Source organism: Populus nigra, chromosome 9, assembly GCF_951802175.1.
Source record: "Populus nigra chromosome 9, ddPopNigr1.1, whole genome shotgun sequence".
NCBI lineage: Eukaryota > Viridiplantae > Streptophyta > Magnoliopsida > Malpighiales > Salicaceae > Populus > Populus nigra.
The window spans coordinates 4,759,424-4,903,602 of NC_084860.1; the positions used below are offsets into that span (position 1 = coordinate 4,759,424).

At 32.4% G+C, this 144,179-nt stretch overlaps 10 protein-coding genes, 1 long non-coding RNA gene and 1 pseudogene across 14 annotated transcripts; 2 read left to right on the forward strand and 10 right to left on the reverse strand.

Annotated features, from left to right (window-relative positions):
• Positions 1-33,845: 33,845 nt before the first annotated feature.
• Positions 33,846-34,774, reverse strand: LOC133703293 (glutaredoxin-C9-like). The gene has a single exon (XM_062127756.1). The coding sequence runs from the start codon at positions 34,608-34,610 to the stop codon at positions 34,152-34,154; it is 459 nt and encodes a 152-aa protein (XP_061983740.1). The 5' UTR covers positions 34,611-34,774; the 3' UTR covers positions 33,846-34,151.
• Positions 34,775-38,832: 4,058 nt separating this feature from the next.
• On the reverse strand, positions 38,833-41,048 carry LOC133703939 (uncharacterized). The gene is made up of 2 exons (XR_009843957.1): positions 40,908-41,048; positions 38,833-39,381 (listed from the first exon to the last, which is right to left on the reverse strand). It is a non-coding gene; the product is annotated as an uncharacterized LOC133703939 (long non-coding RNA).
• A 9,320-nt stretch (positions 41,049-50,368) lies between these two features.
• On the reverse strand, positions 50,369-54,327 carry LOC133702506 (MLO-like protein 12). Its single transcript, XM_062126802.1, has 14 exons — positions 54,039-54,327; positions 53,852-53,909; positions 53,606-53,763; positions 53,400-53,516; positions 53,121-53,181; positions 52,504-52,592; positions 52,332-52,406; positions 52,125-52,213; positions 51,977-52,026; positions 51,827-51,867; positions 51,550-51,723; positions 51,314-51,349; positions 51,085-51,213; positions 50,369-50,897 (listed from the first exon to the last, which is right to left on the reverse strand). The coding sequence occupies exons 1-14, from the start codon at positions 54,159-54,161 to the stop codon at positions 50,547-50,549; spliced, it is 1,551 nt and encodes a 516-aa protein (XP_061982786.1). The 5' UTR covers positions 54,162-54,327; the 3' UTR covers positions 50,369-50,546.
• Positions 54,328-57,449: 3,122 nt separating this feature from the next.
• On the reverse strand, positions 57,450-61,223 carry LOC133703346 (auxin response factor 15-like; annotated as a pseudogene).
• Positions 61,224-62,306: 1,083 nt separating this feature from the next.
• Positions 62,307-63,308, reverse strand: LOC133703671 (uncharacterized). The gene has a single exon (XM_062128279.1). The coding sequence runs from the start codon at positions 63,306-63,308 to the stop codon at positions 62,307-62,309; it is 1,002 nt and encodes a 333-aa protein (XP_061984263.1).
• Positions 63,309-79,223: 15,915 nt separating this feature from the next.
• On the reverse strand, positions 79,224-83,161 carry LOC133703810 (MLO-like protein 12). The gene is made up of 14 exons (XM_062128497.1): positions 82,881-83,161; positions 82,666-82,723; positions 82,422-82,579; positions 82,217-82,333; positions 81,937-81,997; positions 81,317-81,405; positions 81,145-81,219; positions 80,942-81,030; positions 80,793-80,842; positions 80,645-80,685; positions 80,363-80,536; positions 80,127-80,162; positions 79,900-80,028; positions 79,224-79,747 (listed from the first exon to the last, which is right to left on the reverse strand). The coding sequence occupies exons 1-14, from the start codon at positions 83,001-83,003 to the stop codon at positions 79,397-79,399; spliced, it is 1,551 nt and encodes a 516-aa protein (XP_061984481.1). The 5' UTR covers positions 83,004-83,161; the 3' UTR covers positions 79,224-79,396.
• A 2,067-nt stretch (positions 83,162-85,228) lies between these two features.
• On the reverse strand, positions 85,229-92,777 carry LOC133703809 (auxin response factor 3-like). 4 transcript variants are annotated; one of them, XR_009843946.1, is made up of 12 exons: positions 91,830-92,777; positions 91,447-91,503; positions 90,871-91,053; positions 90,664-90,748; positions 90,428-90,518; positions 90,187-90,351; positions 89,266-89,385; positions 89,119-89,194; positions 88,321-88,486; positions 87,299-88,221; positions 86,541-86,662; positions 85,229-86,086 (listed from the first exon to the last, which is right to left on the reverse strand). XR_009843946.1 is itself a non-coding variant. In XM_062128495.1 (12 exons), the coding sequence occupies exons 2-12, from the start codon at positions 92,130-92,132 to the stop codon at positions 86,621-86,623; spliced, it is 2,211 nt and encodes a 736-aa protein (XP_061984479.1). In that variant the 5' UTR covers positions 92,133-92,162; positions 92,518-92,776; the 3' UTR covers positions 86,316-86,620. The 4 variants fall into 4 exon arrangements, 3 of the variants coding, with proteins under 3 accessions (XP_061984479.1, XP_061984478.1, XP_061984477.1); XM_062128495.1 differs by lacking the exon at positions 85,229-86,086 and having other exon boundaries at positions 86,316-86,662; positions 91,830-92,162; positions 92,518-92,776; XM_062128494.1 differs by lacking the exon at positions 85,229-86,086 and having other exon boundaries at positions 86,316-86,662; positions 91,830-92,222; positions 92,518-92,775.
• Positions 92,778-115,720: 22,943 nt separating this feature from the next.
• On the reverse strand, positions 115,721-117,098 carry LOC133703973 (uncharacterized). Its single transcript, XM_062128725.1, has 2 exons — positions 116,731-117,098; positions 115,721-116,654 (listed from the first exon to the last, which is right to left on the reverse strand). Exons 1-2 carry the CDS (start codon positions 116,905-116,907, stop codon positions 116,103-116,105), a joined length of 729 nt encoding a protein of 242 aa, XP_061984709.1. The 5' UTR covers positions 116,908-117,098; the 3' UTR covers positions 115,721-116,102.
• Positions 117,099-117,665: 567 nt separating this feature from the next.
• On the reverse strand, positions 117,666-119,477 carry LOC133703839 (trans-resveratrol di-O-methyltransferase-like). The gene is made up of 2 exons (XM_062128538.1): positions 118,392-119,477; positions 117,666-118,226 (listed from the first exon to the last, which is right to left on the reverse strand). Exons 1-2 carry the CDS (start codon positions 119,163-119,165, stop codon positions 117,924-117,926), a joined length of 1,077 nt encoding a protein of 358 aa, XP_061984522.1. The 5' UTR covers positions 119,166-119,477; the 3' UTR covers positions 117,666-117,923.
• A 1,616-nt stretch (positions 119,478-121,093) lies between these two features.
• LOC133703962 (trans-resveratrol di-O-methyltransferase-like) lies at positions 121,094-122,590 on the reverse strand. The gene is made up of 2 exons (XM_062128710.1): positions 121,695-122,590; positions 121,094-121,563 (listed from the first exon to the last, which is right to left on the reverse strand). Exons 1-2 carry the CDS (start codon positions 122,517-122,519, stop codon positions 121,261-121,263), a joined length of 1,128 nt encoding a protein of 375 aa, XP_061984694.1. The 5' UTR covers positions 122,520-122,590; the 3' UTR covers positions 121,094-121,260.
• A 5,522-nt stretch (positions 122,591-128,112) lies between these two features.
• Positions 128,113-131,098, forward strand: LOC133703035 (syntaxin-61-like). Its single transcript, XM_062127429.1, has 8 exons — positions 128,113-128,266; positions 128,733-128,812; positions 128,976-129,089; positions 129,406-129,519; positions 129,789-129,979; positions 130,347-130,437; positions 130,593-130,658; positions 130,764-131,098. Exons 2-8 carry the CDS (start codon positions 128,759-128,761, stop codon positions 130,872-130,874), a joined length of 741 nt encoding a protein of 246 aa, XP_061983413.1. The 5' UTR covers positions 128,113-128,266; positions 128,733-128,758; the 3' UTR covers positions 130,875-131,098.
• Positions 131,099-135,373: 4,275 nt separating this feature from the next.
• Positions 135,374-138,753, forward strand: LOC133702975 (OPA3-like protein). The gene is made up of 4 exons (XM_062127349.1): positions 135,374-135,733; positions 135,867-136,001; positions 136,830-136,916; positions 138,200-138,753. The coding sequence occupies exons 1-4, from the start codon at positions 135,605-135,607 to the stop codon at positions 138,353-138,355; spliced, it is 507 nt and encodes a 168-aa protein (XP_061983333.1). The 5' UTR covers positions 135,374-135,604; the 3' UTR covers positions 138,356-138,753.
• Positions 138,754-144,179: the final 5,426 nt, after the last annotated feature.

A 144,179-nucleotide genomic window follows, 5' to 3' on the forward strand; every position in this document is an offset into this window, starting at 1 on the left:
TTCCCCATTGATTTTAGCCTCACGTTCACCACTCTCATCCCTGTGATTGTCATCACTATCATCACCATCTTCACGTGTTCCTTCTCTGTCACCCCAAACCAAATCTGTCAGGATATGTTCTTCATAAGCAACATCCCAGTCCCACTATTTGTCCTCCTCAAAGATCACATCTTTGCTAACCACGATTTTTTTGTTTAAAGGATCAAACAACCTGTACCCCTTTGACTCCTCACTCATACCCAACAATACACACATAAAGCTTTTGTTATCAAGCTTACTCTGTTTCACATCTGAAACGTGAACATGGGCTAAGCACCCAAAGACCCTGAAATGGTCTACTGATGGTTTAGTTCCGCTCTATGCCTCATGAGGAGTGATGTCTGTCAAAGCATAAGTTGGGCACCGATTGAGCATATAGAAGGCCCAGCTCACTGCCTCTGGCCAGAAGGGTTTTGGAATCCCTTTACCAGAGAGGATTGATCGGACCATGTTCATCACGATTCGATTTTTTCTCTCTGCAACTCCATTTTGCTGTGGAGTGTACGCCGTGGTGAGCTGCCGTTTGATACCTTGTTGGCTGCAGAATTCGTTGAATTCACTTGAGGTAAATTCTCCTCCCCTGTCAGTCCTTAGACACTTCACATACAATAGGGTTTCTTTTTCCACCATAGCTTTGAATTTCTTAAAATAAATGAAAGCTTCAGATTTTGTAGCTAAAAGAAATGCCCATGAGTTTCGGCTGAAATCATCAGTGAAACATAATATGTACCTTTTGCCACTATTGGATTCAGGGAAAATAGGACCGCAAATGTCTGCATGAATTAATTCCAATTTCTGATTTGCTCTCCAATTGCTGTGTTTGGGCATGACCTCTCTGTGTTGCTTGCCATTAAGGTAATCTGTGTAGGTGATGGTAGGAGCCGAGAAGGTGGGCAGTCCATGTACCATATGTCTCCATTGTAAGGTTCTTAAGCCTTTGTAGCTTAAGTGACTGAACCGTCTGTGCCATAGCACTGAGGGATTTTGAGAACTGGTGAGAAGACAATTCTCTTGATTCTGAGTTTGTGCATGTACGGGAGCTTGAGTCTGTGCAAGTAGGATGAACATCCGATTTGCACTCATCTTGGTTTGAATGATCAAACCCTTCTCAGGATGGTAAATCTTACAAACTCCATTCTTAATTAAAATTGCTAAGCCCCTTTCTTGTAGTTGACCTATGCTCAAAAAATTATTTTTAAGCTCCGGTACATAATAGACATCATTAACAACATGCTTAATACCATTGATCAGTAATTTTACTCTGCCTTTGCCAACTACTGTCATTCTGCTATTGTTTCCAAGTTTGACTGCATGCTAAAAATTTTCATCCAAGTAGGAGAACATACCTCTATAACCACACATATGATTAGAACATCCTGAATCCAGGAACCATGCATCATTCCGTGTTGTCTTAGCTAATGTAACATAGGACATTAGCAGCATCTCATCTTCATCATCTAGCTCCACATAATTAGCTGCCTTGTTCATGGTTGGACACTCGTATTGGAAGTGTCCAAGTTTGTGACACCTAAAACATTCCACCATGTCTCTATTGAATGTTTGTGTTCTGCCCCCACGGCCTTGGCTTTTGTAATTGTTTCTGCCACGACCTCTGCCACAGAATCTGTCATCATAGATTCTCAGGGCATGATCATCTGTGTCATGCCTTTTGAATTTCTGTTCATGAACAAGTAATGAACTCTGCAGCTCATCAACTGAAAGATGATTAATATCTTTAGACTCCTCAATAGAGCACACTATGTAATTGTACTTCTCAGTAAGTATGCGTAAAATCTTCTCTACAATCTTCTCATCAGGTATGCTTTCTCCCAGATTTCGCATGTCATTTGCCACCAACATAACTCTTCCAAAATAACTTGTGACAATTTCTCCTTGTTTCATTTCCAGCACTTCAAAATTCCTGCGAAAGATTTGAAGTTGAGCACGCCGAACCCTTGTATTTCCTTGGTATTTGATCTTCATGGAATCCCACAACTGTTTTGCTGTGTCTTTTTTAGTAATAGTCTTCAGAATGGATTTGTCGATGGACTGAAAAAGGTAATTTTTAACCTTTAAATCTTTCAGCTTTGTCTCCTTCAATGTCTTTTTCCATGCATTATTCAGAATTTCCCCTGATGCAGGCTCGACATATCCTGTCTCAATAACGTTCCAATACTCTTTGGAACGCAAGAGATTCTCCATTAGCATGTTCCAATGCTCGTAGTCTCCATCAAATTTCGGGATGCAAGGTGATGCAAAATTGCTGGACTCTGCTGCCATTGTTGAAATTGAACCTCAAGAACTCTCTTTCTCACTCTGTGTTTAAAAAACACTCAAACTCACTCACTCTGTGTTTGAAAGCACTCAAGCACTCACTCACTCTAAGTTTGAAGTCACTCAAAAATATGTCTCCCTTTTGTATCTATTTCTTTGTCACAGGCCAGATGTAATAGCTCTGATACCAATTGTAAAGAATAAGAACAAAAGTGCATAGTATTTGAATTGAATGAATTGCTTTTACTGAATGGAAATGGCTAATAAATAGCCTTACAGGAATAATAATAAGACTGAAAAATAGCTCACGCTTATAGTAACGTGGCACATGAAATAACGAAAAATAAACAACTAAAATCCTTAATTTAATCTTGACCATGTATATTTTCCTGAAGACTAGGGACTCATGGACTTATTCAAATACTAAAAATAAACCCTTTCACAAGCGACCATGGTAATGGCAAGGAAAAGAATAGGAATTTGAAGAGAATATTTGGGATGAAATCTTGAGCGACATTTTTCAAATTAAAATAAAAAGTTAAATAGAATTCATGTGGTGTGCATTGGATTGGCTGAGCTATGCCGAAATGACTAGGTTTTTTCTTTTTTTTAATTATGAGTGTTCAAGTTAATTTATATGTCATTTAATTAATTCTTTGAAATTCTAAAATTAATAATTATATAAATTTTTAATAACTCTAAAGTTTATAATATTATAATCAGTGATTTCTGAAAGTAAATATAGCCTGGTGTTGAGTGGATGGTCCGCGGGTGTTATGGATTACACGTTAACTGAAGCTTTTTTGGATTTTGTTTTTGTATGGGAACTGTTATGGTCACCTTCTATAGCTGCTATATTTGTGTATGGACATTTTCAACACTGCAGGGTATTATATAGAATTCATGTAAGTATCATTCTGAACAGATTATGCGGGCATCTTGCCCAGAAACTTTGAGATGAGAACAAAAACCATGAGTTTGGACCACAAACAACCATCAACTAGAATTATGTTGAAAATCATGATTCCGGCAGCATAAGGGATCTGTACTGATATGCCTCAATTTTTCTGTTTGTTTTCTCTTCGTCCTTGTTACTTCTGTAAGCTCTAAATGGTAAATTACATAGACCTTCAATGAAGCTTGGTTTACATGGGAATTTCTGTGCAGATGGACTTGTCAAACTAGGCGCCATCATATCAACCCGGTACGTACAGTCTGAAGAGATCCGCCAGAGGACGTAATTCATTACAACCTCTAACTCGTAGTTGTGAGTGTAAAATGTTTAAATATTAGTTTTTGAAGAAAACAGTGGTACTAGAAGAGACAGAAAACGAATCACAATTCACATCACCAGAATCTGAGACAAATCATAGATTATGCTATATTTTTGGCAAGGTCTTCGGAAAATTGGAACCTCAGGCGGCACCGAATATTGCTGTTCACATTATGATCCGATTGAGAGGAACGATAAGTTCTTACTGAAGAGTACAAGATTGAGATTTGAGAAGATATAATCAAAGAATAAATGATCCTGTCTCACTTGTTATGTGGGATCTCTATGCATATCTTCCTGCATGTCGCTTTTCTTTCTTTTTATCTAACATGCTACCTTGTTATCAAACATGTCACCTTGTTATCTAGCAGAACATCGAGAGCATCAACTTATTAAAAGGTCAACGTTCAGAGTCTAGTTCAACCTGCAATGCAATTTACTGGAAAATTTGGAGTCTTACGCAAATAGTGAATCGCAATGCATGAGAGTTTATATTAACAAGGTTAATGCCATGGAAAAGCACTTTGAAGTGATAAACTACGGATATTTCGTTGAAAAAGTTGGCAAGTTTCTCATTATAGAAGATGTAATTGATGGATTTCTCTTAGTATTTTTTTATAATTGTAATGTATTGATACTAAAATCTCAAAATGAAAATTACAAGTGCTTGAAAATATTACAAAGATTGAAATGTATATTATTAACTCTTGTCACAGATCGATGTACTTTAAGCTTGTGACATATATTAGAAGTTCATTGCCTTTAAGAATTACACGATACCTTTCACCTCTTTTTTTTTTTTTGTATTTTCATAAAAGCAACTTAATAAATAAAATGTATTGGTGCTGTATGTTTGGTTAGTCATTTAATCCATAATTATTTTTGATATTGTAATAATTATTATTTTTTAAAATATTTTTTATTCAAAAATATACCAATACTCTTTTTGGATTCGTCATAAAAGTATGATGAGCAATATTTGTTAAAGTTGTCATGCCTCAGGTCTGACTGTGTCGCCTGAGTGAAGGAGATATGGAGTGCAATTAAACAACATTTAAAATTAAAGGTGCAACATCAAGTTGAACGTATTGTGTTCACTACTTAAAAGAAATGTATAATAGTTTTTATATCCATTTACATTACTTATGTAAATTACTTATTATAAACAGATCTACAAACTATTTTTTATTTAATTAATTATTGATTACCTTCACCCAATATGAGCATAAAAGTAAGCATTTCATTGATTACCTTGACCCAATATGAGCATGGATTTCTTTATTTATTCTTGCATTCATTTGTCGACTTGGAAATATATATTAGCTAAGTATAATATTTTCGTAACTTTTTTCTTCGTTAGGGACCATGCATTAGAAATCTCGGTTGCTTGCACAACCATTATTTCTGCTTGCTTTCTTCTTCTTCTTTTATATATATATATATATATATATATATATATATATATATATATATATATATATATATTCGTAATATCATTATCCATGCAACCTCTTGAAACATTAGAAGGATCCATGCAACCTCTTCAAACATTAGAAGGCATATCGCTGTCGTAATTTATTGACAAAAAATGGAAGAGACAAGTGATTACGTACAGTACCAGTTAAACACAAACACACGCGCGCGTAGTTTTACTGGAATCAGGGGCAATCTCTTCAGAATCTCAAGGCCTAGGTGGCTCCAATAAGAGATTTGATTTTGACGTGGAGGTAGACACATCTGGACCACTTGGATTTTTTTAGAGGGTGTTTAAAAGTGTGGTTACGGTTATTTTTCAAAATGTTTTTTATTCAGAAAAATGTGTCAATAATATTTTTTTTATTTTTTAAAAATTATTTTTGAAATCAGCACATTAAGATAATTTAAAAATATCAAAAACATATTACTTTAAAGCAAAAAAAAAAATTTAAATTTTTTCAAAAATACTTTTAAAAAACACTTCCAAACAGCCTCTTAATTACCCTGGCAAGGTTAGAAATATATCATGCTTTTTGAATTGTCCTTTAATTATTGAAACTACAAATACAATCTTCGAAACTTATTGAAACGTTTAGCGTTTGCTTCAATATATTCAGACATAAATATATTCAGTTAAAAATAAAGAGATAAATATATAAAAATAAATTTTTTATTTAAATAATTTTTAAGTTAATTTATACATTTATAAAACAGGAGGTATAGAGAAAATATATTTCAAGAGATATTATTTTTTTATTTTTCTATTTTTAAAATATTCTTATAAAAACTTAAATTCTAAAATTATTCAATTAAAGTATATAAGAATAAAAATAGTTATTATCATAATTTTAAAACTCAATTAAGGGTAAAATAAATTTTTTATATTTTATTTTATCTTATCCACTGTAATTAAATAAGATATAGAGATAGTCACTCTATTTTATACAATACTACCAAACACAATTCTGTTTGTGTCTTCTTTGTCTTCATTGTTTATCTTTTTTATCCTGAGACAGTAACCAAATGCTACCTAAAATGCATATTGTTGTCATAATTAAGACACAAAATAGAAGCCAATTATTGCATAAAAAATGTGAGTATTGTTAAATTTTTTCTAATATAATAAAATATTTGAAATAAAGATAAAAAGCCTGACTAGTGAATTAAGTTAAATTAATCGATCACCATATGCATTGATAAATGAAGAAAAAAAAATTGATGTGGCTTGTTCAACCTAGGGAACCAAAAGTGCACTAGTCATCATGTTCAGATGGTGACTTGGTTAAAACACAATATTCATGCCCCTATCGTTTTTACCTCTACTTAGCTGTAGATTAAATTAAAAACAACAAACTATTAAATGATTAAATTATAAAAAAAATAGTTAAATTAAAAGATGGTTACACATTGTATAGACACGGGTTAACCTATAAAATCTACAATCTAGATAATGAAAGTGACCACAATGAGTTAACCTAGTTAGATAATTTATGTCTTTTTTTTCTCTTTTTTTTTCTTCCTGGTTTGCCTTGATTAAGTTTTAGTTGACCTTATAGTGAATTAAATATGGAACTAAAGTGAAGAGTTATAAAAGAATTAGAGACAAAAATTAAGAAATAAGAAAAAGTTAAAGGATAAAACTGAAAAAAAAACAATTTCTAAAATGGATCTATAAAAAAAGATCAAAGTCAATTCTCACTAATCTTTATACCCGTAAACTTGTTCATGAGCTTAGGACTAAGTAATAGAAGACAAATAAAAAAAATCATGAAATAAAAATCTCAATTAAATAAATATTGAGGGATGAAATTTAAAAAAAAATACAAAAAAAAAGGATCCAAAAAAAAATAGTAATAAAAAGAATGGGGACCAAATTTAATATAAAAATAAATTTGAAATGTTAAGGGATGAAATTAAAAATAAAATATAATTTTATAATGATAAAAATAACAATCAAAATACTGATGATCAAATCTGATATAAAATTTAAATAAAACTAAATAATGAGGGATGAAATTGAAGAAAACAAATCAATAAAAAAATATATAATAATAAAAAAATAAGGACCAAATTGAATATAAAAAACAAATCAGAGGACACCTTTATATTTTTTCAAGGAGAAAAGAGAGAAAGAAAAGAGGAAAAGAAAAAACTATATCGTATCTTAACCATTGCACCATCGTGTACACTTCCAACACAATCGTGAAAGGCAATGTTTCGCCATTAAACAACAGCTTATGTGTTGTCAAAGATGGTGAAGATGCCCCACATGCCATCCATTTTGGTATTTTAATTATATTTTATGTGAATTAATATATAAAATTTCTCCTCAGTCATCTCGATTATAGCAAAACAAACAGAATGAAAAATACTAAACAACCTTTAGACACTAGTTTTAAAATTTCTATTTTAAAGGTAAAGTAGTCATTTCAATGTGCTAATGAAATGTTAGAAGATCAATTTACCTAAACTTTGTGAAAATAGTAAACTACCCCAATAACTAGTTAATAGATTTTTTTGCAATGGTAAAATGGTAATTATACTATTGTGGTGAATAGTAATCTATATCTAGATACCCAAGGAGTTTTCCTTATGTTTTAACTTATATATATATATATATATATATATATATATATATATAAAATCAAGTGGCATCAATCATTCACTTTAGCATATGAAATGTTATTTTGGATTGAAAAGTAGAATAATTATTTTATCTTTGACAAAAAAAAATAAAAAATTGAACTAGTCATTGGAGATAAAATGATTTTTTTTAGAATCCATTAGTTATTATCATATTGATTGGAGATAAATTGATATTCTCACTTTTCGTGCACAGTAAAATGACTATATTAATCTTAAAAGCAAATTTTTTTAATTAAATTGGCATCCAAAAGTATTTTGGTCTTCTTACCTTTTTCAATGTAGTAAAATAACTAAATTACTCTTAAAATCAAATATTACTAAATTGAATTTTCAGAGGCTTTTTGTATTTTCATTTAGGTTTTCTAGCTATAATCAAGTAATTCAATAAATATAAAATATTATTTTTTAAAAAATAATTAACGCTTGAAGAGCTCGTGTTAACATTTGGATTGCTTTCACCACCTTTAAACGATATGTGGGGAGGCTTGCAACGACTAAATTGTGACATCCAATGTAACATTTGAATCTTCTTTGCAAGTTCTTTATCCCTAAGCGACACTTGTGGCTAACAAACTTGGTTTGATGTTAATGACCTTTTATTTTATTTTATTTTTTTTCTTTTTAATTTTCATGCTTGACAATCCAAACTTTCATAACAACCCTTTAATTTATTTTTTCTTTATTAACATGAGATATTTGCATTGTGTTATTTTATTTGGTTTGCCTTTTGGGTTGTTACTCTAACAGCATGTACAACTTTTTTTGATGTCGTTGTGTAAACTCTTTTTAGTAGTGGAACGATATCCACATCGAAATAACGATGAGTTTCAAATGTGTTTTTTTTTTCTGGATTATGATATTAACAACTCATTTTATATTTATTTTTTGTCATTTTATTTGTTATCAATATATTTTAATTATATTATTAAATTAATCAAATTTGTTAAATGAATCCAAATATAAGATTTTTTAAATGCACTAGCATTGCTAGAATGTTTTTTTTATTATTATTAAAAAAACTTGACTCAGACTCGCGGTGTATTGCACGTCACTGATCCAGTAGTTTTAATGGAATCTGGGGCAATCTCTTCAAAATCTAAAAGCCTAGGTGGCTCCGATAAGATATTTGATTTTGACGTGGAGGTAGACACATCTGGGACCACTTGGGTTTTTTTTATTTAATTATATCATGCATTTTAAATTATCCTTAATTCTTGAAACTGCAAATACTATCTTCGAAGGTTTAGCCATGTGATGGATGGATTTATCCTATAATTTCTCGATTGATTAGTTCTCCGTGTAAAATTTTGGAACTTAACCTTGATAATTTCAATTAATTTGCAAAGCTTATTTATTAAAAATTAGTTATTATAATATTTGATATAATCCCATTATATTAACAAAAGGTATATTAAAAAAAAACGGTATATTAAGGTATTTCCAAGAAGAAACTGAGAAATATATATTGTAAGTGTAGGCTAGCAGTCATAGCTAGAAATTTGTTTTTTAGATCCTAAATTTGAAACTTCTACGAAATTTTATTATGTATTGAGCATCTTCGGTGTGACGACAAATGTAAGAATTTAAGTGATGTTGTGCCTATAAAAAAAAAATACAATTACTTTAAAATATTCACCGAATTATATAATTTAAAAACCTTCTCGAGTGTGAAAACTTTGGGATTAATAGACCAGGTCATATATCCCAACAAATGTGAAATTTATTATTAGTAAAAATGGTTTCCATCACTAAACAATCGAATTGTGTTTGGCACGTCCTCGTGGACTCACAAAATACTCGAATACCTAGGGAGAAATTAAAATTAAAAGGCATTGGTGATTTGTGAGAAAAAGCATGGTAGATTAGCATAGTGGTTTTTTTTATTATTATTCCTTTGGTTTTTTTTTATTTAATTCAATTTGATCATTTCATATTATTTCATTTAACTTGGTATGATTTGGTATGAGTTTCTCGACTTGGTATAACTTTCTTGTAATGCAAAAAAAAAATCTGCCATTAATTTGACAAACTTAAAAAAAAAATTGTCGGAAAAGATTGCATTTAATTCAATTTAATTGATTAAATATAAATAAAACTTTGTGAATAAAATTGATACTCAAACAAGATTCCAACCTCTTTTTTTTACTTATTTTGGACCTCTAAATTTTTAATTATTTTTTAGTCTCTATTTTTTACTTTTTATATTTTGATTTAAAACTCATGTTGTTTATGTTTTAGTCCCTAAATTAGAGAAAAGGGAAAAGGGGTCACCAAGAAATGATGGAAGAGAGAAACAAATTGTCAGCTGACAACATTTCAGGGATAGAAAATGTTATTTGTTATGTTGATGGGTTTCATTTTATGAGAAAAATTTTATTTAGATGTTTTACCTCTCATATTGCTAGAAAAGACAGATCAGACTTCAAGAATGTTTTCTAAATTAGAATAAATTTTAGGTTTTGTGACCTATTAAACATTGTTTTGAGATTAGATATGGGTTTATTGATGTTTATGTAGTGTTTTCAGATAAACAAATATTAAGAAATGGTTTTTTTTAGTCTGAAAAAGGAGCGTTGATTTTTCAGTTGATATTCCAGTCACTAGAGGTGGTTGTAGTTAAACCAGTAGGTGACTCAAACTTAAGTTTTATTTTTATTTTTAAAGGAAAAGAAAACCATGGAACTGGGCCTGAGCTGTTAGGCCTACGCGCTTGGCTTAATTTATTATGACCCAACCATATTGGGTCACCCAAGCTCATGCATCTACCTTTGTTAACCTTTTTTTAATTTAAATTTATATTCTTTAAAATTAAATAAATAAATAAATATATATATATTATTGTATTCATTTCTTAAATTAATTTAGGTTTTATTTTATAAAATATCATTAAATTTGTAGTTTGTTTTCGAACAATATTATAACTTTATTTTTATAATATTAGAAAGTATTTGTTTTGTACTATTCATTATGATTAGTTTTGTTTTTTAAAATAATTTGGTGGCTTTTAGATAAGGTCTTATTTTTTTATTATTATTTAATTATATAAATAATACTTTAAAAATTAAAGTTATTAATAAAAGCCATGTTCATAAGCCGGGATGCATATCTAGCAAGTCACCACAAAAATTTTACATATTATCAACAAATTATCTCATCGGTATTTAGACACTGATTCTGTTAGAAATACTTTAATTTACCAATGACATCACGAATGGTTATTATTTGTTAGAGAACTTATCGTTGGTGATTTCTATTTTGTCGATCATTCTGTCTATATTTTCATCGGTTAATATAATATATCACTGACAAAAAGAACCATTTGTAATTCTATTTGTGATTTATTTTCATGTTACTGGCAGAATTAACATATCAGTGAGTACATATTGTTAGTGGCATTTGATGTAATATTTTATGAACTCTCTAAACCTTCGATGGGTTTAGTTTGTCGATAATTTTATCAGTAATTTTGTGTAAATCTAATAAATAGTCTAGAGAAAGTTAAGAGAAATTTCTCCATGAATACAATTCATTAAAACGAGAGGGGATGGAGAAGGAGGCAGGTCTTCACCGAGACTATGGGGCGATAAAGTGGACAGCATGTACCACTCATGTTTGATTTCAGCTCCATGTATAATTGGCTAACTTCAGTTGTCTCAGCAGTAAGTTAGGTCGTCCAAGCTTTACTTTGTTGTTGTTTAATCGCTTAGAACTCTAGAGATTGAGAGCTTAAAACTGATTGTAAGCATCTAGTGGTCAAAACACTACGACCCATTTGCAAATCCTCGGCCATAGTGTTTGAGATACCATAAACCTGATTTCTATCGAGTTCATCAGATGATCTAGCATCTAACCATAAATTTGGATCGCGTTCCGGGTAGGTCGAAGGATTGTCCACGTATCTCTCCTGCAATTGAATAATGTATATTTCCTGAAAAATAAAAAATCAGTAAGCTAATTAAAAAAAAATAACTTAAGGAAAAAAATTATTGAAATCCAACGTACCATGAACTTCTGAACTTGGCTATCATAGAGATGATGCATTTATTTTCAATGGTCATCATTTCACATGTGAGTTTTTACAAAGAGCTCCATTGGTCTTGATTCGCATTCAAGAGCTGTAGCTTGCAAAAATAATTGTTGTTAGTTAAATATTTTCATATAAAATATCAATTAAAAAAATGGATATAATAAAAAAAAATGACCATTTGTTTTGCATACAAAACAAACAGAATGAATATGCTAAAATGTGTGGTAATTGAACCATGAATATCCATGTTCTGGTTCTCTACATCGAATTGTGACAATCACATGAAATGCTTGGACGTCACATGATGTATATAATCTACCCATACAGCCTCTAAGACGTGTGGAGATTTGAAATCACTATAAACCGCAATGTCTCCCAAGTCTGAAAGAATCTTTCTATAGCTTATTTTTTACGTCTCATTCCAAAAATCACGCAACCTATATAGTAAAAATAAATGATCGGTTAAGATAATGAAAATACAATTTTAACATTTAAATACAAAATATAAATTTTGAATTGAATCTAACCTAGTTACGTGTGATTCTCTAAAACCTTCTTGGCAACAACGTAATCAGCCTTATCCCAGTAAATAATTTTCTTACATGTAAAAATTATAAAAGAATTAGTTCATTAAAATTTTTAAACTAATCTTGTTTTTAACGTGGTTCGGCAAGTCTACATTCATACCTCAAGTATCAAATCGTACTTGAGTATTGTATTCCTTCATTAATCCAAGTTCAAGAGTATAATAACCACCTGATGAATCCATACCAAACCTTTTACACCACTTTAAGAAATCTCATCTTCAAGATTTTTTTCCACTTGAAAATATATCATCTTCAAGATTTTACCTTTGGTGAAATTACTTCACCAATACTAAAACTTTTTACCTAACTCTCAAAAGCTTATAATAGTATTTTGTTTTCACAACAAACTCTCTTGATAGAGTGGATAATACAAATAAAGTTTTAATATCTCTATAACTCACTAGATAACATTTATACGATTTGAAGGTGTTTTAAGTATAGTGAGGATAAAATTGAATACTCTTTGTGCTAGAGCATGGAGGTTTAATAGAAAAAATGAGAGTATAATCAAGGATTGATGATTTTGTATTTGTTTTGCTTTTAAAATAGTTTGTATATGATATATGTTCGAATTCTATATCTAATTCTATAATTAATAATTAGACAAGTATATATATATATATATATATATATATATATATATATATATATATATATATATATAATGTGTGTGTCTTTGTGAAAAACTAGTTGTTTATAATCATTACAGTTCCTCGGACAATTTAAATGTTGACCATTTCATATCGGTCAAGCCAATTGGTTGACTGGTTCCTGCAAAATTTTCAGGTGTTCATCACTGATGAATAAGCGGTCGATAAGTTCATATGGTAACACTAAACGGTCAACTGGTTCATACAAAGTTCCAATTTTAACTCGAGTCCTCTTATTTCTTGTTTTGGATCTCTATTTATAGGCAATGATAAAGGTTATGATAACCTTTTTTATGGCATAATCATTGCCATTGACTCCTTTAGATTAATCTCAACCCTTTCACCATAATTGATTATTTGGTTGAGCATGCTTGAGTTGCATTTTTCACACCAATTTTTACAATGTTTTAGAGGGTCTCAACTTTGTTTCTTGGGTTGAGCATGTAATACACATATGATAGAGAGAAACAAGCAGGAAAAGATTCAACCATAACAATAAAGAAAAAAAACCAAGTAAAAATAAAATAGTAGATCAAAGAAGGACATTATTTTAATCATACACCAAAACATTATCTTTTTGTTCCATGGCTTTTTTTTCTTGTACGCAATGAAATGACACCATTTTGCCTAAAATGCACCATCTCATTTAGTTTTTTTTTCTATAATTGTTTTTCAAAACAACATTGTTTTGGGTAAATGATAGATTTTTTTGGTTTTTAAAAGGGTCCTCTAGATTTATCGTTTTTTTTCATTTTAGTCTTTGATTTTTCAATTCTTTTATTTTCAGCCAATTTGAACTTTTTTTTCTCAATATTGTTTTTCAAACTCACCCCTGAGTAATTTAAAAAAGGGCATGTTATCATCTGTTACAATTTTGTAATTGGCTTTCTAATTTTTAATTATTTTGACATTTCCAACTATTTTCTCAATATTTTTCTTTCAATTTCAGTCATGATTATATTAAAATAGCCCCTCAATTTCATTGCATCTTCCAATTTGGTCAATGGCTTTCCAATTTTCAATTACTTTGATAATTTCAATCATTTTCTCAATTTTTCTTCAAAATTTCACTCATGAGTGCAATTGTTTTTTATTTTTTCAATTTGTTTGGAAATATATTTTTTTCATCCTTTTTTTAGATTAATTGAGGGGATAAAATTGAAAAACCTAGTGACCTATAACCTATCCCAAACCGAGTTTGAAGTTAAATCAAATAAAAAGTTGACTTATTCAGATTTGATATATCTAGTCAAAACTTGATTTACCTGGTTAATTTAACTTAACTAGTTAAAATATAGCAGGGTTAACTCCATAAAAAAAAAAGAAAAAAAGAAATCATTGTTTGTTTATATAAAAGAAAAAATAAAACTATGTTGTTTTTATCTTTAATCAAAATAATTGAAACAAATAGGTTTATCCGATAATCTAATAATTTGAACCCTATCAAATCTCATATCAGGATTAAAGACTATAAAGTAGGGGATGATTTCTTAAAATTGTTTTGAGACGAGATTTAATCAAATATTCACACAATGTGATATAAGAAAATCCTTTAGAACTAATTCTTTTTATTTTCTTCTATCTGATACAATGAAATAAATTTGAAATGTTAGAATATAAATAATATAATACTAATACAATTATACTGACGGCTTAGACACTAAATTTTATGTGTTCCCGTTGCTTAAGATCTTGATCCATGCATCCTTTTGCCCAGTCCTGGGAGCGGTGCGGTCCCGCTAAATCAAGGATGGGAGTCGCCCAATGTCAGCCCATACTTATATACAAAACAATTCATTCTTTGAAATCCAGCCCATTGGCAAGTAACCTTTCTTCTCCATCACAGCCCAGTTAAAGGCATAAGGTAACGAGAATATATATATATATATATATATATATTAGTTGGTGTTTAAGCATGGAATGGTACAATATTTTTTTATTTTAAATAGAAAATCACTTTTAATAGTAAATTATCTTATCATTAGATATAAAAAATAAACAGATATTTACTATCTTTTGACTTTATATTTTGTTACTTTATGCTCCGTACTTGGAAATTTTTTTTTTTAATTCAATTGTCCTTGTCATCTTTTTTACCTGGAGCATAAAAAATAGAAATAAAAATACAAAGGGAAATGGAAAAATGCTAAGGCAGAGCCATCAAAATTAATTCATCTTCCATCAAAACAAGTTAACCGGTAATCCAAACTTAAAATATATTTTCGCTTTGTTTAAGGATGTTGGTTAAGAATTTAATAAGTGTTTTTCTCTATTTCTACCATATTTTCTTTTTTTCTTCAAATCTACTAGTTTTACTAGAAAAAAACAATTTTGAATTCTTGTTATAGGTGAATGTTTTTTCTAATTAATTGGATATATTTTATAAGCTTGTTTGGATTATGTTGGGATCTTTTTTATGTTTTTTAACAACCAATATAAGTTCGAGCCAATATTTTATTATGTTTTATAAGAATGCTACGCATTTGATAGCCCAAATAGTTTTGAAAAACCTTTATCTCCCTAAGATTTGTATTGATTTTATTTTATATTATTAAGTCTCCCATAAGTGATAGTCTGTAGTAGCATTTCTCATGTTTACCTTACTATTTAAGATAGGTATATTTGATTAAAATATTGATTCCTAGATGGGTATATTTGAATAGGGGAAAATATGCATTATTTAAGACTACTAGCAAAACTTGGGCTCAATTATGCATTGATGGAAAATATGCATTATTTAAGACTACTAGTAAAACTTGGGCTCAATTATGCATTAAGCTCAAGTTCACATGGATCTGGCTACTCACTAGACCAAATATTCTTGGATTTAGGTATGCATGAAGCCCAAGTACATGTAAGTCTACCATCCAATTAGCTCAAGTACATGTTGGTCTGGCAAACTGCCAATCCCAACATCCTTGAACTTGACATCGGGTCAAGCCCAAATGGATATAAACCTGATAATCTTCTAAGATCTATATGAGGCCACAAGACTTCATTTGTTTATTCTTATGACCCTTAACAAAAAATATTAAGGTTAAAGATACTCATTCCTCTGTACTCTTATATGTTTTAAAAGTTTTCTAAGGACCTACCACATTTCCATCAATATTAATGTTGATGTAAGGGATAAAGGTTTTCTAACGACCTATCATATTTCCATCGACATTAATGTTGAGGTAAAGGATAATGCATAAAGGTATTCTAAGAGTTTACTATATTTCCATCAACATTAATGTTGATGTAAGCGATAATGTATAAAGGTCTTCTAAGGGCCTACCACATTTCCATCAATATTGATGCTTTGTAAGAGATATTCTCATCAACATTAATATTATGTAAGAAATATTTCCTTTCTCATTAATACTCATAGGAGGAAATGATATTTTAACCCTTTTAACAAAAAAATAAGGTTGAGGGGGTTATAAATACACTCTGAATCACTCAGGTAAAAGGTTTAGAATCTCTGTTCTCTATTACATATATATTTTCAAAGTATATTACACTCCCTCTCTAACAAGATACTTATTTAAGCATCAGAGAATCTTTAAATCTATCAAAAATGACATTTTATAGGTATTAACCTACAACCACCCTAGCTTACCAGGCACTAACAACAACCACAAATCACATTGGCTAGGGATAATGGATCAAATTGCTGGAACCAAGAGATTAACCAATTATCCATCACATAAACCTTTGTTTTAAGCCACTTGGATATTTCTAGGATATCATCATTCATGCCATCTATGGAAAATGATAAAAAAAAAATCATTAAGAGTTCTTCTAGAACTGGTTTTTGACATCCTTAATCATTATCAATGATAGTCAATCACAATATGTCTGAAATGGAATGTATCATGGGTCTCCTTACAACTATTGACATAATTACTCTATTAGAGCATAAAAAACTCAGGTTTGACTCCTTATTGAGCACCAGTATACCAGCCAAGAGAAGCTCTATAAAGCTATAACATCACTCAATCAGATGGATGGTGTGCATTTTTATGATCTTGTTGAAGGTGCCAATGAAGTTCCTTCAGCATGAAAGACTACTTTAATGATAAAAAACGTTTGAAATCAACTTGAAAGGCATGATATATTGTGGATACTAGATATGCATTATTTGTAAGAGAATCATAAGGTTATATAGTATTTTTGTTACTCTATGTCAGAACATGATTCCTTATATTTACCCTAGAACTTGGTGAGACAAACAAATCTAGGCTACACTTTTTATTAACTTCATAAATACCGTTGAAACCTCAAGAGCTTAAAAGCTTTCAACAAGTATAAATGGAATGTTAATTCAAATCGTAAAACATGTGAAATCGATTTGGAAACTATCCAAGGAAAAATGAGTTAACTACCTAGATGACATATACTGGAGAAACTCTATTTTCTCCTCACTTATAGAACTAAAACCATGATTTGAGCATAAATTAGATACCCAAGTCATCGAGTTGATTATACCTCAAAGGCTAATAAAAATGTATCATAGTTAATGATTAAAAATATAAGTTTATATTTATGATTTAACTTATTTAAAGTAATGATGTTTTCATTTTAGGTGATGCCTAAGGATCTCTCATCAATCCTCTAAAGATAATATTGACTTATTCTCCCTAATGTGATTGCATAATTTACCTTAGAAGAAATTGACTCAGTCTTTTTAATGTGATTGCATAATTTACATTGGAAGGGATTGACATAGTCTTCTTAATTCAACTGCACAACTCTCTAATGATGAGATTGACATGAAATCACTTTAGGTAAATGGCCTCATAACCTTTCAAGGATAAGATCGACTCGATCTTTCTAATATGATTGTATAATTTACTTTGGAAGAGATTGACACAGTCTTTCTAATGTGATTGCACAACTCTCTAAGGATGTGATTAACAAGGCATCACTCCATGGCAATAGTTTCATAACCTTCTAGGGATATGATTGACTTAGTCTCCCTAGTGCGATTTCTCACCTCATCTTGGAAGGGATTGACATAGTCTCCTTAAAGCAATAACCCTAAACTCTTTAAAGGATTTGATTTTACCTTTTTAGTGCAATAACACAAATCTTCATGTAATGTCTAGGATCATCTCACCAACTCGCTAAAGATCCATTCAGACAGATAAAGATATATTTGCAATTTAGATTTCCTCTTGGTTCTAGACATAAGTGAATCCTATATTGAATCCTACTAAGGTTAGACAAAGTTCAAAGTTCAATTCTTGCTAAAATTTAAAACTTCAAATATTTTTTTTAAATATAAGCATTAGACCCCTGTAGATTGTCTAGAGGATTCCCTCTTAAATATTTTTCTAAGTATGGGTGTTGGACTTATACAGACTATACAAGTCAAAATAAAAATAAAATATAAAAATCAAGTTTATAAAATGAAAAGCGTTACATAAGGATAAACCCCACAAGACCGGGTTGTTTACATTACTAAAGGAAGATAAGGGTTAAGACTTAGACACCTATGCTAGGCTCCTCAACTAGGTATTCCACACATTAGGCAACTATAGACTTCACAAGGAACTCATTTGTAAAATTAGGCACTAGAATCGGATGTAAAGCAACTAAAATCCACCAACATTCCTCTTGATTGATTGAAGAAATATAGGTTGGATATGGTAAGAAAGATCTTATCCCTAACCATCTTAGTCAAACTTGTAGACCCTCTAAAAACTTCTTGGAACTTCTTAAAAGAGTTTCTCAAAGTCTTTAACCACACTCGAAAGCTCTAGGCTTCTTTTCTAGGAGTGAAGAGCTTGGCACTTAAAGCATCTTGAGTGGTCTTCTCCTCAAAGATCCACTGTTTTAGAGCATCCATTTCATTTTGAGTAACTTGAAGCCGCCTTTCAGTATAACCCAGCTAAAGGACAACACCTTGCATGTTATCCTTCAAAAAGGTATAGGCTATCTTAAGGCTTCTTAGTCTGGCCTTCATGACATATTTCTCATCTTTTATCTATTAGAGGGTAGTCTAGTCTACTTTATATTTTACAATGGCCTCCCTTGGTTTCTCTTGCCCATCTAGCGCTTGTTGGAATGGACACACATCATGAAAGTCTATCAAATATAAGATTATTGGGAACAATGATCATAAAACTAAATTAAAAAGTTAAATGAGAAAGTTCCTTACATTAAAAGTTATTTGTCTTATAAAGGCCGAAAGACGGTTGTAACTCTCATAAGACATCATTAAGATGTATGAAGCAATGGTGAGAATCCTCTTTAGTTGTCTTACCACTTTGAGGCCAGCTTCTCTAAAGCAAAACCTCCAACCAAAATAGTCTTCATGGCCTGCCTTTCCTCCTTAGTTAAGGTGGGTAAAAAGAAAGGAACTCAGCTGAGGATGAGGCTTGAATAAACTTCCTCAAACCTTTGTTCAGCTTTCTCAGGAACCTTTTAGGTAGAGGTCTTAGCAATTCTAGCCTCTGCAACCAAAGTTAGGGGGTGAAAGCAAAAGGATTATCATGATATAAGCCTCCGCTATTGAGGTTAGCATATTAGTCTCTATAAGGGTGAAGACCTTCTTTCTCTTGACACAGATAATAACACCTGTAATGATTTCAGAGGGGGTTAGATTTGCTTAACCTCCAACGGGGGAGTTAGGCTTTCATCAGCTTCTATTTCTATAGAAAGCCTGGCTTTTGCAATTGTTTCCTTAAGAATAGTATCCTTAATAACAAAGAGTTCATTTATAATGATAGGGTCATCCTTCATCTCTTCTTTAGTCTTTCCTCTACTCAAGTCAATAGATGAAAACCATCTTCTTGAACTCTCTTTTATAAACTTTGTTAAAGTTTCTCCTTCTCTTTCAGTTGTTAATCCTACACAAAAACAAAGCCAGGAATGAACTTAGGTGCATAATAAACAAGGGATAAAAGAAGCTTTATACTTTATAATATGGCTTAGTAATGCCTATTTTCCATCTTATTGACATCATACTCAAGTGAGGTTGATGCCAATAAAACACATGTTTCTTTTCATTCAAGCTTAAATGAGGCCTACTATTTACATCTAGGGGTGATACCTTTCAATAATAGGAATAACTTTAGATTTGTTAATCCTATCTCTAGGGCTGACTAGCTTAGTATACCTAATTTTTAGCCACCTCCCGCTCCATTTCTTGACATGTGTAGGCTTACCTTGTAAAGTTTCCATCATGGCTTTTGTGGGTTTATTGGTGAAGGTAAAGAACCAACGCGTTTCATTACCATCATCGGTGCCAACGACCAGATAGTAATAGGTTCTAAAGACGTTGATTCTAGGCTCGATTTTGATGAGCTGAAGAAACTTATCAAAGGAAAATAAGATTATCCACTTATTAGGGTTCAACCGGCCTGAACCCAACTTATAATATCTAAAAACTTCACAAATCCTTGGAGAGCGAAGGAATACCCCCAACATATATATGCAAAGGGGGGTTGTAATTTCAGTTGGCTTATATGATCAACCTTGACAAGCATTTGACCTATGTGCTCTTTTAGTTGCCAACCATTAACAAACTCCATATCATCTATACTTAACGTGCTAAAGGCATCATCTAACCTTATTCTTTACTAAGGTTCCCTAGTGATAATAGGAGAAAGACTTCTCTGATATGGAGAACTACTTTTCCCTTACGAGAAATGGATGTTGGGTTTCCACTCCTAGTAATAAGGTCTAGTCTGATGGACCCACATCCCCTGTTACTTCTTTTAATTTTAGGTTAGATCCTGAACTCCTCACTGAAGGTAACAGTATCCCTATTTCTAGTATAAGATTTTACTCTTTTTAGGTCCGTTTTTTTTTGTTCAAAGAGAAGAAGAATAAGAAGAAAAAAAAATTTGGTGGGAAATACATAGAAAAACACTTTCTTATAAGATTATGGCAAAACTGACTTACGAATTTTTTTCAACAAAACTATTTTTCAGAAGTTATAAAAAGTAAAAGAAAAGGAAAAGGAAAAGGAAAAGATAGAAGGGAGAACGACTAAGGTTATAAAGAAAACAACTTTTTACTATCACTATTGGATGAATGACCTTTCATGTCATCTCGTATATCTAGAAATCTACTCCATTACTACATTGAATGCACACCACCATTTTATTTCCCAAATGACATCTTTTAAAATGAAGACAAGCTACTTGGCCATGAAAAATCCTAACAATTCCACGTGGAGCAAACAAATCTTATGAGGAAGGTAAAAGGTCTTTTCATTCATCAATAAGGCTGAGCCACCTAGCCACAAGAGAACTTAATAGTTCTAACATGGGGAAGATAAATATCACGAGGAAGGTAAAAAGTCTCTCATTGATGGGACAGGCAACTTTCAGGTAAAATGACTCTCATTAAAGCTGATAACTTTTCAAATCTTTGCATATTTAATACACAAAACTTTGGGGGGCTACTGATGGATCGACATGTTTTATATATATTATATTTGTCAAGTCCATGTTTAAAAGGGCCAAAGGCAGGGTGATAATCCAACATATCAAGGTTTAGCAGAATGCCAAACCTTGATTAATAGGCCTGATGAGTTGCTAGACCCAACATCTTTAGGCTTGGTTATGTGCTAATCTCAAGTACATGTGGGTCTAACGAGCTGCCCAGACCCAATATCTTTAGACTTAACTACACACTAAGCCCAAGTACATGTGAGTCTGACAAGCTACAACGTCTAACATCATTGGTCTCACTTACATATTGAGCCCAAGTACACGCAAGTATGACGAGCTACCACACTTAACATCTTTACACTCACCTACACACTGAGCCTAAGTACACGTGGGTCGAGTGAGCTGCCAGACTCATCATCCTTAGACTCAGCTACGCGTTGAGCCCAAATACTTGTGGGTTTGATGAGCTAACTAGATCTAACATCTTTGGGCTCAGCTACGCGTTTAGCCCACGTATACATGGGTCTAATGAGTTGGTAGACCCATCATCCTTGAGCTCAACTATATGATGAGTCTACGTATATGTGGGTCTGGCGAGCAGCCAGACTCAACATCCTTGGACTCGACATCGAGCCAAGCCTAAATGGATATGGACCTGACGATCTTTCTATGCCCCTTATTGGGTCACAAGACTTTGTTTGTTTATTTTATAACCCTTAACTTAAAATTTTAAGGTCAATGATATTCATCTCTCTACACCCTTAGGTGCATAAAAGTCTTTTAAGAGCCTACCATATTTCATCAATATTAATGTTGTGTAAGAGATATTCCTATCAATATTAATATTATATAAGAGATATTTTTTTCCTTTGTTAATGCTCTCATGAGGAAATGATACTCCACCACTTCCAGCAAAAAAGATAAGGTTTGGAGGCTATAAAAACCCCATGAATCACCATATTAAAGGTTCAGAATCTCCATTCTCTACTACATGCATATTTTCATAGCATCTCTCTTTAAAATATCATTGCACTATCTCTAAAAAGATATTTACTTATGCATCAGAGAGTTTTCAAATCTACCAAAGGGGGATCTTTTGTAAGTATCAGCCAACAACCATATTGATTTATCAAGAACCAGCCCACCACTCACCTTAGCTTACCTAGAACTAGGAACCATTCACCAGCCACCTTAGCTAAGGAGAATGGATTAGATTGCTAAAATTAAGAGATTAACTAATTATTCAACACATAAGTCATGCTCCTAAGTCACTTGAATATTTATAGGGACATCACAACATAAATATAGAGATTTTAATGAAAGATAATTGTGTGTAAGACAAGACTATTAAAAATCACTAAGCAGTTAGATAGGTTGAGGAAAGTGTATTGGTTAAGTGGTTTGGGTTAATGTGTTTTAGCCAAATATTTAGGATTAAGAGGTTTTATTCACACGAAAAAAAATAAAAGAATAAGAAAGGCCTGTGAATTCTTAGAATCAAATACGGCCACAAGGTGCTGCCACTCTAATTTTGAAGATTATGGGCCTTTCTGAGTTAATTTTGAGTAGATAGGCCTATAGGTATGGCTATGGTTGTCAAAATCATGAGTTGACTCGTAAAATCATACGATTTTACAAGTCAACCTATATATAACATGTAAAATTGGGGTTAAAAACTTGAAAACCATCAAACTCGGTCAAACTTGGTCAAACTCGGTCAACTCGGACCGAGTTAACGAGTTTGACAAAAGTAAGAAAATTAATCGACTCCCCTCCTCATCCATCACTCACTACCCAGTCCCAATCTTCCCTTTCCCCAGTCCCTCCCTTTCTCCCATCATTTATTTCACCAACAGATCAATCTTCAAATCTCCAGGTGAATTTTGTATTAAAAAAGAAACTTTCAATTAGGCTCTTTCTCTTCTAGGTTTTCCCTTTCTCCAGTGAAAAAATCATTATTCTGATAAGCTAATTTGGGTGTGGAAACTCCTAATTCTACCTGGGTCTTCTCTGGATATCTTTCTGCTAGTGAGATGGAGCTCTCTAAGGATTATACCTGCGTAATAACCCACGGGCATATTCCTAGAACTAATATTTTTTACAATTGCATTGTCGAGAGTTGTTGTGGTGTTATTGGCTTCTCTACTTCTTCAAAGCAAGATAATAATAGATTTTTAGGTGATAGGTCAAGTTACTCGTCTAATAATTTCTTAAGCTTCTTCTTTGCTTGCAAGAACAATCTTGAGCATGGAAAACACATTTACGTGAAAACTATGCTAAGCTTGTTAACTTAAATATTAAACATGGAAATTTGGCTCAAACATAGGAATATAATTATTTAGCTTCCTCGAAAACAAGAAAGTTTTCATAATATTTTTGTTGTGCACATTGTTGTATTGTATTGTATTGTATTTTTAAATTATTTAAACTATATATGAATTTTTATTTTAATATGTATTTTAAGGTGTTTGAAATTTTAAATTGTTTATTTTACTTTTATTTTAATTGTATTATATTATTATTTACTACTTGACTAGAATTGTAATATATAATTAATTATAAATATTTTATTTATAATTTTATAATTCAAATTTACAATCCGAATTTATATATTCCGTATTGTATTAAAAACATATTTTTTACAACCTTAAGTATGGCTCGGTGTGCTAAATGGGACTGACATCATGTACATTCGGCAATGATTAGTTTGGTCGGTAATTAGATAAATATACAATAATAATAATAATAATAATAAAAAGGTACAAAATGAAACTAACGGGTCAAAAGCTAAAAGGGTCTGAAACTGCGTCATCAATATCATCAGCATGCGGATAATTCTGTTCTATGTATGACTTTTGTGCGGAGAGGCCAAGACAGAAGAGAACTCTGCTTCTGATTCCCAAATAAATCATTGAAACAGTGGAAATACTTGACGAGGATTAGGTCTATCCAATGAATCAAGACAATAAAGAATAGAAATAAAACGTTTGTGAAATAAGATATGCCTTGTAGATATAGCCTATTAATCTTTTGTCAATTCGTGGGCGATGCTCCCAATACCATTTGTCTTCTATTTATAGAAATTAAAATGTGTATTAGAACAAGACACTAATGGGAATTACATGTGTATTTACATGATAATATATTTTTTTTTATTAATATAAGTATCCGGACCAATATCACGAGTCATGAAGTTAATAATCATGTAAATCTCTAATGACCTTAAAATTTATAAAACTCAAATTAATAATCTTTAAAAAAACAAATTTAAAATTTAAACAGTTGAGTTACATTTACCTATACAATAATTCTTCATTAGGTTACAACCCATGCGTGGCTGCCAAGTTTGAATTTTATCAATTGTCCTAACCAATGTTCAAGTTTTTTTTTTCCTATATATATATATATATATATATATATATATATATATATATAAAATGAATGTTATATTGCTATAATAAAGATTGTAAATTCTATCTTGTCAAAACTAAAACATGAATCAATATTATTCAAACCTCAATTAGACTACGTACCATCAACAAACTCTTCTCATTTTATATCATTGTGGATTTTATAGCCTTGAGAAAATAGGGCTCCGTAATGAGTATTTGCGTTTGGTTCCGTGGGTTATTTATGATAATGATGGGGGATGAGAATTGGAGGTGGAGAGAGAGATTGTGATTGTTGAAGACGGTAATTGCTTTGTTGAAAAGAACAGAGAATCGAGAGATCTTTTTAAGAACAAGATGGTGAATTAAATTCAATAATAGAATATATATTTCAAATAAATAAATTCAACTTATTTATTAATTAAATTAAATTTAATTTGAGCATTATAAATAAATTTTAATTTTAATAATGAATTGATTCAAATAGATTATAAATTTGGACCAGGTGAAAAAAATTCATTATTTGTAGAAAAACATGGGTTTATTTGTCGAATAAAAGAAATGAATAGCAGTTTTGACATGTAGGCATTTGATTGAGTAGGATTTCTATCTTAGCTCGTTGGGACTTGCGTAGAATTTTCCTCACGAGAAATGATATATTTTATATTAAAGGAGATATTCTTTTCTTTTTCAAATAAGAAATTCTATTACTAGTAAATTTAGTTTCAAAAACAATATATATATATATATATATATATATATATATATATAGCCATCTCTCTCTCTCCTTTTTGCTTGCCAAAAGACAAGGCAAATACCAAACAAATCCAGAGATACACATACCTCACGTTTCTCATCACAATTTTCCCTTCTTCTAGGTGAAGTTACTCACTTTCACTTCAACTAAATCCAAAAGAAAGAAAGAAAAAGAATGAGCAACGTATACTTACGAGTTAAATTTTATATTTATACTTTATTTATTATTGATTGAGTAAGGAATTTAAATATTTATAATACCTATTAGATTTCGGGTAACAAATAGGTATTCATTATTTTCTATTATTTATTAATCAACAAACAATAATATTATATATATATATATATATATTGAAGTATGTATATGTATATAAAATGATAAATATTATTCATATATTTGTGTTTTATGTCAATATTAAAGTATGTGTATATCATATTGCATTATAAAAAAAATCTAAATATTCTACAAATATATTTATATAATATAAATATATATTTTAGGTTAGGTTCAAAGGGGTTTCAGGTTGCGTTTGATAACATTCATGCCCTATTTATTTTCCATCAGGTTCAAAAAATACTCACTCATTCAAGTCGGGTCATTATCTATCATATTCAAATTAAATTGTCATCTTTATCTGCGGCATCTAATGAACCTTAATTAATATTAGACTATACAACTCTATGCATAAACATTCAACTTAAATAACTTTGGGATTATTTATAAGTTCTATCTTTTCTTCTTCCACCACCTTATCCTTTTTTTTTTCTTTTTTTTTTATCATAGCACACAAGTTATGATCACATGGTAAGGCTAATTCTATAGCGCCTTTATATAGAAATAATCTAGAGGCATTGTTTTAATTTGCTTTCATCTTTTCACAACTATGAAATTATAAAATAGCTTTGTAATTTCCAAAATATATATGCCATTTTCTAAAATCATTCAATAAAGCAATTAATTGGAATTATTCAAAAATAGATGGTGATTGGTCTAAAAAAAAGCAAACTCTTGCTGATTTCACAACTATTTAGGTTCAAGTATTAAGTCAAAGATAAGGTCATGAGGTCTTCTCATCCTTGGATGTAGTTTACAAGACATGTATTGATCTCCTTCTAATTGAATTTGGGCTAGTCATGCCTAAAATCAAGCCATTGCATGCCCTCCACCTAGTTAGGCAATGAAAAACCATACCCAAAATAAAGGCCAACTCTTGGTCTCCTTCTAGTTGGTCTAGGAAAAACTATGCCCGAACTCAAGACCACCTCTTAGCATCCTTTTAGTTGGACTGAGTAAACCATACTCGAACCCAAGACCATCTCTTAGCCTCCTTTTAGTTATGCTAGGGCAAACCATGCTCGAACCCAAGACTATCTCTTGGCTTTCCCTTAGTCAGGCTAGGATAACCATGCCTAAACCTAACATAGATTTGCTTTGATTTAACATTTCAGGTCCATTTCACCCACAACCTTTTGTATGGTTGATGCTTTGAATTTAATATTAACATGACTCCCTTATTATTATAGAAGCCATGTAAGGTGTTAATGCATGTTATTTCTATAACTTGACCCACTAAGACGTCTCTTCTTACACTCAACATTATAACTTCTTACCACTATGAGCTATTATCTTGTATAATTACCCCTATAATTAACTATAAAGTTTATTCCCATATTTTTTCATTGTTTTGTATAAGTGGACGTGGCCTGTGTGTATATAAACTCTCATGAACCACCATGTAAGTAAGAAAGAGAACTCACTTACAAACATATTGAGAGCTAACATTCTCTTCTTCAACCTTCTAATTTATAACTTATCTTTATAGAAAAAGTTATACATTAACCCATATATAACTCTTATATAATTCACACAAGCAATGAAAAATCATAGTAGAATAAAAAGAATCAAGTATGGTAAGACGTGCATACCTATATTTTTAAAGGTACAAAGATTAGACCTTAGATCACAATCAACCTCCAAACAATCTCCAATCACTTAAGAGGAATCCTAATAGGTCTAAGTTTCCTTATATTTTTTGAATTCCTAAACAAAATCACATTCAAGGTTAAAAGTCATAACTTGAATGCACATATCTAGGCTAGATTTGAGGGAGTAACCACCCTATTTCTAAGGTTTAGAAATTCTTACATATATAGACTTTGGATCCTCCTTACACATATCTATATACAAGAAGGTTTTAAACTCCAAACAAAAAGTTTAACAAAATAGCTCAATACTATAATATGAAGTAAAAAAAAATAGAAAATTCAAAAAAAAAATTACTGAGAAAATTAAAGGCAATAAACAATATAGAAGAAAAAGGCAGTCCTAAAATAGGATGAGCCATACAATGTTATAAGAGTGATTGATCAAGGCCAACACTTATTATCTCTATGATATAAAAGGGAAAGAATCTCCCTCATGTATAACATTCAAATCAGTTAAAGATGTATTATCAATAAATATATCTTTACACTTCAATGTTTATATATGAATAGAAGAAGTATTATTTTTCTTTATATGAAATCACTATTACATTTCTCCATGTGTGATTGAATAGAAGAGGTATTATTTTTCTTTATATGAAATCACTATTACATTTCTCCATGTGTGATTTCCATTGAATTCTCCTTATAAAATTGTTTCTCCCTATTTCTCTTCATAAAAAATATCCACATATCTATGATAAATCATCATGTTTCCACATAGTTTCCCACCCTCAAACAAAGAGTGACTTTGTCTATGTATGAAATAATATCTATTTGGACTTAAGTGTCAAAACTATCCATACAAATCTAAGTGAAAAAACCATTTTACTTTTTTAAAAAAATACAAGTTCTCATTCTCTAGTCTTCATGATGACACAAATAGTCACGCTACTCATAAACTTAGAAAAACTTTTAAGTAACAAAAAAGTCTCCATGAAAAATCTTTATATTTATCTATAAAAATTATTTACAAGTCTTCATATTGAGCTTCTCTCATATCCAAGTTTAAAAACCTAGCACGGTATAAAAAATAGAATTAAAAAGTTTAAACTGGGAATAATTCCATTTGGACAAAACTAACTTGAACTAGACAAAACTAGGCTTGAAAAGCATGGCATGAAATTAAAAAAAAAAAGCCTTAAAAAAAAAGCTAAAAGGACTCACCAAAATTGATCCATCATTAGTCATCAACCATACACAATATTTTTTCCTTTGACAAGTCAAATATATGATCATTCGATTATAATGCACATCTAGTACTAAAAGAAATCTCTTTAAAAAAATCTAAATTATAGCTTCAGGGTACAAAGAACAACTTGATCTGAATACAAAGACATTCTTCACCTAGGCAAACAAACCACTTTACCATAGTACAATAAGATTGTGAGTTATTTCATAACTCTGCATGAGTTATTCCTCCTAAACCCTATAAGATCAAGCCCAAAGATATCAATTATTATAAAAAGATATTAAAAATATAATCATTATTCATATTGAAGGCTTCCTCAACATGGTTCTCCATGACAACCTTCAAGCCAGCCTTATCAAATATTGACACTATACATGAGCATATCTCCTCTATAATTGGTAGTATTGCCTACAGGCTTGCAACAACACATATGCCTATTCAACCCATCTCTCTTAGAGTTGGATAATCATCTCCAACTACTTGAAACTAGACTCAAATGAGTTCCTCGATTATCTTTTCCTCTGAGTCATTTTTTTCTTTGATTATTTTTTAGGCTCAAGCATACCTACATCAACATAGATATAACAAATTGAAAATAAATACAAGGCATGATTACAATGTAATATACAGAAGGTAAAAGATCCTATATATCACAAACGCTCACTAAAGAGTACCTTTTGATAAGATTTTCTAGACATAACTATAGATATTTGCATTACCATGACCACATATACTTAGAAAAGGTACTAATGGGTCTAGGAAAAATAGCTCTTACTCATTTCACAAGTATCCAGACCCAAGCCTTGGATTAAAGATAGGGCCCAAGGGTCTTCTTACCCTTGGATATGCTTCACAAGACATGTTTCAATGCCCAATAAAAGTTAGAGTTAGCCTCATCTCCTAGTTAGGTTTGGGCAAACAATACTAGAGTGCAAGGTCTTCTTTTGAATTCTCCTCGTGGGACTTTGGAAAACCTTACCTAACATTTCATACATCCCTAAACACACTCACAACACAACCTCAAAAGCTTTCATCCTCTTAAATGTATGCTAACTTTAGAATTTGAGGCTCTCTTATCTTATATAAAGGACTTGTTTTATAGGTACTCATGATCTTTAGAATTACCAAGTTTAATAGCTCATCTTTAACTTTTTAACTTAGTTATCAGCCTTGAAAAGAGTAAAAACTAATGAGTTTTTCAATAACCTCACGAGAAGGATTGATTAGCTTTTTTCATCAAAATGTAAGATGGGGATCAATATTATTTTTTGTTGTATTTTAATCTCATAATTAAAATATATTAAGTTGTATACAGTCTATAATATTTTATCCATACAATAGGACACCATAAGACTTGGTTATAATACATGTACAACAACACGATGATGATAATGTATATGTGAGTTTTTTGCATTCTTTATTTATTTGGTTACTAATCAGTATTTGCAAAGTGTTATCAGATCATTTGTTAACAAGTGGTAAATAGAAAAAGTAACAATCATATCAAAGCTAAAATGATTTAATTATATGATTTAGTAAAATAAATATGAAAATCATAATAAGTTTAATATATTATATATAAATAAATATGAAAATCATAATAAGTTCAAAAGACACACACACACACACACACACACACACACACACACACCATTTGGGGCAGCCAAATCCAAGATAGATAATTGTTTCACTAGTTTGAACGATTACAAAAGGAGCATCTTTGAACATAATCTTTGTGTCTATATTACCTTGATGAGACAATGAACCTATTATGTCTCCTACCATAGTAGCTTACCAGTACATATGATAATCTTCAAAAATCATGTTGTCATCTTAACTGGAACCTCTATTTGCTAACAGTATACACAAGAACTCCCCCTAAGAGTCTACATGCTCTCTAACTCTTTAGGGACCAATTCTCCTCGAGAATTTCCTACACACTCCTCATGTGTCAAGAGTATATGCTACAAAACTCTACGTAAACTTCTTAGCTAGTTGACACACTTTCTTCAATATAATTTATGCTTTTACGTTCTGAAACTCTCCTTGAAACATATGTCGCACACTCCTTTCTTTAAACTTAACCTTCATTATAAACATGTCTTATATGATAAGGATAAGGATAAGGATAAGGATAATCTTCAAGTTTTCTAATTTGTCACGTTGGTAACAGACTGCTAACGTGTTTTACAAAAACACTGATAAAGTTATCTTCGAATAATGTTTTTCTACTTATCTTCGAATAATGTTTTTCTAATATCTTAAATAATCTAAATTAATCAGATAATTACAGAGAAGATAATGCTAACTAGTTTTGATAAACTTCTATCTTAGTGAAATTATCTTTTTACCAACTGTAAAAAGATCTTCAATAATCTAAACCAATAAAATAACATTTACAAATTAGTATATATTGTTTTATTTAAGTATGATGAAGTATAGAATAATGAATACTCAGAATATTGAGTAATTATTTCAGTAAATTTTAGGGGGGGGGGGAGCACATAAAAGTTGAAGTCCATTATATTATATGTTTCTTTTTTAATTGTTTTCCTTACAAAATAATCTCTATAACTTCAAACACCTAGCTAATGATTTTTAATAAGTTGTATTAATGAGTTTATAAATCCTTAGAGACAAATGAGCTTCCAAGTTTAAGGTGAGGTGGTTGGGGTTCTCAATTGGAAAATGATTATTGAGACTGAGAACATGCAAAACAAGTCTCTTTTATGGGTTAATAGGACCCTTTAAAGATTAAAACAGTAAGGGAATTAGGTTTAAAAGTTGAGAACGGCTAAATGTGTATTTTATAGAGAAATTACAAACAAATGATAATGAGAGGTTTTAGAAGAAAAGTGTTTAATTACTAGAAATTGAAATCTTTTACATGATAGTGTATTGACATTTATATAGCCATGAGTTGTACCAATTTGCATGAAGATGAGGGAAGAGAAGGAAAAACAATGTAGAACCTATCACTAGGGTCATCATTTAGGATAATAATCTCCAATGATTGGTGGCTCACAATTGAGTTGCAAGGGTGATGTTAAGGTTTACTTATGATAGAAGAACGTGTGAGAATTTAATACTTGGAATGACCTGTGTAAAGGATAGGTGGAGTGGTTCGGGTATTATTTGAAGAGTGCTCATTTAAAAATGTTTTTCGATCGAATTGGATTAAGTTAAATCCATATTGGTTGGTCAGATGAGATAGGATAGCCACATGACCCAAGCTACTTGTTACACTCAATGATGATGGTATTTCAGGTGAGTCTCTTTTGAAGATACAGTTATTCTTCAATTTTTCAATTATGTCAATATTAAATTGTTTTGTAGAAAGGGTTTATAATGAGGTTGTATATGCATCATATATATATATATATATATATATATATATATATATATATATATATATATATATATATATATATATATCACAAAGCATTAACCTTTTATAGGTGAGAAAATTACACGGATGATGTGGATGAATCTTTAACTAAGTTTAATTGATTAAATCTTCTAAATTCAAATATGGTTTGGAACTGAGGATTTTCATTGTTTGATTTTGAAGGTATAATTATACTATTTTTTAATAGGCGTTGGAAAAATATTATACATGTATTGTGGACATAGACTCATTGCACTGTGGACCACATTATAAACATAGAGTGTTTGCACTGTAGACAATACTGTAGCACCCGGAGGGCGTTGTCTGGCTGGGCTGCCAAACCCAACTCTATTGGGTCCGGCTGGGCCGCCAGATATTTTCAATTTAATTTTTTTTTGCCTCTTTAGATTTTTTTTTCTTATTTAATTTTATTTCATGCGGTAAAGAGGAAATAAATTGATAATACTTTTTCTATATTGTATAAAAGTTGGGTGATGATATTTTTTTTCATTGGAAGTTAAGTTGAATTTTCTTATTAAAGCATATTTGCTTTTGAGTTTCAAAAATATTTAAAAAAAAAATAATTTTTTTTATTTTTTTCTTTACTTCAAATTAATATTTTTTCATGTTTTTATATTATTTTGATGTGAAAATATAAAAAACATTATCTCAATATATTTTTTTAAAAATAGTACTATGAATTTAGACTCATTGCACTGTGGACCAGACTGTAGACATAGAGTGTTTGCACTGTTGACGACATTGTAGCACTTAAGGGGCGTTGTCTTTTTTGTTTATTAATAAAAAAAATATTGTTTGGTCTGGTTTGGCTGTCAAATCCAATGCTATTGAGTCTGGCTCGAAGTCAGACCCAAGGCTATTAGGTTCGGCTTTCAACCAGACTCATCGATCTTTGGTCTGGTTGGGCAGCTAGACCCAATGCTATTAGGTTTGGCTCGGTCTCCGCAACCAGACCTAAGACATTTAAAATTATACTTTATATTTTTTTTATATTTAAAATAAAAATTATTATTGATTCGCACGAGGTAATATGCTAGAATTGTTTAATTGGCAAATTCTCCAAAAATCTGCATGGGATATGTTGGAAAAAATTCAAGATTGAAACACTCCTCTGTTTTTATTTTATTTGTCAGGAAAATCTATGAAGTTTCTGATTTTCATTTGTGGGGGAGAAAAAAAAAAAGAAGTGAATTGATCTAACAAACAGATTATGACATGACTTTACAGTCCAGGCTACGAGTGTGGAACCCATACATTTATGTCTTTAACTTTATTTTGTAGAGCAAAAAGGATACACAATGAACATGATTCAGCTTCAAATCATAATTGTGGTCATGACTCTTTGTTTTTTGAGCCTTACTTCAATTTGGTCGTGAATATTCACACTTGCATATATTTGTTATTTTTGTGAAAATTATACATACATCAATCTCTTTCCAAATTGGGGTTAGATACAATGCTTCTAGTATTTGCCATATATATATATATATATATATATAGTAAAGAAGACCTTGTGCAAGTCTTTTTTATTTATTTTTTTAATTTGGTAAATCCTGTGCATCTTTTTGCAATGGCCTAACTCGATCTATCAGCCATCTCATCAAAAGATGGGGGAAAGCAAGTGAAACCCCTCATCCAAAAGGAAAACTGGAAAATATCTCATACCAAAGCACCATAAAAAAGTGTCCCCATTTGAAAATGAAAGATGTAATTAAGGAATTCATCACAAAAGAAGTGGTCAAGGAAGCAGGGAATTGAACACACATGATCCAGGATAGTCGTGCGTATTCATGATGTTCCAAAGAAATGTTACAAGGCTAATTCTACATCAAGATCAAAAGTAAGATTATGATTTACAAGTTCTACTTAATTTTCGCTATTTCTTTGACATAATTGCCATGAACGGACAAATTAAACTAAAGACAGATAGACAGGAAAATAAGGTGCTCTGTAGCCCTACCTCAAAATTTTCTCGAGAGAATTAAAGGAACCTTAAGTAAAACATGGTACATTAAAATCATCAGAGATAGTAAAGGAAAGAAAGGAGAAAAATATTGAGATCATAGCCACAAAGCTCCAGCATCTTTCAAGATAGGCACCAACTCACCAGTAATATGAGTAGCCATGACTCTTTCCAATCCACCAAACAATTTTCCCCCGACAAAAACCACCGGAAACTGCACTTGATCAACACCCTCCCCTCCTCTATCACTACTAATCATTGACAACTCCTTAATCACATCATCTTCCTCCTTCTCTTCCACTTCGAATACCGGTGGATTAACACCCAGCCCTAGCAACAACCTCTTCACAACATGACACATGCAGCACCCACGTTTGCCAAATACTATGACAGAATTCTCTAACACCAATTTCTGGACATGATTTTCTTGTCCATTGGTCACCACTAGCACATGTCCACTGCTGGTATTAGCACCGCCATGATCGCGTGCCGGGAGTCTCCGGTTGCCGGAAGTGGTGGCCGGAGAGTAGGCTCTAAATGGGATTGCTTCTTGCATTAGGATTATTAATTAATGGTGTGAGGGTGACACTGTTAAGAGATTGGAATTATGAGAGGGTGTATTGTTCTGTTTTGTAATGCGTCGAAAGAGAGAGGGAATGAGGAGGCATTTTATTGGGGGATTAATAGGGGAAATGAGAAGACTCTAACGTCAACGGCAGTTACGCGATCTTTTACGTCACAGGGACTGTGTGTGACGTGTCCTTACGTCACTGCTTGGTGGACGGATTCTCAGTCGTTCCATCTTATGAACATGACCCTTTCTTTCTTTCTTCCTTCCTTCATATATATATATATATTTCCAATTATTTTCCATATGAATATAAATTAATATTTCCAAGTTCTCTTATTTTCCATATGAATTTATTATTGATTTTTTCTCTCAACTATTTACATTTAACTATATATATATATATATATAATTTAGATAGACTCAACAATAAACTTACTTTTTTCATATTCACTGTAAAATATTATATTGTAATTATATATATAAAAATATACTTGTTACTGACAGGGAATCCTTGAATCCACCTCCAGTCTCATAGAAAAATGATCTTTTTTTGTCCCATCCCTGCTAAAAAGGGGGAGCGGACGAGAGATGTACATGCTTTTATCTTTAGAAAGCTCTCTAGGAAATTTTTAAAAAAAATACACAAATTATTATATATAAATATAAAAAATTATTAGATGAAAATTCAGTTATGAATATCCGTCAGATTAGAGAATACCATCTTTAACCTCTGTATCCACCACATTTACATTTTCATTGAAGACAAGCAGTTCCAGGACGGTGAGCGGTGTACAGGTCATCCATAAAAAACAAGGGGTTGCTAGTGACATCACATATAGCATCATACACCGGACCACATTGCATCATCTTGATGTGCCACGTGGAATTGGATAATATTCGTCGACGATGCCAACATGGCCTCCCACTTATTTTTAAAACAGATCCTTTCATCTTCTGACACGCATTAGAACCCGGTCCACTTACTAATTGCTGACGGTGCATCACCTCGTGCCTCACAAGGTAATAATATCACGTGGATTTTGGCTTTTAATGATCATTTATGCTAATGTCCCCCTCTCTTTTTTCACGTGTAGAAGACAGACAAAATAGTATGTATTATCACATGGGACCTACCCCTAATCTTTCGATTTGCCCGCTATGATTCTTATGGATGATTTTTTTTTTAGAATATCTTAAAGTTTTAATTTTTTTTTTATGAATATAACATTTTTTTATCAAATTTTTTTTTTATGAATATAACATAAGTAATTAGGAAGCTGTAAAGTTTATTTGTTATTATATTTGATTCTTATTTATGTTTAATTTGGACCGATGCAATTCACACTTTGAATAATGATGTTTAATATATTTCTAATTTAATGCAAATAAGATTAAAGGATAATAAAGCTTATTACAAGTTAAAACTTCTAAAAATTAAAAATATTATAATTATAAACAAACACTTAAAATATTTAATTTTTATTCATTAGTCTCTCCATGTTAGAAGAAAATCATTTTTAAATTCAAATATCAATAAAAAACTGTTATTCACCATAAATATTGTTTTTTATATAAGCATCAACTATCATGGATTCTTAACTTTTTTTGTACTTATCTTTTAATCATGGGTCTCTAACACAACATATAATATTTTTAATCAACAGCAAGGATATAATGAAGAAGAAAAAGAAAAAGAATATTTTTTTAGTCAAAAAAAAAGTTGAGAGGTGTTAAAGGTGGAATGAAAGATTAAGATACCTCTTGGGAGAATGAATAAGAATGAATGATTGGATTTCATCAAAGCACTTGCAATTTCAAATTTGAGTTTGGATTTGTTCGAATTTATCTTTTATTTAAGTATTATCTAGGTAGAATTTTAGGGTTATAAAAAAAAATGAATGTTTAAAAATTGATAAGGTAAATTAATACAAATTAAAAGAATAAGAATGTAAAATAACTTTTAATCGTTTCTAAATATGCTCGGGAGCCCAACAATGTGTGAAGTAAGATTTTTAAAATATAGATATTCTAATAAAATAATAGATCGAAAACTATTTTTGTTAAGGATTTAAAGAAAATATAATATGTTAATATCTGTTTTAAATAGTTTAAATAGGGGAAAATGTTCTGCTTATAATTTACGTGGCATCCTTCACTCAAGGGGAAAATGTGGGGCTCGCTGTTTAAATATTTGTCTGCTCGTAGAGAGACCTTACGTCACTTTACAAGAAAAACTAAGTTGATGGAGAGAGAAAAATAAAACAGGTGAAATAAGTGAATCACGGAATTACGAGGAAAATTACAAGCCTGGGTTTACTTTGACTTTTGAGAGCCGTTAGTCGGTCAACTTTACGTTATAGGTAGGAAATATCAGGCCAATTAATCTCTATAAAAAAGAAAAAAAGAAAAAAAAAAGAAATTCATACCTTCTGTAGCAGGGTTTTCTATCGAGATTTGTTCACAGGAGATCCATACAACCCACGGCAGACAACCCACGGTAGACAGCAAAGAACAGTCTAAAGTTGCCTGCCACTAACGTGTAAAACCCACGTGTCAGTGTGTGGCCCTACTAATCAAGTTGTAATGCTATATGCCTGCCAATTGCCATGCAATTTGATTGTAGCTTGTTTAGGTGCTTAATTAACAGAAATAATTAATCTGGACAATCGGAGCATGACCTCACCAATAAGATTATCTCTTTTATTAATAATACTGAGAGGTAGTTTAATTAATCAGTTTTTAATTTTATTTTTTTAATAGTTATGAGTTTGAGTTTTTTCAAGACTATTTTAGACTTACATGCTTATTAATTTTAAAGATTATAAGATTAATTGAAATATGTGCAAATTAGTCTAAATACCAATAATAATAATAATAATAATAATAATTATCTTTTTTATTAAAAGATGTCGATATAGTTCTCTGATGTAACAGAAAGATGTCCAAGTTCATACCTCCGACTTTAATGACTTTGGGTGCAGAACCAAATATCTCCTTAGTTTATTTTTGTATTTTAAAAGTGTTATAAAAAATTTTAAATTTTAATTTTTTTTTATTTGAATTAAGTTTTTTGTATTTTTATATTGTTTTGATGTACTAATATAAAAAAAAATTTAAAAATTATTTTAATATATTTTAAAATAAAAAATATTTTAATCACAAACATAACGATTTGGACCAATGTTTATTTCATGAATATTGAGTGCAGAGAACATATAGGTAAAAAATGTGTTTTTATGTTCCAAGAACACTTTTAAAATTTTTGAATTTTTTTTTGTTTTAAATTATTTTTTTATAATTTTAAATTACTTTAATATATTGATGTTAAAAATATTTTTTTAAATATTTTTTATTTTTAATATATTTCTAAATAAAAAAAATATTTTTTTAAAAAACCACTATCAAAATATATCTAGCCACATCAAATCGAGGTGGACAAATAAATAAAATTGATTTGGCGTGAGATGGACTAATTCGTTATAAATGACCTCATCAGTGAACACATCAATGATTTCCGGGGTCCATCAGAGATCCCCATTTGCTGTGCAAGTCAGAAAAACAAACATCCTTGTGCTCAACGTGAATTCTAAGAAATTAATGAGCTGGTCTTCTTTCTGTCCGCAATTTTTGACTCTCAGACAACTTCATACCTTGCAGATGATATAATTGGAAGATAAATTCATTCTTACAAAAGCATCCAACCTCAAAAATTTGGTCCACAAACTGGGCTCTTTCCAGCTAAAACAACAGTGTTCAAGGGCAAAAGTCCTTGCAAGTCTTCTCTGGAGCTAGAATTCCTGTCGTATAAGATGGATTCTAGAAGCCACAGGGGGGATTTAAAGTTCCCATTTGGTTTGGACATTTATTCCTTCAAGATTTTCCTAAAACAAGCAGCAGGAAGCCTGTGCATCTGAAATCATTTATTAATCCTGTTGAAAACTTAACGGGGAATTAAAAAAAAATGGGTGCAAGGAAATTTGGTGCCCCACATGCACTTGTCTTGCCATTTGTATCAATCTTGGTAATAATTTTAACCTAGAACAACTCTCTTGTTTTTTTGGTCAAATTGCAGTACTTGAAGGGGCAGCATCCATGCCATTCCATCTAAAACGCACTCGGATGCTCGAATATACATCAAAATCAAAATCAAAATCCCAAAATGCTATTAGATGAAGCAGAACAGATTTGAAATTTAGACCATAAGAAAAAAGGCCAAACAAAAACACCAAACATTTTATCAGCACATAAGATCAGTTCATGGTCAGCTCTCTTACAGCCTGGGGGGTGTTCTGTCAACAACCCCTTTTGATAGACGTTATTAAAGTAAACATAATAAGGGCATTTAGCAGGGAGTACTGAAGCAGGGAACAGCTAATAAACTGACATAATATCGTTCCTCAATATTCTAGTCATTCATAACGTGAATACTGAAACAAGTGCATAGACCACAAGCTTTAACTTCACTGCTAACTATTTTCTATTGATTGGGTTCGCCAAACCCATCTCTTGAAGGTTCAGCAGAAGGTCACCGGCATTCTAGAACACCTTGTTCTTCGCATTTGATATAACCAGAGCAATCTCTCTAGCAGCTTCATTTTTTCTTGGTGCAAGGAATGAGAAATCACTTCAGCAGTCTTGGCCTCACCCTGGAGATAAGTGTTTCATGGATTATCCAAGTCAGGACTTTCTCATTGTAGTTTGGACCAAGAGCTCGATCTGCCACAGAGCAAGTAAAGAACCAAAGCTCTATCTTGACCTGTTATGAAGATGCATTCAAGGAGTTAGTAGGCAAGAAAGCTGCTCCCTCCTAATGAAAATCGAGATGAATTATTGATAGACAAGGGGATCATTCAAAACAGGAGCGGTAGCCAATTTAAAGGAAATGTAATATAATAACCAGCCTGCTAACACTTGAAGCATTTGGAGATGGTAATTCCAGATAGAGTTCTGGATATTTTCACTAATTATTCCAATGAATAACATCAAACAATGGAAATACATGCCACAAAGACAACCTGAACAAATAGTTTCAACCTTCAAGTGAAGAATGTATTAAATTGCTATGATGCACAAAAATATTTGTAGAATCTGCAAGCCTTAATGATTTCCATGGAATGAACACACCTTATTGACTTGTTGGATAATAAGAGTCACAACAATATTAGTACAATCGCAGAAAAATCTATGTGATTTCCATGAATTGAATGCATTTCATAAACTATTAGACGAAATAGCAAATATTCTCAGAATTTCAAGGTCACAAATATAATTGTTAAAAGTACTCAAAATTATTTTCAATTGTCAATTTAATATGATGATGTTCCAATATCCTATACTTTATTCAAGGGGAATAAGCCAATCCTAGCAAGTAATAAAGTGGCTCTAATCCTTACAAGGTATTTACTTCCTCTGCGATATATAACAACTATAGTTAAGAAATGGAACGAAAGTACATATACAACATATGCAAATCATATTGGAAAAGTACATATGCAAATCTATAAGACACAGTGAAGTAAGCAAAACATAACCAAGTAGCGGATCTATTCAATGTGATTTCTAAATCCAAGGAACGAAAGAACAACATCAAGTTACAGGCTCCACTGCGTAATACTGTGCCATGACATAAAAAAGCAAAAACAATGACAGAAATAGAACTACAATTCATTAAGGAAAAAAATAAATTCACAACCTTATAGTCAGTGGCAAGCAATTGGACTAGCAGAACTAATAGAAATTAGAAGACAATTCAACATCACAATAGAACTGTTTGATGTTAATAGCTTCTTTCACAACCAAAACCAACCGAGATTGAATACGAAAGAAAGGGTCAGGCAAGCCCAACCCAAAATTACATAATGATCAAGCATGAAGTGATGATACTCTTATAAAGTCAACAGTACTAGAAATCTCAACAAAAGCAGAAGGGATTTCCAAGGTTTCTTGAGCAATGCAAAAGAAAATGGTACTTAACAGATAATAAATTGTCAATCAAGAAGCAAACAAATTACTGCGTCAAACAGACGCAAGAAAATGAACCACCATCCTATCAAAAAAATCATATCAAACCAGTTTTTAGTTTCACTCTATAAATGCTTAAATAAGGAATCTACACCAAAATTTCCATTATTTTAGAGGATGAACGATTTTGTACATTATCAAAAGTGAAGTTAAGTTCAACATCATATGACAACCATACTTGGAAGTTGGAACCTAGTGAGATTAATTACTTAATTTCAACAAAAATTTGAGATAATTAGTTAATGGTCAGAATGATTGTACCTTTTGTAGGTTCGATCGATCTACCTCTGCCTTTTGTTCTTGCTTCAAACCCGAAGATGAAGAGAGAAAAGCGGTGGAGGGGTTTTAGGTGGGGTTTATGGCTTTGTTTTTCTTCTTCAAGACAAGCTTGCGTTATTAAGTATTAACTATTCCTCATTTTTTTCTTCTAAATATCGGTTTTTGCCCTCATAGGAGTTTGGTGCGTGGACTAGCCCAATTTAGATCCATTGAATTGAGCCCAGTCTAATAAAGTTCGGGTGTGATGTGGGATTGAAATTGTATATTGAATAATCAATGGATACTATAATTTTGTATGAATTCTGCTATTTTTTTTAAATAAACCTTAATTATGAAAATCTATAATCTATAATTTTTATTTAACCTATTTTTATTCACATCAATCTCATTTGCATATCTTATATCTTAATCCCTATTATTATTTTCCTAATAATGTCAAATAATATTATACTTCTTGAAATAGAAATACAATCAAGTAAAAAAAATATTATACTTTTATATAAATTTTTTTAAAAAATTTCATTTATATTTATATTTGTTTTACCAATGGAGGGAGTACGAGGAAACCTAAAACTCACATGGATTACATCATCGATGTTTGTCTAGACTCGTTAATTCAACCTTCTCTTTTCACAAAATCAAATCATGCCCAAATGCACACCTTGTGAAAAAAAGAATGTATGCATACACATTCTGATAATGAAAATCTAAAACATGAATTCCTTTTAGAGTTAATTACACTAAGTATTTTGTAGCTTTTTTTTTTTCATTTTACCTCTATTCTTTTAAAAAAAACACTACATCCTCAGTCAAATAAAAATCTTAAATTAAACAAAATGTCTAAATTACTTTGTTTATAATATATCAAAAAATTAAACAAACAACATATCCAACATCCTCTCTCCCCAAGTCATGATTTCTTTTTATACAACATTCTCTCTCTTTTATCTCGATGATCGAACCCAATTCAAAATCAATATCAATTTTTTTTCTAATCAATTTCTCCCTTCTTGCAATGTACATGATTGATTCATACATGATTTGTCTCATCTCACGTTGTTGGAATCTTTTCCTTTTCTCGTCAAAAACTAAACAAAATAGAGGTATTATAATTTTTTTTTAATTGAGATATCAAAATATGTTGCTGGTGTTTTTAGATGTTAAATATTGTTAATTCATTACAATACAGGTTATTTTTATTTGATTTAACTAAAATTTCTCAAATGCTTTACTATTGAAAAGTTAATCCCAAAGTTAAAAAAACCTAAAAAGTTTAATTTTGGTTGTTCAACCAATAATATTTAGACTCTCATACACAGTTTAGTCATTATTTAACCTAATTAGTCATGTTTCTTTGGAAACCATAAAAAAACCCAAATTGAAACTTATAGGTTATTGTTCACAAATCTATAATTTTAAAATATTTGCTTATAACATGTTTAATTTGTCAATTGAACCCTTTTACTAACTTTTTTTTAACCATTGTTTAACATAATTAGGCATGTTTTCTTGGAAACCCTAGAAAAAAAACCCTAAAATTAGGGGTGTTCATGGTCCGGTTCGGTCCAGTTTTAACATAAAAATTCAACTGAACCGGAAAATGCTATTCCTTGTTAATATAACCCAAACCAAACCGAGAACCGGTTCAAATCGAACCGGTTTTGTTCGGTTCAGGTTGGGTTTTTAGCCTTAAAAAACAGAAAAACCGAAACCAATTAAATACGAGAAAACTTGGCCGAATCACAATCACTGGACAAACTTGGCCGAATAACATTCAGAAAAATCCTTGTTGAAAACTTTGAATCTGAGCCCTTCGGTTGAGATCTAAAAGATCTCCCTTAGCCGAAACACAATCACTGGATCTATCAAAGTTAGCACAACTACATGTCAACAAAGATTCCAATAGCACCCCGCAAACTATTGGGACCTCGTTAGCACAACTGCATGTTAATAAAACCAAAAACAAGGATTTTATCCAAGTTTTCTGCCATAAAGTAAAGCAAATAGTAGAAAGGCAAGAAATATGAGAGAAAAGAGCACAGAAGAGGGAGAGAGGGAGGGGTGGGGCGATTGGAAAGGAGGAAAGGGGAAGGGGAAGGGGGGAGAGAGAGCGGAGAGGGAGGGATGGGTGGGGTGGCTGGAAAGGGAAGGGGGAAAAGGGAAAGGGAAAGGGAAGGAGGGCGGCTGGAAAAGTAGGGAAGGGAGGGGCGCTGGAAAAGTGGGGAGGGGGTATTTATTATTTACGTTCAGGATGTTTCCTTTTATATTTTTTTAATTCAATTAAATCGATTCGGTTTGGTCCGGTTTAAGCCTTTTTAAACCGGAACCGAACCAGACCGGGTGGTTTTTTTTTTAATCGGTTTATTCGGTTTTTTCTATCGGTTCGTTTTTTCGGTTAATTTTTTCTTGGTTTTTTCGGTTTAATTGGTTGGTCAGTTTTTTTGAACACCCCTACCCAAAATTGAAGTTTATAGACTATTTACATAACCATAATTTCAATTTCTTTTCTTATAACATGTTTAATTTATGTTTAACCCATATATTAACTTTGTATAACTAATTATGCATGTTTTCTTAAAACCCAAAAAATCCTCAAATTGAAGCTTACAAGTTATTGTTTAAAGAACCTTAATTTCAATTTATTAGCTTAAAATATGTTTAATTAATGTTTAACACATATATAAACATTGTTTAATTAGATATATTTACACATCATGGTAGTTCTTCATATGTTAAAAGAAATTGCACCTATAATCATATATCTTCATTAGACATAATATTTATATGTAAAAAAATCTTTGACAAAGACTTAAAATGGCTTTCAGATAAAGGATAAAAGAGGGAATATAATTGTTATGATCCCTTAACGTTATAGGTATTTAATATGCATATAGGTTAAGATGAGATTCATTTATATATTGATGTTGATCTTGTTATCGCTCCTTTAACATTAAGAATATCAAGATGTTATTTAAACAAACTCAATTATTACAAGCCACATGAAACCAAATATTTTGCAGCATATGATGATAATGTTAATAGTAACAATAAAGTGGTACTACTTAGTGAGGAAGAATATCTTAATTTAGATGATGATGAGTTTAGCATTGGTAGTTCTAGTGCTGATATGAGTGCTTTTAGTGTCAATATTGAAAGTGAAATGGTTGATGTTGACATTTTAGTGTAAATAAAAAGGGAGTTAATGAATATGAGGAAGATGACAAAAGTGATGATGAGGAAGAAGATAATAATTATATTCATGTGATAAGGATGGGCTTGATTTTGTTTTTTAAGAAGCTAAAGATGAGTAGATTGATAGTTCAAAATGTAATATTCGTTTTCATATTACTTTAGATGATGCCTCTGAATCTGAGAATGAATACAAGATAAATAGTGATGATGATGATATCAAGATATGAAACAAAGCTAAAAACTTATATCCAAGTTCTATGACTAAACTTTACTGATCATATTAGGTAAAAGGATTACTTAATTATTATTATAATAAAAAAATAATTCAATCCATACTAAAAAAAACATAGAGAAGAGGTGCAATATATTTTGAGATAAGTAATAAAAAAATAATTAGGTTTTTTCATAAATACTTCTAGACATAAAGTCTTCTTTATAAAAAAATATTTATTCAAACACCTTAGTATAACAACATTGCAGGAAGAAAATACAAGCATTCCCCTCTTTTTTTATTGGAGCACACGTGCCTCACCATTACTTAAATGAAGCAGTTGTCACTATAAGGTGTCTTATAAAATGAATGCCTTCAAGAGCATTATATTTTAAGGTGTCTTATGATATGAAATGCATCAAAAAAAGATATCGTTATTATCATCCTCCTACCCGACACATGTATATCACCATAAATGTTATATTTTTTTAGTCAAAACATTATTTTTTGGTGTCTGTATTTACTTATCCCCTTTAAGATGAGACATATAATGAAAAAAAAAGTGAACAATTTTTTTTTAATGGTATAGAAAAGAAAGTTACGAGCACTAGTTTGGAACCAATCTAGCTATAGTTTGTTGGGACTAGTGAAGAAGACCTTCCCTTATTCACAATACCAAAAGGTCAGTCTTATAAGAATAATCCTAAGGTAATACACTTCACTTCATCTTCTAATATAATAGATACTTTTGTTGGATATAATCTACCTTTAAGGCATAATCACAAGAAACCACCGAAACAATATTATCTAGAACATGTAGTTAAAAAATCACAATATCCAATTATTAACCATGTATCATCTTAGAAGCTGTTAAAACCATTATAAGCCTTTGTAAACTAGCTTTCATTTATATAGGTTCCTAACACTCTATATAAAGCTACATCCTCACCAAAATAGACCAAAACAATAGTGACAAAGATGAAAGAATTAGAGAATAATGAAACAGGGAGTCTTATCCTTCTACCCAAGGGAAATAAGAATGTAGGATGAAAATAGGTGTTCTTTATCAAGCATAAAATATATGAGACCACTGAAAGATATAAAACGAGACTTATGGTAAAAAAAAATATTTAGACGCATGGTATAGACTACCAAGAAACCTTTTTAGTAGGGGTGAGCAAAAAAACCAAAAAACCGATTAAACCGAGAAAACCAGAAAAAAATAACTGAAAAAATTGAACCATGAAAAAAAACCGATTAAAATTTTGAAAAAACCAACTGGTTTGGTTTTGGTTTTATAAGCCTGAAATCGAAAAAATCAAACCGAACTGAAAAAAACCAGAAAAAACAAGTCAAACCGAAAAAAACCGAGCAAAACCGGTTTGAACCGTTTTTTTCTAAAATAATCGAACCGAAACTGGTCAGTTTGAACCAATTTCGGTATAGTTTTTTTTTTAGAAAAAACCAATTTGATTACTTTTTTTGATAAAAACCGAACTAAACCAAAAATAATCACCCCTACTTTTAGTGGTAGCAAAGTTAAATACAGTCTAAGTGTTGATATTTCTAGCAACAAACCTAGATTGGCTGCTACATCAATTTGAAGTAAAAAAATGCATTTTTACATAGATATGTTAAGGAATAAGTATACATGGATATTCCATCTAGGTACACTACAAGCTCATTAGAAGGTGTATTATGTAAACTGCAAAGCTTTGAATGAGTTAAAACAGTCACCTTGTGTATGGTTTGATCAATTTAGTTTAGCTATGAAGAAATATAGATGCAGATAATGTAATTCAGGTCATACTTTGTTCCTAAAACATAGATAGAAAAAGGTAACAATACTGATAATTTATGGTGATGATATGATAATTACATACAATAATACATAAAAAATATTAAGACTTTAAGGAAACTTAGTAGCTGAATTTGAAATGAAGAATCTTGAGGGTTGAGAATGTTTTTTAGGCATAGAATTAGCCAAATCAATAAAAAGTATTTTCTTATCATAAAAGAAGTATGCATTTGACTTACTCTCAAATACTAGCATGTTGGACTGCAAACCAGTTGACACTCCAATAGTAAAAAATCATGGTCTAAGAAAATACCTACATGAAATTCATGCTAATAAAGAGAGATATAAGCAACTAGTTGGGAAACTAATGTACTTGTCCCGTACATAAACAAAAATAGCTTATATAGTTAAGCCTAATAAGTCAGTTTATGCATAACCCTAGTGAAGATTACATGACAAGTTGAGTATTGAAGATATCTATGCACTAACTTTAGAATGAATTGCCCTTTATCCAAATAGTATATTTAGAAAACTACACCTTGATTAAAACCTATAGACTTTTATTATAGCCTCAAAATCATTATGTATTAAAAACTCCTATTTATCCCATATTGTATAAAATAGCCATTTATATAAATGGAAAAAACACTACCATAAAATTGGAGAATGCCGATGAAATACTCCATTGGCATTTAAAGAAAATTATGTTGGTATTATAAATCACTGATGGAATTACTGATGAAATATGGTCGTCAAAAAGTCGAGCGTTGGTGATTTAAGTTCATTGGAAATTACATTGGTTATTTTTAATACCGACAGAGTTCTTGATAGAATATTCTATAATCCAAAGTGTGCTTTCACCGCCCACTTTCCATTGAAAAATCCATTGGCATTGGAAATTACTGACGAAATTACAGATCAAATAACCATAACAAAATCTAAAAAAACTATCAGTGATTCTATCGGTATTTAAAATTTATTTAAAAAAAAAAACCTAAATCAAGTCTATTTTTTTAGTGCATCAATGTTTTTAAGACCAAAAGACATACAGTTAACAAAACCATAAGGAAAATAGAAGTTGTTGCAATGGATATGAGTCTGACAGTTGAAAGAATGAAAAATTTCAAGGTAAAAAACTCATTAGACTCCCAATTCTCTATCGAGAGAAATTTTTCACATTCAAAGTAACTAATGACTATACTATACCATATTAGATGAAAATGCATCAAAAACCAAAGATGAAAAGATATACCATATCATATTATGACTTATTAGTAGAGGTAAAATGCTATACAAATACCTTTAAGATATCAAAATTCTATAGTCTAACATCAATTAATGATAGTTTATCTCCTCTACTGATTTTGATATTTTTATAATGCAATTATTAAAAGCAACCTTGATTACCTGACATTTGACACAAAATGATTGTACAAAGAGGTATGAAAACCTTTTGTTTTATGTTATTTTCATGAATAAGCAAGTAATGTTGATTATATTTGCAACATAATGACTTTATATCATCATTGTTGATGAACAGTTCTTCAAACGTTTATCAAGTTTACTTATAAAGATATTTAAACATCATTAACGAGTTTGTTGATGAACAATCATTGTAAAAGGATGGATCAGAAAAATCAAGCAATAAATTTGATGTAGACATTTAAACAAGTTATATGGTTTTATCTATAAAACATCCAGCCCATTGATATTAATGATATAGAGGTGAAACAGCTACTTTGAAAACTATATAATATTATAATTCTTTGACTCGTGTTTGGTTTTAATTCATAATCAAATCATTGATTTCAACTTTGATCCATCAACAAACAAGTTAGCATTAGACATTAGTTTTGACATAATCTTATATGAGTTGTACATAAACTCATATTGTTTTAAGTGTTTCAAATTACAAAAACGCAGCTTTTAATTTCTCTTAGATATAAGAGAATTTTCAAGAGTGAAAAACACCTCATCTATTTCTTTCCATTCCAATAAGTTTATTCACACACATCTATTTGTTTTACATAATTATTAATCAAAATCACGATTAAATACCAAAATAAAAATTTGTAAACAATATCCCAATTATGAAAGCTATAACATAGGATTTTCTTTCTTTCTTTGGTTGAATTAAAATAAACAAATTTAGCAGATAAAACAAGATTTCTTATAGTGGCATGTAAAGTTACAATATAGAAACTTGAACACAAAAGAAATCGCATGAAATAAAAGAAAAAGGAAGGATAGATTGAGACCTAAATAAAATGAAGAGAAAGAGAGAGAGCTAACCACTTTCTATTATCATCTATTCTCACCTTCCCAATTTTATTCCCAAATTGGAAAGCCAAAACACCCAATTATTTATCAAAACCATGAAGAAGAAAAAATGTTAGATTAAACAAAATCTATAAAAATTAAACCGAACAGAATAAAATAAACTTCAAAAAAGACAACAAAGATTAAACACATGTTACCTTTTCTTTCTCCCTTCCTTTTTCTGCTCAATCAAAGACACACTTCTCCATACAACACGTAGTGAGCCGATCCCATTTTACAAGTGATAGGGAGGAGGTTGTGTTCCTCAACTTTTAATTTATCAACATATGTATTTGGTGACCTGATTTGTGAGGAGAGCTGCCCTATCAGAATTTTTTAGAGAGAAAGGATTGCTACAATTATAATTCAAAAAAGAAGATGAGATGGAAAGAAGAGAGGAGTGGCAGGTTTTAATTCATCTTAATATTTTCTAATGGAGTTTTTGTTGGTAATTTCATTGGAATTTACTAACATGTCAAAATATTGATGAAATTATTAACAAAAATTTCTTTATTTTTTTTAAATTCCATTTAAAAATACCAACAACAAATATTTCATTGATATTTTTATTGATAATTATCAACTGAACTTTTCCGCTACCATTTATATCGATATCTACTGATAAAAAAACATTTGTTGGTGTTTCCATTATTGTTTGCTAATTTTCTAGTAGTAAAATAAACTTTTAGCCTTTACATATTGTTAACACGTTCTTATACATAAAAAAAAACCTATATGTTCTCTCATTTAAATATTCATTATATCTCTATTCTCATTGTTCTTTCCCAATTCTCAATCGTGAGTTTCTCTTCCTCCTCCTTCATTTAATTCATTGATGTTTGAAATTATAACATAGTTTAATTACACTCTTTTAAGGATGTAATACCTTATTTCTTACTTACATTTTATTTTGTTTTAATTAAGTCACTCCCATTATGTTTTTAGACTATTTTCTTTTTCTAATAAGTTTCATTTTTTTTCTTCTGCTCTTGGAAATTATAGGTTTTTAAATTTCTAATTATTTAGATGCACAAAATTTTAATTATTTTTTTGCTTAGTATAATTTGATCTTAATTTAGTTGATAAATTTTATAGTTTTTTTTTGTATTATGATGAATTCATTCATTTAATTTTTTTAAACTCCTGGCATAACTAGCAACTTGAATATGCCAATGGTGATTAACCACTCTAATTGAAAATGACTGGCCTAATTCATAGATAGTTTAAAAGTAGTTTCTTTTACTTTTAGTCATAACAGCTATAGACCTCAATAGATGCTCATTTGGAAATGAAATAAATTACTTAGGAGAAGCTATCACGAGTGAAATATTGTATTCCTTTTTTTTAATTGAAAAATATATGTTTGGTTAAAACTGTGGTTGAAATTAAAGTTGAACAAAAAAGTAATTTAATGTGTTTTGTTAAGAATGTTTTTCAAATTAAGAATATAAAATAACTAAAAAAACATATATTAATATTAATGATTTTTAATTGAAATATTGTAGATTTAACTACTGCTATTACATCATAAAATAAATAATACTTTATATAGAGTATTTTTTATTATTCCATTAAATTATCTGCAATTTCATCACATATGAAATACATCCGATAAAGATTATAGTTTCTATGGTTTCCTGAGCGTGTAACAATATCATGTAAAATATCATTAGGAATAAAATTGGGATTGCGATTAAATTCTGTAAATGTTATGTCATCATGTGATATCCTTCTAATATAATCATGTAGTGTCATTGAATAATGTTAAATACTAGTTTTTTAAATGAAATATAATTAAAAATTAAAAAAATAAATTTTTATTTTATTTTATTAGATTGGGCATGATTAGCTATAAACAATGAAGACAAAAGAAGAAGAAAAAAAACCTGCTTTCGGTTACCCTGTATGTATTTTAAATATAAATAATAATAAGTCCCACAGACAATAAATTACATTAATTAATTAACCACACGGTTTATTTATGCCATTCATGTTCAAAAGAATGACAGAAGAAATGAAGGAACAATAACAAATAAAAACTGTACAGTAAATCAGCCAACAGAATCTCTTGTCGCAAAGAGGGCACTATAGCTGCAAGTCTTTATAAACCGCTTTGTTTTTCCATAGCTAGGGCTGCATTGCTCACGCTAAAGCCTTCAAATGAACCATTTTTTTTATGCTCCCGAGGCTGCTCATCGTTGTGTTTTGCTTCATCGATTACTTCAATGGTAACATGATCACTGTCCACTGGACGATTTGGGTCTATAGAATATGAAGCACTGAGGCTGAAAGAAGGAGAAGAGTCGAGGGAAAGTGAGGTGTCAACTGAAGCATCAAGGGAGGGGCGGGCCGAGTAGGAAATTTTCAGGTTCTTCCTAGCCTTTGCTCGCCATCTCTTCAGACCTTCAACCACATTCTCTGTGAAAACAGCTGTCCTCATTGATGAACCCATCTGTTGCAATTCTCATTTAGGTTTGAATTGTTGAAAACATAATCATATACAGTTTAAGTTAATTCTTTTTGGCTAATCTTGTTTTCTGAAGGCATGAACAATTTTATACGTAGGATCTGTTGATCATATATATATATATATATATATATATATATATATATATATATATATATATATAGATGCATACCTGTGTGACCAAAGCATATAGAGGTAGGGTCACATAGCCACAGAGGAAGTGAACCAACAGTCCCGTGACAAGCGTTATGACAATGTCTTCTGTTCGTCGGTGGAAGCATGATCTAAATCCAAATTTGTACTGAAATTTTGAGCAACGTTAGAATTGTAATTTCTTTTTAATTCAAATCAACTCATAGAATAAATTCCTTAAGAAAAACGTACTCCTAATAAATGCTTACCCAAGTCCATGTGAAGAATGCCAATTGGAAGGAGTTCTGCAAAGCCCAGAATATAGTTTAGAATAAATTCATGCAGCCACGTATAGAGTTTTTCTTTTCTTTATCTTTACTTGCATATCGCTGTTGTGCTGTTAATTGGTTAGCATTTTAAGAGCTAGGAATATGAATTGTATGAGGTGGAGAAGCAATTTGTATAATGAAAATGAGAAGATTTGTTTCAAGGATCAAAGAATGACCTGAAACAATATGAAATGTATAAGGTGGAGAAGCAATTTAGGCCTACCAAACCAGAAGAAATGGTCACTAGGCCTAACGAGTATAGTTCCTTCAACAACCAGAGATTTATCATGGCTATCTAAGCACATTAAAGTTATGATGGCTTGCAGCTTTGTCCCAACCAGTAACAACATCTGCAAAACACAGCATGAAGGGCTTCAACATACAGATTTCTCCTGCACAATTACTTGAATCTTGTTCAAGTATAGTGATTATTATTGGAGTCGATTTACTTACCAATAGTGGAATAAATGGAAGCCAATAATAACTGTAAAATTCTGTACACATAGGATATACATTGACAAAAATTAAAATCATGAACATTTGATGGGGTATTTATATAAACATAATTGGAATAAATTAAGTGATCAGCTTATTTGAACATACTGTGTGCGTTGAAGAATATGAAAGATATAGAAAACATCCAAATCCAGAAGCTGCAAAATCAGAGATTTTAGGCAAAGAATCAAGTTTCCAGTTTTTGGGATTAATGAGTTGTACTGATCGTTGAAGATTGAAGATTAGTTTTCATTACCTTATCCCCACTAACACGCCAAAATCTTTATCCAAGGCTCTTCTAATGTATTTGTGAAAATCAAAGCTGTTATCTTGATCAAAATGGGCCTGCAGAAAGAGCAGGAAAAGAAAAACACCAGTTAATCTCATCAGTTAACAATTGTTTATTATCCTAACGCTATAAATTTGTCTCTATATATTTCACGTGGTTGAGGTTGTCATATACCATGATAAATCCATGCCTCAGTGTTAGATAATCCACTTTGGAAACAGAACCATAAAATTGTCCGAGGAAACATGCCTGCAAAAGATTGGCAAAACAACAACATTGCAGAAATAATCAGTTAGAAATTTAAACATGGTCAATATTAATTTATTTATTAAAAAAAAAAACTAACCGGCCAGCGAAGAACTGAGTTTTCATTCCAATATCTCAGATGCCGCTTCCCAAATGGTGTTTGATGACTGAGCTGGAACCTCCTGGGATCTGTATGTGATTAGTAACAGCAAAATAAGTACAATGCAGATTATGTTACTTCTTTTTATATACTTTAAGGAATGATGAGTTTATGTTGCTTTGATTTCATAGGTAGGTGTTCTTTTCTTGTGAAATTATGATCAAATCCATTGAATTTTTGCAACTTATGTAATCACAAAATTTAAATTTTATTCTTTGATCATGAAAATTTAAATGATATTGAACTACAAACACATTCTCAGATACGATATTTTCCAATGAAGTTCTTGCTGTTGCAATATATTGTGTGTCCCTCAAGTCTTAGATGAGAATGTTGATAATATTCCATTCTCCCATAGCTATGAATGCTGTTTGGTTGTAGCTAAAGAAGTTTGAGCTTGAACCATCGAGAATGTGCGTGTTCATTGAATGTACGTGTTCATTGAATGTTTAATCCATCAGCGGCCACAGCATTTATTTTATTGATGAGACAAAACTAACGTGGTCCAACAAAGAATTTTGTGACCAAACAAGATCATGACCATCAATCGATCATACCTGTTGAAAATTGATAATCCAGTGTCCTTGTCTCAGCCTCCCAAGATTCCCATCTTCTCATCTAAAAAAAGCAAATTTTCAAACACGTCAAACTTTTACATTTCACAATCACTAAAAAACTCAAGGTTTGTTACGGTATGAATCTTCCCGTACAACTTCCATTTCTTTTTGGAGGCTTTCTTGGATTGATTTTGTTCTTGAAAGTCAACAACTTAACAGTAGATCATCATGGAAAACATCAAAAGTTTTAGTATGAGAAAGAAAGAAAATGAAATTTACCTTGGCCATCCCTAGGCCGAATGTAAAAATGCTTGATACGCAATGGAAGGAAGCAAGCACAAATATCAAGTACTGGAGTTGCTTCATACCTTCCCTGGACAACAAAGAAGCCTTTCCCTGTTCAAGAATCCAGTGAAACAAATATCAGTGTTAAATATTGATCTTATATATAACATATGCAGGCATTTAGTGGACAAAATTTATACCTGCTCTGCACATTTGGCTTCTTCTTCACTCCAATCACTTGAATCCACACCACCACAGGGAAGAAAGGTTTCGCCAGCACTCTTTGGGATGCATATATTTGCAACTGGCTTTTCCAATACAGTCAGCAACAATGAGATGAAACCCAGTAGCATCAACTCTATACGAACAGAAAACATATAAAGTTTTGGTGATTAGCGGAACAAGATCTTCCTGTTATATATGTTTCGATGTGTATTATACATCACCTGTTTTGATCTTGTACAGAGCTTGAATGAGGTACTTCCTCCTTTTCTTGTTGAAATACTGTGAGCCCAAAAACAAAGTGGAAAGTTAATGCCAGATGAATGGAGATCAATATTATTCTTACTTGCATGTCCAATATTTCCGAGTACTGTAAGTTTAAGTTGTGTGTATATGTATATTTATGTATACCTTAGCTAAAAGATGAAGCAAATGCTCAATAAAGATGGATATTAATATCAGAAAGAAGCAAACAGTAGCCACAGCCCATGTTGGTGTTTCTTCGAGTGATTTTGCTTCTCCTTCTCCAGCCATCTCTTATGACTATCTGTTTCTTTCTTTTTCTTTCCTGCGTGTAATATTGGAGGATCCTCAATTGCCAAGCTTATGCTCGCAACGCAGAGAAACAAATTAATATTTGAGGATGATTTTGCCAAGGAACCTCTGTTTCTGTCGTAGCTAGCTAGCTCTATTTCAGCTGGAAATGAACAACAGAGGACTTCTGGGTCCTTGATATATACCAAGTTGCATGTCATGTTATTGATATTTGGTAGCGAGAAATAAATAAATAAAAAAACCAACTTCAAGCGTCATTGCTTGCTATGGAAAATTTTAATTTTTTAATTTTAATTTTTGTTATATAATTTTAAATTGTTTTAGTGTACTAATATTAAAAATAAATTTTAAAAAATAAAAAATATATTATTTTAATATATTTTTAAATAAAAACAACAACCAAGTGAAATATTTCTTATACCACGGTTTTACGTACCATGTGATGGTTCGGAGTCTTAGGTAAAAGAAAGTCAGCTTGTCAACTTATAATCAAATTATGATATGTGATATGTTTCTCAATTTTATACTTCATTTTGAATTTATAATCACCTCGATCGGTTCTCAAATGTAAACGTATTATTGCTTTTTTCTCTGTTTTTTTTTTTTAATCTTTTGTACGTCTTAATTCTTAAGAATAAGGGAGTATCATCCAAACAATTAAATCCCTCCTTAATTATGTCTTAAGGGGACTATTTATACTAAAATCTATACATTTATAAGGACAAAAAATATTTTTTTATCAAGTCCTCTATATAAACCAAGTAAAAAAAATTTAAAGATACTTTTTACATATATGTAACTTATCATGAAATTATTTATGGATTTTTTTTATGTAAAAAACAGACGTATCTTCAATTTACTGAATAACTCCTTTAAACATTAAACAAAAAATATGATTTCAATTATCTAATAAGTGGTTTAGTGGTAATAACTTGGTACTAAAATGTTTGATTTTCTTATGATCTCAGGTTCGAGTCTTCTAATTGCTAATATGATAGCTACTGAAAGTTTACATGGTCGTTAATTTCATCTATGTTAATAAAAAAAAATATAATTTCTAAATAATGAAAGCTTGACCACAACAATTAGTGATGACTGGTTCAATTCTAAAATATTTTAGTTCAATATGTGTGTGTGTGTATATAAAAGACCGACTCCTATACTTAAATTGGAAATTAGAAAAGGCAAATTTGCTACGCATGGACCATACAAAGATTTCTACACAGGGACCGTGACGAATTTAATAACCCTTCATAATGGTTCCTACGCTGCGTGGGGTGGTGGGCGGTGCGCGTAATCAAAATCAAACAGAGGAATTCTTCGCATCTTTAGATTTATGACACTTTTTTCTCATGTTTCACACTTTGTATTATACTTGTACATTGCATGTCTTTGCATACCTTGTGTCCCTCTACTTTAGCTAGATTAAGATATGAAAGCTTGGACTTTCTCCTAGTGACTCTTGCCGCCTCCTCCAGGCATCTACCTTAATTATTGATTGATTTGATTGGTGGTATCACTATTTTTAAACCGGCTAGATTGTGGATTTGGTCCAAAACTCGAGTTATTGGTATTGATTATGTAGATTAACCTTAATATTTTTATAAATCAAAATGATATCATTTTAGTGTATGCGTATGTATTTAACAGGTTATAACCGAGTTTTTAACTATCATTATTTTTTAATAAACTCGGCTCAGTTTCAGCCCTGAGTCAACCGGTTCCCAGATTGACTAGTCAGGCCGGACTAGATTTTAAAACTATGAATGGTATATGAAAAGATAGTTGTGGTTATTTTATTTTGTATTTTAAAATATACTTAAAATAATTTTTTTTTGTTTTTAAATTTTATTTTTAATATATTATATTAAAAAAAATCAAAATTTTTAAAACTCGCAAACACCCCCCCTGAGTTGAGCAGCCAAACCACACGGTTTGTCGTTAACCAGCTAAACGTCTTCAACAATTGAATCATTGCTAGTCGTCACCATTAACCTTTCCTTTTTAATAAAGTACAAAAAACAAAAATTCTCTGCAATCTTCTCCTCCTTTCCTTTGATCAAACTGACGTGATGAATCGTGTCTCTTGATACATGCAAAATAATGCTAAGGTCATTCCAATCCCAAGTCGTGACAAAGAAAAATAAAACATTAGCTCTCATTGAACTCCATGGTTTCTATCTGCTCAATTATTTGGTCCCATGGTAACATTAGCTCTCATTGACCTCCATGGTTTCTATCTGCTCAATTATTTGGTCCCATGGTTGAATCAGTTCGAATATCGGAACCCAGAAGAGAAATTACTTTAGCACCAGTGATCAAATTCAACGAAAATCGATGACGCGCAAAATCCCACATTGCCATTGAGTCGAAAGGAAACATTTTCGAAGGCAACACCGTAAGGTTCTGCCACCCAAAATGGACAACACCTCAAGGTTGGCCGTTGGCCTCATCTCCCACGCCGTCTTGGGACGTGCATGCTTGATGAAGCGGCTGGAGGCGTTTGGCTAGGCCAGGTCGTTCATCAACAAGTACCACGAAATTTCTTTTGGGAAACCATATTATTCTATCAAGCAACTAGAGATCGGGAGGTTCCTGTTTTTTTTTGGTAATCTGAAAGCCTCTTCTCCAAGTTCAAGAAGGCAGATACTTGGTGCGATTGAAAGTTACATAATGATTCTCAAGGTATGTTATTGGTGAAGTCCGAGATGTCGAAATCACAGTTAGTCCACAAATTGGACCAACGATCACATGCTTCGAAATAATGCAGAGTACTGGGGGGCCATGATAATAAAGCTCATGAATCTAGATGGGTCGCAATGTTGTTAAAAATATTAAGTAATAGTGAAATTAACAGTTGATGTGATTGCTCTCAAGCTCCAGCAGGTCCTGTTGGAACTTTTGCTTTATATGCTAGGACTGTCAACAATAACGTCCGCCCATTTCCATCATTCATCAAGTTTTTAATTAACCGGTCCGGCAACTGATGATAGCATCAATTTCTGCTTGGTTTGTTCGACGCTCATGGGCATGAGAATCACGGCTGGTGACCATAAATAAATTATGAAAACCATTTTCAAGATTTGCAAAGCGAGAACCAAAACCAAAACCACAACAACACATTATTCTGCAGGCAGTTTCACTGCGTATGTTGTGGATATCAGAGTTACCTTCCAATCAATTCGTGACACGTGATCTTAGACGCAAACAAGAGCGTAAGCAGGACAAACGAGGAGAAAAATGCATGGAACAAACAAAACAACAGAGTAGTTCGGAATGTAGGAGGCTAGCATAGAACAAAACATATTGAGAGATGACAACCATATAAAATATCTGGCACTATTACAACTATATTTCCAGATTGGATTGTGCAAGCATGTATGAAGAGAACATTCTTGAATGTGGGTTATCATGGGAAATCTAATAGAGATTAGTACCAGGTACAAACAGCTCTGTTGCTTGGTCAAAGGAGTTAGGATATAGCCAAGTTACCTTGGGAGAATAATTATATTCTCTCACAAGCTAATACATATAAAACCAAGCAACAGGAAGCATCCCTTGTGCGAGCCTCATTAGTATATTCGATAATTTTCAGCACGGGGTTGCAGAATTGCCTGCAAAACAATGCAAACAATTTCAACGAGATCAGATTAGATCCAACAGGTGAAAAACTAACATGAACACGAACAATTATTAACTTCATTAGATAATGCGGCAAATAAGATAAGATCAACCATTCGACAAAAACACCTGTCTGACATGATCCTGAAAATAGATTTACGGATCTAAACCGAGACTGCATTAGATTTACAGATCTAAACTGATACTAATGCAGCCAGACATTGAAGTTTTCTATTTGAGTGGCAAGGCTGGGAATCAAACAGGTTTTACACTCCTGCACGACTCCATGAATAAATAGCATTGGTAACAGAAATGAGCAGGCACTAACTGCCCAGGTGCTTATAAAATCCAGCAACTTGAATCAAGTTTCCTCGTAAACCATCAAATCCCCTTCAGATCAAGTAAATGCTGATCAACTAGTTCATGATCAAGCTCCATATAGCTAACCAAACTAGTTTAGTTTGTGGCTTAGTTTGAGTTGTAAATATCCAGCTAGCATACGTCACTATTATATACCCATCATTTATAAAGCTCAGTTGCCCTTTACCATTCTAGCAAAGCTACACATTTTTTAGCTTGAAATATAATATAAAGAACTATCAAAAAGCTTGATCAGAATAGAGGCCTCTTACTTCGGTACAACTGCTCCCAACTGCATTATTTATTGCTGGAGGCTTTGGATGGAAGTGGAGATGTTATTAAGGTCATATTGTCCTCCTTATTAACAAGGCATTTATCCTCAGTCAATGAGAAACCAAAGAGTCTGCAGCTGCTTTTGCACGACACCAAATCTTGACTATCCCTGAAGGCTGATTGAGCTACAATAGGTTGTGAAACACCACGTTGAAGATGCTCATGGGACAGACCAAAAGAAATATTGCTCCATTGCCCGCCTCTTTTTGCACTGGGCTCAGAATGTGCAGACAGCTTGAAATTCTCCCCCTGCATTTCAGGACCACAAAACCAACTTCGGGTGGTAGCTGTCTGCTGCACATGATCATTGAAATTAAAATTGGAAGATGGCTTTGGAACTGGATTGCTAGCATGCTGAAACATTAACACCGAAGATGGTGGCGATACTTGTGCAGGAGGTCGAATTTGAGTATTATAGCCCTGCATCATTGTAGACCATCCATTTCTTGAGCTTGACCTTTGGGCACCATCAGAGAATCCAAGACTACAATTTTCACGAGCCTCATTAGCATTTGGGATTCTTCCATATGGTGAGCTTGGAAAAATTTCTTGACCTTGAAAGACCTTATGGAATCTATAAGATTCGTTAAAGCCTATGCCCTTGTAGGAATTATTTGAAGTGGCAATTGAGTCTCTGATACCACTTCCTAATGCAGCAATCCCAGAACTGTGGGAACCAGGAAAACAACTCCTCATTTCAGATGGGTGCTGATTCTGACCATCAACACCATCATAAAGAGCATTAAAACTCATAATTTCTTGACCTTGCAAGACCTCCTGGGACCTTGAAGATTCCCTAAAGTCTGGTGCTCCGATCCCATCTGTTAGAAAAACATGCAGACCAGTCAGTAACATTGAATGCAGAACAAGGAAAAAGTTGGAAATGGTGATGCATTTATCTGAGGGAAAGCAGATCCTACCAGGAATTGGAAATTCTGCCTTTGATGAAGGCAATCCAGACCTGCTCCTCTTCAAACCAGGTGCCATAAAGTTATTGGAACTGGAAAAAGAACCAGAACCAGAAGGCTCAACTTCCCAAGGAGAAACCCTGCTGAGCCTGTTAGCCTCCATATCATCCCACTTTACCTGAGATTAAGAAGAAGAAAAGAGATCCACCGGAATATGTATCATTCGATTAACATGACACATTAAATGACAAAAATTGTAAAGATGCTTTGAAATAGGCAAAATTAGAAGCAAGAGCACAGAAGGAATCCAGAAGAAGAAAAGAACAAAACAAAATGCCCAGATTGCCAAGCAGAAAAATAATACAAATATCCCACTTTTAAACTAAACAAGCAAAAATTCTTTAAACATGTGATATTCAGTAATAATCATGGCTACAGAACATATCATCACCCCAAAGTACAACTACAGAACACCCGGTATAATATCATGGAGAAAGAGCAAGACATTAATTAATGGTTAGATATTGAAGGTCCCGTGATGGAGCGTGGAAAAGTATCTTAACCATTGCAAGTTATGCTTGTAATTTCAGTTCAGTAGATCTTCCAAACTTCAGATAATAAAAGATTTGAGGATGAGGTAACAATGCATCAATGCCTACAGAGATGGAATGTAGAAAAGCAGGCCCAAGTCTAGCGGCGACCCCACAACTTAATCTCAAACAGACCTTGTTTGCAATAAAAGGGTTTCCACCAACATTTAGGAACTTGAAAGTAATTTTTATAAAATATGATTTTCAACAACTACATACCAACAGGCATTTCCATTTTGAACCAGGCAATCTACCAGGATCTAGCTCACTGACTCCAGTTATTATTCCAGTGTATCTGCAAAAAGTATTTGAGTTAATGTTTTGTTAACATAATTAGTTAAAAGCTACAAACCCATAGATGTCGAACCTTCTCTCTGCTGCATTTTCTGTTTCAAAACGCATTTTGAATCTCATTCCAGAAGAGAAGGATTGATCAAGGCTCTTCAAGAATTTATTAAAAGGTATTATGAACTCTGATGAGCTGGCCCTACAAAGTAAGAAATTGAACTTAAGAATCAGGAATGAAGAAAGTAAAAAATCCACGGTAATAAAATACGGGTAGCAGAAGAAGAAACAACTGAGAAACTCATCAATTGGCAAGACAGGAAAAAACTCAAGTCAAATAGATGATGTCAAAACCAAAAAGAGTTCATCAAGATGTAATTGACTATAATTGCAATAATGAATGTCGCGTGAGTTTTTTCTTTTACACTCAAAAGCAGTACGATGTGTTGTACACAACCCCTACATGCTCAGTTTCTAGCATGTATCATGTTGTGCACTGAAATTTGAAGTTTTGATGACAATGGCTCTTAAGTCACTCAGCCAGCGACAGATTCAATAAGCAATTGAGTTGTGCATTCTCAAGTAATGGGTGATAAAAAACACAATGGTTTGGGAGAACAGGAAGTACTCTTGCGATAACTACACAGGATTTTGGAAGAAAGTTGAAAAAACCTTGTGCAACATACCAATCTGGATTCTGCAACGACTTTTTTGGTAAGAGACGAAACATGAGGAACAACAATGGGAAAACCTTTGAAGCGGTGTTAGACAACATAGAAGGGTAAGGACTTTGGTGATATGTAAAAAGAACACTGGAGACAACATCACCATGAAAGGGTGGCAATCAGATGATGAGAAATTCAACAGTGTGTTCCATTGCAGTTCAATCTTTAGTTATGGCATGAATTAGATGATGAAAACTGAGGTGAGAGCTTTATGGAACAAAATGTTGTATAAAGCACGCGACACATGCCACCACAAAATATATTTAAGTTTTCAAGCCACCATCAGCAGCAGTTGCTGTTTTTTTTAATTTATTGTATATGAATTGTTAAAAAAACCTGCATGATTTAGTTTTATTCAAAGAAATAACTACAAACATATAACAATCTTTGTATAAGATAAGAGGTTTAAAAGAATATCAAATTGAGTCAAAGCTATGAAGTTAATTTCATCTTCATAATATATTCATCACTTTAATTTTGTTGGTCTTTGTACCTATCAAATATAAACATACAAAATATATAAGAAACATTAGCTAAAGCGATGCATTATTTATGTTTGATAAAACTTTGAAATAAAGTAAAAAATAATAAAGAATGATTCTTACATATTTATTTTAATTGTGCTCGTCGTTCTTTCATAGAGTAGAAATCATCGATTATCATATCACTTGTGAATCTTTCAGCAATTTCTTTTTCTTTATAGACAATCAAATAATTTGCAAGAAAATCATCCTCCATCCGATTGCGAAGTCTTGTTTTAACAATCTTCATCGCTGAAAAAGCTCGTTCAGTAGTTGTTGTCGAAACAGGAAGAGTTAAAATAAGCCGAATCAACCTGTCAACAAGTGGATAAATTGTTGATTTTTCTGTTTCAACCAATCCTTGACATAATTCAGCAATCGATGACATATTCTTTAACTTTGGATGATTGGGTACATCAAGCTCATAATGCTGCAACTGAAATCTCAAATGAGTTTTTTCTTGGTCAGAAAAGTCTTCAGGATAGAACTTGTCAACAAGTAAGCATATATCTTCAACACTAAATAATTTATAGTTATTTTTAGGATCTAAAGTTGTGCTCAACTTAAGAAGCTCGATCGCCTGCTCATTGAATCTATTATTTAGCTCTTGCAACTGTTGATCAATGATAGCTGTAAATATATCAACTCGATAGTGATGCTCAACTGTTATTGATTTTGTTTTACGGCGAGATCGTCCCACACTAGAAAAACAAGCATCCATATCAGGAACTTCAATGTCTTGATGCTTATAAAATGATATCACTTCTTCTAAAAGAGTTTCTCAGCCATCATCTCTTAACTTCTGAATTAAAGTCTTTGTGGTAGTCACCAAATGCATAGCATTTAAAATGTCTTGAGATTTCTGTTGCAAAACTTGGCAAAGCACATCAGTAATTCTCATAACATTCTTCATTATATGCAAGATGAATGCAAAATCAAATGACATTAGCAACTTAAATGAAAAAGCCGCATCACCACGTTGAGAATAAGTAGATCCATCTAAAGCGATGTTTTCAAGAACCAAGCAAGTTGCCCCATACATTTTTATCAAACTGCAAATTGATTTGAAGTGCGAACTCCATCTGCTATCTCCAGGTCGTTGCAAACCACCTACTTGATTAATTCCTTTACCCGTTTCAATCTCACCAATATCAACTAAATGTTCAATTGTAGCTACTTGAAAAGCCCGTAATTCATCATTACGCTTGCAAGAAGCAATAACAATGTTAATAATAAAAATCAAGTTCTGAAAGAAAGTGTGAACATCAGATATTTCTCTAGCTGCAGCAATAAAAGCCAATTGTAATTGATGAGCTAAGCAATGTACATAATATGCATAAGGGCAATCATTAATGAATAAAGCTTGCAATCCATTCCACTCCCCACGCATATTACTAGCACCATCATACCTTTGGCCCCTAATATTTTGAACATCAAGATTGTGATGAGATAAAACAAAGGAAATCTCTTTCTTAAGAGTTGAAGCAGTTGTATCTTTGACATGAACTATATCCAAAAATTGTTCTCGTATAAATCCACTTCTATCAACAAACCTTATAACAAGGGCAATTTGCTCTCTTCTGGATTCATCTCGAGCTTCATCAACAATTAAGCAAAATCTTGCATCACCAATGTCATGACGAATTGAAGACTGAACATTTCTAGCAAAGACATGTAAAATTTCTTTTTGAATTTGATGCAAAGTGTATTTAGCATTTTGTGGAGCATTATCCAAAACAAGAGCACCTACTTGTTCATTGTATGATGCTAAAAGTTCCAACATTTCAAGAAAATTACCTCGGTTTTTTGATTTTGGATGTTCATCGTGTCCTTTAAAAGCACATGCTTGAAATGTGAGACAACGAACAATATCTATTGAAGCTTTAATACGCAATCGATTATTTAGAATTTCTTGAGTAGTTTGCCTCTTAACTACCTTTTCAATATGACATGACTGATTTTTCAAATTTTCGAAGCACCTGGTAGCAAATCTATGAGCTGAATTCGGACTTTTTCCCATATGAGTTAAAAAAGCACATCGTTCCCCATCATTAACTTTCTTCCAACAATTGAATCCTTTAACAGTAAATGTGTCTGATCCTGGCTTTCCAGATGACTTACTTGAAAATAGATAGCAAGGGAAAAAAATACAGTATTTTTCTCTGAATATTCAAGCCATCGATAACTTTTGAACCAATGAGACTGAAATCGACGAGGATGTTTTTTACCAGTCAGCGAATATTCAGACATCAAAGGTTGATATGGCCCCAAATTAATGTATGCCCTTCTAATTTCATCTTGTTGATTAACCGGGTATTTCCAAATTTGAGGACGATTGCTTGGATCTCTAATCAGATGAGCAATGTCGATTCTAGTTGGAGGCTGCTCATTAATCAATGCAGGTTCTTCATAAACTGAAGCACATTGGGGTTGTTCAACTATAACTTCAACATTACACATTGGAGTTGATTCACTAGGCTGTGAGTTATCAATATTTTTCCTTTTTTTCTCAAAAAAGGAATCAATTCTTCTTATTTTGTTCATGGTTCAACCTAAAATCAAAACATCATAAATTTTGATTGTTTCCTATTTAAAAAATAAATACAAATAACAATGTATTGAAGCAATAATCAGAACCAAAAATAAATTTTTACATGTAAACAACACTGACATATAGAAGTAAAATTAACATATTAAAAAAAGAAATTGATATATAAAAGCATATCTAACATAAAAAATGGGATTAATGGTTCCTAAATAAGAAAACTTACTCTGAATCAAAGTTGGGTATACGCTCTTCAAAGAACTCAATTTGGCTAGAAAGATTGTGTCTAATTATATATTGGACCTGGTGATAGTAAGGTACACGTGAGAAAAAATTAATAATTTTGGTGGCTCTGCTAAAAACAAAACATAAAAAAATCCAAGCATAATCGAAACAAACAAATCCATAAAATATATCCAATTAATTAGAAAAAAAATATTCACTATAACAAGAAATAAAAAATGGTAAAAGTAGTAGATTTGAAAGAAAAAAAGCAGAATTATATATATATATATATATATATATTAAATTCTTAACAAACATTAAAAAAAAATTTACTAATTACCTTGATGAAGAATTAATTGGCAGCACCGCAACAGTTTTGCTTTACCTTTATGCTTTGTATTAGTAATATTTTATGTTAGGGTTTCAGAGAAGAAAGAGAGAGAGGCAGTAAAGGAAGGGAAAAAAATTAAAAAGTTTATTTGGCCTTTTACATAGAGATACGGAGATATGGCTTTAAAAGCAAACATAACTAATAAAATAATAATTTAGTATTAAACAGTCTATTATTTATTATATTTTAAAAAAAAAAGTTTGTAGGGGCCCGGGCCCCTGTTGGCCTCCCCTTGATTCCGCCGCTGACCATGAGGATCGAAAGATGCTGCAACCACCCTATATAAAATTTTCAGTAATATTTAGTTAACAGAGATATAAAAATTTATGTGTTGGGAAAATTGAATTTAAAAATTATTTTTTATATTTTTAAATGATTTTAATATGCTGAAAATAAAAATATATTATTTTAATATATTTTTAAACTAAAAATATTTTAAAAAATAAAATTTAAAAAAAACTATTTTCATACTCAAACCCTTGAATTCAACAAGATACCGCATTAGCAAATTAGCAATTCTTAGCCTCTTTCCTATCAAAATCAAACTGAAAATTTCAACCGAAGGAGTTGAGAAGTCAATTACTTATCATCACTTTAAGTACGTGTGTGTGTGTGTGAAAGGTTGATACTTCATCGTAAAAAGGAGCCAACGTTAGATAAAGCTGTGGTGATGATTCCACAAAATTGAAGTTTAAAGTATGTTTACATAACCATAATTTCAATTTCTTTTGCTTATATCATGTTTAATTTATGCTTAACCCATATATTAACTTTATTTAACCTAATTAGGCATGTATTCTTAAAATCTAAAAAATCATTAAATTGAAGCTTACAAGTTACTATTCACATAATCCTAATTTCAATTTATTAACTTAAAACATGTTTAATTTCTTTGCTTATAACATATTTAATTTATGTTTAACCCATATATTAACTTTGTTTAACCTAATTAGATATGTTTTCTTAAAACCTAACAAATCCTTAAATTGAACCTTACAGTTGAGTTTACTGTTCACGGAATCCCAATTTCAATTTATTAGCTTAAAACATGTTTAATTAATGTTTAACACACATACAAACATTGTTTAATTAGATATATTTACACATCATAATAGTTGTTCATATGTTAAAAGAAATTGCAACTATAATCATATATCTTAATTAGACATAATATTTATATGCAAAAAAAATCTTCAACATAGATTTAAATGGCTTTCAGATAAAGGATAAAAAAGAAAATATAATTTTTATGATGCCTCGACGGTACAAGTATTTAATATGCTCGTAGGTGAAGATAAGATTCGTCTATATATTGATGTTGATCTTGTTATTGCTCCTATAACATTAAGAATATCAAGATGTTATTTAAACAAACTCAATTATTGCAAGCCACATGGAACCAAATATTTTGCAACATATGATGATGATATTAATAGTAACAAAATGGTACTACTTATTAAGGAAGAATGTCTTGTTTTAGATGATGATGATGATGATGTAATGATGAGTTTTGCATTGGTAGTTCAAGTGCTGATGTGGGTGCGATGTTTTTGGTGTCAATGTTGAAAGTGATATGGTTGATATTAACACTTCTAATGTAAATAAAGAGGGTGTTAATGAATATGATCAAGATGACAAAGGTGATGATGAGGAAGAAGATAATAATTATATTCATTGTGATAAGGATGGATTAGATTTTTTGTTTAAAGAAGCTGAAGATGAGTAGATTGATAACTCAAAAGGTAATATTCATTTTCATATTACTTTAAATGATATCTCTAAATCTGAGATAGAAGATAAATAGTGATAATGATGATGTCAAGATATGAAACAAAGCTAAAAACTTTTATCCAAGTTCTATGACTAAACTTCATTGATCACATTAGGTCAGAGGATTATTTAATTGTTATTGTAATAAAAAGAATCCAATCCATACTAAAAAATATAGAAAATGGGTGCAATATATTTTAAGATAAGTAATAAAAAAATAATTAGGTTTTTTCACAAATACTTCTCTTTTATATATATATATATATATATATATATATATATATATTCAAACACCTTAGTATAATGATATTGTAGGAAGAAAAAACAAACATTTCCTGAAAATAATTAAAACTCTTTTTTTATTGAAGCACACGTGCCTTACCATCACTTATGTCGCGGGGTGCGCGACGTCGTGGCGATCGTCCACCCTCAGGTGTTGTGATGGGGGGTATATATCTAGTAAATATGGTGAGACAAGGAGTTTTTTGTCTCTTAGCAGTGAAAAATGGTGTGGGAGTCGCCACCTAGTATCTTGGTCACTAGGAACCCTAACTGGTCTCAGAGATCGGGCACGGGGACTGGTTGCGTAAAGGGAAGGTATTAGCACCCCAAATACGCCCTACCTAAGGTAAGCTGCATTGTTTATTTGTCTGATAAAATTCAAGGTCTCGTTGTGTTTCCTAGTTGTTGGGCCGTCTATGGTTCAAGAAAAGTCCTCCTCAATAAGGAGGTCCTTATCTTATCGGGTAAAACTTAATCGTTCTAATGTCTATGAAAAAAACCATATTTAATATCAGAAATACGTTTTATGCATAAATTCGTAATTCTATATACCAAAATAAAACAAAAATATTTTGGTAGAATTTTTGAAATATTGGCCTAGTTCTCATGGCTTAAATAAACCGGTTATTAAAGCCAAAATGCATGCTAATACATATATTGTTTTTTAAAAAAAAACATTTTTTTTTGTTATGTGAAAATATGATGTTATGATATTTATATATATATATTGGAGAGACTAGGCCGTATTTTAAAACAAAACATTTTTTTTAATTATGTATTTTTTTGATGTTTTGACGCAAATCAGGTATTTTAATACTGGGTTGGTATTCTTACGGTATAAAAATATAACCAAATATTAATCCACTTTGATAAAAAAATGCAGAAAAATCAACAATATTTTTAAAAATATTTAGGAAATTTTTGAAAGCAAAAGACATTTTTTTATTTTGAAAATCTTTGACGTTTTGATGAAAACCAGGTATTTTAATACCGGATTTGTATCTTTACAGTATGAAAATACAAACCAATATTGATCAAAATACAGTAATACAATTACAGAAAAATCACATATTCTTTGAAATAATTTTTGAAGAATTTTTATTTTTTTTTATTTTTTTTTATTTTTTTTTTGGGCCGGACCCAGCTCGGCCCATGTGGCTGGGCTAAACCCAGCAGGCCTTACCAGGTCACGAATTATATTTCACGTGAACAGTGAAATAGCATTTCACTGTTCACGTGAATTATATTTGGTGTGAACAGTGAAATAGCATTTCACTGTTCAAGTGAATTATATTTCACTTGAACAGTAAAATGCGTGAAAATGGTCTGTGCACAGAGACGAGAAAGGGGACAAACCTGGTGGCGGAAACAATGTTGAAGACGACGGCGAACACTCCTAGTGATGCTGATGGCGGTGGTGAGGCAGCCGACGAGGTCTTCCGGTGGTTCCAGGCGGCGGCTTCTCCTCTGTTTCTGCTTTTCCTCTGTCTGTTGCTTCTTCTGCTTCTTCTCACGGTACAGGGCTGTTATCAATGACAGGGAGGGAGGCAGCAGCTGGTAGTGGCTCTAGGGTGGCGCTGGTGGCGGTTTCTGACCGGAGGATGGCCGGGAGGGTGGTCGGTGGCTGGGGAGCCCGATGACAGCAGCTGTTCTTTCTTCTTCTTCCCTGTGCAGAGGTGTCCACCTCTGGTTTTTTTTTTCTCTGTCACTATCTTTGTTTCATCTCCCTTGTCCCAAAGTCTTCTCTCCTTCTGGTCCGTTTTACTGTTTCTCTCTTCTTTCTTTTCTCCTCTGTTTTTTTCGTTTCTCCTCCCCCTTTCTTCAGCGTTCTTGGCCTCTATTTATAGAGGCCAAGGGCGCTGCCTTTTACAGCTCTCATGGGAGCAGCCGGCTGGTCGGCCATTGGGCGTGACTGCCAAGGTTCGGTGGGTGGTGCGCGGTGGGTGGTCGGCCATTGTGTTTGGTCGGTGGGCTCCAGGCGAGAGAGAGAGGCCGGCAAAAAATTCAAAAAAAAGCAACCCTTTTTTCCTTCTTCCCCACTGCATGTTCGGGGGGAAGAAGAAAGATGAACAGTGTCATTCAAAACGACACCGTTCTGCTCTTTTCCTTTTTTTTTTTTTTTTTTGAATGCATGAAACGGCGTCGTTTTGGAGAAAACGCTCCGTTTCATTTAAATGTGGCGCCAGAACGCGCCAAATTACAAATCAACCATTAATCATCTTTTCTTCCTTCAATTGCATCCCTGCCAATTTCGGTCTTCGCCCCCATAGTTGGCCGCGTTTTTCACTTTAGTCCTTGGCCTCTGATTTATGCAATTTAGCCCTCAATTGATCAAATAACTTCCAATTTCTTCAATTTAGGCCCCTGAATCAATTAATTCTTGCCCCCTACTTGCGCGCCTTCTCCAATTTGGTCCCTGGTTTCAGATTTCTTCAATTAAGTCCCTAATTGGCCCTTAAACTTCAATATTTATGCAATTAAACCCCTGATTTGACCCAATAAATTCCTAAAAAATATATTTTGGCCCCCGAACTTAAATTTCTTCTAATTAAAGCCCAAATTGACTTAAAAATCAATTTTTCTTGCAATCAAATCCCCTATAAATTCAATTAAAAATCCAATTAAGTCCATAAACCTCCAAATTTGGGCTTTTCTCCTCAAATTTCAAATTTTCCTTCTCAACAGGGCTCTCATCCTTCAAGAATATACTGTCAAAAATCCAATCTTTGTATTTTTAACCTCCTTGACTGATTTTTCTGACCATTTGCTGAGCGCTTCTGCCTCCTGTTATTTTTCTAACCTCCTTTGGCTATTTATTTTATTTCATTTATTTGGGGACCCAAAAATGGGTTACAACAGATGCCCCCTCTTTATAAAGCTTATGGAGCAGCGGTTCTGCGCAGTAAGTTTTATAAAGATAAACCAAAACTGAGCTCCCGAAACTGATTTAGTCGGAGCTCGATTGCTCTGAAACTTTGTCCTTACAACAATCCTCCTTAACCCAAAAACTATGATCAAAATTTAGTCATCTCGAGATCCCTTCTGGTGATCTCCTTTAACCCCAAAAACTTGGAATCTCATCTGGCGATTCCTTTACCCATAACCAAATACAAAAACACGTATGTGGTCTCATTATGACGGGCGACCTGCCCGAATGGGAAAAGGAAAGAGTGGTCTCATTATTATGGGTGACCTACCCAGGGGGAAGAATGGCCTCATTATTATGGGTGACCTACCCAGGTAAAAAAATGAAGAATGGTCTCATTGTATGGGTGACCTACCCAGGAAAAATGATGGTCTTATTGTATGGGTGACCTACCCAAGAAAAATGATGGTCTCATTGTATGGGTGACGAACCCAAGAAAATGATGGTCTCATTGTATGGGTGACGAACCCAAGAAAAATGATGGTCTCATTGTATGGGTGACCTACCCAAGAAAAATGATGGTCTCATTGTATGGGTGACTAACCCAAGAAAAATGATGGTCTCATTGTATGGGTGACGAACCCAAGAAAAATGATGGTCTCATTGTATGGGTGACCTACCCAAGAAAAATAATGGTCTCATTGTATGGGTGACCTACCCAAGGGGAAGAATTCTTAGTAAACTCCATGCTTTTCTAAGAAATAGTTTCAATACGAGGTCCCTTCTAGTGACCTTCCTTGATGAATGTCGAAGTACGAGATCCTTTCTGGTGATCTCAAATAACTTGAAATCCCATCGGGCAATTCCTTTTACCTCAGCTAAAACATGAAGTTCCTTCTGGCGACCTTCATCGAAATACAAGATCCCTTCTTGCGATCTCCTTTATCCAAACAACTTGGAATCCCATCTGGCGATTCCTTTTATACAAAAGCTGAAATTTAAGGTCCCTTCTGGCGACCTCCATCGAAATACGAGATCCCTTCTAGCGATCTTAACAACTTGGAATCCCATTTGGCGATTCCTTTTTACCGAATGCTATCGATGTCGTTCTTCCTGCTGGCATGGTTTGAAAACCATTATCTTATCTTCTTGTTGTTCTAGAATCAACTCAATGATTCTTTCTTTGTCCATAATCTTGTTGGAATACGCTAAGATCTCCTTCTGTAATGATCCAAAAAAACATACATGCAATGATTTATGATTAGATGCAATGCATGCATTCGTACCTGGTTTTGAAACATAGGCCCCATCCTCTTCTTCTAGTTCATGAGACTCCCTCTTAACATGAACTTTACTTTTGAAGTCGTATGTTGAATTCATCTCTCGTGTTGCCTATCATATTCTTGGAGAAGAAGTCTTTGACTTTCTTCAAGTAGTCCTTTTCTCAAAATGTATGACTTGTATTTGCCTCTTTGTCATGCTTTTGTCAAATGCTTTAGCTTGATTTTCAAAACTATGGGCTTCCCACCAATTTTAAACACGTAAAACTTTTCAAAAAACAACTCGTTTTGCCCCTAGTGTAGGGGTGTGATCCTAGTCTGGGCTTTTATTCATTCAGCCAATGATTAACTTTTTTAGTGCGTGAAGGGATAATGATGATTTTTTTTTCAAAACGCACATTGTTATGGTTGATAAAGACAATTACAGATGATTATAAAGTGACCACTTAATCATTTATCCATTCATTACGCTATCAGAGGTAGGGATGTACTTTAGGGTTAGCTTTTCTTAAATTTCATATTAAACCATTTTATGATATAACCACTCAAACTTGTTCAAAAAGTGCATAATCTCATCATTTATTAAAAAAAAAAAAAAAAAAAATAGGCTCAAAGACAAACATAAAATCTGGCTGAAAACATGAGCCCTGATTGCTAAATAGAGAAAATAAAAGCAATGACAAAAGCAAATGACAAAAACATGCTAAGGCAAATAAAGTTGTTTTACATTTTGAAAACTACGAGAAGTTATTGGGTCAACCCGTTCTGGAAAGTCAACCGAGGCAATGCTTCATCTTCCTTCCCCACTTGCGTTTCCTTGTCTTCTCCTTCGATCTCGCCTTCTTCATTATTGACGATTCTTGACCAAGGTTTTCCAACCCTTTATCCCCTATTACTTTTGTCATGACCAGGCAATGGATTTGAATTGATATTGGGTGTGTCTTCAAACGACACCCATCCTATCTTGATGAGCTTCAACAACATGTTCTTGAAAGCGTAGCACGTTTCAAGACAATGTCCGGGAATACCAGCATGGTACTCGCAAGTCAACTCGGGCTTATACCAGATGGGGAATGGTGGTTGTAGTGGTAATGTAGGGATAGGAGCTATTTGTCCAATGCTCAGTAGTTTGGCATACATTTCCTTCAAAGGCATGGGTAATGGCGGTAGTTGTTCTGCAATGTACCTTGTATTTGGTCTTTGGTAGTTGTTTTGGTTGTTTGACTGGTTATTTGCTCGATTAGAGGAAAATGGTTTGTTAAAGTTTATGTGGGCAACATGAGAGGTAGGTATTTGTGGGTTGAGTGAATCCACTATATTGCCCTTGGACCCACCTTCAAAGTCATAAGTGTGACCTTCCATTTTTCTTCCAATAAAACCCTTCGCCTCCAATGGCTCAACTATACGTCCAGCTTTAATCCCTTGCTCTATTCTTTCAGCTATGCGTACTGCATCGTAGAAATGCTGAGATGAGCTACCCATTAGGTGCTCATAATATGGTGTTTTAAAGGTATTGGCAAACAAGGTCACCATCTCCGTTTCTATCAAAGGGGGTTGGACATGCATTGCCTCATCCCTCCACCTTTGCGCATAGGCCCTTACCGACTCTTGACTCCTTTTCTCCATTGACATTAGACTTGTTCGATCAGGAACGATTTCCATGTTAAACTTGTACTACTTAAGGAAAGCCTCCATCAAGTCTCTCCAGCTCCTGATCCTGACACTGTCTAACCTCATGTACCAGCTCAAAGCGGATCCTGTTAGGCTATCTTGAAAGAAATAGATTAGCAATTTATCGTTATGGATTACTTCCGCCATTTTGTTGCAGTAGGATCGAAGGTGAGTGTTTGGGCATTCCAAACCGGTATACTTAATGAATTCTGGTATCCGGAAATCTTTTGGCACCGCAATGTTTGGTACCAAACATACTTCGGATGCTCGTATAGGGTCAAACCAGTCATTACCCTCCGCTGTTAAGTCCACAGTGATTGGAGCGTGAGTTGGCTGGATAGGGGTGATAGGCACAAAATGTTGTTCATTGGCCGAGTTTGCCCCCTGGTTTTGAGATGCTTGAGGGATGTGAGCTACTGGCGCTCCTTCATGTTGTGCTGATGTTCCCTCCCCATTCTTAGCTCTTAAAAGCTGCTCGAGTAAGTCGGTTAGCCGAGAAACTTCATTTTTTACGGACTCCAACTCGGTCTGATAATGTGACTCTAAGTGAGCTCTTTCTTCGTTCTCCATTCTTGATCTAGACCGGGTGTGGTGGACTTTGGATGTGGGACCTATGTTTCACGATCTGGCGTGCGTGGAAAAATGTAAATGAATGTATGATAAAGAACAATGCATGATGCATATATGATGTGAGCTGAAAAGACCTGAAAACCAAATGCCTTATGGTTAGGTTTTGTCTTATGCAAAAATATTTTGTGGAGCATACACCCTATAGCCGGTTCTAATTCTTTTATGCTTGACGAGGGTAGGTTGGCTATTCAGTCTCTAAAAGGGTCTCTTGTTGTCCCAGTGATTGCCCTCGTGGAGGCAATATGGGGGCTTGTAGGCAATGAGATGGCACATGTACCAACTATTGCCAGTCTAAGCACTCAGCGAAGAGTTGGGGTTTACACAAACTTAAACCTTGACTAACAGTCATAAGGTAAGCTGCTAGTCCCCCACTTAACTTAAAGTTTGTGTGTGCTCTCAATAATCAAAGTATGTGATGCATGTGACAGTTCTATAAGATGTATGAGACAGTTCTACACAAATGCATGAACAATGTGTAAAAATATTTAAAGCATATAAGCAGATAACAAAAGGAAAGGCATATTAACAATAAACACACGAAAACAAAAACAAATCAGACAAAAACAAAGCTTAGTCCACAAGGTCCCCAGTGGAGTCGCCATTCTGTCGCGGGGTGCGCGACGTCGTGGCGATCGTCCACCCTCAGGTGTTGTGATGGGGGGTATATATCTAGTAAATATGGTGAGACAAGGAGTTTTTTGTCTCTTAGCAGTGAAAAATGGTGTGGGAGTCGCCACCTAGTATCTTGGTCACTAGGAACCCTAACTGGTCTCAGAGATCGGGCACGGGGACTGGTTGCGTAAAGGGAAGGTATTAGCACCCCAAATACGCCCTACCTAAGGTAAGCTGCATTGTTTATTTGTCTGATAAAATTCAAGGTCTCGTTGTGTTTCCTAGTTGTTGGGCCGTCTATGGTTCAAGAAAAGTCCTCCTCAATAAGGAGGTCCTTATCTTATCGGGTAAAACTTAATCGTTCTAATGTCTATGAAAAAAACCATATTTAATATCAGAAATACGTTTTATGCATAAATTCGTAATTCTATATACCAAAATAAAACAAAAATATTTTGGTAGAATTTTTGAAATATTGGCCTAGTTCTCATGGCTTAAATAAACCGGTTATTAAAGCCAAAATGCATGCTAATACATATATTGTTTTTTAAAAAAAAACATTTTTTTTTGTTATGTGAAAATATGATGTTATGATATTTATATATATATATTGGAGAGACTAGGCCGTATTTTAAAACAAAACATTTTTTTTAATTATGTATTTTTTTGATGTTTTGACGCAAATCAGGTATTTTAATACTGGGTTGGTATTCTTACGGTATAAAAATATAACCAAATATTAATCCACTTTGATAAAAAAATGCAGAAAAATCAACAATATTTTTAAAAATATTTAGGAAATTTTTGAAAGCAAAAGACATTTTTTTATTTTGAAAATCTTTGACGTTTTGATGAAAACCAGGTATTTTAATACCGGATTTGTATCTTTACAGTATGAAAATACAAACCAATATTGATCAAAATACAGTAATACAATTACAGAAAAATCACATATTCTTTGAAATAATTTTTGAAGAATTTTTATTTTTTTTTATTTTTTTTTATTTTTTTTTTGGGCCGGACCCAGCTCGGCCCATGTGGCTGGGCTAAACCCAGCAGGCCTTACCAGGTCACGAATTATATTTCACGTGAACAGTGAAATAGCATTTCACTGTTCACGTGAATTATATTTGGTGTGAACAGTGAAATAGCATTTCACTGTTCAAGTGAATTATATTTCACTTGAACAGTAAAATGCGTGAAAATGGTCTGTGCACAGAGACGAGAAAGGGGACAAACCTGGTGGCGGAAACAATGTTGAAGACGACGGCGAACACTCCTAGTGATGCTGATGGCGGTGGTGAGGCAGCCGACGAGGTCTTCCGGTGGTTCCAGGCGGCGGCTTCTCCTCTGTTTCTGCTTTTCCTCTGTCTGTTGCTTCTTCTGCTTCTTCTCACGGTACAGGGCTGTTATCAATGACAGGGAGGGAGGCAGCAGCTGGTAGTGGCTCTAGGGTGGCGCTGGTGGCGGTTTCTGACCGGAGGATGGCCGGGAGGGTGGTCGGTGGCTGGGGAGCCCGATGACAGCAGCTGTTCTTTCTTCTTCTTCCCTGTGCAGAGGTGTCCACCTCTGGTTTTTTTTTTCTCTGTCACTATCTTTGTTTCATCTCCCTTGTCCCAAAGTCTTCTCTCCTTCTGGTCCGTTTTACTGTTTCTCTCTTCTTTCTTTTCTCCTCTGTTTTTTTCGTTTCTCCTCCCCCTTTCTTCAGCGTTCTTGGCCTCTATTTATAGAGGCCAAGGGCGCTGCCTTTTACAGCTCTCATGGGAGCAGCCGGCTGGTCGGCCATTGGGCGTGACTGCCAAGGTTCGGTGGGTGGTGCGCGGTGGGTGGTCGGCCATTGTGTTTGGTCGGTGGGCTCCAGGCGAGAGAGAGAGGCCGGCAAAAAATTCAAAAAAAAGCAACCCTTTTTTCCTTCTTCCCCACTGCATGTTCGGGGGGAAGAAGAAAGATGAACAGTGTCATTCAAAACGACACCGTTCTGCTCTTTTCCTTTTTTTTTTTTTTTTTTGAATGCATGAAACGGCGTCGTTTTGGAGAAAACGCTCCGTTTCATTTAAATGTGGCGCCAGAACGCGCCAAATTACAAATCAACCATTAATCATCTTTTCTTCCTTCAATTGCATCCCTGCCAATTTCGGTCTTCGCCCCCATAGTTGGCCGCGTTTTTCACTTTAGTCCTTGGCCTCTGATTTATGCAATTTAGCCCTCAATTGATCAAATAACTTCCAATTTCTTCAATTTAGGCCCCTGAATCAATTAATTCTTGCCCCCTACTTGCGCGCCTTCTCCAATTTGGTCCCTGGTTTCAGATTTCTTCAATTAAGTCCCTAATTGGCCCTTAAACTTCAATATTTATGCAATTAAACCCCTGATTTGACCCAATAAATTCCTAAAAAATATATTTTGGCCCCCGAACTTAAATTTCTTCTAATTAAAGCCCAAATTGACTTAAAAATCAATTTTTCTTGCAATCAAATCCCCTATAAATTCAATTAAAAATCCAATTAAGTCCATAAACCTCCAAATTTGGGCTTTTCTCCTCAAATTTCAAATTTTCCTTCTCAACAGGGCTCTCATCCTTCAAGAATATACTGTCAAAAATCCAATCTTTGTATTTTTAACCTCCTTGACTGATTTTTCTGACCATTTGCTGAGCGCTTCTGCCTCCTGTTATTTTTCTAACCTCCTTTGGCTATTTATTTTATTTCATTTATTTGGGGACCCAAAAATGGGTTACAACAACTTAAATGAGACGATTGTCATTATAAGGTGTTTTATGAAATAAATTCTTTCAAGAGCTAGCATTATATTTTAAGACTCTAATACAAGTCATTTATACTTATAAAACTCATATTCTTGTTGATGCTTAATTCTTATGTCTTTGGTTGCACCGTATTTGTTTATATTTATAAAAATCAATGCACCAAGCTTAACCTATATATTGTTCATTTTGTTTTTTCTGGATATGGAATGCATTAAAAAAGATATCGTTATTATCACCCTCCTACCTGACACATGTATATCACTGTAAATGTTACCTTTTCAGAGTCAGAACATTATTTCTTGGTATCCTCATTTACTTATCGTTTTCAAGATGAGACATATAATGAAAAAGAAAAGTGGATAAATTTATTTTTTGATGGTATAGAAAAGAAAGTCACTAGCACCAGTTTGAAACCAATCTAGTTATAGTTTGTTGGGACTAGGAAAGAAGATCTTCCCCTATTCACAATACCAAAAGACCAGTTTAATGAGAATAATCCTAAGATAATAAACCTCACTTCATCTTCTAATATGATAGATACTTCTATTGGATATAATCTACCTTTCAGACATAATCACAAGAAATCATTGAAACAATATTATCTAGATAAGATCGTTAAGAAATCAAAGTATTCAATTGGTAACATGTATCATCTTAGAAGCTGTTAAAACCATTATAAGCCTTTATAAAGTAGCTTTCATCTATACAAGTTCCTAACACTCTTTATAAAGTTATATCCTCACCAAAATATATTAAAGCAATAGTGACAAAGATGAAGGAATTAAAGAAGAATGAAACAAGGAGTCTTATCCCTCTACCCAAGGAAAATAAGAATGTAGGATGAAGATAGGTGTTCTTTATCAAGCATAAAATAGATGAGACCATTGAAAGATATAAAACGAGACTTGTGGTAAAAGAATATATTTAGACGTATGGTATAAACTACCAAGAGATCTTTTCAGTGGTAGCAAAGTTAAATATAGTCTAAGTTATGATATTTCTAGCAACAAACCTAGATTGGTTGCTACATCAATTTAATGTAAAAAAATGCATTTGTATATAGATATCTTAAGGAATAAGTGTACATGGATATTTCACCTGGGTGTACTACAAGCTCATTAGAGGGGGTAGTGTGTAAACTGCAAAAGGCTTTGAATGGGTTAAAACAGTTACCTCGTGCATGGTTTGATCGATTCAGTTTAGCTATAATGAAATATAGATTCAGACAAAGTAATTTAGATCATACCATGTTCCTAAAACATAGATAGGAAAAGGTAACAATAATTTATGGTGATGATATGATAATTACGTATATAAAAAATATTAAGACTTTAAGGAAACTTAGTGGCTGAATTTGGAATGAAGAATCTTAAAGGCTGTGAATATTTTCTAGGCATATAGAAGTAGCCAAAACAACAAAAGGTATTTTTCTTATCATAAATGAAGTATACGTTGGACTTACTCTCAAATACTAGCATACTAGACTACAAACTAGTTGACACTTTAATAGTAAAAAATCATGGTTTAAGAAAATACCTAGATGAGATTCATGCTAATAAAAAAAAGATATGAGCAGCTAGTTGGGAAACTAATCTACTTGTCCCATACACACACAAAAAATAGCTTATATAGTTAAGACTGATGAGTCAGTTTATGCATTACCTTAGTGAAGATCACATGACAATTTGAGCATTGAAAATATCTATGCACCAACTTAAAAGCAAGTTAGAATGAATTGTCCTTTATCTTTATCCAAATAGCATATTTAGAAAACTACACCTTGATTAAAACCTATAAACCTTTATTATAGTCTCAAAATCATTATGTATTAAATATCCATATCTATCCCATACGATATAAATTAGCTATATATATCAATGGAAAAAACAATACCAGAAAATTAGAGAATGCCAATGAAATATTCCATCGGCAGTTAAAGAATATTTTGTCGGTTTTATAAATCACTAATAGAATTGCTAACGGTATATAGTCGTTGAAAAGTCGAGCGTTGGGGATTTTAGTTTATTAGAAATTACATCATTTATTTCTAATACCGATAAAGTCATTGATGGAATATTCCATCATTAAGAGTGTGCTTTTACCTTTCATTTTCCATAAAAAAATCCATTGATATTGGAAATTATTGATGCAATTACATATCAAATAACCATCTAAAAATCTAAAAATTTTATTGATGATTTTGTCGGTATTTAAAATTTATTAAAAAAAACCTAAAGCTAAGTCTTTTTTTTATATAGTGCACTAATGTTTTTAAGACCAAAAAACATATATTTAACAACACCATAAGGAAACCAGAAGTTTTTGCAATCGATATGAGTCTAATTGAAAATGACTGGCCTAATTCATAGATAGTTTAAAAGTAGTTTCTTTTACTTTTAGTGATCATAACAGCTATAGACCTCAATAGATGCTCATTTGGAAATGAAATAAATTACTTAGGAGAAGCTATCACCAGAGTGAAATATTCTATTGATTTTTTTTTTAATTTGTGATTTCTACATTATACATGTAGATTTATAGCTAGAAAAAAATTATCATGTAATTTTCTTGCTAGAAAAAAATAGAATTATGATTATAAAAGAGATAACTTTGCTTGACCTGCGCTTGAACGACTATACACACACACACACACACACACACATAGAGAATACAAAATCGCAAAGTTTTTACCCATAAAACATCCGGACGAGGTTGCTAGCTTCATGTTCAAAAAAATGACAGAAGAAATGAAGGAACAATAGAAAATAACAACTGTACAATAAATCAGCCAACAGAATCTCTTGTCGCTAAGAGGGCACTATAGCTGCCAAGTGTTTATAAACCGCTTTGTATTTCCATTGCCGGGGCTGCACTGCTCACGTTAAAGCCTTCAAATGAATCATTTCTTTTAAGCTCCCAGGGTTGCTCATCGTTGTGTTTTGCTTCATCAATTACTTCAATGGTAACATGATCTCTGTCCAATGGAGGATTTGGGTCTATAGAATATGAAGCACTGAGGCTGAAAGAAGGAGAAGTGTCCAGGGGAAGTGAGGGGTCAACTGAAGCATCAAGGGAGGGGCGGGCTGAGTAGGAAATTTTCACGTTCTTCCTAGCCTTTGCTCGCCATCTCTTCAGACCTTCAACCACATTCTCTGTGAAAACAGCTGTCCTCATTGATGAACCCATCTGTTGCAATTCTCATTTAGGTTTAAATTCTTGAATACATAATCATATACAGTTTAAGTTAAATCTTTGTGGCTAATCAAGTTTTCTGAAGGCAGGAACAATTTTGATACGTAGGATCTGTTGATCATAAATGTATATATGTAGATGCATACCTGTGTGACCAAAGCATATAGAGGTAGGGTCACATAGCCACAGAGGAAGTGAACCAACAGTCCCGTGACAAGCGTTATGACAATGTCTTCTGTTCGCCGGTGGAAGCATGATCTAAATCCAAATTTGTACTGAAATTTTGAGCAACATTAGAATTGTAATTTCTTTTTAATTCAAATCAACTCAGAATAAATTCCTTAAGAAAAACGTACTCCTAATAAATGCTTACCCAAGTCCATGTGAAGAATGCCAATTGAAAGGAGTTCTGCAAAGCCCAGAATATAGTTTAGAATAACTTCATGCAGCCACGTATAGAGTTTTTCTTTTCTTTATCTTTACTTGCATATCGCTGTTGTGCTGTTAATTGGTTAGCATTTTAAGAGCAAGGAATATGAATTGTATGAGGTGGAGAAGCAATTTGTATAATGAAAATGAGAAGATTTGCTTCAAGGATTAAAGAACAACCTGAAACAATATGAAATGTATAAGGTGGAGAAGCAATTTAGGCCTACCAAACCAGAAGAAATGGTCACTAGGCCTAACGAGTATAGTTCCTTCAACAACAAGAGATTTATTATGGCTATCTAAGCACATCAAAGTTATGATGGCTTGCAGCTTTGTCCCAACCAGCAACAACATCTGCAAAATATAACATATATGAAGGACTTCAACGTACAGATTTCTCATGCACAATTACTTGAATCTTGCTCAAGTATATTGATTAATTATTAAAGTCGATTTACGTACCAGTAGTGGAATAAATGGAAGCCAATAATAACTGTAAAATTCTGTACACATACGATATGCTGACAAAAATTAGAATCATGAACCTTTGATGCGGTATTTATATAAACAAAACTGGAATAAGTTAAGTGATCAGCTTATTTGAACATACTGTGTGCATTGAAGAATATGAAAGATATAGAAAACATCCAAATCCAGAAGCTGCAAAATCAGAGATTTTTAGGCAAAGAATTAAGTTTACAGTTTTTGGGATTAATGAGGTGTACTGATCGTTGAAGTTTGAAGATTAGTTTTCATTACCTTATCCCCACTAACACGCCAAAATCTTTATCCAAGTCTCTTCTAATGTATTTTTGAAAATCAAAGCTGTTATCTTGATCAAAATGGGCCTGCAGAAAGAGCAGGAAAAGAAAAACACCAGTTAATCTCATCAGTTAACAATTGTTTATTATTCTAACGCTATAAATTTGTCTCTATTTCACGTGGTTGAGGTTGTCATATACCATGATAAATCCATGCCTCAGTGTTAGATAATCCACTTTGGAAACAGAACCATAAAATTGTCCGAGGAAACATGCCTGCAAAAGATTGGCAAAACAACAACATTGCAGAAATAATCAGATAGAAATTTGAACATGGTCAATGTTAATTTATTTATTTAAAAAAAAACCTAACCGGCCAGCGAAGAACTGAGTTTTCATTCCAATATCTCAGATGCCGCTTCCCAAATGGTGTTTGATGACTGAGCTGGAACCTCCTGGGATCTGTATGTGATTAGTAACAGCAAAATAAGTACAAATCTTTATAACCCAGTAGCACACTATGTTACTTCTTTTTATATGCTTTAAGGAATGATGAGTTTCTGTTGCTTTGATTTCATAGGTAGGTGTTCTTTTCTTGTGAAATTATGATCAAATCCATTGAATTTTTGCAACTTATGTAATCACAAAATTTAAATTTTATTCTTTGATCATGAAAATTTAAATGATATTGAACTACAAACACATTAATTCTCAGATACGATATTTTCCAATGAAGTTCTTGCTGTTTCAATATATTGTGTGTCCCTCAAGTCTTAGATGAGAATGTTGATAATATTCCTTTCTCCCATAGCTATGAATGCTGTTTGCTTGTAGCTAAAAAAGTTTGTGCTTGAACCATCGAGAATGTACGTGTTCATTGAATGTTTAATCCATCGGCGGCCACAGCATTTATTTTATTGATGAGACAAAACTAACGTGGTCCAACAAAGAATTTTGTGACCAAACAAGATCGTGACCATCAATCGATCATACCTGTCGAAAATTGATAATCCAGTGTCCTTGTCTCAGCCTCCCAAGATTCCCATCTTCTCATCTAAAAAACAGTAAATTTTCAAACACATGTCAAACTTTTACATTTCAGTCAGTAAAAAACCCAAGGTTTGTTACGGTATGAATCTTCCCGTACAACTTCCATTTCTTTTTGGAGGCTTTCTTGGATTGTTTTTGTTCTTGAAAGTCAACAACTTAACAGTAGATCATCATGGAAAACATCAAAAGTTTTAGTATGAGAAAGAAAGAAAATGAAATTTACCTTGGCCATCCCTAGGCCGAATATAAAAATGCCTGATACGCAATGGAAGGAAGCAAGCACAAATATCAAGTACTGGAGTTGCGTCATACCTTCCCTGGACAACAAAGAAGCCTTTCCCTGTTCAAGAATCCAGTGAAAACAAATCAGTGTTAAATATTGATCTTATATATAACATATGCATGCATTTAGTGGACAAAATTTATACCTGCTCTGAACATTTGGCTTCTTCTTCACTCCAATCACTTGAATCCACACCACCACAGGGAAGAAAGGTTTCGCCAGCACTCTTTGGGATGCATATATTTGCAACTGGCTTTTCCAATACAGTCAGCAACAATGAGATGAAACCCAGTAGCATCAACTCTATACGAACAGAAAACATAAAGTTTTAGTGACTAGCAGAACAAGATCTTCCTGTTATATATATTTTGATGTGTATTAAACATCACCTGTTTTGATCTTGTACAGAGCTTGAATGAGGTACTTCCTCCTTTTCTTGTTGAAATACTGTGAGCCCAAAAACAAAGTGGAAAGTTAATGCCAGATCAATGGAGATCAATATTATTCTTACTTGCATGTCCAATATTTCCGGGTACTGTAAGTTTAAGTTGTGTGTGTGTGTGTGTGTGTGTGTGTGTGTGTGTGTGTGTGTGTGTATGTGTACCTTAGCTAAAAGATGAAGCAAATGCTCAATAAAGATAGATATGAATATCAGAAAGAAGCAAACAGTAGCCACAGCCCATGTTGGTGTTTCTTCGAGTGATTTTGCTTCTCCTTCTCCAGCCATCTCCTATGACTATCTGTTTCTTTCTTTTTCTTTCTTGCGTGTGATATTGGAGGATCCTCAATTGCCAAGCTTATGCTCGCAACGCAGAGAAACAAATTAATATAACAACAGAGGGCTTCTGGGTCCTTGATATGTACCAAGTTGCACATGTTATTGAAATTTCGTAGCAAGAAATCAAAAAACACAAACAAACAAACCAACTTCAAGTGTATTTGTTTGCTTTGTAAAATTTTATTTTATGAATTTTAAATTATTTTATTTTGTTCAGTTGATATTATCTTAATATATTTTTAAATTAAAAACAACCCCTAAGTCAAATTCAAATATTATTTTTTTACGTTAGGTTTTACGTACCATGTGATGGTACGGAGTTTTTTTTGTTTTTTTTTAAAACAATGACGTGTACAATGAAATAAGTTAATGAAAGTCAACTTGTGAGCTTAGATGACGGTCCCACCCACCAAATTGTGATGCGTTCCCTATTTTATACTTCATTTTGAATTTATAATCACCTCGATCGGTTCTCAAATGTAACGTACCATGTGATGGTACGGAGTTTTTTTTGTTTTTTAATCTTTTGTAGGTCTTAATTATTAAGAATAATAGAGTATAATCCTAACAATTAAATCCCTCCTTAATTATGTTTTAAGGAAATATTTATACTAAAATCAATATATTTATAAGTAAAAAAAAATTAAGATATTTTTTACATATATGTGACCTTATCATGAAATCAAACCGAACCGAAACCAATCTCATTAAAAAGCCCAAAAAAAATCAAATCTAAAAATCAAACCGAACCGAAACCAATCTCATTAAAAAGCCCAAAAAACAATATAGCTTTTGGTTTTTAATATAAGATAACCGAATCGAAACCAAACCAAACCTAACCGAACCGAATCGAAACCAGTTGGTTGAGTTTTGATTTTTAATATAAAATAACCAAACCGAACCAAACCAAAACCAGTCGGTTGGAACCAGTTTCATTTTTATTTTTTGTATTTTATAAAATTTTAATTTGGTTGTTTTTATAAATAAAAACTGAATTAAACTGAAAATGATTGCCTCTACTTTAAGCTATATAATGAGTAATAACTATATGACGGACTCCTATATTTTACATGAAAATTAGAAAAGGTGATTTTTTTACGCCTAGACCATGCAAAGATTTCTACACATGAACCGTGATGAATATTGTTTTTGAAAGTGTGGTTGTAATTATTTTTCAAAGTATTTTTTATTTAGAAATACATCAAAATATTTTTTTAATTTTTTAATAATTATTTTTAACATCAAAATATCAAAATAATTTGAAAATACTAAATAGATATTAATTTGAAAAAAAAATTAAAATATTTTTAAAACATAAAAATAAAACATATTATATTGGTTACTACGCTACGTGGGGGTGGTGGGCGGCGCGCGTAATCAAAATCAAACATAGAAATTCTTCGAATCTTAAGATTTATGACACCTTTTTTTTAATGTTTCTCATGTTTTACACTTTGTATTATACTTGTACATTGTATGTCTTTGCATGCTTTGTGTCCCTACACTTTAGGTAGATTAAGATATGAAAGCTTGGACTTTCTCTTGCCTAGAGACTCTTCCAGCCTCCAAGCATCTTACCTTAATTATATTATTGATGGTGTTTGAAAAACTAGTTGTTATTATTGTTTAAAATACTTTTTATTTAAATATTTTTATTTTTTAAAACTTATTTTTAATATATTATATTAAATACATAAAAAAATCATAATTTTTAATAACTCTAGTTGAAACTTGAAACTTATTGATACATATTCAAAGATCATGTTTGAAATAGTGATGATAATGAAGGTAATTTTAAGTGTTTTTTATTTAAAAATATATCAAAATAAAAAAAAATTATTTTTAAAAAAATTATTTTTAATATCAGTATATTAAAAAAATTTAAAAATAAAAAAAAATTTAAATTTAAAAATTTAAATTTGAGAAAAGACCATTTATACCCCGTTCCTAAACACACCCGCACACAGCCAAACCACAGGGTCTGTCGTCAACCAGCAGAACGTCTTCAACAATTGAATCATTGCTAGTCGTCACCATTAATCTTTTATTTTTAATAAAGTACAAAAAACAAAAATTCTCTGCTATCTTCTCCTTTCCTTCGATCAATCTGGAGTGATGAATCGTGTCTCTTGATACAAGCAAAATAACGCAAAGGTCATTCCAACCCCAAGTCGTGACACAGAAATATAAAACATTAGCTATCATTGACCTCCATGGTTTCTATCTGCTCAATTATTTGGTCCCATGGTTGAATCAGTTCGAAATTGGAACCCAGAACAGAAATTACTTTAGCACCAGTCATCAAATTCAACGAAAATCGATGATGAACAAAATCCCACAATGCCATTAAGTCGAAAGGAAACATTTTCGAAGGCAACACCGTAAGGTTCTGCCACCAAATATGAGCAACACCTCAAGGTTGGCCGGTGGCCTCATCTCCCACGCCCTCTTCGGACGTGCATGCTTGATGAAGTGGCTGTACGCGTTTGGCTAGGCCAGGTCGTTCATCAACAAGTTCCACGAAATTTTTTTGGGAAACTATTATTATTCTATCAAGCAACTAGAGATCGGGAGGTTCCTCTTTTTTTTTTTTTTAGGGTAAACTGAAACCCTCTTCTCCAAGTTCAAGAACGTACATAATTGGTGCGATTGAAAGTTACATAATGATTCTCAAGGTTTGTTACTGGTGAAGTCCAAGACGTTGAAATCACAGTTAGTCAGCAAATTGGACCAACGATCACATGCTTCGAAATAATGCAGCGTACTGGGGGACGTGATAATAAAGCTCATGAATCTAGGTGGGTCGCAATGTTGTTGAAAATATTTAGTAATAGTGAAATTAACAGTTGAAGTGATTGCCCTCAAGCTCCAGCAGGTCCTGTTGGAACTTTTGCTTTATACGCTAGGACTGTCAACAATAACGTCCGGCCACTTCCATTATTCATCAAGTTTTTAATCAACTCGTCCCGCAACTGATGATACCATCAATTTCTGCTTGGTTTGTTCGAAGCTCATGGGCATGAGAATCACGGCTGTTGACCATAAATAAATTATGAAAACCATTTTCAAGATTTGCAAAGCGAGAATCATAACCAGAACCAAAACCACAACACATTATTCTGCAGGCAGTTTCATTGCGTTTGTTGTCGATATCAGAGCTACCATCCAATCAATTCGTGACAAGTGATCTTAGACGCAGACGCAAACAAGAACGCAAGCAGGACAAACGAGAAAAATGTATGGCACAAACAGACAACAGAGTAGTTCGGAATGTAGGAGGCTAGCATAGAACAAAACATATTGAGAGATGACAACCATATGAAATATCTGCCACTATTACAACAACATTTCCAGATTGGATTGTGCAAGCATGTATGAAGAGAACATTCTTGAATGTGGATTATCATGGGAAATCTAATAGAGATTAGTACCAGGTACAAACAGCTCTGTTGCATAGTCAAAGGAGTTAGGATATAGCCAAGTTACCTTAGGAGAATAATTATATTCTCTCACAAGCAAATACATATAAAACCACGAAACGGGAAGCATCCCTTGTGCGAGCCTCATTAGTATATTCGATAATTTTCAGCACGGGTTTGCAGAATTGCCTGCAAAATAATACAAACAATTTCAATGTGATCAGATTAGATCCAACAGGTGAAAAACTAACATGAACACGAACAGTTATTGACTACATTAGATAATGCGGCAAATAAGATAAGATCAACCATTCGAAATGATAATGAAAATAGATTTACAGATCTAAACTGATACTAATGCAGTATCGACCACGTGTGCAATACCACCCTTAACTGCACCAGACATCGAAGTTTTCTGTTTGAGTGGCGAGGCTGGGAATCGAACAGGTTTTACACTCCTGCACGACTCCATGAATAAATAGCATTGGTAACAGAAATGAGCAGGCACTAACTGCCCAGGTGCTTATAAAATCCAGCAACTTGAATCAAATTTCCTCGTAAACCATCAAATCCCCTTCAGATCAAGTAAATGCTGATCAACTAGTTCATGATCAAGCTCCCTATAGCTGCCCAAACTAGTTTAGTTTGTGGCTTAGTTTGAGTTGCAAATACCCAGCTAGCATACGTCACTATTATATACCCATCATTTATAAAGCTCAGTTGCCCTTTACCACAACACTCTTTCTTGCAAAGCTACACCTTTTTTAGCTTGAAATATAATATAATGAACTATCAAAAAGCTTGATCAGAATAGAGGCCTCTTACTTCGGTACAACTGCTCCCAACTGCATTATTTATTGCTGGAGGCTTTGAATGGAAGTGCTCTCCGGCTCGAGGCAGAAAGGAGGATCCAGGATTCAATGGAGATGTTATTAAGGTCATATTGTCCTCCTTATTAACAAGGCATTTATCCTCAGTCAATGAGAAACCAAAGAGTCTGCAGCTGCTTTTGCACGACAACAAATCTTGACTACCCCTAAAGGCTGATTGAGCTACAATAGGTTGTGAAACACCGTGTTGAAGATGCTCATGGGACAGACCAAAAGGACTATTGCTCCATTGGCCACCTCTTTTTGCACAGGGCTCAGAATGTGCAGACAGCTTGAAATTCCCCCCCTGCATTTCAGGACCACAAAACCAACTTCGGGTGGTAGCTGTCTGCTGCACATGATCATTGAAATTAAAATTGGATGATGGCTTTGGAACTGGATTGCTAGCATGCTGAAACATTAACACCGAAGATGGTGATGAAACTTGTGCAGGAGGTCGAATTTGAGTATTATAGCCCTGCATCATTGTAGACCATCCATTTCTTGAGCTTGAACTTTGGGCACCATCAGAGAATCCAAGACTACAATTTTCACGAGCCTCATTAGCATTTGGGATTCTTCCATATGGTGAGCTTGGAAAAATTTCTTGACCTTGAAAGACCTTATGGAATCTATAAGATTCGTTAAAGCCTATGCCCTTGTAGGAATTATTTGAAGTGGCAACCGAGTCTCTGATACCACTTCCTAATGCAGCAATCCCAGAACTGTAGGAACCAGGAAAACAACTCCTCATTTCCGATGGGTGCTGATTCTGACCATCAACACCATCATAAAGAGCATTAAAACTCATAATTTCTTGACCTTGCAAGACCTCCTGGGACCTTGAAGATTCCCTGAAGTCTGGTGCTCCGATCCCATCTGTTAGAAAAACATGCAGACCAGTCAGTAACATTGAATGCAGAACAAGGAAAAAGTTGGAAATGGTGATGCATTTATCTGAGGGAAAGCAGATCCTACCAGGAATTGGAAATTCTGCCTTTGATGAAGGCAATCCAGACCTGCTCCTCTTCAAACCAGGTGCCATAAAGTTATTAGAACTGGAAAAAGAACCAGAACCAGAAGGCTCAACTTCCCAAGGAGAAACCCTGCTGAGCCTGTTAGCCTCCCTATCATCCCACTTTACCTGAGATTAAGAAGAAGAAAAAAGATCCACCTGAATATATATCATTCAAAAATTGTAAAGATGTTTTGAAATAGGCAAAATTAGGAGCAAGAGCACAGAAGGAATCCAGAAGAAGAAAAGAACAAAAGAAAATGACCAGATTGCCAAGCAGAAAAATAATACAAATATCCCACTTTTAAACTAATCAAGCACAATCACTTCTGCATTTCTATAATTACAAAAATTCTTTAAACATGTGATATTCAGTAATAATCATGGCTACAGAACATATCATCACCTCAAAGTACAACTACAGAACACCCGGTATAATATCATGGAGAAAGACCAAGACTTAATTAATGGTTAGATATTGAAGGTCCCGTGATGGAGTGTGGAAAAGTATCTTAACCATTGCAAGTTATGCTTGTAATTTCAGTTCAGTAGTTCTTCCAAACTTCAGATAATAAAAGACTGAGGATGAGGCAACAATGCATCAATGCCTACATAGATGGAACGCAGAAAAGCAGGACCAAGTCTAGCCGCAACCCCACAACTTAATCTCAAACAGACCTTGTTTGCAATAAAAAGGTTTCCACCAACATTTAGAACTTGGAAGTAATTTTTATAAAATATGATTTTCAACAACTACATACCAACAGGCATTTCCATTTTGAACCAGGCCATCTAGCAGGATCTAGCTCACTGACTCCAGTTATTATTCCAGTGTATCTGCAAAAAGTATTTCGTTAATGTTTTGTTAACATAATTAGTTAAAAGCTACAAACCCATGGATGGCGAACCTTCTCTCTGCTGCATCTTCTGTTTCAAAACGCATTTTGAATCTCATTCCAGAGGAGAAGGATTGATCAAGGCTCTTCAAGAATTTATTAAAAGGTATTATGAACTCTGATGAGCTGGCCCTACAGAGTAAGAAATTGAACTTGAGAATTCTGGAATGAAGAAAGTAATAAATCCACGGTAATAAAATATGGGTAGCAGAAGAAGAAACAACTGAGAAACTCATCAATTGGCAAGACAAGAAAAAACTCAAGTCAAATAGCTCAAGTCACCCAGACAGCGACAGATTCAATAAGCAATTGAGTTGTTCTTTCTCAAGTAATGGATAAAAAACACAATGGTTTGGTAGAACAGGAAGTACTTTCGTGATAACTACACAGGATTTTGGAAGAAAGTTGAAAAAACCTTGTGCAACATACCAATCTGGATTCTGCAACGACTTTTTTGGTAAGAGGGGAAACATAATAGAAGGGTAACGACTTTGGTGATATGCATAATAGAAGGGTAAGGACTTTGGTGATACGCATAATAGAAGGGTAAGGACTTTGGTGATATGTAAAAAGAATACTGAAGAGAACATCACCGTGAAAGGGTGGCAATCAGATGATGAGAAATTCAACAGTGTGTTCAATTGCAGTTCAATCTTCAGTTATGGCTTGAATTAGATGATGAAAACTGAGGTGAGAGCTTTATGGAACAAAATGTTGTATAAAACACGCCACACATGCCACCACAAAATATATTTAAGTTTTCAAGCCACCATAATGATCTAAAGATGCAGCAACCACCCTATATAAATTTTTCAGTAATATTTACAAACAAGCATTCTACTAGGACAATTCAATCCGATAGTTTCACATACTGGAATCAAATTGTTGGTTCAATTTTCCTATAAATACTAGACGAAACAAGAAGAAAATTACCTTGGATTGTAGTAAATGTGGAAAACACTTCTAGTAGAAATAGCATTAGCTACATCCCCAGGAGAGATCTGATTCAGCTGATGATTCCATAGAGCTGGAAATGCAGGGCCACATTTAACTTGTGCTGCTCTTCGAACTCCCAGTCTCAATTCCCCATCCTCACCCCTGATGGAAGATACAAATACAGAATCATAAAGTTGGGCTTATTATATCCCATTGATAAGAAGAGAGATATTCATACCTGAGAAAGAGCACGGCATCCCCAGAGACAAGTTTTTTCTTATTGACAAACGCACTCCATCCAGTAGTGAGCAAATGCCTCCGTGGCTGACCTGCTCAAACCAAAAAGAAAAAAGCAAATTCAAGAATCAAACAGGGGAAGGGAAGTATATAAAATCAGTCAGCAAACTATTAATCAATTGAGAGAAAGACTAAAGTATGAAGCTTAAGAAGGAAGTGCAATTGCCTCAAGCATACCCCTGTAGATATGTCGAAACTTCCACTCAGAGCCATGAAGATCCTTTGCCACAAGCTCTTGTGAAGGCCTTTGTTGAGTATAATCCTATAGTAAGAATCCACTCAAGTCAACAACATCCAATGTTGAGAATGTAGGACAGTCGAAGATGAAATCGCACACATAAATGGTTGTAAGAGAACATTAATAAATAATACAGTTTTATTTACCAGAGGAGGGAAGCAGTCCTCAGCAGCTCGACGAGGGACTGAAAAGCCTCCATGAGTGCTAGTGTCAGAAGCAGTTAAGGTCTTACAGAACATATGGGGTGTTGTCATCTTCACGGTGGCTTCACCATCCTCCTCCTCACCATCCCCCTCAAATATCCCCTCCCTCAACTTCTGCTCATTTTCCTGTGCACAACAACAATTGAAGGAGAAACGAACCCCGTCTCAAGAATCTCAGTTAACACCATAATGAATCAAGAGAAACAGACCAAAAGATACACTTACAGCAACAAAGTATTTGAAATTTAAAATTCAACACTTGAAATTTAAAGAATGATGCATATCTACAAGTGACAAGCATTCTGTTTGTTAATGAACCATTTAATTTTTATTAAATAAAGATTTAAATCTAATCTCTTAAACGTTTTGAAATCAAAAAGGTAGTTAAAGTTACAAGCCCAAATAAAAAAAAAATTCCCTTTCAGCAGTATTACAATAGTATCATCCAAAAACTCAATCTACCAAATTTTCTTACATTTTCAACGACTGAAGGTAAAGCAAGATTAGAAAACCACCCACCTCACTCTCAGGAACCAGGGAGACCTGTGCATACACCTCATCACTTGCTGCCTCGGCCTGACACAAGGGGAAAAAACCACGATTTTACCACAAATCTGTCTTTAACATATATAGCACTCCATTTCCCTTGAACAAAAACCAGAATAAAATAAACAAAAACAACCAAATACATGTATAGAAATCCTCACATTTACAATGCTAGACAACTAACAAATGAAATTCTCCGCAATTGCAAAAACTGATTACCAAAAATGCAACCCTTTAATTTCCATATGAAACTAAGCAGCATCATCAAATAAAAACACCTTGTTTGGCCACAACAATTGCATCGATAAAAACAACATATAGATAACATACACATACAAAATGATGCAAAGACTTACATGGAGCTTGACATCAACAACTCGACAGAAGACATGAGGAGGGAGATCATAAACTGCAAGAGGCAAATCAGGGAGTTGTTCCAAGTGGCCTTGAGGGAAATACACAACAACACTCCCTCTCTTTGGCAAAGATATTAGTGGGCCAGCACAAGCATGCCAAAGCTCCAAACAAACGGAAGAGGTACTAGAACCAGAAGCACTCAAAGCAGAAGCAGCAGAGGATGATGATGGAGAAGATAAAGACCCACAAGACGGTGTAGTTTCATCTTCTTCAATAGTGTTGAGATCTATCATACCCACCATTTTTAGCCTTGATTAGCTATATAGCCTTTCCTAAACGAAGGCAGCAACAACAGGAACAGTGTAGAGTTCTTGAAGAATAACAAGGAGTAACTGTTGATAACAATAATGAAGGTTTATTAAAAGACAAGTGCTTTTGTGAGCAAGGAGAGATTTCATGACTGCATTATAGTGCAACTTTGGCAATGGCCTAAAAGGAGATTAGAGTCAAGACTCTTAAAAAGAGAGACCCTTTGTCTCTCTCTGCTTTTTTAAGATATCAAATCAAAGGCTTTAAAGGGTACTAGTATTAAATTAAACTAAAGCTTTCAACTTTTTATTTATTTTCTTCTCAATTTTTCATGGGTTTCTTTCCTTGCTCATGATCTGCAAAACTGAGATGCAGTACCTGCCGCAATGCTGCCATGCTGAGAAGACCCTGCAAGGATGCGATGTGTGGCAGTAGTGTTAGAGAGAGAGACAGAAAAAGAGATATTAATGGGAACTATATCTGTCTCTCTTATCTTTTCTTTTTCAAGTGCTTCTTCCTTTACATAATAATAATAATAACAATAAATGTAATGTAATACAGTTTATAAATCTTGTAGCAGTAAAAGGAGTGAAAGAGTTCCTGTACGGATCCCTGTATTTCCGGGCGGATGTCTATTCTGTCCCCTTTCACTTCTCAAATCTCCCTCATGTCCCTTGCTTAGAGTCTACAGGGAGCACAGGGAATTTGAAAGAGATTACTTTTAAAATGTATTTTTTATAAATACATTAGAATAATAATTTTTTAAATTATATGTTAACCATCATAATAATATAAAAAATAGGCTAAATGGCTTTAAATGTGTAATTATTTTATAAACATTTTGCAGGGCTTTTGTCATCGAAAAAAGGTGACAACAGAAAGCTCGAATGGATTCAGTTTGCCGAACTTGAGTGTTGCCATCTGCTGTGGAACTTTTACAGCCCTTTAGTGTTCCTAGCTTTTCATTTTCATTTCTCAAATCTAATCTCTTGTCTGTTCGAGCATCCAATTGGTCGAATCTGGAACCAAGGCCTTGAAGATCTAGCGCAACTGGAGTCTCTTCCCGTCATGATGGCGCTGCTGCTGCTGCTGCTGCTGCTTCAAGTTTTGACTCTGCCCTATGGACTAGAACCTCTAGGCAATTATAGTTGTTTCCTTAGGCTAAAAGCAACGTTAGCTGCTTGTCATTATTCCCTCAACTGGCCAAAGAGTGGATAAGCTATATACATACATATATATATATATATATAGTCTTCAATAATTGGCATCAATCCATGGCTAGTCGTTGTTAGGATTAGCAGGGACCAATCTGTATTATTTGGTTTCATTTCTTTTCTTTTCGTTCACAGTTGTGTCTCCTTCTAGGCCAACTAGAGTCCACAATCAGTAGAAATCAGTCCTTATTTAACTGTGAATTTAAGGTGCCCTAGTCTACTTTATACTCGTAGATTAGTTTATTGTCATGTGAACTTTCTTTGGAATTACTTGGGAGGGTAGTATGGTAATGTTTCATGGTGTTCTGTATTTGAAAGCATATTAACATAATTTTTTTATTCGATACGTCAAAACGATAAAAAGTTAAAAAAAAATCAAAAACACTTTTTAAATGAAAAAAATATATATTATTTACTCATCCTCAGTTAAATTAGTTTGTTTATTTTTCTAAAAAAATATAATTTTATTATTTAAACTTTAATTGTATATTTTTTAAGAAAATATATATATAAGGGTATGATTAACTTTATTTTTATCCATATTGGTTTCTCTACTTGTACAAAAATAATATCCGACCTAACATGAATTCATTAATGAAGTGTTTGTTTTTTAAAATTATTTTTTTTAATTATTTTTATTTTTAAAAAATAAATTAATATTTTTTTAGGTTTGTTTTTATTATAATAAAATGATTTTAAAAATAAAAAATCTAAAAAACAAAGAGGCTAGCTGCAATTCAGAAATGGCTGCAGACACTGTAGGTAAGGTCATAGGAGACACTAAAAAATCAAAATTAACTGTATGTTGACTATGTAGGGCACAAGAGCCTAAACTGTTGGTAATACTTTTTCAAACAGTGCACCCAAAGCGAACCAGCACGTGTCAGAAAGCCATTAATTGAGAAGACATGGTCCTTAAATGCTCTGTGGAGTCCCTTAAACTCAAAGGAACCCTAAGAGGAGCTGTAGGCGTAGGGCTCAGAGAATGGAGAATGAACTAAAATGGGTAATCAGGCCTGTACGCTTTATTGTTAGCAAGCTACGTGTCCTTTATCGTGGCCTCATATCTTGGCAGCAAGGGTAAATCAGTCAAAATGCGTGGCGGATGGACAAATGTGTCACGGTAATGAAAGGGGCAGGTCTTTATCAGAGCCATCGAATGTATAGAACACAGTCCCTCGGGCCTATGGCTACGTAGGCTTGCTTAAAGAGCTTCGTAGGTTGAAGCCAGATAACCCGGACAAAACGGGTTACACTCGCTGAGCGTGTGCTTATTTTTAAAATGTTTTCTTATTTAAAAATATATTTAAAGCTAAACACATGTTAAATCTTTTTAAATGAGGTTGAAGCCAGATAATCGAGACAAAACAGGGTCACGTGTTGTTATTTTTTCTGTTTTAAAAATATTTTAAAACAAATATATTAATATGTTTTTGGTATTTTTAGATTATTTTGATGCGCTGATATCAAAAATAATTTTTTTAAAATAAAAAAATATTATTTTGATATATTTATGAGTGAAAAATATTTTTAAAAGTAACAACAATCACATTCCTAAACACTACTCGATCTCTATTTGGTTGTATTTTTAAAATGTTTTTTATTTAAAAAGATTTTAAAATAATATTTTTTTATTATGTAACTTAGGCATTTCTGGGCAACCTGGGTTCGTGTTCTTCATGTTCTTCATATTCATCCGAAGAATATTATCTTGAGTGCTAGTTTTAGGTTTTGTTTTGATTTAATTTTGGTTTTTGCAAGTTCACATGTCATCATTAGTTAATAATCTAGGGTTTTCATGCATCAATAACATGTTTTTATGGGTTTAAATCCTAAGATTTTGGTTTTTAATCGAAACTCATTTTGACAAAAGTCATGATGTTAGAGTGATAATTGAAGTGAATAGATACTTGATTCTTGATCTATGCTTGATTGTGAACAAAATCTTGCCTTTTACTGCTTGGAATCTGGTCTAGTTTGATGTTTACATTCCTCGGTTTGAGTTTGAATGTTCTTTATTATTCTTCGTGCTCTTCGTTTTCCTTAGTGTTTGATATATTTTTGTTAGAAAAATTTATATTCTTTTTGCTTTTTTAATTTGATTTTGTTTTTGGTTTAAATCTTTGTTTTGGTTTTGTTTTGGGTTAAACCTTGGTTTTTAATTCGGTTCATAGTTGAACCAATGCTTTCAGGTTGACCTAGTTGAGTTAAAATCGAGTCAAATTGGTAAGGCCCTTTTTTGGTTTGCCAATGTTTTTGTTAAAGAAATTTTGGCTTAAGGACGTGTCTAGTAAACACGCCGTTAGGCCTGTTTTGAAGAAAAATATGGTTTTGCCAAATGTTGTCTTATAAAAAATTAATTTTGTTTAAAAATCAAAAAGTGATTTTTGCTTGTTGAATACAACTCGATCCTAACAAAAAATGCAGTTTTATTTATAAAAAAAAGAGAGAGAAAAAGTTTTTTTAGCAAGGTTTTAAAAAAACTCCTGTGTTGATTTTCCTTTGCATTTTTTTTGAAATTTACAACAAGTTTGTAAAATTTCTTACGGATTTGATCAATATTTCAATAACCTTAAAAATTTTAATTCATGAGAATTAATAATCAACATTCTGATATAAATGTTGGACTTACAAATTAGTTGATATTTAAATATCAGGAGTTGATTAGAATTTTTTTTAAATATTTTAGATATTCACCAATTTCAATTAAGAGTATTTTTCACTACAATATACGATTTATGAAAAACCCTTCCACCTTCCATGATAGGTGAACCCTGCTAGGGAACCTATATAGATTTTCACATGAGAATTTATCTAGGCATACAAGCCTATAATAAATTTGAAATGTCAGATTTATTCATAAGAGTATTTTTTTTTCTTTGATCCATAGACTGAACACCAGATAGGAACCCATCAAAACTTTAAACCACATTTAGACTACACAATGCAGTTTACCTCAAGTAAGGTGCGTTAGAGATGATAATATCTTTTTTAGTTACAATCAATCCCTTACCTTTGGAATTTTTAATAAGACCAGTACATTTGAGTCTCTTATTGACCATGAACAAAACAACTAGGTAGTGACTCCTCGACCCCTGACGTCCCACCACGTTGCGCATGCCACGGGCGACAACAAGGATAAAAAAATATTAAAAGAGTTGTTGTAACCCATTTTTGGGTCCCCCACAATATATATATATATATATATATATATATATATATATAGCCAAAGGAGGTTAAGAAAAAATAATAGGAGGCAAAAGCGCTCAGAAAATGGTCGGAAAATTGGTCAATGAGGTTAAGAATACAAAGATTGGATTTTTGACAATATATTCTTGAAGGAGGAGAGCCCTGTTGAGAAGGAAAATTTGAAATTTGAGGAGAAAAACCTAAATTTAGATGTTTATGGACTTAATTGGATTTTTAAATGAATTTATAGGGGATTTGATTGCAAGAAAAATTGATTTTTAAGTCAATTTGGGCTTTAATTAGAAGAAATTTAAGTTCTGGGGCCAAAATATATTTTTTAGGAATTTATTAGGTCAAATCAGGGGCCTAATTGCATAAATATTGAAGTTTAAGGGCCAATTAGGGACTTAATTGAAGAAATCCAAAACCAGAGACCAAAATTGAAGAGGCGCGTAAATGGAGGGGCTGCAATTATTCGGTTCAGGGGCCTAATTGAAGAAATTGAAAGTTTATTGATCAATTAAGGGCTCAATTGCATAAATCAGAGGCCAAGGACTAAAGTGAAAAACGCGGCCAACAAGAGGGGTAGAGACCGAAATTGGCAGGGATGCAATTGAAGAAAACAAAATGATTAAGGGCTGTTTCGAAACTTGGCACGGTCTGGAGCCACTTTTAAATTAAACGGCGCGTTTTAGCCAAAACGACGCCGTTTCATAATTATAAAAAAAAAAAAAGAGAAGGGGAGAACCCGGCGACGCGTCGCCCGGTACTGTTCATTTTCTTCCCCACCAAGCTGCCCGAGTGGCCGACTTCCAGGCATGTTTTCTACCTCGTTTGGCCCCCAAATCCGACAAAGCATGCACCAACATGTCCACCTAGAACCCCTTTATCCCGGGGAGTGGTCTGGTCGGGTCAAAAGGGTTTGGAACGGCTCCGTTTATTGGGCCAAATCATGCACCTCGAGCAGTCTGCAAATTTAGCAGGTCGAGGTGCACACTTTGAACCGACGGTTTGGATCACTCGAGTCGAATCAAGGGCTGAGAAGTTTTCCCCATTGAAGACAACATTACCCTCTTTCCAGCCCTATAAATAGGAAGAATTTTCATGGTCAAAAGGTTGAAAAAAGGGGGAGCCCGAAATCAGCACAAAATAAGCTTCTCCTGCCCGGTTCCTGCAACCAGCTTTCTCTTTTCTTTTTTTTCTCTCCGTCGTGGCCTCCAGCCGCCACCAGCTTCCCACGAAACACCACATCCCCTCCATCACCCAGCCACCTCACCATAGGTCACAGCACCTCTCTTTCTCTCCCTCTCTTCTCTACAAAAATCTTCTCCAACAGCGGCGGCGACAGCAGAGGTAGCAACCATCTTGCCCAAAAGCTCTCTTCCACCCCTACCAGCAGCAACCGGAGTAGCAGCTCCTTCCTCAGCCACACCAACAGTTCCAGCCGAGAGCTTTCCTTCTCCTTTGCAGGAATCCGCTCCTTCTTCTTCCAGCCGGGACCAGTGCACGCCAGGGAAGCCACCAGCCCCACCGCAGCACCACCAGCTTCCACAGCAACGCACCGCCTCCTCCACGCCAGGTGCTCTTCTCCCCCCTTTGTGCATCGATCTGTTCTTTTTTCCTGCATGCAGAACGCATATTCTGCATGAAGGAAAGGGGGGAAATAATTCCCCCCGTTGTTCTTTAATTACGCTGGGCCAGATTGGTTCTGGCCCAGCAAAATGGTTTTCCTTCTGTGGGCCGGACTGATCCTAGCCCAGCCCTACTGGCTGGGCTGGATCCGGCCCATGACAAAGATTCTTTGGGGCTGAGTTCGGCCCAACGCATTTTGGGGCTGAGTTCGGCCCAGTTCATTGGGCCGGCCCAGCCCAGCCCAATTATATATTATGTATATTATTTGTGTTTTGTATTATTTATATCTAGATATATATATAGAAAAATTAATTACTTTCTTCGAAAATTATTTTCAAAAATATGTGATTTTTCTGTAAGTTTATTACTGTTTTTTTGATTAATATCGGTTTGTATTTTTATACTGTAAAGATACAAATTCGGTATTAAAATACCCGGTTTTCATCAAAACATCAAAGATTTTCAAAATAAAAAAATGTCTTTTGCTTTCAAAAATTTCCTAAATATCTTTAAAAATATTGTTGATTTTTCTGCATTTTTTTTATTAAAGTGGATTAATATTGGGTTGTATTTTTATACCGTAAGGATACCAACCTAGTATTAAAATACCCGATTTGCATCAAAACACCAAAAAATACATAATTAAAAAAATCTTTTGTTTTAAAATACGGCCTAGTCTCTCCAATATATATATATAAATATTATAACATCGTATTTTCATACAACAAAGAAAGTTCCAAAAACAATATATGTATTAGCATGCATTTTGGCTTTAATAACCAGTTTATTCAAGCCATGAGAACTAGGCCAATATTTCAAAAATTCTAAAAAAATCTTTTTGTCTTCTTTTTAGTATATGGGATTACGAATTTATACGTAAAACGTATTCCTGAGATTAAATATATTTTTTTACATAGGCGTTTGAACGGTTAGGTTTTTACCCGATAAGATAAGGATCTTCTTATTGAGGAGGACTTTTCTTGAACCATAGACGGACCAACAACTAGAAAACACAATGAGACCTTGAATTTTATCAGACAAATAAACAATGCAGCTTACATTAGGTAGGGCGTATTTGGGGTGCTAATACATTCCCTTTACGCAACAAGTCCCCGTACCCAATCTTTGAGACCAGTTACGGTTCCTAGTGACCAAAATACTAGGTGGCGACTCTCATTCCATTTTCTACCAACAAAAGACAATATTTTCTTGTCTCCCCACATTTGCCAAATAGATACCATACACACATCCTAGATTTTAAAGTGGAAGATTCGCCGCGACGCCGCGCACCCGCGACAAGAGTTTTAAATAAAATATAAATTTTTTTAAATCAACCAAGGAAATATTGAAAATTTCAAACAGTAACTTCTAGATTTTATCACAAAGCTTCTTTTTTTTTTATGTTTGATCTCCATGAGATGTTATCATATAATGACAAGGCCTTTTGATTATTAAAAAAAATAAGATGAATTCGAATGTAATTAAAAAAACAAGTTAAATCTTTATGTCTTGTAGAAAACAAGACCTAAATATTTTGAATCATCTTATTAAGTATTTTTTTAATTTTTTTTAGCTCTTGACTATATAGTAAGCCCAATTAAGATATGGAATGGATGATGTGGTGTTTTTTGATGATTTTTTTTTTTTTTTGGTTTGATGGATGATGAAACTTGTCTTGAGGATACTTAGTTGATTGGTATTTTTTTAAATAAAAAACTATTCATTTTTTTGGCTTTGCTTTATGTCTTATAAAGGACAATTCTTTTTTATTTAAACAGCTTTTAGGATTTTTTTAGTTGCTTTTTGTCATCAGGTTCATTCAACATTAATACCTTCTTACGGTTAGTTATCTATTTTCATTAGGTGGGATTCTTTTTTCTTGCTCTATTTTCATGGTTCCTATGAATAAGTTGTTATTTAGTATCATGCCCTTTAATTTTAATTTATTTTTAAAGCTTTTAGATAACAAATTGTGACTTTATTTTCGCATCATAAGCTCCACCACTTGAAACATGGAACACACAACATTGCGTTCCATGCCAATTTTTACTCTCTTTTTTCCTTGAAAAACTATTTTCTTATCATTATTATCATTTGATTCAATGTGTTTTGCATACTTTTTTTTTTAATGTTTTACTGTTCATATTTGATATACTACAAAACATTATATGCTTTATGCATGACCTTTGCGTTGGTGTTACCGTGACATATAATTACTTGCTTTCGATCCATTATGAAAGCAGGTGAGCATCTAAACTTTTAATTTGCCCTATGTATTAGATGTTTGGCTTGGTTACTGGATTATTAATTTTTTATATATAATTATTGGTCTACGATAAATTGAATGAAAATGCTTCATATGGTTTGTTAATGTAGACTTTCTTCTTGCAATACGTTACCTACCTGCATTATTGGTGAACAAAGATAAAAGGATATGTACTCGATCTTATCTTTCTATTCCCTTGGTTTCACTGAATTGTACTTTTGTGTTCTTCTCTTTCTGCCTCATCGTTGCAGCAGTTAGGTGATGCAAATATGGAGCTTTCTTTTCACAACGTTCAACGCTGTTTTTTGCTGCCAACCAAATCATTTATTTTGCAGCTTATCTTGCAATCCGCGTTCTTGCTCAGTCCTCTAGGATGTGGAAAAACTAATTTGATGTTGCATCTCTTTGTCAGACTAAAGCTTATGTTTATTCTACTTTTTGAAGAAGTTCTTGCCTCTACAAATTCGGTTTTGATAGATGCATCTTATGAGAGGTGAAAGAAGCTCTGCTAAAAAATATGCTTTCATTTAAAGCTGGTTTTGAAAAAATTTATCAGGTACGGTTTGTATGTGTTCATGTTGTCTGCAAGGTCTACAATATGAGTTGCGTTGAATGCCTTTTGTTTTGCTCTGGATCATTGGCTAGATGTGTATTTGTAAAAGTGCACTTTGACTGAGTTCGTCCTTCTCTCTCTTTTCTTCTATGAAATTCAAAGGTGCTGCGAGCATACTCAGTTAGATTTATGATATTTTATACGATGAGAAAATGCAAGTTTTGCGACTTGTTTCTAGATGGATTCGGTTGATCCTTCTCTTATTTATTTTTTCCCCTCTGAATTTACAAGAATGAATCTATTACCGGTTTTGTTTTTGTGCGCAGCATGCCTCCTGCCAATTTTCTATGCATTTTATGCTTGTCGTTTTAGATTATTTGTCATTCATTAGTCTTCTTTTTCTTTTCTTTTTTGCATAGGAACATAGAGAATAACAATGTAAACAGAATTGTGAGGAGTTTATGTTGCTGTTGATGTTTTATGTTTGAAAAAAATAAACAGAAAGTTCTACCTTCATGTCTTGCAATCCTCAATGAGCGTAGCGTGATGGTAAAAAACTTGAGATCTATATAGATTTTGAGTTCGAGTTAGGACATGCATCTCTTGTAAGAGTCTGAGACATCCGAAGTTTTACTCACTCACCTAGGTTCATAAAGTACGCTTTCCGGGAGGTGAGGTTTCCTTGAATCCAAAAATAAAAAAAAAAGTCTTGCAATGCATGACAGTAAATTTATTAGGGATGCAAAACCTATATTTAGCTCGGTTGCCCAATGATCATGAAACTGCATGTAAGCACCATCTTGTGCTTGTTTTTTATATATATATAAAGAATGTTTGGAAATGCAGTAATAGTTACGATTCAAAAGTATTTTTTACTCGAAAATGTATTAAAATGATGTTTTTTATTTTAAAAAAATTATTATAACATCAGCATATCAAAATAATTAAAAATTAAAAAAACATGATTTCAACTACATTCTCAAATACTGGAAAAATTAATGGTCCGCACAATGATGATGCAGCATTAATTTCTTTGCTATTCTCCCTTTCTAAGTTTTGTTTTGAGAATGACATTCTATTTTATTAGGTTATTCCATTGCTATTAGCTTTCATCGTGTGTGCTCTTGGATCATTGACCTTTAATATTTTAAAATGAAAAAAAAAAACACAACAAGAAGAACTTCCCTATAATAGTTCATTTTGAGACTATTTATCATATTGTTGTAGTAATACCAAGGCCTTTTTTCATGCGATAGGAGTGCGAGTAAGGTAATGACTAGTATTGTCCCTTTATATAATTAACCAATAAAATAAACATTGCCACTTTAACAAGGCAGTTTGCACTCTTTAATACATGGTACTAAGCAAGACAAAACATGATTTTCTTTAAACTAAGTAGATTTTGCTGTCTTAATTAATGCACACGCGGCCATTCACCCTCCCATAAAATAAGGCTTCAATGTGGGTATCATTCTCTGAACCCCGTTATTTTAACCCAATATTCCACCCACCCTGAAAGATTTTTCAATTTCAATGCGTGTCAGCAAATTGTACGGACCTATGAAAAAATACTTGCCTCCCTCGAATACTGGATTTTTTAAAAATTAACATAGTAATTTAAAATTTTGGATAGAATAACATCTTTTAAATTTATTTTTAGTGAAATAATATAATTTTATTTTATTGTACTTTTAAAATGTGATATTTATTAAATATTATTATTTTCAAGCACAATAAAATAATTATCATGATTTAAAAATACAATAATTAAACGTGTTATGTTTTTAATCGCGACATATCATAAAAAATAAAATGTAGATCTTCAAACTTAGGCACCGTTTGGGAACGCGGCTGCGGCCGCGTTCTCAAAAAATTTGAAATTGTTTTTTGTTAAAATTTAGTATGGTTTGTACGTTTTGGATCGTTTTGATGTGCTGATGTCAAAAATAATTTTTAAAAAATAAAAAAACATCGTTGACATCTATTTTAACACGAAAAGTTATTTGAAAAGCACCTGCAATCACACTGCTAAACACGCTCTCTCTATCTCCGCTTTCATTGAAAATTTTGTCAATAAACAAAAACCATCTGGTCGAGTTCGCTTCTCCCTTTCTCTCCTCTTTTTCAACTGAGAAATAAGAAAAAATAACCGAGTCTTTAAAGTCTGTTGGTTCAAATTCATCGAGCTAGGTGTTGCTTCCTTAAAGAAAGGAAGAACTCCCTGAAATTGACTCTCTCATTCTTGTCCTAGTCCATTTTTTCTGTATATATTCACATGAATAGCTAAGAGGATGGTTTAAGGATTTTAACTTAACTGAAACTAGAAGTTAAAAGTAGAAATATATCATGTGAAAGAGATATAACTAATTCTAGATTCAGTGATTTGTGCCCGGATTTTTTACGAAGAAAATCATTTTTAAATGCTTCGATCATCATAAAAATCGCTAAGAGGATGATTTAAGGATTTTAACTCAAACTGCAAGTCAAAAATAAAAATATATCATGTGAAAGAGATAGAACAAATCTAGATCTGGTGATTTATGCCGAAATTTTTTATAAGGAGAATTCTCTTTTTATCATGTCTTTCTTTTACAACTTTCCATTACCATACTTGGACCTGAATGAAGATCCTAAGTCATTGTAGACCAGGTCCAATAGAAAGTAAGATGTCTAGTTTGTTTACCTACTTTTGAGATAATAAGTTGTTTATAAAAAAAAGATAGACATACTAATTAAATTGATGTTGCAGTTTATAAATATAATATCAATTAATTGTAATGGTTTAAAAATATGACATTAATTATATTCGTCGTTGTCAAACCATGACATTCAAAAATATTCTATTTTACCAAAAAATTTTGCTTTTTTGTTAATTCATTTTTTTTAAAATTCTTATAATAATTGCCCAATTTGTTCTTGGATTCTATTGTAATAATAGGAAATCTAACACATACATGTTAGGTACATTGTTTGTAAGAAAAAGTGCTGAATTAATTTTCTAAATTTAGCCATCCCTTGTCTAAGATTTTTTTCTTCCACTGCCTCTCTCTCTCTCTCTCTCTAAATTTTCACTCCATGCTAACTGGCAAGGAACAAGAACACACTAACAAACGTAACTAGAAATGAAATCTCCATTCCATTGGCCCTACAATATGTCTTTCAATGCCTCCCGCCTAACCAAAGAATCTCACCTTTCGAAACCCAACCCACTCCCTTGCACACTCGTGTCACACTCACACCTCGACAAATTATCTCCCTGCTCGAGTGGGCTACACATTACTATACACAGACAGCAGATGAACAGAGAAGGTCAAATCTTGAAGAAAATTAGAAAATAAATAAATCAAGAGGGCCCCCCCACCACCCAACAACGAAGGGTAAAGTTGATGGCTTTTTGCAGGGAACCCTCGACTTTTACGCGGGTGCAAGCTCCCGCTCTGTGCCCTTTGTCGCAGCCTTTCATCGTACTTTAGTCGCGTCAATCATCAGTCTTGACACGGTCCCCCATGCTCGTGTTTTTGTACGCACTCTATCTTGCTCTGCCACTCTCTTAATGGAGTAACAAATTATCATCTGACATTTTCTTAAAATATCTCAGTGCTTTAATTACTTCTTCTTTTTTGTGGTTGCAAAATCTCAGCACAATAATTACAGCTGATAACTGTATGGTGGGTTCGGCTATCCATTTATACAGGCCTTTCCTTTTATTATTTATAGAAAGGCTATTTATATATTAAGGCAGTCCTTTTAGAATCAAAATTTAAATACTCAACTAATATAATGTTATTTTATTATTATTTATTAAAAGTGGAATAATTTTTTAAATTTTTTTCAGTTTTTTTTTATTGTGTGTGTGTATCTAATCTCTTTGTATTTAGATTAAACAACTTTTTATTATTTAATTACATTATGCAATATCAATAAAACACTAACTTTTTTTTTGTATTTCTTTTTATTTTTTAAATTGTTTAACATGGTATTAGAGCTAAGTTTCATGGGACGAGACTTTATCTTAAACACAGTTTTCGTGGATCTTTGGGTTCTTTTTTTAAGCGACCGTACCATTTCGAGAAGGTATTCGTTCAGTTTCTGCAATCTGATTTTTTGTTTTCCTTTCTTTTGCGTTCTAGTTTTCTTTATTTGTGGATTATGGCTACTGAAATAGACAATTTGCTTTAGTCGGTGAGTTTGAGATTGGATGAAAAGAATTACTTGAATTATAGTTATATGATGAGAATTTTTGTGAAGAGTAAGAAGATGTGGAGATATGTTAGTGGAACTTCTGTGAAACTTAGGAATACTAATGAGGGTTATGATACTTTGATTGATGCTTAGGAAGCAAATAATGCAAAAAATATTACTTGGATTAACAATTTTGTTGAACATTTCATAGGTATACAATTAGTGAAGTATGAGACAACAAAGGAAGTTTGAGATTATATGCAAAAGGTTATTCACTTAATCAATTTTGCAAAGTAGTATTAATTGAAGAATGACATAAGATCTCTTCATCAGAAGAATATGGATATTTAGGAGTTTTATTCTACTATGACAGATCTATAAGATCAATTGGCTCTTACAGAATCGAAACAAATTAAAAGCATATGGTGCCTATATTGCTCGTAGAGAGCAACAATAATTGCTAAAAATTTTAACAACACTTCGTAGTGATTTTGAAGGATTTAGAGGTTCAATTCTACATCGTTCTTCACTTTCTTTTGTTGACTCAGTTGTCAATGAACTATTGGCTGAAAAAATACGTCTTCGGTCTTATTCTGAAAAGGGAATTATTTCTACTTCTAATCCTTTTGTACTAGCACTACCTTCTAAGCCACTATTTAATAACTAGAATAAGCATTATATAAGGGTTGTCTTTGATGAGTGCAGTTTTTGTAAGCAAAAAGATCATTAGAAAGCTTAGTGTCATAAGATGAGATAACAAAATAAATCACAACAACAATCTCAAGCTTAAAAGCCTGACAACCAATCACAATCTAATGCTTATAGACCATCTCAAGGTTACAAACCACCACAGTCTAATATTGCAACAGTAGTTTCATCATGTCCTTTCACTGATCATAGTACTCTGACTGGGAAATTTCAAAAGTTTCTCTCTTTACAACCACAAGTTATGTATGCGTTTTCTTACTCTGACTGGGAAATTTCAAAAGTTTCTCTCTTTACAACCACAAGTTATGTATGCGTTTTCTTTCGTAAGTCAGTTGCCTTATAGTTCTTCAAGTATGTTACATTCTGAATGAGTCTTGGATTTTGGTGCTTAATATCATGTCTCCAGATTCTTCATATTTTGCTTTTGTGTCTCTTTCGTCTTCTATTCATGTCATGACTATTGATGGCAGTCCTATGCCTTTAATAGGTGTTAGTTCTATTGTCATATCTCATTTGTCTCTCCCTAATATTTATCTTATTTCAAAACTCATATTGAATCTTACTTATTTTGGTTAGTTATGTGATTCTAGTAATTATTTAGTCATATTTTCCTTTTTTTTTTAATTATGTGCAGGATCTACAGTCTTAGAAGTTGATTAGGACAGGTTGTAGGAAGAGGGGACTATATATTTTAAATGAGTCAAAAGTGTTAGTTGTTGCTGCTACTAGTGCTGATTTGTCTTTTTTTGTTCAACTTTTTATTCTTCTAGTTTTTATTTATGATATTCTTGTCCATGTTATGTTTCTTCTTCTTCTTTGAGATTTTTAGCATCTACATGAGTTTTAGAAAATTTGCAAACTTGTTATATTTCTGATTGTAGTGAATGTAAACTGGTTAAATTTTCTACTTTACCTTTTAAAATAAGTATTTATGTTTCTTCATCTCTATTTAATTTGATTCATTACGATGTATGAGGACCTTCTTTTATTATTACAAAAGAATGTCTTGATATTATGTTTCTTTTATTGATACTCATACTCGTTATTGTTGGATTTATTTATTCAAACATCATTATGAATTCTTTAAGATATATACAGTCTTTTTATGCTCTTATCAAAACTCAATATTTTGTTGTTTTCAAATGTTTTAGGTATGATTTGGATGAAGAATACACATCTAATAAATTTTGTAAGTTGTTTGCCCTAGGTGGAACTATTCACCAAACTTCGTGTATAGATACTCTAGAGCAAAATGGCGTTGCTAAAAAAAATATAGGCACATTCTTAAAACTGCTTGTTCTTTTCTTGTTTGCTTATGTTCTTGGTGTGTTTTTAGGTGAAGTTATCCTTACTACTTTAGGTTTGATTAATATAATTTTATTTTTTTATATTTCAGGTTTTTCTCATTAGTGACTTTTAGACTTTAGTAAGAGATTGTAATAAAAAAGAGAATAAGCTTTAAATTCTAAGAACAAGAGTGTTTGTCCTTGTTTTTGTATAATAAATGCTTTGAGAATTAAAGTACAAATACTTAGAGAATAGAAATTGTAAACCCTTTACCTGAGTGGTTCAAGGGATATATTTAGCCCTTGAACCTTGTCATGTTGCTTGAATGGAGGGTTTAAAGTGTCATTTCCTCCTGATAATATTAATAAGAGATAAATATTCTTTACATAACATTAAAAAGAGATAAATATCTCTATATAATATTAATGAGGGACAAATAGCTCTTACACAATATTAATGTTGATAAAAATATGATAGATTTTTAGAAAACTTTTATACATTTAAGGGTGTAGAGAGATGATTAATCTTGATATTAATATTTTTTTGTTAAAAGTCATAAGAATAAACAAATAAAGCCCGGGGCCTAATCATAGAGCCCATAATGATTATCGAGTCCATGCTCACTTGAACTTGGCATAATGACTAGCCTATGGGTGATGGTTATAACAACTTGCTAGACCCATGTTTGTTTGGGCTTTTAGCATAACTGAACTTAGGGACATTGAGTTTGCTAGCTCGTTAGACCCAAGTCTGTTTGGGCTCAATGTGTAGCTGAATCTAGAGATGTTGAATCTGACAGCTTGCAAGGCCCATGTTTGTTCGAGCTCAACACGTAGCTAGACTAAAGAATATTGGGTCTGGCAAATTGTCAGACCTACATCTATTTGGGCTTAGCGCATGGCTGAACCAAAAGTCGTTGGGTTGGGTAGCTCGTCAGACTAATATACAGTTGACCACAACACATAGTTAAACTTAAGAACGTTGGATTTAGCAGCTCGCACAGACTTGTTTTGATTAAAAAAAAATGACAAATTTTTTGCTGACCTAGTTCAAGCCATTGTGATATCAATGGGACAAGTGAAATTGTGGTCTGCTAGACAAAGTCTTATAATTGTGGTCGGGACATTAAAATTAAATTATAATATCGATGGGACAAGTGAAATTTAGTTTTATATTTTGTAGTGCAAAAAATATAGTTATTAAACCTAACTCGGTCAGTTGAGTCGACTTAGTGACTCGACGACCTCATGCACTATTAAAAATGCATTATGATATTGGTTTTAGTTCGAACTATTTTAGACATTGACTTGGTCGAACCGAGATGAACCGACTTGTTGATATGTCACCTACTAACTTTGCTAAATTTAGCCGGGTCAACTTCAAAGAATTAAAAAAATAGCAAATTGAAATAACATCATTTTAGACAAAATGATTGACCTAAATTAATCTAGTGACCTACTAATTGAATTAATGATCCAGTGACCAAACCCCGAACCAATTCAGAACCTAATTGGTCTGATGACCATGGAAAAAACAAAAGGAACTATTTGTTAATTATCTAGGCAATGGTAGTATCATATTGTACCTAATTTATAAAGACTGTAGTATAGTGTATAGTAGTGTGAGTTTTATGTGAATATCATATATCCTTGAAGTATGCTCCCAATATGATTTAGTTAAGGGACTATGCTCCTAACCCAATATATGAGGTACGGGGCACGTGGTAGGAGATTAGTGGTGGATAGGACCTATAAGCAAGATTGCTAAAAGGAACAAGACTCTTTTTGTCTGATCTAGAAACTGTTAGTTACTTATATAAGGCTACGTCTCCTTGATCATGTAGTTGTGAACGATCTAAAAAACTATATGATTGTTGCTAGTAAGTTCTCTCATGGGCTATAATCACTCCTTTTCCTTTTTATTTTTAATACAAATGTTCAACAATGAACACATTAACCACAAGGTGCATTAAAGATATCTTTTGTTTTAAAAGTGTTTTTTTATATAAATTTTGTTTTTTATTTTATTTTAAATTATTTTTTGGTATTTTTGATCAATTTAATGTGTTAATGTCAAAAATAATTTTTTTAAAAAATTTCAAGATATTTCTAAATAAAAACCACTTTAAAAAACAATAACTATTACAATATCAAATAAGCTCTTAAAAAAATAAAAAAAATATTTTCCAAATTCCTCATTAGCTCGCATATTCAATTGCTTCTTGAGTGCCTAAAAAAATTATTATTTTTTATTTGAATACATATAATAAATCGTTTTATTCTTGTTTAGTATCTCTTGTTTTATCATGGCATATAACATTTGTTAAACTACATAGTTAAAAACACTTTTTTTAATGGCAATGTAAAATCAATTGTGTGAGGTGTTGCAATATATATATTGATTAATATGATGTCCAAACCAGCTTGTTCATATTTCAATTAATTTTATGTATCCTGAAAAAGTATTGCAACATTATTCAAGGGTGATGTGACAGTTTTTCTTTGTTTAGGGATTGCTGAATTGTTAAATTTGGGATTCTTGAGCCTGGATTTGAATGGTATTGTTTCTTTTTAATTATGGATTTAAATACTGTTGGAAAAAATTTCTAGACATAAAATAACGATGACTAAACTCCATTGTCTCATTTAGCTCTAAAAGACCTTCTAAAAAAAAAACAAGGAAGATTATATTTATCTATCCCTTTATTTTTAATTTGCATGGATAATATTAACTCAACCATGATTAACTAGTTCTTTTGATTAATTTTCTAAATCTTAATTCTACTATTTTCTTAGTTTAAATTCTAGATATAGGTGTGGTTTAATATCTTTTTATTTTATTTTCTTAATAATTCTACTTAAACAAATGGAAAAATTACGCAAATTATTCTATAATTTAGTTGTTTTTACATTCATTTTTTATATTTTAAAAAATTATAATTTATATTATTATCAATTGTAAAATAGATTAAAGTATTAAACTATAGGAAAATAAATGTAATTTGTAATTTTCCGATGCTAGAAGGCAAATGGAGGTGTGCACGGCGGTGAGTTAACCGGCCAAACAAACAAGGAATAAAGCTGAGATGACTCGCTATTTATTGAGGCCCACTACTGACTCCATAGACGAATCTTCGGAGGCAACTTTTCTCGATGGGCCCATCTTTTCATTACAGCGGAGCGTCTTATCTGAACACAGGGTCCATCTACGGCTGAGGAACTCAAGAAGGGGTGGCAGAATGGAACCAAATAGTTGCGCTCAAAAGTCAAATCCTTTGATAAATGGGCACTGTACAGGATCAAGATTTACTTATATTTTCCTCCTCCCCAAATCTTGAGTTGGTGGGAATTTTCTGTCCACATATATCATGATATCAGGCTGCAATATGCTGGTAGACTTTGGCCTGCAATATGTCAATCTTTTTTTAAAAAAAATAAATTTTTATTTTGTACTTTAAGTTATTTTTAAAATATTTTTAAATTGTTTTGATATGGTGATATTATAAATAAATTTTATAATATATTTAATTTTATAATCTTTTTAAATTTTAATCTTGTAATATATTTTTTTTTCTTATGATTTGAAGTAATATTATCAAAATTAAAAAAATATTTTAATGTACTTTTTAAGTAAAATAAAAATTCCTTGTTAAACACAATACAAAACACATCAATTTAAAGGATAGGACACAATTAACTAATGGACTTGTAGCTTACAAATAGATCAGCGAGTACATAAATTCAAATCTACCTTTATTAATGCACTTTTAATAAGAAATAAAATTTCCATTTTTTTTAAATTCAAGTTTTATAAATTAATCAAATCCAACTTTTTGTGTGATTGAACGTTGGTGTATTATTCTTTTGTAAACAATATTAGAGCTGTTTGGAATTCCTTTTCAAAAAGTGTTTTTTTGAAAAATAATTTTTTTATTTAAAAATAATTTTTTATATATTTTTGGATTGTTTTGATGTGTTAATATCAAAAATAATTTTTTAAAAAATATTATTTTAAAGTATTTTTAAATGAAAAATATTTTAAAAAATAAATACTACTACATTTTCAAACACCCTCTAAATAAACTCTTTTTTATAATTATAGAAAAAAAATACACATGAAAATTAGTTCGGATGATAAAATCATATAAAAAAAAGTACACAGAATGTCAATCTGGCTTTAATTTATGTTTTTCCCTTCGGAAAGGAATACATTCAAGATGGTAGATATGTTTCGGGCGTTATTTGGCCAAGATTTCCAAGGCGGGTGAGATCGATCGACAACAAGATGCAATTGAATATTTTTCATTCTTTTTTGAATAAATCCAAGATATCATGGCCATTCCGGCAGAAACAAAATGAGATTAAACCTCCCATCTGGAGGGGTGTGGCCGCAGATCAAACTGCATCTCTAGCTATTCTCCATCTTTCTCAGCCATTTACAATGTATCTAAATTTTCTTTTGAACAATTTAATGAACTGAATCATATAATGTGCAATGCGTCTCTCGAATGTGTGTGACCCGATGACCTCCTTGCTCCCCAGAGGCCTATGCTAATTCAACGGAGTCGAATTGGTGCCAAGGTAATGGAGGGTCCTCACCATCATAATAGATCAAACAAGCCCAAAGTATCAAATTAAGAGCAAAACTTAAAAATTTAATGAATATTCGAGATGATCATGAAAAGACACTGTTGATTTTATTTTATTTTAATTGGAATTTTTATGGTTTCCTGTTGAAAATTTAATGTATTATTCTTTACTCTTTTTTTTAAGAATATTTTTTTTTGTAAGAAATTCTATCTATCTCATTGTTATGTATTATTTATATAAATTTGCTACTTAAATCTTCTCATTATGAAAACTTATAGATCTGCATAATTTATTTAGCATCATTTAGAATTATTTATAAGAGGTAGTATTCACGGTTGATTGATTCTGCTGTGTATAATGATGATTTTGTTGTATTAATATATAATTTATATTTTAAGGATTGTTAGGGATTTAAGGAAAATGAATTTAATTTTTTATTTGATGAAATTGAGTGTGATTTTATAAATTAGATGTGTTAGAATTGAAGAAATGATGAGTAATTTGATGGGTATCAATTATTTTTTTTGTCAAGTTTATGGTTAAGTTAGGAATTTAGGGAAAATTGATTTTGTGTGGAGTTGATAACAATTCAAATGTATTAATTTTGCTTGAATAAGTTTGAATTAAAAAAATTATGGATAATTAGTTGGGTGCCAATTAAATTTTGTCAATTATGGATTTTATTGAAATTTTAAAAAATAAATTAATTTATATGTAATTAATAACAATTTAGATGTTAATTGATTTTTTTTTTATGATAATATGATATAAAAATTCATGATTTTTATAATAGAGATATTGATGATAATGATTGTAATTATGATAGTAATATTAATCATGGTATTTATGGTCGGAATAATATCGATTATAATGATGATGGTTGTTAGTAATGATGATATTGGTAATGATTATTATTTTGATAGTAGGTGTAAAGAAGTTATGACGGTGGTAAAATGGTGATTATATTGATAAAAAGATAATGGTAGTGGTGGTGTGGTTATCAATATTGTGGTGGTTAATATAATAGTGATATTAATGCTACTAGTAAGAATTGAAATAATTAGATGATAATATATTATGGATTAGTATGTTAATTGTTATTTATTTTTAATAAATAATTGAATTTGTGTTTAATAATATATGTCAAAATTTTTAATTGTGCTCGTTGGTTTTTTTTATTTGAAACCATATATTCAAGAAAAAATAAATCCAAATCCAACAAGAGTACTATTACTTCATCAAGTGATAGAGTCAGTGATTGTACCATGAATATATCATATTGACAAGTTGCATTGTTGAATTAGTTTTTTTATTTTTAAAATATTCTACCTATTTCATTGTTGTTTATTATTTATATAAATTTACTACTTAAATCTTTGAATTATAAAAACTTAGAGATCCACATAAATATTCATTTAGCATCATTTAGAAATATTTCTATGAGGTGGTTTTCATGATTGATTCAATTATTTTTAAATTTATTTTATTAAATATAAATAATTTTTTTATATTTTAAAATTAAAATATATGATAATAAAATATATCCTTAATATTAGTATTTTTTTATTAAAAATTAATTTGAAATTCTATCCGCGTAGCTAGATGAAGCTAAGGAAGTAGTTGCTGCTGATGTGTAGGATGCATTCACAATTAGATATGTACGGTCAACATCCTTGTCATGGTCAGCCTGCAAGTATCAACTAATTTCATTTAATAAAATAAGATTAGAATAATCTTAGTGACTACAATTTATTCTATTATCTATTATAATAATGTGGTAGAGGATTGGATCCTACTAAGGACCCATTAAAGCAAAAAAAAAAGCATGATGCAGGCCTAATCATATAATTATACCAAAAATATGTTTGAAACTGTAATAGCAATTATAATTTAAAGTAGTTTTTATATAAAAATATATTAAAATAATATTTTTTATTTGTAAAAAATTATTTTTAAAATCAACATATTAAAACAATCTAAAAATATAAAAAAATTAATTTTTTAATTTTTTTCCGAACATAGTCTTGTTACGGAATGGGAAATTGAAGTCATTTGTCTTTGTTTCCAATTTCTAAAAATGACTTTCAAGGAACAAAATTAGGCAAGTCGGTGGATAGAAATGCGGTTTGCGTACATAATAGAATCATGGAAAAAATAAAATCGATGACTGCCTGCTGCCAGCAGCAAAAGACTTTCGAATTTAAAACATTGCTTGGCGTGATAGAAATGGGAACTAATAATATGTCTTCGGCACGTTTTTGCCGACGCAAACCGTATACATGAAATCCATCTCGAAGTTCGATGATGCCAAATTAATGGCGATTTATTTATTTATTTATGATTTGGCTTAAAATTAATACTTCAAACACGTTAAGACGATTATAACTCCATTATTCCCTAAAACAATTATGCAATTTTTTCAATTTTATTAAAGGGTCATTCCTGATTCAATTTTTTATTTAGTGTGAATTCTAAATTAAATTATGTAAAAATTACTCTAATATAATTTAATCAATTTTAAATATAAAAATAACGGTCGGTAAACATTGAGACATAGTCTTTGTATTTTGTATACAATTAAAGAGGTTGAAATGTTTTGTGAAGAATCATTTGGTTGAAAATAAGAGTACTCCGTGTCTCTTGACTTGCTTGAAAAAAAAAAACCCAAGTTTTCTAGCTAGAATGAAAAACTGTAGCACAACATTGATTAATTTTTGTGGAGGACTTTCCAAGCTGATTAATTTTGTCAGGGATGATTTATTCGATCCAAGAATTTACTTGAAAAGAATTTAAATTATCAAGTTATTTAGTTAACTCATGAAACCAAATCAATTACATTTTATTATTTATTTTTTTAATAGTTAACTCAATCAGATTTGTATCATGTTTAGCTAAATTTATCGGATCATAAAAAATCTAGTTATGTAAAATGAATTTTGTTAAGTTAATATTATATTCAGTTGAACTAAAAACTTGGTTGTTGTTAGGATCCAAGTTTCAAATTTGTTAGGTCCTTTTTACTTAGTCGAGTTTAATAATAATGGTTTATGTCTCATGTATAGATAGAATAATTATAATATAAATATGCTATAATACATGAATGAGTATACTTATATTTATTATCGAGAAACTTACCAGAGAACTATATAAGTGAGTATATTTATTTAGTTTATAATCATGTAATATAATAAAAATATAATAAACTTGCAATCATACAAAATTAAGCTAGCATGCATGCTATATATATAAACTTGCATAAAATATTTTACACCAGACTTAGACACGAGCATCGGCATGAGTGGGTGTTCTCTGCCTTCTAAACATTTAGATATCGTTTGGATCTAATTTTAACTTTTCCAATAAATAAACTATTAGAAAAGTTTTTTTTTTCTACATGGGATAGAAACTTTTCTAGGGTTTTAAGTTTTTTCAAAACATGTTAATTAAAGGTTTTTTTAGATCAATTTTTTTATTTATCTTCAATTTGTTTAACTCATATTCTTTGTTGAAAAAAAACTTATGTTAAATATTAAATCACAACAAATTTTTTAACTCAAAAGATAAATGTACTCCACTTCTAATTTGATTTCGTATATACCCATTAACTATATTTTAAATAAATTTTCCAACAATATTTATATATTGTATGTCTAATCATAATGGTTTAAAACACAACCATTTTCTTTTATTTGGCAATATCATTCTCTATCTGCATATGCCATTTGAATATTTGATTAAGTTAAACCATCCTTATAACTGCTGTCATACACTCTAAATGTTATTTCTGATCATAGCCAATTTGCTGGAACTGACTTTTACAATAGCAAGGCAATTTTAAAGTAAGTTTTTCAAAGTTTTTTTTATTTAAAAATATATTTTTAATATCAAAACAATTTAAAAATATTTAAAAATAATTTAAAATAAAATAAATTTAATTTTTTTTTAAAAAAACACAGCCTAGTCACGGAAACAAACATCATCTTATAAGGAAACAATTAATAGCAACAAGCACCAATGCACGATAACTACATAAGAACCTGGTATGTGCACATGGCTCAACAACGCAAGACAACTGTTAAAGCCAAGAAAATAAAGATTCACCAATGAAGTATATGCAAACTGGAGGTGGGCTTTACATGGAACCAAACCAACGAAACAAGATAGAAAATACAGATGAAACGAAGATATGAGGTAGACAAAATTGATGATCCTGAAGTTCCGATAAATATAAATGAACAAATTGCAGTACTTGATGCAGTACTTGAAGTCGATTCTATGGCAATTCAATTGGGATGGATGAACATTCGGACTCTAAACTAAAAACCCTGTGCTTGTGACCTTTCTCAATAGCTAAAGCTGCCACTGGCGCCTTGTGCCCTAGCCTTCTGACAATGTAGCTCACAATAGAGATCATGCAATAAAACTGTATGAATGTCATGGTAATACAGGACTATCACCATAACAATAGAGGCAACAAACATGGGTATTGGACCAAAAAACCAAAGGAGCATGTTAAGAGCAAAGTAAAGAGCTCTGAGCCCGAAAAAGGAAAGTTCACCTCCTTTCTTAACCGCAAACTCAATTTTCTTCGCTGCCCTTTTCTTGTCTGGGGAGCTCAGTAAATAATTTGCATGAACCAAATTCTTTGCTGCTTGAACAAAACATGAAAAAGCAATGAGAAAAGAAACGAGGAGGCATACGTTCTTGATGAAAATGGTGAATGGCCTTGTGTCACCATAAATTCTCTTGCTTTCAAGGATATTATTATTAGAACTACTTCCAAGCCAAGTTCCAATAAGAGAACTGAGAGTCAAAGAGACGGTAGCTAAGTAAGTCGCTATGTTTGTGTCGCTCGAAATCACATTTACAGCTCTGTTAATATCACTTTCAGCACCCTGCATACACCAAAGAACAATAAGAAATAAACTAATTTTGGTTCAAGGAAGGAAACAAGAGGGGAGAGACTCTGACCTGCAGAACTCTTTGAACCCAAAGTTTCTTGTCCTCGTTCTCTAGGTCAAAGATAGTAGTGCCAGGATGTTTGTGGTATCTGTAAAGAAGGAACAGATGATAGGCAAACATGATCAGAAGCCCACAGGGGACTAAGACCAAATCAAGGTACTCCTTATGGAAATCTATGCTTAACATTCTTGTTTGAATTTCTTAACCACTCCATTTAAATATAAGTTTAAATTTAAAGATCCATCTAGCTTTTATTGATGTTGTTTCATATGAGAACGTGCTATCTTTTATTTCCCACTTACATGGCCAAGTAGACAGATCATTGGCGTCACGAGTTGGAGAATGCTTAAAGAAATGTTATTTGTTGAAGAGTAACTGCCAAGAGGATATCCAATATGCCTTGGAGTCTTGGACAATTAAGCCGGCCTCCAAGAAAATGGATTAAGGCAAGCTACTCTTTCTTGTTTTTCTAATTATCTTCTAATAAAATAGAATCACAGCCATAATTTTTAATTAGTCATCTACATCTGTTTCTTATCATTTATCTCTAAGTTTATGGTGGTCAGCTTCCCTCCCTCATCTCTACTAGACATAGTTTCTCTCCATCATTTCTTCAGTATCTTTAATTAATCTTTGTTTTTCCAGCCATGCAGAATTTGGCGGAATAATTCATCTTGGCATTAATAAGAATATTTTCAGTTTTCTTTCTTCTATGGATGACTGATGTAAGCGAGTTAGCTGTAATGGAGTCACGTATTTTTGGTAAGTCATAAGCAGCAACGAATTTTGTTAATTTTTTCTCATTCCTCTTCCAATTCTGTGACTTGTAAGATAAGGAAACTGCGGTAATTTGATTAAGAAGTAGATATTTCTGTAGACACGCAACATCAAAAGTTCCCATTGTCTTAAGCTAGACAAGATGATGAGACAAAACATTTACCAAATAAGAAAATAAAAGCTGTTTAGCCACTGCTTTCCGGTTTATGTGACAATAATTGAGAATGAGACAGTAACACATAGCCTTATCAAAGTTATCTTGGATGCCTTATTAATTGTATCGTGCTGTAAATATTAAGTAGGAACCCAGAGATATAAAGTTCCTAGGCCACAGAGATCATGGCATCTCAGAGCTAAAATTACACAAACTAGAACACATTCATGTAGAAAAGGAGAAAATAAAATCCCGAGTTCGATACTGCTACTCAAGGATACACCTCAATAATAGAATTTAACCCAGAAGTGGCTGTGATTTTGTAGTGACTAAAGCCAGCCTCCAGGAAGAGTTTCTTCCATTCTATCTCATTTCTTCCCCTTCCGTTGCATATGAGCATCATTTCCATGTCAACAAAGAGCCTTGTTTTGGTCAGTTCCTGTTCATCTTTCTGGTCGTTAATCACCATTTCTACGAGCACAAGCTTTCCTCCATCATCTTCGCATGGGATTGCTTCTCTGCATCGCTTCAATATCTTTATGCAGTCCTCATCACTCCAGTTAAGCAAAACAGACTGCAAAGAGTTCAATTTCAAGAATAAAACTGAAGAGATGAGAACGTTTTTAATTTCCCCACTTGTCTTTCAAAAACTTTATACCATCAGAATATTTTCAAGCTTCAATATTCTCAATTAATGAGAACCAAATAATGACATAGAAAAAACTGGCATTTATTATACCTTGATGATAATTGCATCTGCAGAAGGGATGGACTTGAACATGTCACCTCCAACAAATTTCAAGTTTTCACTTTCTGGCAAGTTGGCAACAACTTGTGGGAGGTCCAAGACTGTGCATTTCATATGGGGGTATGCATCAGCTATGCTCCTAGCAAGAGTTCCGGTGCCACCCCCTACATCAACCAATGAATCCACTGACTCGAAAATTTCCTTATGCTCTTTAACAACCAAACTCACCAATTTGGAATCACTAGCCATTCCTTCATTCAAGTTGTTGATAAATTTGAAGTTTCTCTTCCCATATTCCCCAAAGCTCATTCTATGGTAAGTTTCAAATGGTGTGCGCTCCTTACCTTGGATCCACTCGCCTAGAGAAAACCATGGATTCATCAACACAGGATCTAGCATTGTGAGAACAACTGGGGACAGGCTGGTGGGGCTATCTTTGAGCAGGAGCTTAGAAGAAGAAGTGAGAACATAACCTTCTTCGACTTCTTCTTGGTTATCATGGATTTTGATTGTATCAAAGAAACCGGAATGCACCAGTACGCGCATAAGGCGCTGCAGGAAATTTGCTTTTGATTCAGGAAAATTTAGGGCTGAAACCAACTGTTGAAGGGTAATGGGCTGGTAATTTTTTTGGATCACATCAGGTATGCCAAGCTGAACAGCACATTTTAGTGACATTGATTCTATGAAGTAGTAGATATGTTTATAAAGGTGGCATTGAGCCTTAAACATCTCACTGACTCCATGCCCTTGATCTACATCCATCTTTGTTTGCAGGTCTCTACCTTATTTGCTCTCAAAACATTCTGACGCGGTTGGTTCTTATAATGCAGTCTTGAGTACTCTTGCACTGTGCATCACGTGGATGATGGCTAACGAGGAAATTTCATTGTGTCAGAAACTACTACTTGAACAATTAAGACCGCTAAACTAACTTGACAGTTGGATATTGCTAGGTAGTTTAAAAAAATAGGCGTAGAAAAAGGAAAAAGTAGAAAACAAAGGGTAGGTTGAGCTTAAGAAATGGCTCTATTGACTGACCAGATCAAAGACTGAAATCATGGAGTTAATTTCTTGTTCCCTTGATCTAGTATTTTTATCAGTCTAAATATATAAAGGATGTTAATAAAATCTCTTCTCAGGAAGAATCACTTGTGATAGACGTAACAAGACCACAATCTTATAGTTCCCGTAGAAAACGTGTTTTGCAAAGTCCACAATTTAGGCTTCAAATAAATAGGTTTTATTTGATAACTTGGCTTCAATCAAGACGCAAGCAAGAATAAAAAACAAGGAATAATCATTCAACAAGCCATGTTTTTCACCAACTTTCGTGTTAGTAGTTATACATTAAGAATTGGTCGAGAACGTTTCTTTATTCAAATATTGGAGTTTCCATGATTTTGTTGATTTCTTAGAGCTGCAGGATTTGACTACAAACGTTACTTGTAGCGTGGGGCGTGTGGTGTGGAGTCCCATTTCGCATTGATGATGATATCTTCTGAGATGCAACAAAGGATTAGTCCTGGACCAAGTAACCGAGGAAACAAAATTACAGATGTTCGGTGGAAAATATATTCAGAGTTGCACTAGGTTGACTAGCATTGAGTTGAGTCCCAAAATTCTCGATGACGTTTTGTATTTTGAGGATAATTCTTTGTAATCTCCAAATAGGAAACTGGCCTGCACTCAGTTTCGTTGCAGATCTAAAAAGAAACTTGAATTTCACTCATTTCACCACCCCGTTAAGTCTAATGTTCATCTACCCATTGTGGCATCCCCTCTTTGAACTTTCATGATAAGTTCAAGGCCATTGGATACGTCTATTTTATTCTCTTTAGCTAACCAGATCGGGACTAAAGACAAAAATCTTTGGCTAACTGTGTTTTTAATGGTAAAAGTTTCTGTTGTGGGGTTAGTCAGAATACATTAAAGAGAAGCAATGGACACAATGCTGGCCTTTTCCTCTGACATAACAGCATCTTACTATTTGTGACATACGAGACAGCTAAATACCAGTATATTTTTCTATAAACGACAATATATTCTTTATTATGTTTTTTTATTTTAAAAATTTAAGATGGTGCCACCAAGAATAATAATAGAAGTAATGGTAATAATGACATAACAACCATGATAATTGTAATATGTCGATAATGATAAAGAAGATGGTGAAGTGATCATTGTGGTGTTAGTGAAAAAAAATAGTGATAAAATAATTATTGTGATGGAGGCGGCGAGGTGGTCGCAGAGTGATTATAGTGGCATAGGAGGATGAGGTACGGTGATATGGCTGTGATGAGGGAAGAGATGGTTGTGAGGTGGTCATGGTAATAATAAAAGAAGATGTGTTGGTGAGATAGAGATGATGGTTGAATTAATTTTATGATATTATAAGTGAATTATTATTTATAAAATATTATATAAAACTTTATAAACTAAAAATATTTTCTAATAAATTAATTAAGTTTAAATATGGACTACAACATAGATCAATTTTTCAATGAAATATTTTACTTCAATAAAAAATTTAAAAATATTTTCCAATAACATATTTTTACACTGAATTCCTCCGCCATTCATTAACAGGACAGTGTTACTATTAAAATCATTTCCCTTTAAGTTTTAGGTGGGTCATTATAATTTAATGCCAGAGTCATACATAATTCTTAATACCATGAACAAGCCTTGCAAGCTCAAGTTTGAGTGATACGATTAATCCTTGAATTAATGCTTAATTAATCAACATAGAAGGTTGGTGCTTGGACGTGTGCCATCACAACAACTTCTCATGCAGGATACATAAATTTATTCAGCAATCATACTAGCTATATAGTTTACAATACATAGTTTCTTCGGCCTAAGGATAAACTTCAATTAGGGACCTGAGACCAAATAAGGATGTAATCTTGTAGTGACTGAAACCAGCCTCCAAGAACAGCCTTTCCCATTCTTCGACACTTCTCTCTTTTCCAGCAGCCACTACCATCATCAGCATGTCAAAAAGGAGCTTTGTTTCGGTTAATTCATGCTCATCTTTCTTCTCATTTATCACCACGTCTACGATAATCACCTTTCCTCCCTTTTCTTTGCTTGAAATAGCATCTTTGCATTTCTTCAGTATCTTCACGCAATCCTCATCACTCCAACCATGAAAAATTAACTGCCAAAAATTGATGAGCCGACTGAGAACGTTGGCTACATTTAAATGTTTATGCAATATAATATAACATATTCCAATAATCAAATTCATAGATGGAAGAGTAGTGTTTGAGTGCAGAGAGCAGCATATACCTTAAGTAAGACGGCATCTGCAGAAGGGATATGCTGAAACATATCTCCTCCAACATATTTCAAGTTCTCAGTGCCTTCCAAGTTGGCAGTGACTTGTGGAATCTCAAGTACTGTGCAATTCATATGAGGGAATGTCTCGGATATGATCCTGGCAAGTGATCCAGTACCTCCTCCTACATCAACCATTGAATCCAACCCCTCAAAAATTGGCTTACAGTCTCTAATAACCAAGTTCATCATCTGAGAATCACAGGCCATTGCTGCATTAAAAAGGCCATTGAGTTCAGGATTTTGGTTATTGTACTCCCAAAACGCCATTCCATATGCCTGCTTATATGCAGTTGGCTCACTCCCTCGAAACCAATCTGCCAAGGAATGCCATGGTGTCACAAATGCTGGATTAATCAATGACATAAACGGTGACAAGCAATTGGTGTTATCTTTGACAAGTAGCTGGGAAGGTGGTGTCAGAACATAGGCTTCTTCTCCTCCTCCTCCTCCTCCTTGACCAATAACAGCTTTTGTGGTGGCAAAGAAGCCTGAGTGCACCAACATGCGCATGAGCCGGTATATGCAACTAGTTTTGTTTGGTGGAATGTGAAGTGCTGAAACCATTTCAGGTAGAGTGATGGGCCTGCCATGGTTGTGGATTATGTCTGGTATGCCCAGCTGAGCTGCACACACTAGTGACATGGAATTTATGTAATTGAACATTTGGCCATACAAATGAGTTTGAGCTTGAAACAACTCAGTTGCTTTCTGCTCTTGAATGGGATCAATAACATCGCAAATCCCTTCACTCCTAACAAATGTGTCTTGCACCATTATGCCTTTGAGGTGAAAGAATTCTCCTTTCCTCTGTATGGTGGTAAGAATCTTGATAGCATCGGGAAATCTGATCACCCTATTTAAGGTGATCAGCTAGCCCACATCATTTACTTGACTACACGTACAATGTTGAAAAAAGTAGAGTCAATAACTTGGTCACCTACACAGGATGAACCTACACGGAAAGAATGTCCTTGTCATTGGATATAATAGTGAGTCTTCGTTCCTAGATGATCAGGTTTTGAATCACAAGTCAAGAGAAACTAAAATTATAAAGAACAACGAATTACAGCCAAAGACCATTGAAAAATGAAATGTCTCAAAGCATGCATACAGAGGAACTTTGATGCTTGTCATGACTCATGACTTCAAATGTGTCGTCGTTGTAACTTTCAAACGGGGAACCTAGCTATTCCATTGATTCCTGTCCTTTTCAATTGTAGTTGCTTGGGACCTGCTTGGTAGCTTGAAAAACGTTACGATGGTCATGCTTCAACAGAACATCTGACTACATAGAAGTCACAATTAATGTCAAATATTAATTTCAAACAACCATTTAAATATTTAATAATTTAAATTGTTAAATAAAATAAAATATTTGATTTATATTATTTTTTAATATATTTTTTTAAATAAAAATTTTTTAAACTTGAAACTTATATATATTTACACTATCTTATATTTAATTTTTATTAAACAAATAAAAATATTATGATTTAAAATTGTGACTGTTTAGCCATCAAAACTCTAATACTATATTAAAAAATTATTTTAATTTAATAATTGAAACTGTTAAATAAGGTCTTTATTTATATTATTTTATAACCATTGATATATGAAATATATAACATACTCCAGTCGTTTTTTTAGCCATTTCTTACTTGTTGATTAAAAAAAATATTAATATCAATCAATAAACCATTTCTTACACAAACTTGGCACTGCATATTTTATCAAATTCTTGTCTGACTATTTATGCACACTTTCATACACAAGCGTGTCTATGTCTCCACCGACTGATTTCGGGACTTTTCCTGCATGGTTTTAGGGCCAACTTGACCGTTGCTTTCTTGAATCCCAGTCATTTCGTAAGAAGAATACCTTTCCGAAACATGCGAGCAAAAGAAAAAACTTTGAAAATATGTGCTTCTACGATGTGATGGGTGCATGGGTTTCCTATCGATCGTGTACTTTGAATTTGTCTTTCTTCCTCCGTAAGTAAAACAAGGACTCAAGCAATATTTATTTATAAAAAATATTATGCTCCTTTTCTATTGAGGTAAACTCTTGCGTTTAATATTAATCAAGCAAATTACAGAAGCACGAAATATTCAAATGGGACAATTCAAGTAGTCACTATGCATAGATTGTGTGTTTTCGCTTTTTCTTTAGCATTATTCTACTTTTAAACAAGTTTGTGTGATAGATTAGTGGTTTATTATTAGTAATTAATAGAAAAAGGGGTAATAAAGTGGTGACCAAAAGCTAACTTAGACCAAGTGTAAACCTGTTTATTTTTGTATTTTAAAAATATTTTTGAAAAAATTTAAAATTTTTTTCTTGGTTTTAAATTAATTTTTTTATATATTTTCAGATCATTTTGATGTGTTAATGTTAAAAATATTTTTTTAAAAATAAAAAATATATATTATTTTGATTTTTAAGTAAAAAATACTTTGAAAAATAATCGCAACCACATTAAGTAGGTATAAAATATTATAGGCCTGAGCAGTGAGTTATGGATTTGTTATTTGTAGGCTTTGCAGACTCATCTTTCGTTTCTAAACTATTAAGTCTAAGAGTGTGTTTGGTATTGTGGTAGCTATTGTGGTTGTGGTTTGAAAAAAATTGTTTTATAAAAAGTACTTTTAGTTGAAATTGGTTTGAAAAAATATATGTTTGGTTAAAACTGTGGTTGAAATTGAGATTGAACAAAAAGTAGTTTAATGTGTTTGGTTAAAAAAATGCTTTTCAAATTGAGGTTATATATATATATATTGATGGTTTTTAATTTAAATATTATAGATTTAACTACCACTATTACATCATTAAATAAATCATATTTTATATCAAATATTTTTAATTGTTCTATTAACTTATCTATAATTTCATTACATATGAAATTCATCCGATAAGGACTATAATTTTCATGGTTTTTTGAGCGTGTAACAAAATCAGGTAAAATATCATCAGAAACAAAATTGGAATTGCGATCAAATTCCACAAATGCTAAATCATCATGCAACCTCCTTCCAATTTATATAGTGTTATTAAATAATATTAAACATTAATTTTTTGAGTAAAACACAATTTTAAAAAAATTAATTTTTTTTCGGTCGGAGCGGTTCAATGAACACGGTTCACATAAATAGAACAGTAACCCATGAATTAATTCATCCGGTTCAATGCATTTAGGTTTGGGACGGACCCGAGTCAATGAATTTAGGTTTGGATCGGACCCGGTCCGACCCATATGGAATGGGCTATATTTAACCGGCCCGGCCCGATCACTGGCCCAAGCCAGTGACCCGGCTGGGCAAAGCAACACGCGTGTACTAAATTCACGCGTGTTGCTACACTGTTCAAGTGAATTAAAATTCACTTGAACAGTGTAATGTTGATAAAAGCAAAGCAGGAGGGAATGAAGATGAAAGTCGAGCACTTTTCTAGCTATTTCTCTGTTCTGCTCCTTCTCTTCTCAAGCTATTCCTCTGTTCTGTTCCTCCGTATCTGTATGCTAGAGTTGGGTGACAAAGCTAGCTACTATTTTCCTGTTTTTCCCAGCCCCTCATTCTCCTTCTTCTTCTTCTTCTGCACTTTCATTTCTCCACTGTTCACGTGAACAGTGGAGACATGGAAGTGCAAAAGAAGAAGAAAGTTGTGCGACTCTGGTTACTAGAAGAAGAAAGTTGTGCGCCTCTGGTTATTGTGCTGTAAAAAGCAGCTTGGAGCTGCTTCTTCTCCCCCTGCGTTGCAGACGCAGTAATCAATGGGGCCCATGAACAGTAAATTTTGTTTTTTACTTTACCAAACGGCTTAAATCTGCGATTTACTTAAAACATGGCCGCAACCGTTTAAACAAACAAACTCTAAGTCTAATTAAGCACTAAATGAATAGGCTGATGAAAAAAATTCATAACTTTTAATTTTATAAGAAGGGTTGTAATCAATCGAGTTGTAAAACACCCTCCAATTAGGTCGGTTTTGACGGGTATTATTTGAGTTAATTTTGTTATTTTATATTTTGAGTTTTTAATTTATTTTAAATTTTGTGCTATCTTTTCTTTTTAATTTAAAATTATGATTTTCTTACTCTCTAAATGTTAATTTTAGTCTATTGATAACATTATAAACGTTTTTTTCAAGAAAAAATATCAAGAAAAGATAAGTACGCCAAGACAATAGACATCGACCGTTAACATTGTTCATTGAATTCTCAATGTCTCTGAATGGGTTTCCATATCTCCAATAAAAATATCTATTCCTAAAACATATTCTTGCACAATGTTTTAACATAAAGCTTTCTCCACTTTTTAAATAATAATGTTCTCTTCTCCAGGAAGAACAAGCCAACCAAACCCTTATAATGTTCTCTTCTCCGTAATCATCGATTTTATTAAAAACATAGCTATTTAGACAGTAATCATAAAAATAAAAATAAAAAAAACTTACATTGAGATATGAAGAAGAAAAACAGACAAAACAAATAAAAAACAACATTAGTAAATCCTACATTAGTTTGTTTAAAAATTTAATTAATATCATCTGCATTGATTAAAAGATCAGATCCTAAATATACGAATCAGTAATTATAAGACTTTAACCAGTAAAAGAAACATGAACCAAGATTTGCAGTATCTTCTTGAAAAACAATATTATTTCGGACTAGTCATATACTTCAGGTTGTGTAAAAGAATAAAAGCTTTCAAATTTTTTTTTTAATTTTTAGTAATTAACGCAAACCATTGATACAACATGTCATCCGAACACCTAGGAAAACAAAATTCCCCACCAATATAGAATTCTCATCCAAATATTCCAAACAAAATTGCAATGAATGAAAAGATGGTCAGTGTTCTTAATAGCTATACCACAAAAGTTGCAAGTTGCTTGAGTCTCCAGCACTAACAGCGATGAAATAAGAAACTCTTTATGTTGAGTTTATTCTGAATAGCTAGCCAAAAGAAGCATTGGATTTGTTTGAAAGTAAAGATCCCCTCTCCATTTGTAGTTTATTCGATCAAAACACAGCAAATCTTCACTGAAAAGCTGCCATCAATGTTGGTTGTCTATATTTTCTTGTCATGACCGCTATTACCTCACAACAGCTAAAGCTAGGAGAGAACTGTTTTTGTTCTGTAACTTGTTTCTTTGGGATCATTGGGTATCAAAGTATACAGTCCTTTATTTTACCTCAACAATTGGATGTTCTTTTTGGTTAGTTACTTAATGAGGTTGAAACAAGTTTCCATCTTGATGTAAGATTCCTCCTGCTTCTTCTTGTGCAGCTTGTTCTTCCCCTCCTCTTTTGGTTGGTGTTTTTTCTAGTTAATGATTTATGAGTTTCCCATCAGTCTAAGATCTTGATTCCTGTCTAATTTTTGTTACAGGTTTGTCCATTTCCTTCAGCATCATGTGGCTTTGTTACTATTTTTTTTAAGGAATGCCTTTTCCCTTTTCTTCTTACAACCTATTTTCCCCCATGTCTGCTTTTACTGACCCACCACCCTTTACAATATGTTTTTGCTCTTTGTTTTGTTCTTGGTTGCTTCTGTGTTGACTTTTTCTAATTATATTTGCATTACCTACTCTTTTTATCACATGCTCCTTGCTTTGCAGCCATTCGTATAGGGCTGTATGGGTTTAGGTTTATACATATGGTCTTCTTCTCCATGATTGTGGCCTGGTCTAAGGTTTCTACAGCCTCTAAAACTCGTTTTTTCTTCCTCCGAATGTGTTGAGCTTTCTCTGTGTTTCCATAGTATTTTGTTGACTTTTCTGTCGTCTATTTTTAGATGATCTTGACTTTGTCTTTGTTTTTCTTCCATTGCTGATTACTATTTGAGGTTGTTTATTTTGGAATCACAGGTGCTGTCTTCTATGGTCAGCTGATTTTATCATTTGTTTTTTTATTCTTTTTTTTTCCCTCGTTCATTAACCTAGGAAAATTCAACATCTCAAAACACAAATGACAAAAAAAAAAGAAGGAAGAAGAAGAAGAAGCGAATCTATCTTGCTGCCTTTTTTTTTTTTTTAATTTTTTAATTTCCCTAACCCGAATCTGTCTTTTATTCTTTTTTCCACCCTTTATATTGTCTTCCCTTTTTCACATAGCCCAGCTCCAGTTTCAGGCCTGGCGGGCCGAGCCAAATTTCAAAACTATACTACTCTGGATCCTTCAGTAACCCCCCTCTTTCTTTTTCACAGTTCTTTCAGGAACCCTTTTCTTTTTTTCTTTTTCGTGTGAAAGACACGGGAGGGTAGTAAATAAACCCTCGAGAAGAAGTATCATAAGAAAAAAAACAAAAATGGTCTTATGGATACAATCAGGCCCATTGGGGCATTATAATATGTGGGCTAAAAATCTTCTTTTCATTTTCAGTGCGAAAGCCCAATACTTCTTTAACAGCGCAATAAACACCACAAAAACAAAACAAAAAACCAAGTGTAGAAACTTTCCTTGAGCCAGGAACTCTCCTTGTCGTCCCAAAATCCGTACCTGGGAAAACAGTTCGATCTCTGAAGTTAGATTTCATTTCATTTGAATTATCTTTTCATTTAATGCAATCGAATCATTCAAAGGATGGATTGTTGTATTTTTCTTGGATTTTCTTATATATTTTTTAGATTTTTCTGTTAATGAATAAATAATTTCGGGGTCTCTATTTTTTAATGTCAATCCATTTCTTTGTTAATCATATTCTTCGAACTGCTTAAAAGCATTTAGATCTGAATTTATTAATTAAAACCCGTTAATTCGAGTAACATTTGCTTTTCAGTTTTGAGTCTGTTTAAGATTTGAATTGCCTTTCATTTTCGATTTCGTTTCTGGGTTTTTATCAAATTGGTTATTTACGATGATTATATTATTTTAAAAAAATTAGTGACGTAATTTGATCATTGCTGAAAGCTCCTTGTAAAGAAAGTAAAGTTTAGTTTAGTTCAGTTTACTATACATTTTGCTGATTTAACTTTGTTGTATTAATGTAGGTTGAGTTATAGTTATTGTTTTTAACATGTCATCAGCGCAAGACCCGTTTTATATTGTGAAAGAGGAGATTCAAGAATCTGTAAGTTTTTCTTGTTTTAAGATTTTGAGGTTGATGGGTTGTTTTGTTAGGTCCATGAGTGTCTGAATTCGATATTCCGTTTGTTGTTGTGATTGTTTGGGGTTTACATTTATAATTAGACTAAGTCTGTTGTCGTAATATTTTTGGGGCTCCCCTTTGTTAGATTGACAAGTTGCAATCTTCTTTTCACCAATGGGAACGGATTTCTTGTGATATGGGAGACCAAGTGCATCTTACAAAGGAGCTGCTTGCTGCTTGTGAGAGCATTGAGTGGCAGGTATTATAATTTATAGTTTTATACTCGGAGCTGTTTCTGTTGAAGATTTTAGTGATTTCCCCCCCTGTTTAATTTGCGGTGTAGAGAGTTTGGCTAGATGAGTTTGGCAAGAATCATGAGCTAAGACACTTATTTCTCTGATTGTTCCTTATACCTACTGAAGAATTTCATTAACAATAAAAAAAATTCCCAATAAAAAAAATTGATCGTTAATCTTCCAAGCAGCTAAGTTAGCTACTTGTTTCGCATGAGTTTTTGTATTTAGTTGAATATGATTTCTGTATGCAACTGATGAAGCTTTCTTCTTGATAGGAAGGTGGATGAATTGGACAAAGCAATTTCTGTAGCAGGTAGAGATCCTTCTTGGTATGGCATTGATGAAGCAGAACTTGAAAAACGGAGGAGATGGACCAGCACTGCTCGCAATCAGGTACCATGTCAATAGCAGGTTTCTTTTTCAGGATATCACTTTATTATAACTGAAAGGTTTATGCAATGTGAATGTATTCCCCATTTTTATTTGTGAAAATGTCTATGACAACTTTCTCCCAGTATCATGATTATCTTAATAACTGAATTGTTTATCTTATACATGTCATTTAGGTTTTGTAATGAATATTTGGAAGTGTAATAGATATTTAGCTTTAAGCTGTAATTTTTCATTTATGTGTTCCCCAATGGATTGTGTTGCTTTATTAGGTGGGCAATGTGAAGAAAGCAGTAGTAGCTGGAAGAGAGGTGAATATTAGTGGAACTGCTAGTGTGAGTGGGATGCGCAGAGAATTAATGAGGATGCCTAATTCTCAACAGGCTGACAAATCCAACCAGTATACTCAAGATAATGATGATTTTATACAATCAGAATCAGATAGACAATTGCTTCTTATAAAGTAAAGTGTTTTAACTCCCTACCTTATTCTTTGAGATGAATTTGTTGTTAGTGTGCAATGCTTCAATAGATGTTTACACATACAGATATTTCCTTATATGAGTTATTTTTTATATTTGGATATTTGTGTATTCAATCTAATGGCAAGTAGTGGTAGTTCCTGTAATGCAATATTTTCCTTCATTAAGTTAGGGGGTGCTTCCACAGCTAGAGCCTAGAGTAGACAATTTATTGAGTTAGCTGCAGCATGGTTGAAAGTATTAGGGTTGGATTGGTTTAGCTTAACTCCAGGATACGTCTTTGAGATTTTCATATATTGTTTAATCATTCTTTGCTCATTTTGCCTTTGTATTGTATGGTGGATGCAGGCAACAGGATGAGGAGTTGGATGAGCTCAGTATAACCATCGGGAGAGTTGGAGGTGTTGGCCTTACCATACATGAAGAGCTCCTTGCACAGGTTAGGATCTTGTAGGTTGATGTTCCTTGCATTTATTTTACCCCAACCCCTCTGCCAGAAGCTTGCACAAGGGTTGTATTAACTTTGAAACTGACTAATCTAGTCGAGTTTGATATTGCTTAATTTTGGGACTTAATTTGTCCTTGGTGCTTCAGGAAAAGATCATAGATGATTTGGGTATGGAAATGGACAGTACATCGAATCGACTTGATTTTGTTCAGGTGATTTTCTTTCAGTGGCTATGTATCAAATACTACTTTTGTACTCTTTTAAATGATATGATATCACCATTTCTTTTTCTTTTTCTTTCTTTTTTTCACTTGCAGAAAAAAGTTGCCATGGTCATGAAGAAGGCCAGTGCAAAGGGGCAACTTTTGATGATATTGTTTTTGGTAGTTTTGTTCATCATCTTATTTGTTCTGGTCTTTCTGACCTAATATATGGAAAAACCAATCTGAAAATGTCCGTACATAAGATACAGATGTCATCTATGGGAGCAAGCATAAGGGTGACAGAGGAAAACATAAGAAGATGGGGGCCTGAAATGCTATCAGAAACTAAGAACCTGAGGTGTTGGGAGTTTTTAACCGCTTTAGACTTGTTGGGATTGGTTTTGAGCAATTCTGAGTTATAAATTACATATATGGACAGTTTCATATAATTCTCACCTTCATTGCATGTGATTTTTGTTCTGATGGTCTCTGTTAGAAACTTTGCCTGCATGAAGTTAGATTTTTCTAATTTCGCCTGTAATTTTGATCATTTCTTCTATTTCGCATCCCCTTATCTTAATATCTATTATTTTCACTCATTCTTATTTTACATATCTATATTTCCTCTCTTTTCTTAAATATTTTGGACAAAATCTGTTTCTGACTTGATATTTACATGATTGCATCCGTGCCTTGGTGTCCTCAAACACCCTCCGTTGTTTCATCCGTGCTAAGGACTCAATTATACAACTAAACCAAAAAGAGGTAAGAGTAAGTTAATCCACTTAAATCAAGAACATTGAAAATCATAAGAGAAGTATAAAATTTTTTGAACTTCGAATTATTTTTTTTATTTCTTAAGATTCTTAATTTTCCCAAAAACAAATAATTGCTAGGACTTTTATTTTGATTTTGTTCAAAAACATGTTAAGAATTTAATTTTTTAGCAATTTTGATATTTTTATTTCTTATCATTTTAAAAAATTATTTTCTTCTCTGAAAAATTGCTTTTAAATTTCTTAAACACTTTCAGAAATTTTAATGGATGAGATTTTCTTAATTCTTCAAATATCTTCAAAAGTTTAAGTTTTTTTTTTAAAAAAAAAGCCTTTTTAATTTCTAAATTGTTTTCAACAATCTTGATGATGTAGTATTGTCGAAATATTTTTAAAAAGAGATTTGATTTTAAAAAAATATTCTTAAAATCTTTTTGAAATCTTTTTTTTTCTTATAAAATATATATTTTTTAATTTTAAAACGTGTCAAAATATAAACAATAATTAACTTACAATTTAATTTTATTGGATGAATTGATTAAATTATACAATTACAAGATAAATTTTAACCAAATCGTTTTTAGATGAGCTTATTTTGGGTTGTTGGTACATTCATTTGGCAAGCAAACCCCGTTAACGAAAGATAATTAAACATGGAAAAATACTATATACATAACTATTTTTACTATTCCATTGTAATGGTAATTTTGCCATTTCAAAAAAAAAAAAACCAAGGTTAGGGGGGTATTTAGATTTTTTCACAATACTCATTAATTATTAAAGGATTGACTTTTATTTATTTATTTTTAACTATAATAAAATAACTCAATTACCTTTAAAATTAAAAATTTTAAAACTCATAAATAAAAATATTTATGTCTTCTCACTTTTTAAATTACAATACAATGATGATAACTTTACCTTTTAAAAAAAATTAAAACATGTATCTAGGAGCCTTTGGTCTTTTCACAATCATCAATGTGCGGGAGGCACCAACGCACTTCAGACAAAATGTGTGTGGTGCCTCCTTATAGCCAAAAATTCTTCTTCATCATGCTGTTGGAAGCGTCACCGCGTTCTCTTCCTGTTGGTGCAACATGTGATAATGATGGGGTGGTTTATCATCAGTAGGGCTTTCCTTTTTATTTTTTTTCTTTTTTCTATAGCTTTGTTCTCTTTATTGTTGGTATTTCAACTTCAATCTTTTATATTTTGATTTTTAATTTTTTTTCTTAGTTCTTCTAAATGAGTTTTATTAACTTTCAATTTCATCATTCAATCTTATTTTTTTATATATTGTTTTCTCAATTTAATTCTCATTGTTTTGATTTTGTTTTTTTGGACCTTTTATTAAATTGATTTTTTTAATTTTACTCTTCAATCAAAAATTTGTTTGTATTTTCTATCTCAATTTTAATCCTTATTCTTTTGATTGTTTTTTTTATCGTTTTATTAAATTAAATTTTCTTTTCAACTTAGTTGTTTGGGATTACGGTTGGACCATGCTTTTGAAAATTTTTTATTTTTTTAGTTTGAAATTATTATTTTTGTGTTTTTTTATCGTTTTGATGTGCTAATATCAAAAATATTTTTTAAAAAAAATATATTATTTTGATGCATTTGTAAGAGAAGTACTTTGAAAGGCAACCTCTACTACACTCTCAAACATGTACTTCACCTTTAATTAAAGATCAAATTTATTTTGTATTTTGATTTTGATTCTCATTCTTTTAATTGTTATTTTTTAATCATTTTTTATATTTGAAATTATTTTTTTAATTTTATCTTTCAACATATTGAGTTTTTTTTCTAAATAGAATGTTTTCGATCTAATGACCCGGGTCACAGATTTGAAAAGTTGACATTGTTTTCTTTTTAAAAAAAAAACAAAGGGCTTTGTGATTTTCATAGTTTTATTTTCTATTAGGTTATTCTAATCTCATAATCTGGATCATGGGTTTGGTAGGATAACTCAGGTTGACTTGGCCCTGATTATTGGGATTATAAGTTTGTTATGCTAACTTAGGTTGACTCAAACATATTTTTTTTTACCCAATTTCATCCTTTTGTATTTAATGGATTGAGAATTGTGCTATATCGTTATTTCCTTTTGAAAATATATTTTTTCTTAGATTATTGTGATCATTTTTTTAATTTGGTCTATTTGTTGTTGTTATCTTTTATTATTATTATTATCTAATTAAAACCAACTTATTTGACTAATTTAACCTAGTCAAATCTATAACCCAAATCATGAATTTATCTCTTTTGTTTTTAATGCATTTGCAACATAGGTGTATTACTAATCCATTGGCTCATGCTCCGCTGCGGGACGGATAAATTTTTTAAAATATATAAAAAAAAAATGTTAAGAGCGTGAATAATTGTTTGATTGTGTTATTAAACCTGACTTAATGGGTCAATCTTGAAATTTTAAAATCTAATTATTTGCCTAACTCGAGTTTCAAACTAAATTGTGCAAAAGTTTACTGAAATTAAATTGATTGATTTCATGGATCAAGATGTGATCTTGATGCCTTGTAAAAACATGGCTCAACTTTTAACAAAACTTTAAGATGATAATTTTTTTCACAAAAACTTTTAAGACAATGACAGATTAGATAGATCTCAATCCCCAAGCAAATCGTGTTACGTAATATATTGAGTTTAATAATTTTTTTTTATAAAATATATTCTTTTTAATTATATGATAAAAATATATGGTCACAAAATTGAGCACCAACCTAAAAAAACTTATTTGAGACAGTGATAACTCTAAAGAAAACAATAAATAAATAAATAAATAAATCATGCAGTTTATTTCCCAACCAATCCAATATTTAAAGATAAAATTGAGAAAAAAAAACTATTAAAAACAATTAACAAACCACAAACCAAAAATGCATATTCGGCTAATGAGTGAACATATCAAACCTATGAATCGAGTAACTAGGGCAACGACCTGCCTTTTTTAAGTTTAATGGGATACTACGTCAGTAGACGAAGAGTTGTCTATTCATCTTTAAAATCCAGCCATTGTGATGACTGCAAAAACATGATCCTTTGTTTTTTACCAAAAAATCCATTTTCAACCTATTTTTTGCCCAAAACACTTAGGAAACACCATATAAATCTTGTTAAATCAATTCATGACCACAAAAAACATAAAAAAACCACCCGAAACAAAAAAAAACTTCTTGAGCTCATATTTGATTTTTTATGTGTTTTCAAGGTAAAAAAAAACACACACGTAATCTTAACTTTCCTCATCATATGAAACCATTTAATACAAAAAATGACCGTTTTGGTTGTCAGATTCCTTACCAATAGACACTTTCTTTCTCTAAACTGAAATCTGACAACCTCCTCTTTCTCCTCCAACCAAAAAAAGACTAAACAATGAGTAAAATAAAGTTCAGTATCAAAATTGAATTTTATAAAATTCAAGGGACTAATTACCTAATAGCTAAAAAATATAAGGGACTCAAATGAGTTTTTAACCAAAATTTTCAATCCGCCACCTATGTTATATGTGTTTTTCACTTCAATTCATTTTCTTTCAATTTAACCCTCTCTTAAAAAAAGACATTAAACATGCAATTAAGTTCTAATTTAGTTTTAAAAGAGCTCAATTATATAAAAAATCAACTGGAGGATCATATTGAAAATTTTAAAAAATTATATTTTTTTAACCTACAATAAAATATAAAAAAATGAATAATATTTTTATAAACAGTAAAAACACCAAATGTTTTTAGCTGTATGAATAAGTTTTTACGGAAAAAAAAATCAGTTTCTCGGGCTGGTGCAGATCCACACCAAGTCAACCTCTTAAAATTAGCACCCTTCGAGTTTTACTTTAGAAAAAAAAAAAAAAAAAGTTTTGTCAAAGCCGAAGCACGAGAATTTTTTAAAATAAAGAAATAATAATAATTTCTCATAAGCGGACCTAAAGAAATAAATAATAATTCAGAAATGACTTTTCTCCGCCTTCTGAACTTGCTGTTTCGCAACAGCAACCTCGGCAGCCATTTTATCGTCTTCGCCAAGAAATTCTCTATTACATAACCTACGGTTCTAAAAGAAGACCAAAGACAGAGATCAATCCGTGTTCTTGTAATAAAAGTTAAAGAAGATTGCGGAATCAGATCTCGGAAGAACTCAAGAAAAAGAGTTATTATGGTGCTGCCATTATTGAAGTTAGGGACATTAGCCTTGAAAACATTGAGTAAACCATTGGCCAGCAGGATCAAACAACAGGCTGCTTTTCACCCCAAGTTTCGTCAGTTCATCGTCAACATTGCTCAGGTACTCTTTATACCCATACATTTGACTTGATCTTTCATTTTATCAAATGGGTTTCGGTGATTTAGATTGTTTTTCACTTTAGAGGCGATAAAGATTGAAACTTTGATTGTGATTGTTTGAATTGAATTACCAGGCTAATCATCGGATTACAACAAGAACGCAAAGAAGAATATATGGTCATGCAACTGATGTTGAGATAAGACCCTTGAATGAAGAAAAAGCTGTCCAGGCTGCTGTTGATCTTATTGGGGAAGTCTTCGTTTTCACGGTATTGTTTTTTAATCCCAAGTCGCTCTTCTTGATGTTTGAAGAATTTGTTTTGGGTCCCTTAGTTTTGCTTCTCTTAATGTCTGAATTTTTTGATACCCAGAAACTCGACTTATCCTGTACAATTTGCAATGTCTTTTGTGCTGTGTAAATTGTGGGCTTGTGTGCTTATGCTGGTTTTTGTCCTTGCATTTACAGAAAGAGAGAGAATAGTGTAGCTAATTTGGTGTCTTTTTAGTTGGCAAAGCTAACTTAACTGACTAAAGCTGTGTTTCAAATTGTCAAGAATTCAATTTTCTGTACAAGTGTAGAGACTTGCCTATGCGGAAAAGTTACTGTATATTTGAGGTTTCATAAGAAAAATGTTACGTAATAAGAAATATTATTAGTTTTAGATTGTGGCGTCGAATTCTGTTATAAAGGAAAATTGTTTATCCCTGGTGAATGTAAATGAAACTCTTAACCATAAATTGAATCTTGATGGATTTCTGAGCTTTTCACTCCTTCTGCAAGACTAAATAGATGGGAGGGTGATCATATTTACATTTGTACACAATTTACATCTGGCTGAATTTCTTATTCCATCAATATGATTGTAGAAATGGGAACCAGTAACACTAATTTAATGCACTCTAATTGATTAGGACAAAATTTGGTCTGGATTTAGGAGATGGTGGAGTTCTTTGCTTTGACACCATGCTATATGTACTAATATGCATGAAAAAAAAAAGAATCTGATATATTTTAGATGCTTATTTCACTATGAGACAACTATGAAGATTATTTGGGTTTACAATTACTTAGGTGCTCCATTTTTCAACATGAATAGGTGGCAGGAGCTGCTGTGATTTTTGAGGTGCAGAGAAGTGCTAAATCAGAAGCCAGAAAAGAGGAAAAGCGAAAGCAAGAATTGGAGGTAAAATAATCTTCTTTGTTTGCTGACATTAAATCTCTTTGCTAATTTTGTTTCTCAGGTCCACCTTGGAATGATTATTATTTACTTTATTCAAAAGCTGTTTGATAAGATTCTTCGGATGTCATTAGACATTATATAGTTCTAGGTGTTGTGCATGGAATAGTTTAGCAACTGCTGCCATGTGCAGAGCCCCTGTTCTTAAATGTCCTTCCCTTTTGGTAATGAAGTATTTTCTTTATCATCAGTTATCATAGCATACTAAGCAAGGGTTGTATAATTTTTTTTCCTGGGCACGAGGAGCTGAATTTAATGAATATTGATTCTGGGACGTTTTCACTGGCCCAACAAGATGACAACTTCCGCTTGGTATAACTCTTGAAGAATTTTAGTTTCACACTTATGTGTCAATAAGATAGATACCCACTCGAATCTACAGAAGCATAGTAAGAAAAAAGAGAAGAGAGAAGAGAGGGGAGATATAGATCCTTGGTAGATTAGGGTCCTATACATATTGGCATTTCCAATCCAATGGACTTGCCAATTAGAAAAGGAGTTTCTTTAGGTTAGTTTGTTTGCACTTTGATGGTTGGTGCTATCATTTTCATGACGATGTGAGCCCTGAGTATATGTGGTGTCCAAATGACAGTAGGGGGGGCACCCATGGACCACTTTCTAGAGAATAGCTGAACTGATCTTTTGTACAATCAAAAAAGGAAATTGCAATATTGTGAAATGATAGTGTTTGAATAATCAATAATAGAAACATGTCACTACTTTTCTAGCAGAATCAATCCCTATGTTCCTCCCTACCTTCGGTATTGGTCATTTTCTAATGCAATTTTATTTCCTACTAAAGAGAAGACATGATGATTGAAAATTCCAGATCGTAATATACATCAGTCCATGATTGAAAACTGATGTCTCTTCTTGATCTGTTTTAAGAAATTTGTAGCAGCCTTAAATGATAAACCCTTCATATTTCGATGCATGTCTGTTGTTGATAACAATAAATTGAAGCAGACTTTTCATTGGCACCTCCCATCTCGTGTTTACTTCGATGGAAATTGAGGGCCTCTTGATGGCTTTATAGTGTTTTCTTTTTCTTTTTCCTGTTTTCTTTATGACATTGTCATGTTTAATGATAAGGCTTGGACAGCGGAAATGTACCATCAAATAACTAATACTTTATTGCAGCCTCGTCTCATAGCATATTATCAAATTTATAATTGGCATTTATTTCCAGTATTCCCAATTCATGGACACTGTTATTCACTTTGTTTTAGGCAATGAAGCAAAGAGATGAAGACTTGGCAAGAGAAGTGGAACTTTTAAAGCACAAACTACAAGAAATTGAGCAGCTTGCCAAGGGACGAGGACTTGGTGGTATTTTCCAGCTCAAACATTCAGCTGCAGAAGAAGGAAAAGCAGCAAAATCATAGTAGTCTAATTATGCAGTGCATCAAATTGCACAATTTCTAATTCATTGAAGGGCTCCCTGCTAGTGAGAAGCGTTCCTCTTTTTTATTCTTTTCTCCTTCCATCATATTTTCAGAGTGAGTCTGACTTCGACTGCTTCATTCATAACAATTACCATCAAAATTGAGGTTCTCTTGTAGGAATAAAATCAAATAGAAGGGGTGAATACATTACGGGTGATTGGTATTTGTATCTAGAGAACCTGGAAGTGAGAGGTTTGCCAATTAACCATAATTGTTGGAAGGTTGCATCATATTTGTACAAACCGTCATTAGCATGTTTAATTGCTAAACTAGACATGTACCCGGGTGGAGTTGAATTATTATTATTATTATTATTATTTAAAATGATGTTTGAAAAATATGAAGATTCCTTTTTTTAAAAGCAAGCTTATAAAAATGATTAATTTAAATTGAGTTAATCCGTTAAATTTTTGGTACAAAGATCAAAAAGCTTATTTAAAATAAAAAAATCAATATTAAATAATAAAATCAAATAAAAAAAAGTAAAGAAAAACAATTTTAATTTATATTAACTTTTCAAACCTGTAACTTAGGTCATTAAACTAAAAGCATTTTATTTAGAAAAACTATGAAATTCAATCCGGAAAAAATAAAATAAATTGGAGGACTACTAAAATCTCTTAAATGAAGGGTGAAACTGAAACAATCAAATATTAAAGGATGAGATTGGAAAAAAAACTATATAAAATAATTCAAAACAAAAATAACAATTGAAAGAATGAGGATCAACATGGAAATAAAAAATAAATTTGAGAAAAACTATTTTTTTATTAAATAATGAAATTGAAAAGAAAAAATAATTTAACAAAAGAATAATTAAAAGAATGAGGATCAAAATTGAAACAAAAAATAAATTAGAGAATCACTACAAGGATGAAATTAAAAAGAAAAAAAAATAATTTAACAAAAGGATCCACAAAAAAATGAAATGAAGGAGTACCAAATTGTTAAAAAATAATATATCATAAATTGAGATTAAATAATGATATTGAAAACAAATCACAATTTTATAAAAAGATCATGAACAAAAATTAAAAGAATAAAGACTTAAGTTAAAATCTCAATAACTTATGGAGGTAATTATAAAGTTTTGCATAACTAGTGCGAATATCGATGGAAGGAGAGAAAAAAATAAAAACAAATTATCATTGGCATCACATCGCCACACCAACATTGACACGGGTTGCCCTAAAAGGAAAAGGACGACGTGACATTTCCAACGACATAGAAGAAGGGAGTTTTTGATCACTTGGAAATGCTGCACATGTTGCCCAAAGAGGTGTGCATCTCCCACATGCTAGCACGTGCGTTGCATGCGTTAACTACTTTATTTTTTAATTATATTTTATTAACAAGAACTAATTGAGGAGAGAAGATCATTATTCCGCTTCTCACAAAGTATTGTTCATTGGAACAATATTTTTTTTTTCAATTTCATCTTTTAACTTTAAATTTATTGGAAATTGAGCTTTATAGTTTGTTTCGATTTGTTTTCTATGAGGTTATCTCAATCTTATGACCCGAGTCGCGAGTTTTGCAGGTTAATCTGGTTGACTTGGATTTTTTTAATCTTTTTTGTCATTGAATTTTTTTTTTTCAATTTCATCCTAAACCATATAGGTTAATTGAAAATTAAACTTCATAATTTATTTTAGTTTGTTTTCTATAAGGTTATTCCAATCTTATGACCAAGTCAAGGGTTTGGAGAGTTAAATAGGGTTGACTCGAGTCTATTTTTTTTATTATTTTAATTGATTTTTTTTTCAATTTCATCATTGAATGTTGAATTGATTAGGAATTGAGCTTCATAATTTATTTTGATTTGCTTTCTATTAGGTTATATTAGTCTCATGATCCAGGCTGATAGGTTAACCCGAGCTCACTCAAGTTTTTTTTTTCCTTTTTTTACTGGATGTTTTTAATTTTATTCTTCAACATTGATTTGATTAATAATTGGGCTTCAATATATTTTTTGATTTATTTTTTATAAGATTATCACGGTCTAATGACCTAGACAGATCCAATATGTTATTGTCTCAATATATGTGTTTAAAAAGATGTCATTTTAATTTTTTTTTTAAATCAAACTATGTTCTTTTTCCTCATTGTCCAAGTTGCCTTTGAATTTGCCAAGTTAATCGGGTGACATCATATCAATCTCTACATAGTTTAAATATTTTTGTTCTTGAAAACATATTATCAAATACTTGGATATTTTTAATTTTTTTTAAAAAAATTAATTTGACCCGCAACGTAGCACAAATAAATGATCTAGTATTTATTCAAATACTAAATTGCTCCTAAGCTAACATGATAATAAAAAAAATAGTATGAAAATATAAAAAAACCCTAAATGTTGGTTCTAATTTTTTTGTTTGAAGGGTAATTGAGTCATTCCATTGTGCTAAAAAAATATGAAAATACTGAATTGTCTCCAATCAATTTAATAAAGACTAACATACCTTGAAAAAGATATCATTGCCGCCAATAATTAGTTTAATAACTTTTTGTGAAAAGAGCAAAATTATCATTATACTTGAGTCTAGGTGAACAATGTTTTTCCCAGGGGTTTTAGCTTTTGTTAATAAGTGAGATTTTTGGATGGCAAAACATGTTTTTCTGTAAAAGATCATGGTCAAAATAGGTTTACATGCCCATGCATGTCTACAGATGGTAGTGAGGTTCTTATTAACAAAACACTGAAAGAGCTAAGTAAAATGTTGTTCACTGCACTATACTCTTCCACCTAATTACAATATAGATTCACACAATGTAATTTTTTTTCTTTTAGTCATGTAGTTTTTTTGGTTTGTTATTTTATGTTTATTTTATTCAATATTGGTCTTAATAGTTTGTTTTGATGATTTTGTTGTGGGTTTTTGCGGAATAAAAAAACATTCCATCATTGGGTTGGCACATGATTATTTGAAAAATCTTTTGAATTTTTCATTTTTCAAAAGATTGAAAATAAAGAGACAACAATTGAAAATGAGGAAAAAAATGCAAACCATTGTCACTATAAGGAAGACGAGAAGAAATCAGACATGAAAACCAAGGTGAGGAGAGAGAAAAAAGATGAAAAGATCAAAAAGAAAAATGGATTGTTGAAACCATATTGGTTATAGCTTTGTTTTGTCACCATAGAAATATGTAGCTGGTTTATGTTGGGTCACGGATCGCAAAGCCTAATGCTAGTTTTGCCTTAAATAAGAATGCACGGTTACTTATCTACTAATGGCTTAAAAATTTGCGTTTTTCTATAGACATGCCTTAAACAAATCAATGTTGGTGAATTTAAAGGATTGTAGATTGTATGGAATGAAGAGTTATGACTGCTACATGTTTATGTAAACACTCATTTCATTAGTTTACCAGGATTTATTTTCAAATGGGATATGAGATGCATTCATGAAAATCAATCACTTTTTTAGAGATATATGCTCTAACAAGTTGCAAACAAAACATATGCAAACAAAACATATCGTCAAACTTGAGATGATATTCCCTATATCATTTTTCAAATCAATGGAGTATATACCTATAATTTACTGTTTAAGGCAAAAGTTGGAGGTCCAATCCAATATAAATAGATGTATCCATTCGAGAGGTTAAGGATTACACATGCATCGTAATTAAAATTTTATTATCTTCCTTTGTATATTTCAAAACATTCATTTAATTCCATGCAGGTATTTGTTCAACCTTAAGAGAAAAGTAAAAAACAAGTGCATGTTGAGGCTTCAATATGTGAGGCCTGTATTGTTGAAGAGATCTCAATATTTATCTCGTACTATTTTAAGTCTCAATTGAGAACAAGAATTAATGGCATTCCAAGGCATGATGATGGTGAGGAAGTGCCTTCGTGTGAGAACTTGTCAATATTCTCTCATCCTGGATGACCCGTACCAAAAAATACTGTGTATGAAGATATTTGTCAAAAATAAAATTCAGACAAGCATATAATTATATACAATTTAACCTCGATAAACTGAAACGTTTTATTTAGTAAGTATATACTACTTAACATGTCGTTATTTTCAAACAATTTATCTTTTATAATATCATAAACTGATACATTGTTGAATTTTTCGCAGGCGATATCATTAATATTTACTATCCCAAAACTCATAATTAATTGAATTTCAAATCTTTTGATTACAGGATGAACAATTTTCCATGTGGTTCAGAACACATGTAAATACTATATAATTATTCTTATCTCTTAGGATACTTAATTTCATTATACATTTCTTGTTAATTGTTCATGGTTGTACTTCATATACCAGGTTTTTTAACTGGGAGGGAATGCTAGTGTTACTTTGTTTTTACGAAGTTTGAGTCCTAAGAGAAAGGTGAAGTGCTACAACGGGTATTTCATCAATGGACATGTGTTTCATATTGAAGAATGAGTTTGTGTTAAAAGATTGACTTCTAATGAGTTTGAAGTTGATTACTATGGGAAGTTGGAAGGGGTCATTGAATTGCAATTTCATAGCGAGCAGAATAAAGTATTTTTATTCAAATGTTATTGGTATGACACCACTAACAAAGGAATCATAGTAGATCCCCATTATGATTTAGTCAAAATTAATTCAAAGGCTAGACTCCGCAATGTCTTTGTTTTTATCAAGCAACGCCAATAAGTTTATTACATATACATTTTTTTCTTTAGAAAAGATCGTTCAAGAATTGATTGGTTATTCGTAGTGAAAATCAAACCCAGAGGTCGTGTCGAGGTTGTTTAGGATGGCAATAATGAATTAATTATGGGAGATGATGTCTTTCAAATTGGTATGTTAGTCGATCCATATTAAGTTGCTTCGTCTAATGACTTAGAAGAAAATTCAAATTTTTGCATTGCCGAGAATATTTTTGCTGATGTTAACGCTGGGGAGTTGAATAATGTTTTGAGCTCCAATAGACATACACAAGTCGATGAAGATGATAACGATGAAATCAACGTAGAATATTGTGATGGAGATTAGGATAAGTCAATTGACGAAGAAAAAGACATTTCTGATTAATTTGCACAACCCGAATGTGTAATGCCATAAACTATAATGTAATATTTATGAACAAAATTCACTTCAATGTAATGAAAATGATATTAATTTATTATTGAATGACAAGAAAATATTTATGTTATTATTGTGCTGTAAACTGGTGTTATTGTGATGTATGTGCATCAGTGAATTTAAGTATTTGCAATATGGATAAATAGAGAATACATATACAATTTGACATTAGACATTATTTTACACGAATGAAAATAGACATAATGTATCTGTCAGTATATTCTAGAGACTATGAGAATTGTTCCCCTTCTTCATGACACTATTCACGGTGTTCACTACATACAGGTATACTGATGGAATGTGTCCATTGGTATATGTCAGAGACCATGAGAACTGTTCCCCTTCTCCCTTGCACTATTCATGGTATTCATTATATATAGGTATACCGACATAATGTATCCGTTGGTATATTCTAAAGACTACTTGATTTGTTCCCCCTTCTCCCTGGCACTATTCACGATGTTCATTATGTGCGAATATACTAATAGAATTTGTCCGTCGGTATATTCTAAAGAGTATAAGAACTATTCACTTATCAATGCGTTGATAATTAATGTTCTTTTGACTGTTGAGTTTTTTCCCAACAACTTACCGGTAGAATGAAAAGCCATTAATAATATTTTGAGGGGCTTTCTAAAAATTTTCGTGAAAGTCACAAATTTTCATTTGACTTACCGATAAAATGAAAA

Excerpts from the sequence above, each read along its gene's own strand:
- LOC133703671 (XM_062128279.1), bottom strand. The coding sequence starts at position 63,308 with ATGTTGGAACTTTTAGCATCATACAATGAACAAGTAGGTGCTCTTGTT.
- LOC133703293 (XM_062127756.1), bottom strand. The coding sequence starts at position 34,610 with ATGCAAGAAGCAATCCCATTTAGAGCCTACTCTCCGGCCACCACTTCC.
- LOC133703035 (XM_062127429.1), top strand. The coding sequence starts at position 128,759 with ATGTCATCAGCGCAAGACCCGTTTTATATTGTGAAAGAGGAGATTCAA. Across the intron at positions 128,813-128,975 it reads AAGAGGAGATTCAAGAATCT|ATTGACAAGTTGCAATCTTC; the intron begins GTAAGTTTTTCT and ends CCCCTTTGTTAG. Across the intron at positions 130,438-130,592 it reads ATGAAGAGCTCCTTGCACAG|GAAAAGATCATAGATGATTT; the intron begins GTTAGGATCTTG and ends TTGGTGCTTCAG.
- LOC133702506 (XM_062126802.1), bottom strand. The coding sequence starts at position 54,161 with ATGGCTGGAGAAGGAGAAGCAAAATCACTCGAAGAAACACCAACATGG. Across the intron at positions 53,182-53,399 it reads TCGGCCTAGGGATGGCCAAG|ATGAGAAGATGGGAATCTTG; the intron begins GTAAATTTCATT and ends TGCTTTTTTTAG. Across the intron at positions 51,350-51,549 it reads TACATTTCATATTGTTTCAG|AACTCCTTCCAATTGGCATT; the intron begins GTCATTCTTTGA and ends TGGGCTTTGCAG.
- LOC133703839 (XM_062128538.1), bottom strand. The coding sequence starts at position 119,165 with ATGGATGTAGATCAAGGGCATGGAGTCAGTGAGATGTTTAAGGCTCAA. Across the intron at positions 118,227-118,391 it reads CAGATGCAATTATCATCAAG|TCTGTTTTGCTTAACTGGAG; the intron begins GTATAATAAATG and ends AACTCTTTGCAG.
- LOC133703973 (XM_062128725.1), bottom strand. The coding sequence starts at position 116,907 with ATGTTAAGCATAGATTTCCATAAGGAGTACCTTGATTTGGTCTTAGTC. Across the intron at positions 116,655-116,730 it reads GGGTTCAAAGAGTTCTGCAG|GGTGCTGAAAGTGATATTAA; the intron begins GTCAGAGTCTCT and ends TGGTGTATGCAG.
- LOC133703810 (XM_062128497.1), bottom strand. The coding sequence starts at position 83,003 with ATGGCTGGAGAAGGAGAAGCAAAATCACTCGAAGAAACACCAACATGG. Across the intron at positions 82,580-82,665 it reads TCTGTACAAGATCAAAACAG|AGTTGATGCTACTGGGTTTC; the intron begins GTGATGTTTAAT and ends CTGTTCGTATAG. Across the intron at positions 81,406-81,936 it reads GGATTATCAATTTTCGACAG|ATCCCAGGAGGTTCCAGCTC; the intron begins GTATGATCGATT and ends AATCACATACAG.
- LOC133702975 (XM_062127349.1), top strand. The coding sequence starts at position 135,605 with ATGGTGCTGCCATTATTGAAGTTAGGGACATTAGCCTTGAAAACATTG. Across the intron at positions 136,002-136,829 it reads GGGAAGTCTTCGTTTTCACG|GTGGCAGGAGCTGCTGTGAT; the intron begins GTATTGTTTTTT and ends CAACATGAATAG. Across the intron at positions 136,917-138,199 it reads AGCGAAAGCAAGAATTGGAG|GCAATGAAGCAAAGAGATGA; the intron begins GTAAAATAATCT and ends ACTTTGTTTTAG.
- LOC133703809 (XM_062128495.1), bottom strand. The coding sequence starts at position 92,132 with ATGGTGGGTATGATAGATCTCAACACTATTGAAGAAGATGAAACTACA. Across the intron at positions 91,054-91,446 it reads CCCTGGTTCCTGAGAGTGAG|GAAAATGAGCAGAAGTTGAG; the intron begins GTGGGTGGTTTT and ends TGTTGTGCACAG. Across the intron at positions 89,195-89,265 it reads GAAGATGCAGCAGAGAGAAG|ATACACTGGAATAATAACTG; the intron begins GTTCGCCATCCA and ends TACTTTTTGCAG.
- LOC133703962 (XM_062128710.1), bottom strand. The coding sequence starts at position 122,519 with ATGGTGCAAGACACATTTGTTAGGAGTGAAGGGATTTGCGATGTTATT. Across the intron at positions 121,564-121,694 it reads CAGATGCCGTCTTACTTAAG|TTAATTTTTCATGGTTGGAG; the intron begins GTATATGCTGCT and ends AATTTTTGGCAG.